Below are 122,674 nucleotides of genomic sequence, written 5' to 3' on the forward strand. Positions count from 1 at the left end.
GTAAAATGTCTTACATTAAGTTGCAGCGTTTAATTAAATATGGCAGGATAGAGGCAATGACCCATGGTGAACTGGGCTATGAACGAATTCAAAAAAACATTATATTTGTTAAAATTAGAACTATGTTGCTTCCACAGCAATGAGAGGAATGTTTGCTATTGTACAATCTATTGTCATATTGGCTGCATGCCCATTACATAAAAAGATGAGGATATAGCAACCTGTTTTTAAAAGTTATATTCTTTGTTTATAAATGCACCTCTGATTAATCACTAGATTCTGAACACAATGGATTTTCACCCATTGTGGTTTTTAAAAAATAAATTATGAAAATTTGAACATACTAGTTGACTCATAAATTAGCTGCAAAATTTCTAAGAAAAGCTTTTGTCTGACAGAGATTCCTCTTTTTTAAATACATATTATTTCCAAAACAGCTTTCACTAATACTAAGTAGTTGGTAAAGTCTGCTTTTCCTTCCCACTTTTATGTATTGATTCAATTATTATGGTTTATTTTAGAACTCTCTCAAGAAGATTTTAGGAAGTTCTCCAACTATGGTTTCTACATATAACTACAGAAACCTCTTGTTGACAATGAAGGCAGAGTGTGCAAAATTCAGACACATCCATCTATCCATCCATCCATCCATCCATCCATCTATCCATCCTGTTTTATTCAAAGATTATGTCAACAAACAAACCTGCATAATGTAAGTAGGCAGAGGATACTTGATATGGTAATGGACTTTGTCTTGCCCGATTCTAAATTTCAAAGTAATTGTGTAATCATGAAAAAAGGAAGTCTCTTATGTGGAAGAACTATTATTACAGATTTAAACACATTATTAAAAGTGGATATATTGCACTGAAATGCAAGGACAATACTGCAAGGGTATAGTTATTCCATTTGCAGCATATGGCTGTAAAAGTTGGAACATTGGACTAAATGAAGAAGAAAAATCATACTGTTGAATTGCAATTCCGGGAAAATTTATTGAGAATACATTTTTTCTTAGCCCCCACTAAGAATAAATGATTCTTTAGTAGATGAAGTACAACCAGATTACGATCATGACATTTGGAAAAATCAAAGGCAATTCAAAACAGAGCCAAAAAAAAATGTGATTTGATGAAATCACGACAAGAACCTAGTGAATTAATTATTGATCATCAGTGTGACTAAGTTATATCCATAAGGTCAAGAAAAATGAAAAATTAAGAAGTCCCTGTCTCCCCCCCCCCCAACCTTTTGGAACAGTGTTTCTGCAGAAGTTACATTGGTCCTGACCTTCAGAAATCCATGAAAACCCAACTTTTGCAGAGATCCTTGGAAATAGACTAGTAATAAGGAAGACCTTCTGTCATCATGTTGTATATTATATCTTTTTCTTGTGATGTTATTTGGTTTCTCTTATGTTTTCTGTTGGTCTTTTCTATGTTGTATTTTTTTCATTTGTAAACTGCAATGAGTTTCTTTTTTTAGATATTTTAAATCCTGCTTTTATTATTTTTATATATACCGTATATACTCGAGTATAGGCCGACCTGAATATAAGCCGAGGCACCCAATTTTACCACAAAAAAACTGGAAAAGTTATTGACTCGAGTATAAGCCTAGGGTGGGAAATGCAGCAGCTACTGGTAAATTTCAAAAATAAAATAAATAATGTTTTTGAATATTTATTTCAAAGAAAAACAGTAAACTAGCGGTGTATTCAATGAAATACTTCACTCACCTCATGATGCTGATGTCCCGCTGTGATGATGATGTCCCGTGCAGCCGCGGGAGCGATGTCCCGCCTCCTATGACACACGGCACAGTGATTCCTATCATTGGATCACTGTACCAGAGGAGGTGGGACATTGTTATGTGGCTGCTTGCCATAACAAGGAGGAGGTGGGACATCGTTGCAGAGCGGCAGGAGGGGGTGGAAGGGGAATCGTAAGACAGCCCTGCATTACATTAGAACGTGAGGAGGGGGGATGGTGTGGTGCGCGCTGCGCGGCAAACTGACACAGAGGGAGGGGAAACTCACAGGGGTGCCGGGCCATTCACGAGCGTCACCCAGCGGCATGGTCCCGCCCCTTTTTCTCCTCCATTTCGGGCAAATTTTTCACTGACTCGAGTATAAGCCGAGGCGGCTTTTTTCAGCCCAAAAAGTGGGCTGAAAAACTCGGCTTATACTTGAGTATATACGGTAAGTCTTCCTATTTTCTACATAGCAACAACCCTGTGAAATAAGTTGTACTGAGACAGAGTGACTGGCCAAAAGTCATCCAGCTTGCTTTCATATTTAAGGCAGGACTAGAACTCATCATCACCTACTTTCTAGCCTGCTGCTTTAATCACGAGGCCAAACAGGCTCTCTTTATTGGACTGAGTGATATATAAACTGCAGTGAATGAACAAATTACTTAATTATTGTATTTGTAAAGGGCATCTTCCATCTGTTACATGGGTGATCCTACCCAAATCAAACTAGAATAAAATTATGGGAGCCCCTTTCGACCACACGGCATACGCCAGCTTGCAGCTTTTGCGAGGGAAGGCTAGCCTCCTGCTGCCACACACCTCCTTTTGGCCACGCGGTATACGCTGCTGCGCCCCTTTCAGCCATGTGGCGTACACCAGCCTCCCACTGCCACCGCCACCCCCCTTGTGCTTAGTTGCTTATCTGAGGGAAGCAGCAAGGTGCTGGAAGGCGAAGCGAAACGAAGTGAGGACCCGATCAACAAGCGCGATGCGTTTGGTTACAAGTGTTTTAGCATTTATCATTCTTATACATTTATTATTTCATTTAATAATAGCATGCGACAGCTGCTCAGGAATGAGAAAGACTCTTTTCAAAAGAGGAATGTTGGCCGTTGGTGCCACACTTTTAAATGGGTGTTAGAGGTGGGCGGGTTGACTCCAGCCAATCAGTGAGCAGTGGGCTGGGCTAGTTTAGTGCGGATGGGCAGGGGAGCGAGCAAGCTGCGATGGAACGGGTGGGGCGAGTGAGCAACAGGGATGGGGCAGGCGTTCCGGAACTTACTTCCAGGTCCACCGGTGGAACCTCTTCTAACCAGTACGGTTTATTTGATGAACCTCTTCTACCGAACCAGTTAGAGCCAGCAGGAACCCACCCCTGATCTAGCCCCACTAGCCAACAGCAGAAAAATACAGCCCACTGATATGCCTTTCATGGAGAGAAATTTAGGACAGGTCATAAATTTTGGCCCTTTTCCCATACAGAACAAAATAATTGCCTTAAGGCTTGCAAATACAGGTAGTCCTCGACTTACAACAATTCATTTAGTGACTGTCCAAAATTACAACAGCACTGAAAAAAGTGACTTATGACCATTTTTCACATGCAGGATTCCCATGGTCACATGATTTACATTTGGATACTTGACAACTGATTCACATTTATGATGGCTGCAATGTCCCTGGGTCATGTGATCACCTTTTGTGACCTTCTGACAAGCAAGTCAAGGGGGAAAGCAGATTCACTTAACAACAGTGTTACTAATTTAACAACTGCAGCGATTCACTTAACAAATGTGGCAGGAAAAGTGGTAAAATGGGACAAGCTCATTTAACAAATGTTTCAGTTAGCAACATAAATTTTGGGCTCAATTGTGGTCGTAACTCGAGAACTATCTATATTTGAGATACAATTTCAGTTCTTTAAATATCCATCCTTTAAAAATTAACTCTTGAAGATCGCTCAGTTTTGAAATATGCTCCTTGACATACTATGCAAAGTCTGTTATGGCCTACAAGCTGACAAAGTCACATGCTCCTAGTCTATGGCTTTGTAGACCAAAACCAGCATATTTAATTATGTCTTAAAATTAATTGAAAATCAGTGAAGTAATATTTGTAATATTTGTTATGAAGGATTGTAGGAAGTTATCACCCAGCCCTCTCCCAGAAAAATGAAATATCCTAGGAAATATTGAAAAGGCAGAATATTTATCTGGATGTGAAAAGAAAGAAACATGTTTTAAAAGACATAATAGCTGCCTGTAGCTTCCTGCCCATCCCCACTTTGTCAATGGGCCATTAAGAAGGCCAAGCTAGTCCACTTTACATAATAAAGGCTTCTCTACTGCAGCTACAGGGGGATGGGGTTAAAGCATGATAATATTGGCCCCAACTCACCACATGGCATCTAAGAACTCAACCAAACCTGGATTCAAAACACAGCCTAGAGAGTTGCCCCTGCATGGCCCCATGGGAGTCTGACAACCAATCAGAATACATTTCTTACACAGGAACAGGAAACAGAGAGGTGGGACTGAACAGGTTATAAAAAGCCTAACAAGCCCCTCCCTCAGCCCTTCTCTTCTTCTGCACCAACATTGAAGCATGTGATCACCTTTTCTGTTCAGGACTCAAGCCATGTGGTCCTATCCACCAATAAACCATCTTTCCAAGCAGCCTCCATGTCTCCAGTGTTTTTTTCCCCACTTGGAGCCAAACCCAGAAGGACATTTCTTTCATCAATGAAGGGTATCCAAATCCCTACCCTCCCCCACACACAAATGGATGGAATATTTTCCTATAGTGGTGGCCTACAAATTGTTTTGAACATGTTACAGTGATCCAAATAAAATATAAAGAGGCCTTCAAACCAGGTCTTCTTTATCTGAAGTTGGCAATTCCTGGCCAAGCAATTTTGTTATAAGACTTACTGTATGTTTGAGTTGGGTGGCTATATAAATCTGTTTAATAAATAAATAAAAATAAATAAATAACCTGACTCCAAAGAAACAAAAAAATGATTGAAACTTCACGTTACATCTATAATCATCCAGAAAACATGTTGAACTAATCTATACTTGATTTTTTCCATCATCCCAATTTGAAAGCAACAGATAAATTTAGAAAACTGAATAATTTTGGGGTTCTGGCACCAGATGAGTTTTTGCCAACTCACTTTATTCAACCTAAGAATTAAATCTGACCTCCCAGGAACAGAACTGTGTTCTGTATATGTTCCAAGTAGGCAGAGCACAGAATAAATAAAATCTGCAGAATATTGCTGGCGAAATAGTTCTTTATTTCCTAGCTTTAGTTGCCTTTCTTGAACAGTGAAAGAGGAACAGGAAACAAGAAAGGAAATGCCATTCCTATTCATCCTTCGGGAAAGCTCAGATTTTAAATCTAAATTACTAGTAGAAGTGTTTCCTTTTTCCTGTACTTAGAAATAGATGGTATAATTATATTGCCTTTGACACTACTTCTTATTTACCAGCAATGAAAGATGGCATTTGGACTTTATTTCCTGCTGAATATTGTGGTTTAACAACTACTTTTTGTCCTTCTTTTTAAAGGTGGTTGTTAAGATTATTAATGTATTTTAATTACTGCGCTGTAAATTGGTCCAGAGGCATTAATTAAGGGTGGCATGCATATAAACACATTAAATTTTTTTTAAAAAACAGCGGTCACAGATTTCTACAAATAGAAAGAGTCACCCCTTAAGGCCTGTCCTCATTAGTAGTCCTTAGCAGGGTTCAATTTTTATGGTGGCAGTAGAAAATGTTGCTGGCATAATAATGCATTGTCTTGACCATCTCTATCCTCCTTTGTGTTTGTTGGCCTTGCTGGGGTTTTGTGATTTAGAAAACAGTGGGATAAAGCTGTGTAAATCATGGTCTGACAAAGGTCACCCTCGTAGGGATAGGGACAAAACTCTGGTTGCTAGGCTGTTCCACTGATGCTGTAAATAACTAATAAAGGAATTTTAATGTATGCATGTACGACTGGCAGTATCAATTTAAATACAGGACCTGTTTGCATTACATTTTGGCCTGAATAATTATTTTGGTTTGAAAATTTATGGATTGCATAATTGCTGTGTTGCCCTGATGAAAAAAAAAGACAGTGAAATTACAACTAAGTTCCTACTTTGCAGTAAGCCATAATTTGAAGATTTCTTACCAAAGCTTTATGGAACAATAAAAGATCCACACAATCTTTCAGTGCATTTTATAAATTACCAAAACTGATTGTTTAGTGATATGGTGTGATGTACTTACAGTGCTGTGTGTAAAGGCTCATACATGTTCTGGTAATCTATTATCTAGGAAATAGTAAACCTGTATGAAGTCACCTTAGTTTTCCTTGAGTGAGGGAAGCACTTTGCATTAAAAAAGAAGAAAAATGTGATTCGCATCTAGAAGTTTCATGTAATTCTGAATGCTTCCTCTAGTAGCTTGGAGAAATTTTTGCATATATATGTAACTGATGTATAGGAGTCATTGGCTGCTATTCATTGTGTCAGAAGATCTTATTTTACCGTAGGGGCTAAGTTAATTCAAGAAATTGGTTTGAAAAGTGTTTCTGTTAGAGAAGAGTTAATCCATACTTTTTCAGTTTTGCTAAGTCTTAAGAAATGTAGTACCTCTTTTTATATTTTATACTCATGGTTTTAATGTAGAGTTACTTTCTGGTTTGATCCCTGATCCTATCAAAAGTTTGATATAAGCATACAAAATTGTCAGCAGGGACATAAGAGAAAATCCTGTCAATTCAAACCACACAGTAGTTGAAAAGTTGTGATTTTTTAGATTTGTTTTGTTTTGTTTTGTCTTATTGTGTTTTTTTCTTTGCTGTGTCTTTCCTGTTGTTTTTAAGATCAAAACATTTAATAAAAATTATTTATAAAAAAAGAAAAGTTGCGATTTTTTAAAATCATGTAATTGCAATAATAAAGAAAACCTCACTTATTCGATTTCCAGCTTGCTTGATTTCTAGCTGACATGCAAATAGAGGTAGAAGGCTTCTCTGAAAAAGAAGTTGGCAAATCTACATATTTTAAAGTTGCCAAATTTGAAAAGGACTGGCCTACAGGAATTCTAATGAATACATACAGGAGCCTTTGAAATTCTTGAAGCTATCTAAAAACCTCTTGGCAAATTTGCATGATACAGAAGTGATGTTTACTACTTTAAATGTTTTTCTTCTGATCCTTAAAATTACAGCATGTGCCAAAGCTTTCAAAAAGTTGCAACATCTTTGAAGCTGCAGGCTTTGGTGCTTAGTAATTTACAAAGATGGCCAAGATTATTCTGCTTATTTACAATACAAAACCATGACTTTCTCTAGATGTCATTGTAAAACTTCATTTGGAATGCTGTGAAATGATAGCAGAAGGTAGATGTGACCGAAGAATAACAGACCAGAAAAATGACTGCAGCTGGGGATATAGAAGAAGTGGAAAATCTCCTTGTATTCATTGTACTTCATTATAATGTACATTTTTAATAATAATAAAAAGATAATGGGAATTCTGCAATTAATTGTATGGACACTTTCCTTTTCAACCCTTTAGGCTCACAACTCTTCCATAAGAAATATGGATTAAATATTGGGACATTTGCACATGAATAGAAAGGTTAGAGTAATAATGGACAATTGTTCGACAATTATTTGACTAACTTCACAACAAGCATGCAGAACCTTTTTAACATAGAAAGACGTATCTCATTTGACAAAGTACTTTTCTTCTTTCCTATTTGTCCAGTGAAATCATGGTCCAAAAATGACAATGCAGGAAGAACCTCACATTTCTCAGCTCCTAGGATTTTTTTTCTTTACTGTTTTAGTACTTTAGTCACTGAAAAGGTCAGATCTAATTTTTAATAGGCTCATTTTAGTACTTTACATCAGACTGGAAAATTTGGATAGATGCAAAAAGTTCCAAATTTATGCCTGCTCAAGATTATACTTTACTGAGGCTACAGAATGCAGCTCCATGTTTTGAGTGAGGTAGTGTAGCTCAAGTCCTGCTGAGTTGTAACAGCCAAAGCCTCCATTTAGGTTCCAATACCTTTAACTTGTCACCAGAACATAATTAAAAACCCTACAACATAATATGGCTTATTTGATTTAATGCTGTGAAAGCTTATTACATATTAGCATTATATGAATCAGTCCACTATGGTAGGGCTACAATATCCATGTGGTTTTACTCAATTTAATTGGTATCGTCATTTGACTAATCATTAACAAACTAACATATCCACGTGGCAAACATCCAAGTTTCAACCAGATAACAGCAAAAATGACCTAAGTTTTCCGTATTTTTTGCCATCTGGATATCTGCCATTTAGACCTGGCAGCCGAAATTATGGCAGGTTTAACGAAAACCCAGTTTAATTTGTTTAAAGAAAACCCAGTTTAACTTGTGCATGAACCAGGATAACGTGCAAGTCTTCATGTTCATTGGTATATACAGTAAGTTGATAAAGGAGGAAGCAAAGTTCTAGATTGCTTATCCCCGTCTAAATTTGTTCCTGGTGGCAAGCTTTATTTCATTTAATTATATGACCATCCCAACCACGTGATTTGGTTTTTATGCCTCATCCAGGTGATCCCTTTTTAAGGGTCTTGCAGGGTCCTCACATGTTTTGGTCTGATAATGTGTCATATATTTTGTCTATTGCGATCTTTGCACTTTTGTTAGTCCCACTGACTAAAATAGCTCAAAGGACTCCAGGCTCCCTTATTTCCTCCTCCGCCTCTTTTGGACACCATCCCCTACAGCCTTTAGGACCGGGGAGTCTCATTCCCAAACGCTGCGTGATTGATGGGACAATTTCCCCGCGCCCTTAAAAGCCCTTCCCGGCTCCGTCAATCGCGCAGCAGACGGGAGGGTTGTGTTTTTGCATGCAAATCAGACCAAGTTCTTTGGGGGCGGGTTGAGAAAACCTCGGGGGGACTCGCGGGTCTAAGCCGCCCGAGTCCCCGCGAGGCGGCGGCAGGAGTAGCTGGGTTAGGCTTAAACATTAACGCCCTCCTGTCGAATTGAGAAGGCGGGGCTCCGAAGAAGGCCGAACACGGTGCGGGGACTGGACAGGAGGGCAAAGGAGCAGGTCGAGTTTGGAGCGCGCGACCTGGAGCACGCCGGAGCAACCGGAGGGAAGTTTTTGGCTGCGCCGAAGCTCGGAAGCTTCGCAAGTGCTTTGTCCGCCGCCGCCTTTGGTGCGGTTCCGATGAGGTGAGTTGGCTGGGTTTAACTGGAGAAGGATTAGACTTGACCTGGGGGCTTTCTGTATGTTGATATTTTGGCGGGAAAGGCGCTTGGCGCTTCCTTAGTTGGGAGACAAGCTGGCAGGACCCCTCTCCTCTTCCCCGCAGAAAGTTTCCCTAGCAGACGCTGCCGTTAAAGGGATCTTGAAGGGAGGGCTGAGTTGGGGATTGTAAACACATTTTTATTGCTGAGCCGCAGGAGTTTCTCATGTTGGGGGTCTCTCTCTCTCACACACACACACAAACACACACAACACCCTCCAGAAGACTACTGTAGACAATAATGTCACTGCTAACGGGAACGGTAAACTGGTATGCACCCAGTTACAGAGGAATGCATAATATAGGAATTACTCTAGTGCTCATACCAGGAGTGCGTGTTCAGAATTTTCTTCTTAAAGGTGCAGTCTGCTTAATTCAAAGGCTTCAGAAGGATTACGCCGCCCGTCCTGGAAGGACAAAAGGAGGGCAAAAAATAATCTGGTTTCAGATACTGTTTATTTCGAGGGATCCTGCACAGAAGGTTTCTCACCCTCCTCTTCTTGTGCTTCATTATGTGTCATAAACTCCTCCAAACCCTATCAGAGTGCTGGAGTCCTGGAACGGTTGTATTATGGCCTACAGTTGGATTAATGGGGATGCTGGAATTCTTGTTTATTGACGTCCCTAGTACTAACTCTGTAATGTTGTACATGTTTTCCCACAAGTTCCATGGCGCTGAAGGGGTCTTATCCTCAAAACAGGCCTGGGTTTTCTCAGCCTTAGGCTAAGCAATTGAGTAAACAGGGCAGGCATACTTGAGCATGGAGTTGTTGGAGCAAATACAGTTCTAAAACCTTATTTTAAGTATTTTGGAGCAAATGTCCAAAAGCAAAATGTTAGTTTCTGCTATCTTTTGCTTTTAAAAGCTAAAGTTGTGTAATAAATATACAAGTTTGTAAAATATTCCTAGACTTTGTACAGTTCTGCTTATCAGATTGGGATTCTGCTGGCAGGAGGCACAAACTTTGCTGCTGAACTGCAATCTCATACATGTTAACTCAAAAGTGAATACCCTGGAGTTCATTGGTACTTTCTTCAATGTAAATTTAAGAAGGATTTATTTATCTGGGAAAGGAGGTGAAATTTGTGTAATGCCATTATTCTTCGTTGAAACAGCTTGGGAACAGGTTTGTCCTACAGTAGCTACTTTCTTAGGATTCCTTGTGTACATTTTGGGATATATTTGAAGGTATCTCCACCCGTTCTCAAAAGCACTGTTAACATTTGGACAAATTGTACCTATTTTCTTAATAACCCTGAAATATTTGCATATTAGTATTTGAAATATGGATTGGTGGTGCTATTGAGTGAAATTAGGTTTGATGGAGAAAAAAAATGTTCCAGTCTGCATAACTATTGCATACCCTACAAGGTTTCAAACTTAAAAGAAATATTTTTCTACAGAATTTATTTGTGATAGGAAATATAAAGAGTTCTTAATTTGCCTGTCTGCTGGAGGGCAGAATGTGACTTACTTGTAGATCAACAGAAGTTGATCCAATACAAATGATTACTTTTCCTTTGCTTTGCCTTCTGGAACCACGTGGCTTATGTTAAATTATTCTTGGCTAGTAATCTTGTGCTGTAATTAAGTAGACCCCTTTATTTAAAAACAGTCTTGCTGTTTAACTGCATGTAGAATAAGAAACTGCCTACTTTAAATGTCTCAGAAAAACCTCAATAGAATAGAAATTTCTATTTTTTTTCTATATAGTCAACCTTTTCATGTTATCATGCTGGGAATAACTGCAAAAATACATTTGAGACTGCCTACTTATTTAAATCTTAAATTCTGCTTCCATAGGTCTACTATTAGTATACTGTACTCACTAGCTGTAGGCCTAAAGTCTTAGAGTGTTCATCAAGCATTTATTTCATTTTATGGAACATAATTTTTCTTCTCTATTCTTTAACCACACTGATCGGAGTCTGTGGGAAGATGGAAAACACTGAAACAATTTTTTGATATTTCAATTTGAATGAGAAATATCAATACATCTGCTAATTATCCTGCATAAATGGGGCACGGGAAATTACTGTTTAAAAGAAGGATCTAGAACTTAATCCATTCCTCCCCTGTATTTTTGAGAAGCATTTGAATGGTATCCATTAGCTATGTTAGCTGCTACTGCTCAAATCCTCTTCCAACAGTACTAGGCATGCTTTGGAAATGATAAACAGTTCCTTTTTTATTAAAAAAAATAAAACTGAAATGATGGACACTTTCTCCTCTATCATTTCTTCCCATCAATGGAAGAATTTATTAGATTGTAGCTACTGAATGATTTTAAGTTTTTGTTTTTCCTTTTTTGTTGTGCAATAGGACATATTGCAGTCCTGTGTTGATGTTGAATTGACCTCAGTTCTGGGTAATGGATGGACAAAATGAAGTAGACTTTTCCAATAACAACATTACACCATTGTGGAAGAGAAGATCAGCGCATCGTGGGCATTTGTATACCAAGAACAAAACTAGACCACAGTCCTATCAGAGTTCCACTGGGGTCCTCTTCACAGATTTTCCTGTGGAAGACAAAGACACATTCACTTTAATGCAACCTGATGAAACAATTACTTCTCCAGACAGCAAATCTATTCAAAGACGTCCCTTGCTTTTGACCTGTAAAAGTATGCCAAACGGAAAGGTTCAGTTTCCAGAACATAGAATCTTATCTTCTACACTTTCTGATCAGACCCCACAAATCTTGAAAATGGTTTCAAATAACTCTATAAACTTTAAGTCTAGTGGTTCTATAGATTCAGCAAGCAGTAAATCAACTTACGCAAGGAAGGCCTCTAAGCAAGCATCACTTAGTCCTGAAAAGGAACATATTGTTTTCACATCAAGCCTTGGAGTGTCGCCACCAGAAATTGGGCATTTGCCAAACAATAACACAACCATTGCCTTAGCATTACAATCCAGTCAACCTCCTAAATATTTAGAAAATGAACCTGTTTGCCTGCATGCTCCCCCAGACATTCCACATTTGCCTCTGCAAAGAATACCATCAAATCGGAACGACCAATCTGATAGGCCATCTGTGACTCTGAGCACCAATAGTCTTGCTGCATTAAAAGTGGGGAAACAGCAGCTCATCCCTAAGAGCTTAGCTTCTGAAACGAGAGTGATTGGCAAAGCTAATGGTCAGAATTCAGAGCCAAACAGCAGGGTACTTAAGGTACGCAGCATGGTGGAGACACTTGATGTTCCTTTGGTAGCCAGTGAAGATGAAGCAGAAGGGGATGTGGAAAGCCCAGGGATGCTAAAACGTAGCTTGAGGTCTACTTCATACCGACGAGCTGTTGTGAGTGGTATTGACTTTGATGGTATTGCCAATATTAAAATGAAAAACAAACTCTGTCAGCCAGGGCTGAAGGCAGTCATAGAAGATAAAGAGAAATTCTCTAGTTTAGGAAGAATAAAGGTAAGTAAATAAGTGAAATTATTAATAGTTTACAGTCCTTGGTAGTACAGATTGGCTTATTCTGAACTTTTGCTATTTTAGTTTTTATGCTGCAAGATCAGGATAGTATTTTAACTGTAGATTAATAAGAAAAAACGTGAGAAATCTTACAGGTTTAAGGATGAGAAAGGAAATGCTCATCACAATTAAGTGATAACAGCCATATCACCAAATGAATCTTTGAAATCTTCCTGAACAGGCCCTTTGCGATTATATGTAATCTTACCCATTTAGGAAAAAAACTTAATAGTTTAGTATTTTTCTTAAAATGTACACATTTTAAGTTTTTATACAATTCATCACCCACTTTTCATTATCTGTGATAATCCTTTATTTACTCTGTTAAGTGGAAACTTAATTGAAACTCTATGGCTGGAACATTACAGTGACTTCTTTATTTCATTAAGTGCTCTTAGTAGCTATCCAAAAATTTATCCCTATGGCATATGGGATGAAGTCTTGTGTCTGAGATGTTTCTCAACTCTAGCACAAGCTCTGGATACAAACCCATTTTTTTCCTCTTTGTGTTCAAAACTTGGTTAGTGTGGAGCAGTGGTGGGATATAACCGGTACGCCCCTGTATGAGCGTACTGGTGCCTGCTGGGAGCACCAAGTACCTTCCGGTACGGTGTTCCAGAGGGCCCACTCACCCGCTGCCCTTACCTGTATTTGAGCTGATCGGAGCTTCCATGCATGAAGCGTACGTCGCCTGCACGATGCTCCGCTGAGCAGCTGGAGCATCACGGGTGGTAAGTATGCACACGTGCACTGTGCGCGTGCATGTGGTGGACACCTGGCCCCGTTGCACTGTACCAGTTGCAACAGGATCCGGAACCCACAACTGGTGTGGAGTATTGTTCAGTGCAGAAATAAACTGTTGAGAGCAGTGACTTTCTGTGACCCTTTTGGCACTCTAGCTCTTATTAGGATCAGAGGTAAGCCATGTGCCTCTTATCTCAGAAAAAAACAAACTCATGCATTAATTTGCTGCGGACTGGCAACCTAAAATGTTTATATGTATAAGAATGAGATTACTTTTGATACATTTCTATTCAGATTCTCAAGTTTATGACATTGAAATGGTAAACATGATTGTTCCAGAATATGTCAATATGACTTGATTGAAGATTTGGGATTATGAGCCATGGTCGCGCAGTGGTTAGCCTGCAGTACTGCAAGCTATTTCTGTTGACTGCTGGCTGCCTGCAATTTGGCAGTTCAAATCTCACCAGGCTCAACCTTCCATCCTTCCGAGATTGGTAAAATGAGGACCCAATATGCTGACTCTGTAAACCGCTTAGAGAGCACTGTAAAGAGCTCTCTACTGTAAAGCGGTATATGAGTCTAAGTGTTATTGCTATTATATATTTTTATTTATTATATTTATGGTGCTAATGATTTCCTGGTTGTAAATATGTGTATATAAAGTTTATATTAATTTTATTTAGGACAATCATGGAACTGACAAATGAGAGGAGCAGGATGCAAAGATGCAAGCTAATGAATTCAAATGTTTTGTGCATATTACATGTCCCATCTAAATTCCAGTGTGTGTATTTAGAATTATTTTGAGTTGGGGTTTCTTTTTAGATAATTGTATTAAGTGGCTGGATATTCTACAAATCAAATTTTTCTGGCATCTTAATTCATATTAGTCAAAAGAAACTGACAGGATTTCTTGCTATCTATTCATGTAGCACCTTTTTCATAAAGAAAAGTTAAATTTCCCAGAATTTCAAAGTCAAATAATTTGTGCAAAGGCAACATTTTATAACTAATTACAGAGTTCAACACATATACAGTGTATAAGGTTGACTCAGCCATCCATCCTTCTGAGATTGATAAAATGAGGACCCAGATTGGGTCAATATAGTGACTATAAACCACTTAGAGAAGGCTGTAAAGCACTGTAAAGCGGTATATAAGTTTAAGTCCTATTGCTATTTGATATGGTTTTTTTATTGGATATTTTTGTATATACGTTTGCCAAATCTTGACTTTACTAAAAGCAACATGTTTTTTTAATTAACAGTCCAGTCTTTTCTAGGCCCCAAGGAAAGCTGTCCACCCAATATTTCTTTTTAAAATATCATAATCAAACCCACCTGGGACTTCAGAGATTTTATGCAGGAATGTATGCATTAAACCAGAGGTGTGAAACTCAAAGCCCATGGGTGGTTAGATCTGGCCTGTGGGGCCACCATGGAAACAGCAAAGGACTAGCCCACGGTGCGTCTGCCAGCGAAAACGGAGCTCAGGAGGGCCGTGGGATGCCTTCCCAAGCTTTGTTTTTGCTGGCAGACGGCTGCCGGGGGCGATCACAGCCAAAAATGGAGCTTGAGAACCCATTTTCATTGGCAGAGCACTCAGGCCACCACAGGTACCTCCAACACAAATGATATCAAGCTGGCCATGCCCGCCATGGCCATGCCCCTTGCTCCCTCCTGAACTTAAACACAACCCTGATGCTGCTCTCAATAAAATCGAGTTTGACACCCCTGTATTAAACACTTAAAAAAAACAAAGAATTTGAAGATTTATTTTTTAAAATTCCATCTTGGAATGTAGAGATCATCTGAAGAATGTTAGGGTTTTCTTTTAGTATCCCTGATCCACTGTGTGGTTTGTTTAGTTTTAGCTTAATGTGTTGTGCGGCCCAGCCATTCTGTGTTTCAAGTTATGATTATCTCTTAGCAAGATGCGTAAACCTAGCTAGTCATTTAACACTCTGATCATGACTGTTATATCCTGTTCTTTTCATTTCAATTCTTCTGTTGAAACTGAATGAAGTAAATTGTGCAAGAGGTCTTTCTGTCAATCCAGCCTTCATCTGATCGCTAACCTGTTACTTTTGACCTTTTATGTAACTCTGGGAGCATGGAAAATCTGCTTGGTGGAGGTGGAATAGGAAAGTCTATTTAAGTCAATCCTGTTTCATGTGTCCAAATTTTTATCCAATTCCCTAGACTTATTATCAAATGTGAAGACATTATCTATGATGGAATATATATGAAGTCTAAAAGAAAATGCTTTAAAAATCTTGAAAAAATAGAAATATAGAGAAAATCTGGTGTGAAATTCTTAGTAATTTTCTATAGGACTAGAGGTTTTTTTTAGGATAATTAGGGGGAAAAATTGCCTTTTTAACCAAATGCTATTGACTTTAAAGACTTAATAAAATCATTTACTGTATACATTTTATTACGCTTAAACTGAACTTTACTTTAACATACTTTAACAAAGAATTTTTTAAAGAATTTCAGCAAAAACATTACTGATACATGTTAAAAGTCTGTTATTTTTAAACATTCCTCTAATTTCAGTAGACTGTGATTCTAAGAGTGGTTTTATTTTGTGAATGGGTTTGGAAAATTCTGGTTCAGAATCAGAACTCTACCGAAGTTTTAGATCTGGAAGATGGCTACTATCCTAACTTACTAATGATTAAATATGTTCTGAGAAACATTTGAACTTCATTTATTCTTATGCAATGCACTGAACATTTTCACCAGTTTCCCCTTCCCCTTCTCTATTTTCTTTTTGGAATATTATAGAAGAAAATGCTAAAAGGACAAGGAACATTTGATGGACAAGGTAAGAGCTGCTTGGGTATACTGTACTTATTTTTAATGATAAATTGCAATTAAGGCGAACCTTTTTGGCCCCGAGTGCCGAAAAGGTCACATGGAAACGTCGCATGTACGCACGCTTATCGGGGTTGTGCTCCGGAAAAGCCAAACTTCTGGGTCCTAGCATGCATGCACAACACTCAACTGGCTGGCACACATGCGCAGACTGGTTTTTGGCAATGCTGCACATGAGAAAGGATAGTGCTTCGGAAAGGCTGAACTTCCGGGTTCTGGCATTCAAGTGCTCCCGACAATTAGCTGGTTAGTTTTCTGTACTGCTGTGCGCACGAAGGACAGCTGATCATCACGCACATGCGCACTAGAAACCCAGAAGACCAACAGGCAAGGTCGCACATGCTGGTGACATGGCTTCGCGTGCCACTTTGGAAAGGCCTGCCATAGCTTCTCCATCACGGATATACTGTATAAAGAGGTGGAACCAGGTTAAGTTTTACACCGCAAAGCAAAGTTTGGATCAAAGGTGTAGATTTTTCTGTTTATATTAAGAGGGTGAGGGGAAACAACCAAAGTTATTGCAGCAAATATAAAGTAGCATTATTGTTGCAATATTTAGTAGGGTTCTTCCGTTGATATCATGGATGTCAGGACCAACTTCATAATGTATTTAAGGAGAGTAAAACGGGAGAAGGAAACTTCCTATTGCAAATAATAGTTGCAATTCTGTCATATTGTATAGTTAATGATAGGAAATGCAAGGTATTAATCTTGTTATAATGGTTACATAAGCATTGGTTATGTCTTATTTGCAGGGGTTTCCCATCTGTTCTCATGGATATTGTGATTTTTTTTGTTATCATTGTTATCATTCTTGGCTATAATGTACATATTTTTATCACTTGTAGGCAACACTATGTTTGTTGGTTATTTGCATTTCAAAAGTCTGTGAATTTTTGGGCTTCCGGGGCGGGACCTTGCTGATGGCGGTGGCTTAACGAGCTGCCCCCGGGTTCCTGGCTGCGTTATCTGCCTAAATACCTGGTAGATAAACTCATTCTTCAGGCAAAGAAGATGAGAGAGAGATCCAGCTGGCAAGAGCTTTTCTTTGAAGTTTGCAGCTTTTTTCTTTGCTGCGAACGAAAGGGGGGCCTACCGAAGGCTGAATCACACCTCCGAGCCAAGAACTTCTGCCGTAACCACTATGGCGCAAAGTAAGGAACCCCTGCTTAGGACAATTTTTGATATATCTATTTGAGATTAATACAAGCAGAGTCCGTACCTGAGAACTTTATCTGTCCCCCCTTTTTTTTCTTTAAAAAAGAAAGAGCTTTCTTTGTGCATCGGGTTTCTAAAAAAAAAAAAAAAAGCTCCTAAAATGGCGGATGCCACATTCTTAACTGTCCGACAGAAAGAAAGATCAAAGGAACAGCCAGATGGCATTCTCTGACTAATTAGTTTTGTTTCTCTGAAGACCTACCAAGAATTTTTTTCTTATCAACTTTTAAAAGCTGTAAAAGCCTCCTTGTTAATATAGAGACATTCTAAACAGAGATGAATATGAACTGTTTCATAACAATGCTAATCTTCTGAAACTTGCTTTGTTACAATGCTCTTTTCTGAAACCTTTTGGAAAACTTCTAAGAACAAATAAAGGGGGGACCTAATACTTTCTTCTCTCGCAAGCTACACAATGGGCTAGAAGAGTTTGAATAATTGTTGAATAATTGTTTGAAGAAAAGAAATAATGGCACCAAAATCAAAGTCGGGGAGACGTCCTTTTAGGAATACACCTCACGCACTTGGCACAAAGCTGCAGCTTTCACCCTCTACGCCCCCTACTGGAGATTTACTAACGAAAGAATTTTTTTTTGAGACTCTTAGAGAATTTAGAGAGGAGATAAAGAAACAATGCAGACTTATGTGATAAGCTTGATTCTAGGATTGCCAAAACAAAGGACGATATGGTGGGTCTTGTAACTGTATTGACAGAATATGTTGCTGGAATGGAAGATAAACTAGAGGTTCTTGAGGAAGCCAACACTAACTTGACATCCAAAATTGAAGTGATGCAACAAAAAGTCAAAAATGCAGAAAAACAAATTGTTATGATACACTACAAACAGATGGAGCTTGCATTAAGAGTCAGGGGGCTGCATGAAAACGAACAGGAGAACTTGAAGCAGATTTTCTCAGAGGCTTTTAATCGTCTGGTGGGAAGACCGGGGATCAACTTTGACTGGCAGAGTGAAAAAAATTATCGCATTAATTCTTGGGCGCCAAAACAGCGACAACTTCCTCGAGATGTAATTATATATTTTACTACAAGAGAGTCTAGAAACGTGATACTACAAGAGTCTTATAATACCAGGCTACAAATTGGCGGACAGGACTTGATTGTCTTGAAAGAAATACCACCCCAAATGCTAAGAGCCAGGAGAGATTATGCTTTTCTAGTGGAAGAACTCAGAAACCGTCAGATACAGTATAGATGGGATGTGCCATTTGGTATTATAATTACATTTGATAAGCAAATATATCGTATCAACTCTGTATGGGAAGCCCGAGATTTCTATCACAAGACCCTGAAGGTGGGACACCTTGAATCATCTGGATCTGGAGAAAGATTACGAGAAGGACAAGATAAACAGCAAATCACACAACTACCAGACAGAAAGCACCATTTCCTCCTTCCGGAAGGGCAAGGGACCAGAGAACAAGGACCTAGCCGTACGACTACCAGACGAATGGGAAAACAAGGCAGATTGCAACAACCTCAATAATCATCGGCCATTGATCAAGGAGTTATGTCTGAACTTTTTACAGAAGAGAAAGAAAATATTTTACTATTTCAAACAGTTCAAGAACGATATAACTTGTCTGCAAGAAATTCATATTAAATTAACTGATCCAAAATATCTGTTCAACTTCGAACTTGGTCAATATTTTGTGACCTCTGCTACGCAAAAGGAAAATGGTATAGTTGTATATTTAAGAAAAGACATTAAGGCTGAGTGAACTGAAGCAGATCCCTTTGGAAGATATATCACATTAGACCTAATTCTAGAAGGGAAAAAGACTTGATGGACAACTTTGAATTTTATACAAATCACTAATGATTTATCTTCTAGGGTGAAGAAGACAAAGATTGCGGCGAGGGTTCTCTTGGATCATAACCCAGTCTGGACGGAATTGGGAAGGGTAGTGCAGGCAAGAAGGTCTTGGAGGTCGAATGGGAGTTTATTTTGATATGAAAAGTATATTAATAATTGTTAAAAATTGCTATCTGATTACTTTGTTCTGAATATGAATAAGGGTATATTCAGGGAATTTGTAGGAGATGTAAGTAAAGCATATATGAGAGGAGTACTGATGAATACAAATATATATATATATATATATATAGACAGAAACAAGGGTAAAAAACATTTCAAAAAGAAAAATTTGAAATGTATTTAAATTGTGTTATAGAGGAAGGCGGCACAAAGGGGACAAAATTAAGGGTTTAGAAACAGACAGATACTTAGATAAAGAGATAAGGCCCCTAGCTAGAGAAGAGTACAGGCAAAAGCTGAATCAACAAATAACTTCTGGGGAAATCCTGCAGGTAATCAAACAATTAAGATTAGGAACAATGTAAACTGCTTAAAGTTTGTGTAATGGTAAGAAGCTGAGTAAGAAGTCGGGAGGGGGGAAGGGAGGTGGGCTCATAGGGGGGAGGGGGGAAATATAGTATGTGCCAGATTTTAACATGATTGCACTTGTATACTGTTGCTTTTTTTAATTTTAGTATAAAAATAAGAAGCTGAATATATCGATAGCTAGTAGAAATACACCGAAGCGAGGAGCAGAGGGAAAGAAGAGGGAGGGGTAGAGAGGGTGGGAGAGAGGATCGGAAGGAGGGTGAGATGGAAGGGAGGGGGAGAAAGGAGTGACAGAGGGGGAGGGGAAGTAGGAGAGGGGAATGTTGGAGGGGGGAGTAAGAAAGGGTGTATGGAGGGTTGAAGTGGTATATTGGTTTTGTATTTTGGGGAGTACAAGGATGGCTGTGTTTATTGCCTAATGTTATATGGCCCCAATCATGCACAGTATATATGTGACTGTAAGAAATGAAAATGAAAAAATGAAAATAAAACATTTGAATATAAAAGTCTGTGAATTTTTTAATTCATAATTTTCTTTTTTTTTACATTGTTTAAGTTATCTCATCAAGCATTTTTCTTTAACATCTTGTTCATTCAATGTCTCATATTTCTTGATTTGAGACTGTTTCATTTTTTAGCCTATCTATCTATCTATCTATCTATCTATCTATCTATCTATCTATCTATCTATCTATCTATCTATCTATCTTTATGCTGGTCTGTGACCATAATAAAAGCTTGATTTGGTCTACATATGCTGCTGGTTTAACATATTGCAATTTTTAATATTTTTTTCACACTTTCAGTGGCATCATCACACTTTGTTATTACCAGTGTAACTTATTTATATATCTTATATTTTAGAAATTTTAGGCTTTTAGTCCAAGTTGTAATTTGAACAGTTGAAAAGTAACTGTTAAATTGAAAGCAGGGGTGAAGTCCAGTTATTCTTCCCCTATTCCAAGAGTATTAATAACAGGAAAGCAGACTTGATAAGTTTGATCCTATGTATATATGCATAGAACTAACTTCTATAGAATTCAATAAGTAATCATAAGATTCACATCTAGAAAAAATTGAAACATAGTTCAGCCTACTTTCACTAAGTCATCTTATGGTTGACTTCTCAGGTTTCTTAACTGATTGTGTGTCTATTTTTAAACTGCATTAATTATTTGTCATTTATCTGGAATGTAAAGACTCAAATAGGGCTATCTGGGGTTTTTGATTGAAACTTCAGATACTTAGGTCAAGTTTATAATAACAGTATGGTACTGTGGATTTACAATATGTTGCTCACATCAATTTCTTGAATCTTAGGGTAATATATGTTCAGTATTTAAAAAGTAAAAGAAATCTAAATATCAGATTAGGTATAATTTATGCAACATGATAAAGTATGGAGTTATTTGATTGACATTTTAATAGACATGAGAAAAAAACCCAATATTTACCGTATTTATCGGCGTATAACACGCAGTTTTAAAACTAAAATTGCAAGATTAAACCCTGCCTGCGTGTTATACGCCGATACTGCGTGTTATACGCCGATAAATACGGGTCCAACGCCGGGTCCACTGTTCCCTCTAAGGTGGCAAGAAACCCCCGCGCAGAGGTTTCTAACTCCCGCGCAGAGGTTTCTTTCAAAGCAAACGTGGGGAAGTCCTTTGCAGGCAGCTAGAACTGGCTGCCTGCAAAGGACCTTCCCAAACTTGTTTCAGCGGCAGCTCTCAGCCTGGCGGCAGCGTCACACAGACTGTGGAAGGAGCGGGAGGAGGAGGGAACCAAAGAGAGCTTTTACCGGGTCTGCGCCCCACAGCCAGGACCGTCCTGGCGCCTCCAGCCGCGTTTCTTCCTGCAAAGCCCTTCGGGCAACCCGAGAGTTCCGCTTGACGGCCTCCCCCCAGCCGCCGGAGAAGTTCCCTGCGCGGGGAAGCCGGTGCGCGCCGCTGGCTGCCTGGCCGCGCTTGGCTGAGCTCGCCGCCTTCCTTCGGTTTTTAATTTGCGAGGCCGTTGCGGATTGGCGGAGGGCGCCGGCTAATGGGGAAAGTCGCTCCTTTTCCAGCTGGCTCCGGTGGCTTTTGAACTTTTCTCCCCCTCGGTTTCTGAACGGCGGGAGCGGCATTCCCGGGGACCGGGTTGTGTGGGTGGGGGTTAGGCGTCGTTCCCGTCCCCCTCTCCCCCCCACCCCGGCTTCTCAAAGGCGCAGCAGTCCTGCAAGGTGTAGAGGTTGGGGATGGCGGAGACAGACAGACAGACAGACAGACACACACACACACACACACACACAAGAAACGCGGCGTTTCTTCCTGCAAAGCCCTTCTGGCGCCAAAAGGAACTCTCGGGTTGCCCGAAGGGCTTTGCAGGAAGAAATGCGGCTTGAGGCGCCAGGACGGTCCTGGCTGTGGGGCGCAGACTCGGTAAAAGCCTCTCTTTGGTTCCCTCCTCCTCCTCCTCCTCCTTTTTTCTGGAGCCCCTTCCTCAAAGATTTGGTACCAAAGCAATGGGGGTGAGGAAGTTGTGTCTTTTGGATTTTGCACTGTTGTCTTTTCAATGGTTCTCAGACTGGTTGAACCTTTAGCAGCTGGGGTGATATTCTTTACTGTTAAGGTTACAATTGGATGTGTTGGACAAATCTTAAAAGATGAAACTTTTATTAAAACGTTTGACTTAACTAAAAACGTCTTCCTTTTTCTTCTTCTTCTTAAATATGATTTATTTATTTATTTTTACTTCAGAAGTTTGATGACCGTTGTACAAACTAATCCAACCTAAATGTAGAGGAGGAGAAGAAGGGGGGGGGATTTAAAAAGAGCAGAGGAAAAAGAAAAGAAAGCATGAAGAAAACATAAAGAAAGGGATGGGAGGGAGGGAAGGAAGGAAGGCACTTTATGTTGAAACAGAAAATATTATATAAGGAAGAAAATGGAAATAACTTAGGAAGGAAGGAAGGAAGGAATTGCACTTAATATTGAAGGAAAAGAGAATGAAGGAAAAAGTATTGGAAGGATTGAAAGAAGGAAGGAGGAACAAAGAATTACACTTAATATTGAAATGGAAAAGAAAATATAATGAATGAAAGAAGAAGTATAGGAAGGGAAGGAAGGAAGAAAGAAAGAAACAAAGACTGTTGAAACAGAAAAGATAATATAAGGAAGAAAATGGAAAGACGTATAGGAAGGAAGGAAGGAAAAAAGGAAGACAATGTTGAAATGGAAAAGAATATAAGGAAGAAAATGGAAAAAAGTATAGGAAGAAAGGAAGAAATGTACTTAATATTGAAACAGACAAGGGAATGAAGGAAAAAATATTGGAAGGATTGAAAGAAGGAAGAAAGAATGGAAGGAACAAAGACAATGTTGAAATGGAAAAGAATATAAGGGAAAAAATGGAAAAATGTTAGGAAGGAAGAATTACACTTAATATTGAAACAATTGAATATAATGAAGGAAAAGGAAACAGGAATAAGGGAGGGCTGAAGAATTCTGGGAACTGAAGTCCACCCCTCGTAAAGTGACCAAGGCTGGGAAAATAATCCGCACTAGGGACAATGCAAGCTATGCTTCACCCCGTCAGTCCATCTTAGCGTGCAAGAAAGACATCAGACAACGCCATAGTTGCTATGGTAGCATTTGGCTATGCGCAGCGATGCTCTCCTGGTCTTTATGGGTGGGAGGGGGGCAGTTGAGCTATGATGCTAATCCCCTCGTGGGAACACAGAGGGTGGGAGAAGAGAACCAAAGAACTTCAAACTCCAAGGTTCTGGAGTGGAGAATAAGGGGATCAACTTTGTCTAAATGATATTGACATATAAAGAACGGTTGTAGGAACTGGGTATGTCCAGTTTGATGAAAAGAAGGACTAGGGGAGACATGATAGCAGTCTTCCAATATCTCAGGGCCCAGGGTTGCTCCAAAGAAGAGGGAGTCAAACTATTCTCCAAGGCACCTGAAGGCTGGACAAGAAGCAATGGATGGAAACTAATCAAGGAGAGAAGCAACCTAGAACTAAGGATAAATTTCCTGACAGTGAGAACAATTAACCAATGGACCAACTTGCCTCCAGAAGTTGGGAATGCTCCAACACTGGAAGTTTTAAAGAAGATTTTGGATAACCGTTTGTCTTAAGTAGTGTAGGGTTTCCTGCCTAGGCAGGGGGTTGGACTAGAAGACCTCCAAGGTCCCTTCCAATTCTATTTCTATTGTATTCTCTATATTCTATTCTTTCTCTGTTCTATTCTAATCTCTTCTGAACTAAATGTTTATCTAGAACTCAAATAAATAGCTGCTTTTTGGTTTTATTTTTTTTAATATTTATCAGTCTCTCTTTTATTCCATACTTCTGGTTGAAAGACTATTCTATGTCATGCTAAACAAATGCATATTCTAGTGGCGGCGGGAGCTCGTTGGCATCTTCAGCAGCAGCCCTGCCTCCTGTGAAAAAACCGAAGATGGAGCAGATCCACGCAGATGACGTTGCTGCAACATGACTGGAGGAGGAATTCTGGGAGTTGAAGTCCACAAGGCTTAAAGCTGTCAGGTTTGAAGACCCCTGGGGTTTTTTTCCTAAAGGGTTAGGGGTGCGAGGGTCTTGTAACTTGACAGCTTTAAGACTTGCACGCTTCAATGCCAGAGTTTCTGAGCCAACATTTTGGTTGCTAAGCAGGACCGTTGTTAAGTGATACTGATATTATATAACACTTTTAATTAAGCGGGTACCTTGAATAAACATAACTTTGAGTTTCAAATAATACTGATTTCGTTGTTGTCTTAGGTGACATCTGTGAAAAAAATTCAGGTGCTCAGGCATGAAAATGTGCCGCTCAAACACTATACTTTTCCGCTCACACTGAAAAAAAATTAGAGGGAACATTGGTGGGGAAGTGAAGTGGCAGAGGGGGAAATGAACCGCATGTCTGACGGTAACTTTTATTGTTTAAACAGCCATAGGTAAAATACTGTATATCCCTGATGGAATCAAGACAGAAGCGTTCAGCATATACAGCTGCTTTCAAGTTAAAAGTTGTAGAATATGCCAAGCAACATGGGAATAGGGCTGCAGCAAGGCATTTTGGAGAGCCACCAACAGAATGCACAATACGAGAGTGGCGAAAAAATGTCGAAAAAATCAAGATGTTACCAAAATCAAAATGTGCTTCGCGCAGTGGCATAACGAAATGGCCACAACTAGAAAGTAAAGTGAAGGAATTCGTCCTGAACCAAAGAAAAGCAGGCATTGCTTTATCAACAAAAATGCTGACTTTTGAAGCTGTGAAAATCAGCAAAGAGCTGCAAATCCAGGATTTTAAAGGGACAACGTCATGGTGCCAAAGATTTATGAAGAGGCATGACCTTCGGATGCGAACAAGAACAAGGATTGCCCAGCGTATGCCAGATGATTATGAGGAAAAGATAATACATTTTCATAGATTTATTATCAATGCAAGAAAAAGACAAAATTTTGAAATGGGTCAAATCGGCAACATGGACGAAGTTCCCCTCACTTTCGATGTTCCTTCAAATAAAACTGTGGATTCAAAAGGTACTAAAACAGTAACAATTAAAACTTCAGGGCATGAAAAAAATCGTTACACTCTTGTTCTTGCCTGCACTGCAGATGGAAATAAGCTGCCTCCATTGGTAATTTTTAAAAGAAAAACGTTACCAAAGGAGAGAATTCCTAGTGGCGTACAAGTGCATGTTCATCCAAACGGATGGATAGATGAAGAAGGCATGAAGCTTTGGATTAAAAATGTGTGGGGGAAGCGCCCAGGTGCTTTGTTAAAGAAGCCATGCTTATTGGTATTGGACGCATTTAGATCTCATCTTACAGAAAGAACAAAGGCGGAGTTTCAAAAGTTCAAAACTGATATAGCAGTTATTCCAGGCGGACTGACCTCACAATTACAGCCATTAGATGTTTGCATTAACAAGCCCTTCAAAGCTTTTATGCGTGAAGAGTGGAATAAATACATGTGTGATGAAACTCAACATGAATTTACAAATTCTGGGCGAATGAAAAGACCTAGCATTTCAAAAGTGTGTCAGTGGGTGAAAACATCATGGGACGCAGTCAAAGAAGATATTGTTATCAACTCTTTTAAGAAATGTGGCATAAGCAATGCTTTGGATGGGGAAGAAGACGAACTGATCTATGAAGACAGTGAAAGCAGTGAAAGCAGTGCTCAGTTTGATTTTGAGGATACAAGTGAAGATGAGGAAGAGTTTTTTGGTTTTCCAAAAAGCAGTGATTCTGATTAAGTTTTTTTGCTCAAAGAGGTGTTTTTTCATTTCATATTTGCCTTTTAAGAGGAGTTAATGTTATAATTCATGTTCTAATGTTATAAATTTTAATCCAACATTAAGTTCCGAGCTTCCAAGTCATTTATTTTTAATGAAAAAAATTTTTACTCAAATTTTTGTGTTAAAATGGGGGATGCGTGTTATACGCCGGTGCGTGTTATACGCCGATAAATACGGTAGTACTCAACTCTAAGATGTTGCTTTATGCACTTTAGCTCTGCATTTGCAATTATAATTACAAGAAGCTAATTGATTCTGTTTAAAGTTTCAAATGATTTTATACCTTGTTTACATACCTTGCTAACAAGATAAATTGGTCAACTTTCATAAGAACCTTTTGTGTTCAATCATCCACAGAATGGGAGAAATAAAATAGGTTCTCTCTTGTTTTTCCTTCCTGAATTTGGCTGAACTGATGTTCCTGTAATTTATAATATGCTTTCCCAGTGTCTGTTCTGAACAAAACTAGCTGTCTAAGAGAAAATTATTATAATTATATAGTCTAGAAGTATCTCAAATCATTTTCCTTTCTTGTTATTGCAGAAAATGCAGTGTTGTATCAGAATTACAAAGAAAAAGCTTTGGATATAGATTCTGATGAAGATGTAGAATCAAAAGAACACAAGTCAGATGAAAAAATAGTTATTCAATACAAACCTCTAAGATCAACATGGAGTCAACTGTCTGCAGTAAGTGTTGTAATATTAGTAAGTACCTCAAAGTTCAAATTGGAAACTAGTGATGTTTATAAGCAAGTTTTTTTTTTACCAGCCAATGTGAATTTTTACAGCCTTACTTTACCCTCAATTACCTCCCAAAGCAAAATGTTTATCAACATGCAAATACTATTCAATAGTTGTAATTGGCAAAGAGAGGTGGCTGCTACATCTGCATTCCTCACTTTGATTCATGGTTTTTAAAGCAATCAAACTTAACTGGGTGAATATTTCAGGAAACAATTAGAGGTAAACTATTATTTTATGGAAATGAAAATCTTTGATTCATTCTTAATAAAATAAGCAAAGGGAGCATGGTCAGGGTGATCCGTTCCTTCTTAACAGTTAGGAAACCAGTAAAATCTGGGTCTTTCCACAGAGCTTTTGGAAGATCTTCACATGTGATTGATAGAACAATATGGGTTAGCTATTTAATTGTCCAATGATTAATTGCACAGATTTTATTTGTGTTGTCTAGAAGCTCCACATAATTCATGGAACAAACAATACACCAATACATAAAGAATAAAAATACAAAACATGAAGAAGGAGCAACTGAGCAACTTTCTTTTACTATAAACGTTTAGGCAAACAAGGTCTGGCTCCGTACAAAGCTTTGCTTGTAATATATCTTTAAAAAGTAGTCTCTTTTAAAGCTATCAGAAGACTGTCTCAGCCTCTTTCCCTGTCCCCTCAATTCCATGTCACTGTTGTATTATCAAGGAACCATTGGGACTTCTTTCAAACTGGTCAAACTAGAATCCTAACTTTTTGGGTAAAGATTTGGAGACTGCTTTGTCCGAGTACTCTTTCCTTATTGGGGTCCTTCATTCTACGGAGAGGTGGTTTCTGTTTAATGACTATTTGTTCAGCAATCATTTGAAATTTTAATGGCACTGGGCTTAATAACTCAAAGGTGCTTTTTTCAGGAGGCAACTGGATTATGTTCTTTTCTTTGAGGAAGAAGATGTTTCACTTTTGATCAGAGAAGCTTCATCAGTTCTGATTAGATAGTGGGGGTGGAAGTGGGAAATGGAAGGATTATATTTTCTCATAGTCATCTGGTTGTTAACTTAGCACTCTCAGTGAGCTGTTGAGGCTACATGGAGGTTCACCTGAATCATAGTGCAAATGGTTGTGGATCTTTCTTGGAACTGCTGAAAGGACTGCATTGTTTTAGACAAAGGTGATGTCATATTCCTCCCCTTCTAATGAAGAGGGCTGTTCAGTTCTAACATAGTTGGCCTTTTTAGCCCCTCTGTCAAACCAATGGTCCTCTCCATCCAGAATGTGGACTTAATAGCTGTTACCAGAATTTGCAACTATTGCAGCGCCCCTGTAACTATGTGATGAAAATTTGGACACTTGGCAGTCTGCGTGACCCGTCAAAACCGTGGTCCACTAAAGCGCGCCCGATTAAAGCGTGTACGTGACGTCAGCAGCGCGACAAATAAAATTAAAAATAAATTAAATTAAAATTAAAATTAAATTAAAGCAAGACGATTCACATAAAGGTAAGGGTTAGGGTTAGGTTAAGGGTTAGGGTTAGGTTTAGGGTTACGTTAAGAGTTAGGGTTAGGTTTAGGGTTAGGTTAAGGGTTAGCATTAGGTTTAGCGTTAGGTTAAGGGTTAGGTTAAGGGTTAGGCTTAGGGTTAGGTTTAGGGTTAGGTTTGGGGGGGTTAGGGTAAGGTTTTCGCTTTAATTTTAAATTTACTGCTCATAGCGTGCCGTTTTCGTCGCGCTGTGATGACATCACGTACGCGCTTTTGTCGAGCGCACTTTAGTCTACCGCGGATTTGTGGTGGAACCGCTTGTCTGTTTATCTTTATGACCACAGGTGTGCTGCAGCTTCTGCCACCTGCCAATCACCTTCTCACAAATAGTCATTCCAAAGCATTGTGAGAGCAGCCATTATTCTCATGATTGTTTGAATGGTGGTGGTGGTGGTGGTGAGCAGGCCTGGACTTCCAAGGAAGTGGCAACTTTGTGTTGCACTTCAGCACCCTGCCAACTCACACATAGCCTGTGCCAAGCTTCCTGTAGCTCCCACAGTGCCTTCTTACCTGGCACTCCTTCCACTTAATGACTTGCACAATTGCTTAGCAACCACAACTAACAGAGCCAGGATTGCAGTCATTGAGCAAAGAGGTCATGTGACATCTTTGCTTAGTGACTGAGTTTGGTCCCAATTGTGATTGTTAAATGAGAACTACATATACCGTATTTGTTTCATATCAAACCAATGTAAGTAACAGTTTTGTTTAAGATATATATAGAGCTGTACAAAGAGCAGGAAAAGCCCAAGGGCATATTTTTTCTGTGTATTTCTGTATGTCTAGCTTTCTATACATTCAGCTGCACCTGAACTGATGTTCCATTTCTCCAAATTCTAAACTACTAAAATTTTTAAGAGAATTCAAAAGATTCACTGTGAATGAATATTACTTAAATCTTTCTGAAACAGTGTGATTGAATTGGATTTCACAATCAGAACATAATTTAACAGCATAGTTTAAAATTAAGCACCCCCCCCTCAATCCTTTATTATTTTATCAACTGCTCTAAAAGGTTGTTTTCATTAACTACTCAAAGTTTGACCTATTGCAGTCAGAACAACCAACTGTGCTGTGCTGTTAATTTCCCACTGTGGTCTCTGCTGGATTAGAAGAGAAGATGGACTGAATCAGCTGAAATGGCTCATTGCAGGGAGCTTAAATTATAGTATGAACATCCAAATTTGGCCATTATCTTAGCAGTCTGATTATTGCTTCCATGGGGTTGCTTCCCCTAACCATTCCACAGGGGCTCCTGCAGAGCTGTTGCAAAAAAACAATCATGCCACTAGTGCCTTGCCCACTTGAGATCAGCAGCCTCAGCATTATCAGACCAATATGAATGGATAATGCATAATGAAAATCAGTTCTGTGATATAACTATCTTCCTGCAATTTCGCAGATAAGGAAAAAATTAAAAAAATATTAAATCTGTATTTGTGTGTGTGTGTATCTATATATCTATCTCTATATCTATCTCTAGCTCTATATCTCTATATCTATATATGCTGGTCTTGTTGTATTCAGGTCTTTTCCCATGTAAGATTGAGATTGTCTTGGCAACGTTTCAGTGAGGTCTCACACGCCACCTTCAGGCTGGGTTTTGGTCTTAAGGTGTGATTGGAGCATTTGTCTTTCTACAAATCTTGGTGGGGATGTGTGGAGTGCTGGTTTTGTTTCAGTAAGTGGAATGATTGGTTGTGTGGTTGTATCATGATTGGTAGATTGGTGCTGGCTGTGTTGTTTCGTGTTGTAACGGCCTGGGTGGTGAGTTGGGCTCTGTTGACTAGGGCTGGTTTTCAGATGTCTGGTAGGCAGGAGGTATCGTCACGTTTATTCATGTTGTGGGGGTGTTTATTACAATAGATTCCATAATTATTCTCTTGTTGAAGTGTTCTGCTTTGGAGATTAATCTGGATCCTTCAAAATTAATTTCATGTCCTGTAGCTTTAAGGTGCTGGAAAAGGAAGGAAGTTTTTTCTTTTTTTCTTACTGTGTTCTTGTGTTCTGCGATGCGTGCATTTATTCTCCTGTTCGTTTGTCCTATGTATGTTGCAGGGCAGATTTTGCATGGTATTTCGTAGACGCCTTGGTTTTCTAGCTGGATTTTGTCTTTGGAGTTTCTTAAGATGTTGGCTATTTTTTGGTCAGTGTTGAAGGCTGTCTTGATATTTTTTGCTGATTTTATCTGTGGTGCCATTGATGTAAGGGAGGAGGGTGATGCCGTTGTCCTATTCTGTGTCTTGATTTTTGGGAGAGTCTCCCTTTGGATTAGTTGGTAATTGTTTATCTTTGGAATCTGTTGGAGATTAATATGTTTGTGAGAGGATGTAATTCAGTTTTCAGATGGTCTTTGTCGGCTAGGTTCTGGAGATGAAGGTTTTGGCTACAGAATTAATCTGTGCAGAGTGGTGATAGGATTGTGCATTTAAGTAGCGGTTGGTGTGTGTTTTTTTCTGGTAGATGGTATGTCTTAGGGAACCACTGGGTTTTTTGTAGATTAGGATGTCCAGAAAGGGAAGTTGGTTGTTTGCTTCTATTTCCATAGTGAATTGTATTTTGGGGTGTAGGCTGTTGAGATGTGTGAGGAAGTTGTCCAGTTTTTTTTCCCGTTTGGCCAAATCACGAAAGTGACATCAACATATCTAAGCTAAAGTTTGGGTTTGTGTTCAGATTTATCTAAGGCATTCGTTTCAAAATTTTCCATGTATAAGTTTGCGATGACGGGTGAGGGGGGTGATCCCATGAGTGCTCTTCTATCTGTTTGTATCTTTGTCCATTATGGATGAAGTATGTGTTGGTTAGGCAGGGTTTGGTCAGGTCTAAGATGTGTTTAGTGGGGTTGTGTTTGTTCTGGATAGCTGTGAAGGCTTCTTTTATAGGCACTTGGGTGAAGAGGGATATGACACTGAAACTCACAAGTAGGTCCCTGGATTGTAGTTTTGTTTCTTTATTGTTTCTATGAAGTGGAGTGAGTTTTCTACGTGTGAAGTGATTGATTCTGTGTAGGGTTGGAGTTGTTTGGCGAGGAATTTGGCAAGATTCTGTAGAGGTGAGCCTATGGAGCTGACTATGGATCTGAGTGGTATTCCTTCTTTGTGTATCTTGGGGAGGCCATAGAGTTTGGGGCATCTCGAAGATTTATCTCATCCCCATGTGTGTGTGTGTGTGTGTGTATATATATATATATATATATATATATATATATATATATATATATATATATATATATATATATATATATATATATATATATATATATATATATATATATATATATATATATATATATATATACCATGTTTTTCCCCAAATAAGATAGAGACTTATTTTCTTTTTCAGCCGGGCAAAGCGCCATTCACTGACCTAGGGGGTATCCCTAAGACACCAAGCCACGTGGCACTCTGCCCGCTTCCGAGCTCCCACGGCTTGGCACATTAAGGATACCCCCTAGGTCAGTGCATGGAGCTCTGCCCGGATGGAAAAGGGGGTTGCGTGAGCACCTGTTCCGCCTCCAGCAAGCATGCCTCCCAGGCTCACCATGCCCTGGCCCAGCTCTTCACCAAGCCAAATATAGTTCAGTAATCACACTTTATAACTTCTTGATCTCACAAATATGAAACAAAATTGGCCCTGGCCCAGCTCTTCACCAAGCCAAATATAGTTCAGTAATCACACTTTATAACTTCTTGATCTCACAAATATGAAACAAAATTGGGTAATTGCTTGGTTGGGTTTATTGTTGACTGGATTTATGCAACCAAACAAGTTGCATTATGATTTAATGCAGTTGTGAACCCATGTGGTGGTTGTAAGCCAAGATTTATAAGTTAGCAGAATCTAATCTATTAACAAGCTAAAGGCCATGATTTTCAAATATGGTTTTAAAGTTGCTATGTGTATGAATTACAAATTGTGCTGATTCTGTAGTCAGGTGGATGTATCATTAAACAGTTATGTTGATAAACAGCTATGCTGATAAACAGCTAATATAAACAAGATAAATGCGTGTAACTATAAAGGATAGTTTTCTTTTTGACAGTGCCCTTTAAAAAAAATCTTCATGATAAAACTGTAAATTACAAGGAGGAACATAGTACTATTTGGACAAGTTGAACAATCACTTAGATCACTTGGATCTAAGTGATCAATTAGTCACAGTTTTCTGCACTAGGAAAATACTGTTAAATTTAGACAATTACTTTGATTAGCTGGTATCTTTTGAAGCAGAGTTATGTATATAACTTAGGACGGTGATGGCGAACCTTTTTCACCTCGGGTGCCAAAAGCACGCACGTGTGCGCTATCACACGATCTCAAGTGCCCACCCACATAACTTAATGCCCCCCCTCACCTGTGTGGACCGTGCATTTTTGTGCAAGGCTTCCTCGCCACTCCCTGCTCTGGCTGCTTCCCCTTGGCTAACACCCAGTGAGGGGAGAAGTTGCTCTGCCACAAACGGGCAGAGATTGGGGGTGGGGTGGGGAGATGCTCAAGTGTGCTCCTGTGTCAAAAAACCTTCCCTTATCATTGTCTTGTGTAAATATTGGGCCCTTTTTACTCCCCCCTCCCATCAAAGAGGATCCTGGGCACTACAATCAATAGACAAATGAGGAAGGGAGCTGCTGGCACAGAGGAAAGACAAGCAGTAAGGAAAGAAGAAAGAGCAGCTTTTTCCCTCTTGCTGGCTGCTCTGTTCCCCCCCCCCCCCGTGCTAACACAGAGGATCCTGCCTGGTTGCTGCAATCCAAAGGGAAATGAGGAAGAGAGCTATCTGCATGAGGGAAAGACAAGCAACAAGGAAAGAAGAAAAAACAGCTTTTTCCCCCTCAAGGTGGCTGCTCTGTTGCCTTTTTCTCCATTTCAGCACCACTCCATGGAGCCTGCCCCACCCACCATCACCCAGGTCCTCGCTTTCCCCAAGGATTTCTTTGCCTACCTAATTTCCCCTCTGTAGCATTTTTCCATCGTGTTTCTTGCCGTTTTGGACAGAAAAACAAAGTTTGTGGGACTAAAAAAACCCCTTCAATCAATCAATTCCAACTTCGCAAGATCTCCCCCCTCCCCAAGTTGTCATTGATTGATTGATTTTTTTTTAGTCCCACAAACTTTGTTTCTCTGCACACGATGGCAAGAAACGTGATGGGGCTGGAAATCAGGTAGGCAAAGAAATGCTTGGGAGGAGCTGGGCGATAGAGGGTGGGGCAACCTCGACGGCGTGGCACTGAAATGGAGAAAAGGGCAACAGAGCAGCCAACTTGAGTGAAAGAAGCCTCTTTTCTTCTTTCCTTGCCACTTGTCTTTCCCCCGTGCTGGCAACTCTCTCCTCATTTCTCTTTGGATTCCAGCGATCAGGCAGGATCCTTTTTAGTAGCACGGGGGAGAGGGGAACAGAGCAGCCAACCTGGCTATTCCGGCAGGCCTGCGGCTGTTGACCTCTTGACCGAGGTCCAGCCCCGATTAGACTGGGTACATGATGTGTTTCTTTTAATCTGCTTTCTTCTGTTTGTTTTTTAACCTTTCTCTTAAAATTTTATTTCTGTAAGCCGCCCGGAGTCCTTCGGGATTGGGCGGCCTATAAATTTAATAAATAGAAATAGAATAGAGTGAAAAAAGCCTCTTTCCTTGCCGCTTGTCTTCCCCCCCACCCCTTTGCTGGCAGCTCTCTCCTCATTTCTGGTTTGCGTTGGGCTGTTTTTCGCCCTTTGGAGGCTTTAGGGAATCCTCCAGAGATAAAAAAATTGCCGAAAATCAGCTGGCCAGTGGGCACATGCGCACTGGAGCTTACAGGGCAACACCTCGCATGCCTTCAGAAATGGCTCCGCGTGCCATAGGTTTGCCATCACGGACTTAGGATGTACCCATTTTCTGTAAACCTGTATCCTCTTGACTTCTGTATTTGATAATGCAAGGATCAGATGCAAGCTGTGTGGATTGTATGATCCAAAAATTAGCACAGTTCTCATTATGCTCTTGTTTTAAATAGTTATGATAAGCAAAATGTGTTTGTTGCTCATCGATTCTACTATATCATAAACATTTGATACCAGATACTCATATGACTTTATGAGTTAGATCCAAAGAACTGGAAATGGGATTCTTACTATGCATTGGAGCTTTAAAATCAATCAATCTTCCATAATTTGCTACATTTATCATGGAAACATTGTGTTGGTAAATGTAAAGGAAGTCCCTGCAGGTTTTACTCCACCCATAGCCGATAAGCATTGGTACACATATTGCAACTAGCATAGTGCAGTTTGCTTGGTTTTGGTTTAATGGCCATTGGAGGTTGTAAATCATGGTTTATGATTTGAAGTAATGTATAAATTTGACCATTATAACTGAGTTAAACAATATCTGATTAACTATTGAGAGATGAGGATTGAGATGTTGAATAGGAATTGCAGCTGAAAATCTCTTGTGGACCAGAAATGTCTTCTTTAAACAAGCAAGCAAGCATGTTACAACCCCACTTATATATATGTGTGTGTAATATGCATAGGAAATATATGGGTGATGTTGGACCTATGTGTGGGGGTTATTATCCTTTTTGTTCTTTCCAATGCTCTGGTTTTATGTAAGGTCTTTTTTTTTTAGTTTGCTTGTCTCTTCTTAATTGACTGCATAAAAAAGGAGCTGGACAGAACAGAAAGTCTTTTGAAAATAGTTCTAAGCTATTAGAAATAAGATATATTCAGCTGTTTTTAAAGGTGTCTTTGTTTAAAGAAGTAAAAGCTACGCTTTCTTTCACAATATGCAATAGCAGGGCAATAATATGCATGTGAAAGTAGCTTGAATTGTGAGCGTACCAGGAAGTAAAGTGAAAATGCATTTGGCAATAGTATATCTTCAGTTATATAAGTAAGTTTTTCAAGTTATCTGCAACTCAAGTTATCATAAAATAGCTGCATCTTTTGCCAGGTTACATAAAAACAGTAAAGTCATTATAAAAGCAGACTGCTAACAGGGAGTATCAAGTATACCCTGTGAAGCTACACAGAGACATGTGGTAGATTCAATGAATTCTTGCTTTTCAGGTAATTTTGATTCATTGAGATTTAGGCAACTGATGATAGAAGCATAGAGAGAGACCAAAAAAGGTATTTAAAGATACCATATCAATATTTCTTTCTTGGTGACAGCTCCTTGGCTTTCATGAACAGTGAGAATCATGGCTAAAGAAATGTTATAGGGAACAGTTAAACTTTTCTTTCATAAATCATTAGAAGAATGGCCTTTCTTATTACCTAAGTACCTATAAATGACCAATTTGCTGGATTAGTCCCAATTTTTGCTCTCTGGGAAAGAAAACAAAATAGTGGGGATAGAAACCTGAATTTCTTTTTTTTTACATGCAAGTTTGACATTCTTGGGCTATAGGAATGTGAGGAGCTTGATCAGCATGATTGAATCTGTCTAACAGGGACAAAATGATTAATTTTAATTCTAATCTTTTAATGAAGTAATAGTTTTGTTTTATTAACATAGTAAACTTAAAGCTTAGATATGTCCATTTCCTATTAACTTTATATCTTTATCACTGTTCTGAAATTATTTGGCCCGGTTGGTTCTATTGTTCTTTGCCATTTTGCTCAGGTGCTTAAAAAGAACACATTTACACTCTTAAGTATAGGGATGCCATGGCTCAGTGGCTAAGACGCTGAACTTCTTGATTAGAAAGGTCGGCAATTGAGCTCCCATTACTTGTCCCAGCTTCTGCCAGCCTAGCAGTTCAAAAGCATGTAAAAATGCAAGTAGAAAAAAAGGGGACCCCCTTTGGTGGGAAGGTAACAACATTCTGTCCTCATTCGGCATTTAGTCATGCCAGCCACATGACTACGGAGACATCTTTGGACAGTACTGGTTCTTTGGCTTTGAAATTGAGATGAGCACCGCCCCCTAGAGTCAGGAACGACTAGCACAGTGATGGTGAACCTTTTTTGGCTCCTGTGCCAAAAGTGGCGGTAGCGCAGGGTGGGTTGTGTGCAGGCATGCCATACCATAATGCTATGCATGTGTTCTCCCCCCGCGCGCATGTGTGAGCATGACCAGCACACACATCCCCCCCGCCACTTTTAGCGTGGTTTTTTTCACCCTCCCCAGGCTCCAGAGGCTTTCTAGGAGGCTGGGGAGGGCACCCCCCCCCAAAGGCCTCCGGAGGCCTCAGGAGCTTCCCTAAAGCCACCGAAGGCCTCAGGAGCTTCCCTGAAGCCTTCGGAAGGCAAAAAGCAGATCTATGGGGAACCCAGATGTTTGGGAATGGTGACTTCCGGTTTGTCCATAGGGCCGATTTTCAACCTCTGGAGCCTTCAGGAGACTTCCCTGAAGGCTCCGGAGGGCAAAAACTGGCCCTGTGAGCAAACTGGAAGTCAGTTTTTTGTGCTCCAGAGGGGGGGGGGGGCGAAAAAAATCTCAAAAGAAGGCTGAAGTCAGCTGGACAGTGAGCGCATGCGTGCTGGCCAGCTGACAGGACAACGCCTCATGTGTCCTAACAAATGGTTCCATGTGCCACCTGTGGCACACGTGCTATAGGTTCGCCATCACGGAACCAGCACATGTGCGAGGGGAACCTTTGCCTTTACCTTACACCATCAGTATATATGTCCCTGAGTCATATGCTACTTTTCTGGTCTCTCTCTGCTGAATTCCAGTTGACTTGTCTATCTCATTTCCTCAGCAAATTTATTGGTAGGGAGTGTGCAGCCAATATGTAAATATGTCCTTCCAGTGTATGTTGGCGCGTGTGCGTGCGTGCTACCTTTCCTTGCAATTTGAAACTATTTTCTTTTTAACTGTTTTATTTAAAGAGCTATAGATACACATATATAATACCCATATGTAAATTATATTTTATTTGAATTTGACCTCTGGCCTTATAAACAATTCAATCACTTTAAAAAATAAAAACTAATTAAATAAAATGCAAACACATGCTATACATTTTTAAATTTTTGAGTAAAAATAAGCACACATGGTTTTTTCATGTAACAAAAATCTAATGAAAATTATATAAAGTAACAGAGATAACATATGTTTGTCTTCTGTTCCTCCTCCTTACAGCCTGCCCAGGCTCTAATCTTACCACACATTTGTGAATATTTGCAAGGTTCTTGTCTTTCTTGCTATCACATGCCCACCACCGATCTGCCAATCTTCACACACTGATCCATAAGCCTACATACCTCCCCAGTAATCCAAAGCTTTTAGAATTTTAATATAAGAAATACCCATTTTAAGAATGGATTTTGCTCCACTCCTCAAATTTCATATTCTTGGTCCATCCTTGAAATTTCTGGGGTGTCATATAATTTGAGAACTCTTGCTCTAGTAGAATTAAATCAACACCTTAATGTATGGGGGAATCAAGAATAATACCCTTCCCAGGGCAATTTTATACCTATGGAAGCCATAATAAAATCTTTCCAGAATGAAAACCTTTGGTTGCCCAGAGCTCCAGTAGTCTCTAACACCTGTAAAGGGAACTGACAGCAGAGAAGTTACCTATGGTTGAGACATTGACAGATTATTTAGGTATCATCACTTGTCAGTTGCTGTTTATATAATGAAGTAGCTTTATGAGTTAGGTTAAGCAAATGATCTATATTTTTTTTTAAAGTATGAGTTATAAAAATATATTAATTAAGCATTTATTTCAGGTGAAGAGGAATGGCTTATCTCAGACCATCAGCCAAGAAGAAAGAAAAAGGCAAGAGGTAAGTGTTATAATAATTAATTCAATTATTAATATATGCCTTTCTAGTACTTTTGTTTTATAAAGACAGTAAGTTCTAGTTCTCTTTTTCTTCGAACTAAATTACAATAGCATTCTTTTTATCCAAGCTTTCTGAAATTGTATTGCCCCTTATAGAGTGGGTACATATTTACTGGTAGAAAATGATTATATAAAATATAAATTCATATATAGTATAAATAATATGTAGTTTTGGAGGTATGTTAATAATGGAAAGAAAATCCTTAGCCCATGTAAAGTAGGTAGAAATAACCAGTGTATATTAGTGACTTTTCTCATAACCAATTCTGTTTCTGCGAGTTTTGATGTATTTTTGATAATTTTGGAATTGCAAAGTTAAAAGGGGTTAATAGTAAAGTTTATTTACCTCATTGACTCAAACAACAACAGAAGTAGAAAAGCTAAAGATGGGAGCAAAATCAAAATGTAAAAAAATGCCAAATCATTAAAGGCGAGAAAAATTATTTTGCTAACATGGTGTCAAGAGATTAATTTAGGTTGTACAGTTTTTTGCCTTTCAGCTCTAGATGTCAAATCTAGTCAGTTATTACTAAGACCTCCAGGAGCAGTAGTGTTTAGTAACTTGGATAGCATTAAATTTTTGGTAAATATTCTGCTGGAATATTCTTGTGGCTGCAATGCAAAACTGTAACATAGGTCTGATAGGAGGAATAATCTTCTCTGGGAAATCTTTCAGGAGACACACAATCAGATACATCCATATAAAAATGACAGTATAGTTAGCTGTGATCCAAAGATGTGCTGAGATATCTCTTTATACCCCCTCTACCATATCTATGTATACTTATCTAATATTCAGTAAAATGTATTTAAAATGTGTTTTATCAGTAATAGCAGAAGGTTGTATGTCAAGAGAAAGAGCTCTGTGATGTTTGCCATTTGTTATATTTTGCCATTTGACTAGAGGTATGTGGAAATAATTTCTTCCCCGTTTTGTGACTTTGTTCATGAGCTTGCATTGGATCTCTAATCTTTCTATCGTATTAGTAGGAGGAGTGATCCTAAAATTTGTTGTTTTCTCCTCCTCAGCCCTCTAGAGGCTTCTGCTGCCTTCTGGATGAGTTTGGAAAACTCTCCTCCAGCTCCTTTTGGTCTTGACTGCACTCAAGAGAACTGTTCCTCAGAATAGTCCTGACAATTCAATGAGAGATCATAAGGAAGGACCTAAAGAGCATTCTGAGTGTAAGTGAAGTCAGATTTTTAAGCTGCATAAAGTCAGGGTAGGGAATGTCCAAAGAAAGAGGGAACATTAACCTTTTAAATTAAACTCTGCTGTGAATAAAGTGGGGAAGAAGCAACTTATTCTTAAAATGATAGGAACTTGCCAGCTGTCAGGGAAAAAGTTGTAGTTGGTGCAGTTCTCTTCAGCTGCAGTCCAAATCAAAGGAGCTCAAGGTTGGGTAATGATTCAAACTAAAGAGGGAAAAAGGGAAAAGTCTCTTGGATTGGCTTGAGTACAATTCTATAGATGGTAAAGTAGGAGGTGCAAAAGGTAAAGGTGATGGTGGTTACAAATATTTTGTGGTTTAAGATGGGTGTGAACCCCATGACAGTTTGTGAGGTCTGTGGCTTGGCTGTTAGATCACTTGGCTTTTTTAATAAGCTGATTAAAACAAATCTTAGGCTTAATATTACATGGTGAAGCCAATTTACATGTTGGTAAAAAGATTCCCCAAATGTACAATTGTTCCATTGGACAGGAATGTTGAGAAGTCTCTCACTCTAATATAAACTGTATGTAACCTAGACTGCTTTAATAAATAAAGTATACCCTGTTTCCCCGGAAATAAGACCTCTCTGGATGATAAGCCCAGTCGGGCTTTTGAGTGCATGTACTAAATAAGCCCTCCCCTAAAATATTTAAACTCATGTGCAGCTGGTCCCTTCCATTTCCTGTGGGGGAAAGGGGGGAACATGCCCCATGCACCCTGCATGCAGCTGCCATCCACGCGGAATGGCCTTGCGGAGGTCGTCCAGCAAACTCTAGCTACCACGCCCATTCTCTTAGTGGCATCCACAAAAAGAGCGGCAGGCCCAGTGATGCTAGGGCTGGCAAGAGTGTGCCAGAAACAGAAATTTTGGCCCTCTCTGGATCAGCTGATCCATGGACCATGGAGCCTCCTGCACCCCAAAAATAATAAGACCTCCCTGAAAATAAGGCCAAGCACTTATTTCAGGAGTAAAAAGAAAATAAGACCCTGTCTTATTTTTGGAGAAACACGGTAAAATGTATACATGTAAATACAGTTTACATTTTGATGCCGTTTCACTCATTTTACTGATTAGTTTAAGGTTCATACATTTTGTACATAATGATTTATCTTGGATGTTATTGTTGCAATTTATAAATTTAACCTGTGTGATAATGCAAGCCAAGGAGAAATAATCTGGCCTTAGATAGCTCTTAAAAATGTATCTGCTATATACAAGTCTTTCTAATCTTAAATGTAAATTACTACAGTGGACCTAAGCACTAGCTTTTAAAAATGTGCCTACTGTTTTAAAGCCCTTTTAATTATAAATGCAAGTACTTCTTCAGTGCCATATGCAAAGCTTCAGTGCACATTTTATCTCTAAATAGTTCTGACAACTGTTCATCAGCTATCAGGCTTTAAACATCTGTGTGCATTGCTGTTACGCAGATGAGCTGAAACTACATTTTGGAGTGTCACTCATGAAGATTGTCATTTGTCTTGAGTAAGAAATAAGAATTGGAAAATATGTTACCATTCTTCATCTCCAATTAGCATCACTAGGTTATATGCATGAGCTCAAACACTCCTTGTTCTGTTTTTTTTTTTAAACCTAATTGTTTGGAAGTTTTCTGAAATCCTTTGAAAAGCTGTTTTCATTATCTGCTTGGCTCACAAGCAGATATAACTATCTCATTTTCACTTTCAAAACTGGGATGCCTAGTCTTGAATTTCTCAGCTTTGAAGGAATCAATTAGGGCTGTCATCAGGAGGGAGAACAAAGAATCTTTAAATAGTCTTGAAGATGAGTTCTCTGATGTCCTTTCTTAAAAAAAAAATCAGATCAGAACAAATTAGTCATGGAACACTGCTGCTCTCTTTAGGCAAACCCTTTCTTTATAACTGCAGTTAAGGCAACAAGATCAACAGAAACATAGTTTTCAGAGCAAGATGATAGCAGGAATGTAAGTCATAGTGCGTCTGTTGCCTCTAGTCATATTATACAGATCTTCTTTATGTTCACTCGGTTGTTGATTAAGGACTTGAAAACAATTAACCAGCCTGCCCCAGAAGCCTGGACATTTTCCAGATATTTGGACTTTAATTCTCAGGGTTTCCAAGCCAGAATTTCACTGCGAGAACTTTGGGAGTCAAAGCCCACCCAGCTGAAGAATGCACAGATTGAGAAGAACGGAAATACATGCATGCATGCTTGAAATGCTTACGGACTTTATAGCTACAGAGCAGCTCACTGTGGACTTTCAACTCTCTGTTGAAGAACAGTGACAGTAGGGAACACCAGGATCTCAATCAGTATGCTAAATATTCATTGTAAAAACAACAATGAAAGAATGGGCTGCATAAAAACTACATTAAAAGATACATTTTGGGGGAAACCAGAGAATCATATTGAAAGTGGTACAGCCATCATGTAAAAGATAACTAATGCCCATTGAGGTAATACAAATGTCCTGTTAGATAAAAGAGTTGTTTTTTAACATTCGCATTCATTCATAAAAGGAAATTTTTAATTAAGTACCTTGTACTGGCATGTAGGTCTGGGTTTTTTTGTGTGTCTGTACGCTTTTAAGTCAGTGTTGATGTCTGGTGACTGCCTGGACTAGTCCATGCAGTTTCTTGGAAAGATTTTTGGAAATGGTTTACCATTTCAGCTTCATATGGCTGAAAGATAATATACCGTATTTTCACCCATATAACCCGCCTGTAAAATATTTTCCGTATACCCCGCCCACGCATATAACCCGCGACGAGTAAGGGAGAAGGGAAACTGCTGAGAACTGCAGAAGGTTGGGGGGGGAACGTGAGCCGAAAGCCTCTGCGGAAGGTTGGGGGAACGGGGGGGAACGTGAGCTGAAAGCCTCTGCGGAAGGTTGGGGGAATGGGAAGGAAAGTGAGTGGAAAGCCTCTGCGGAAGGTTGGGGGAACGGGGGGGGGAACGTGAGCCGAAAGCCTCTGCAGAAGGTTGGGGGAACGGGGGGGAATGTGAGCTGAAAGCCTCTGCGTAAGGTTGGGGGAATGGGAAGGAAAGTGAGTGGAAAGCCTCTGCGGAAGGTTGGGGGAATGGGAAGGAAAGTGAGTGGAAAGCCTCTGCGGAAGGTTGGGGGAACAGGGGGGAACGTGAGCCGAAAGCCTCTGCGGAAGGTTGGGGGAATGGGAAGGAAAGTGAGTGGAAAGCCTCTGCGGAAGGTTGGGGGAACGGGGGGGAACGTGAGCCGAAAGCCTCTGCAGAAGGTTGGGGGAACGGGAAGGAAAGTGAGCTGAAAGCCTCTGCGGAAGGTTGGGGGAACGGGGGGGGGGAACGTGAGCCGAAAGCCTCTGCGGAAGGTTGGGGGAACGGGGGGGAACGTGAGCCGAAAGCCTCTGCGGAAGGTTGGGGGAACGGGGGGGAACGTGAGCTGAAAGCCTCTGCAGAAGGTTGGGGGAATGGGAAGGAAAGTGAGTGGAAAGCCTCTGCGGAAGGTTGGGGGAACGGGGGGGAACGTGAGCTGAAAGCCTCTGCAGAAGGTTGGGGGAACGGGAAGGAAAGTGAGTGGAAAGCCTCTGCAGAAGGTTGGGGGAACGGGGGGGAACGTGAGCCGAAAGCCTCTGCGGAAGGTTGGGGGAACGGGAAGGAAAGTGAGTGGAAAGCCTCTGCGGAAGGTTGGGGGAACGGGGGGGAACGTGAGCTGAAAGCCTCTGCGGAAGGTTGGGGGAATGGGAAGGAAAGTGAGTGGAAAGCCTCTGCGGAAGGTTGGGGGAATGGGAAGGAAAGTGAGTGGAAAGCCTCTGCGGAAGGTTGGGGGAACGGGGGGGAACGTGAGCTGAAAGCCTCTGCAGAAGGTTGGGGGAACGGGAAGGAAAGTGAGTGGAAAGCCTCTGCGGAAGGTTGGGGGAACGGGGGGGAACGTGAGCCGAAAGCCTCTGCGGAAGGTTGGGGGAATGGGAAGGAAAGTGAGTGGAAAGCCTCTGCGGAAGGTTGGGGGAACGGGGGGGAACGTGAGCCGAAAGCCTCTGCGGAAGGTTGGGGGAACGGGGGGGAACGTGAGCTGAAAGCCTCTGCAGAAGGTTGGGGGAATGGGAAGGAAAGTGAGTGGAAAGCCTCTGCGGAATATTGGGGGAACGGCAAGGAACGTGAGCCGAGACACAGCTTTATTTATTTTTCAACCAGGTCATTTAAACCAAATAAATGTAAACTTTCTTTTATCCAACTTTGTCCCAGTGTGACTCTGGCAGCAGCCATATTTTTGGTTGCCAGGATTAGAAAGAAACTATTGGCTGAATGCCAAATTGCTCTGAAAAGACGACTGGACTCGAAGCGGTTTAAATGACTTTTCGAGGGAGATTTCCTTCCTGCGGGGCTCACTTGCTGCTCTTTGTATCTTTTGCTGCTATTTGGCACGAGGGAGCGGAGACGCGCCGGGCACAGCCTCCCCTGCGCCCCCTTCTTGCTCCTATCCAGTTGATTCGGTAGCGGCGAGTACTGGTATTTTTTCCGCCTACGTTTGCACGAGAGGCAACAGCTTGTGGAAGGAAGCCCGCAGTCCAACGCCATGACAGCTTGCTTTTTTTTTTAATCATTTTCTTTTTTTATTCTACATATGTACAAACAAGAAAAAAAAACTACCGGTAATCTGAATGGGAAAAACATAAATAGAAATGAGAGGTGCTTTCTTTTTTTCCCGTTCCCCCAACCTTCCGCAGCTCGCAGAGGCTTTCGGCTCACGTTCCCCCCCCCCCGTTCCCCCAACCTTCCGCAGAGGCTTTCCACTCACTTTCCTTCCCGTTCCCCCAACCTTCCGCAGAGGCTTTCGGCTCACGTTCCCCCCGTTCCCCCAACCTTCCGCAGAGGCTTTCCACTCACTTTCCTTCCCGTTCCCCCAACCTTCTGCAGAGGCTTTCGGCTCACGTTCCCCCCCGTTCCCCCAACCTTCCGCAGAGGCTTTCCACTCACTTTCCTTCCCATTCCCCCAACCTTCCGCAGAGGCTTTCCACTCACTTTCCTTCCCATTCCCCCAACCTTCCGCAGAGGCTTTCCACTCACTTTCCTTCCCGTTCCCCCAACCTTCTGCAGAGGCTTTCGGCTCACGTTCCCCCAACCTTCCGCAGAGGCTTTCCACTCACTTTCCTTCCCATTCCCCCAACCTTCCGCAGAGGCTTTCGGCTCACGTTCCCCCCGTTCCCCCAACCTTCTGCAGAGGCTTTCAGCTCACGTTCCCCCCCGTTCCCCCAACCTTCCGCAGAGGCTTTCCACTCACTTTCCTTCCCATTCCCCCAACCTTCTGCAGAGGCTTTCGGCTCACGTTCCCCCCCCCCGTTCCCCCAACCTTCCGCAGAGGCTTTCCACTCACTTTCCTTCCCATTCCCCCAACCTTCCGCAGAGGCTTTCGGCTCACGTTCCCCCCCGTTCCCCCAACCTTCCGCAGAGGCTTTCCGCTCACTTTCCTTCCCGTTCCCCCAACCTTCCGCAGAGGCTTTCCACTCACTTTCCTTCCCATTCCCCCAACCTTCCGCAGAGGCTTTCGGCTCACGTTCCCCCCGTTCCCCCAACCTTCCGCAGAGGCTTTCCACTCACTTTCCTTCCCATTCCCCCAACCTTCCGCAGAGGCTTTCGGCTCACGTTCCCCCCCGTTCCCCCAACCTTCCGCAGAGGCTTTCGGCTCACGTTCCCCCCCGTTCCCCCAACCTTCCGCAGAGGCTTTCGGCTCACATTCCCCCCCCCCCGTTCCCCCAACCTTCCGCAGAGGCTTTCGGCTCACGTTCCCCCCCCGTTCCCCCAACCTTCCGCATAGGCTTTCCACTCACTTTCCTTCCCATTCCCCCAACCTTCCGCAGAGGCTTTCCACTCACTTTCCTTCCCATTCCCCCAACCTTCCGCAGAGGCTTTCCACTCACTTTCCTTCCCGTTCCCCCAACCTTCCGCAGAGGCTTTCGGCTCACGTTCCTTGCCGTTCCCCCAACCTTCCGCAGTTCTCAGCAGTTTCCCTTCTCCCTTACTCGTCGCGGGTCTCCCTTTACCGTAGTCAATCTGTGTAAAATGTTTTCTGTATACCCCGCCCACTTTTACACCCCGCGGGGGCGTGCTGTGTTTGTAAAAACCGCGTATAACCCGCGGGTTATATGGGTGAAAATACGGTAAATCATCCAGTTGCTTCATGCCTAAGGTAGAATTAGAACTTGGAGTCTTCTATTTTTTAGCCTAGTACCTTAACCATTAAACCAAACCAATTCTTGTAAGTCCTTTGCACCCCTACCTTCACCCAAATATGGACACTGCTGTTGTAACCAAATTTAAGAATAATTACCGTATTTATCGGCGTATAACACGCAGTTTTAAAACTAAAATTGCAAGATTAAACCCTGCCTGCGTGTTATACGCCGATACTGCGTGTTATACGCCGATAAATACGGGTCCAACGCCGGGTCCACTGTTCCCTCTAAGGTGGCAAGAAACCCCCGCGCAGAGGTTTCTAACTCCCGCGCAGAGGTTTCTTTCAAAGCAAACGTGGGGAAGTCCTTTGCAGGCAGCTAGAACTGGCTGCCTGCAAAGGACCTTCCCAAACTTGTTTCAGCGGCAGCTCTCAGCCTGGCGGCAGCGTCACACAGACTGTGGAAGGAGCGGGAGGAGGAGGGAACCAAAGAGAGCTTTTACCGGGTCTGCGCCCCACAGCCAGGACCGTCCTGGCGCCTCCAGCCGCGTTTCTTCCTGCAAAGCCCTTCGGGCAACCCGAGAGTTCCGCTTGACGGCCTCCCCCCAGCCGCCGGAGAAGTTCCCTGCGCGGGGAAGCCGGTGCGCGCCGCTGGCTGCCTGGCCGCGCTTGGCTGAGCTCGCCGCCTTCCTTCGGTTTTTAATTTGCGAGGCCGTTGCGGATTGGCGGAGGGCGCCGGCTAATGGGGAAAGTCGCTCCTTTTCCAGCTGGCTCCGGTGGCTTTTGAACTTTTCTCCCCCTCGGTTTCTGAACGGCGGGAGCGGCATTCCCGGGGACCGGGTTGTGTGGGTGGGGGTTAGGCGTCGTTCCCGTCCCCCTCTCCCCCCCACCCCGGCTTCTCAAAGGCGCAGCAGTCCTGCAAGGTGTAGAGGTTGGGGATGGCGGAGACAGACAGACAGACAGACAGACACACACACACACACACACACACAAGAAACGCGGCGTTTCTTCCTGCAAAGCCCTTCTGGCGCCAAAAGGAACTCTCGGGTTGCCCGAAGGGCTTTGCAGGAAGAAATGCGGCTTGAGGCGCCAGGACGGTCCTGGCTGTGGGGCGCAGACTCGGTAAAAGCCTCTCTTTGGTTCCCTCCTCCTCCTCCTCCTCCTTTTTTCTGGAGCCCCTTCCTCAAAGATTTGGTACCAAAGCAATGGGGGTGAGGAAGTTGTGTCTTTTGGATTTTGCACTGTTGTCTTTTCAATGGTTCTCAGACTGGTTGAACCTTTAGCAGCTGGGGTGATATTCTTTACTGTTAAGGTTACAATTGGATGTGTTGGACAAATCTTAAAAGATGAAACTTTTATTAAAACGTTTGACTTAACTAAAAACGTCTTCCTTTTTCTTCTTCTTCTTAAATATGATTTATTTATTTATTTTTACTTCAGAAGTTTGATGACCGTTGTACAAACTAATCCAACCTAAATGTAGAGGAGGAGAAGAAGGGGGGGGGATTTAAAAAGAGCAGAGGAAAAAGAAAAGAAAGCATGAAGAAAACATAAAGAAAGGGATGGGAGGGAGGGAAGGAAGGAAGGCACTTTATGTTGAAACAGAAAATATTATATAAGGAAGAAAATGGAAATAACTTAGGAAGGAAGGAAGCAAGGAATTGCACTTAATATTGAAGGAAAAGAGAATGAAGGAAAAAGTATTGGAAGGATTGAAAGAAGGAAGGAGGAACAAAGAATTACACTTAATATTGAAATGGAAAAGAAAATATAATGAATGAAAGAAGAAGTATAGGAAGGGAAGGAAGGAAGAAAGAAAGAAACAAAGACTGTTGAAACAGAAAAGATAATATAAGGAAGAAAATGGAAAGACGTATAGGAAGGAAGGAAGGAAAAAAGGAAGACAATGTTGAAATGGAAAAGAATATAAGGAAGAAAATGGAAAAAAGTATAGGAAGAAAGGAAGAAATGTACTTAATATTGAAACAGACAAGGGAATGAAGGAAAAAATATTGGAAGGATTGAAAGAAGGAAGAAAGAATGGAAGGAACAAAGACAATGTTGAAATGGAAAAGAATATAAGGGAAAAAATGGAAAAATGTTAGGAAGGAAGAATTACACTTAATATTGAAACAATTGAATATAATGAAGGAAAAGGAAACAGGAATAAGGGAGGGCTGAAGAATTCTGGGAACTGAAGTCCACCCCTCGTAAAGTGACCAAGGCTGGGAAAATAATCCGCACTAGGGACAATGCAAGCTATGCTTCACCCCGTCAGTCCATCTTAGCGTGCAAGAAAGACATCAGACAACGCCATAGTTGCTATGGTAGCATTTGGCTATGCGCAGCGATGCTCTCCTGGTCTTTATGGGTGGGAGGGGGGCAGTTGAGCTATGATGCTAATCCCCTCGTGGGAACACAGAGGGTGGGAGAAGAGAACCAAAGAACTTCAAACTCCAAGGTTCTGGAGTGGAGAATAAGGGGATCAACTTTGTCTAAATGATATTGACATATAAAGAACGGTTGTAGGAACTGGGTATGTCCAGTTTGATGAAAAGAAGGACTAGGGGAGACATGATAGCAGTCTTCCAATATCTCAGGGCCCAGGGTTGCTCCAAAGAAGAGGGAGTCAAACTATTCTCCAAGGCACCTGAAGGCTGGACAAGAAGCAATGGATGGAAACTAATCAAGGAGAGAAGCAACCTAGAACTAAGGATAAATTTCCTGACAGTGAGAACAATTAACCAATGGACCAACTTGCCTCCAGAAGTTGGGAATGCTCCAACACTGGAAGTTTTAAAGAAGATTTTGGATAACCGTTTGTCTTAAGTAGTGTAGGGTTTCCTGCCTAGGCAGGGGGTTGGACTAGAAGACCTCCAAGGTCCCTTCCAATTCTATTTCTATTGTATTCTCTATATTCTATTCTTTCTCTGTTCTATTCTAATCTCTTCTGAACTAAATGTTTATCTAGAACTCAAATAAATAGCTGCTTTTTGGTTTTATTTTTTTTAATATTTATCAGTCTCTCTTTTATTCCATACTTCTGGTTGAAAGACTATTCTATGTCATGCTAAACAAATGCATATTCTAGTGGCGGCGGGAGCTCGTTGGCATCTTCAGCAGCAGCCCTGCCTCCTGTGAAAAAACCGAAGATGGAGCAGATCCACGCAGATGACGTTGCTGCAACATGACTGGAGGAGGAATTCTGGGAGTTGAAGTCCACAAGGCTTAAAGCTGTCAGGTTTGAAGACCCCTGGGGTTTTTTTCCTAAAGGGTTAGGGGTGTGAGGGTCTTGTAACTTGACAGCTTTAAGACTTGCACGCTTCAATGCCAGAGTTTCTGAGCCAACATTTTGGTTGCTAAGCAGGACCGTTGTTAAGTGATACTGATATTATATAACACTTTTAATTAAGCGGGTACCTTGAATAAACATAACTTTGAGTTTCAAATAATACTGATTTCGTTGTTGTCTTAGGTGACATCTGTGAAAAAAATTCAGGTGCTCAGGCATGAAAATGTGCCGCTCAAACACTATACTTTTCCGCTCACACTGAAAAAAAATTAGAGGGAACATTGGTGGGGAAGTGAAGTGGCAGAGGGGGAAATGAACCGCATGTCTGACGGTAACTTTTATTGTTTAAACAGCCATAGGTAAAATACTGTATATCCCTGATGGAATCAAGACAGAAGCGTTCAGCATATACAGCTGCTTTCAAGTTAAAAGTTGTAGAATATGCCAAGCAACATGGGAATAGGGCTGCAGCAAGGCATTTTGGAGAGCCACCAACAGAATGCACAATACGAGAGTGGCGAAAAAATGTCGAAAAAATCAAGATGTTACCAAAATCAAAATGTGCTTCGCGCAGTGGCATAACGAAATGGCCACAACTAGAAAGTAAAGTGAAGGAATTCGTCCTGAACCAAAGAAAAGCAGGCATTGCTTTATCAACAAAAATGCTGACTTTTGAAGCTGTGAAAATCAGCAAAGAGCTGCAAATCCAGGATTTTAAAGGGACAACGTCATGGTGCCAAAGATTTATGAAGAGGCATGACCTTCGGATGCGAACAAGAACAAGGATTGCCCAGCGTATGCCAGATGATTATGAGGAAAAGATAATACATTTTCATAGATTTATTATCAATGCAAGAAAAAGACAAAATTTTGAAATGGGTCAAATCGGCAACATGGACGAAGTTCCCCTCACTTTCGATGTTCCTTCAAATAAAACTGTGGATTCAAAAGGTACTAAAACAGTAACAATTAAAACTTCAGGGCATGAAAAAAATCGTTACACTCTTGTTCTTGCCTGCACTGCAGATGGAAATAAGCTGCCTCCATTGGTAATTTTTAAAAGAAAAACGTTACCAAAGGAGAGAATTCCTAGTGGCGTACAAGTGCATGTTCATCCAAACGGATGGATAGATGAAGAAGGCATGAAGCTTTGGATTAAAAATGTGTGGGGGAAGCGCCCAGGTGCTTTGTTAAAGAAGCCATGCTTATTGGTATTGGACGCATTTAGATCTCATCTTACAGAAAGAACAAAGGCGGAGTTTCAAAAGTTCAAAACTGATATAGCAGTTATTCCAGGCGGACTGACCTCACAATTACAGCCATTAGATGTTTGCATTAACAAGCCCTTCAAAGCTTTTATGCGTGAAGAGTGGAATAAATACATGTGTGATGAAACTCAACATGAATTTACAAATTCTGGGCGAATGAAAAGACCTAGCATTTCAAAAGTGTGTCAGTGGGTGAAACATCATGGGACGCAGTCAAAGAAGATATTGTTATCAACTCTTTTAAGAAATGTGGCATAAGCAATGCTTTGGATGGGGAAGAAGACGAACTGATCTATGAAGACAGTGAAAGCAGTGAAAGCAGTGCTCAGTTTGATTTTGAGGATACAAGTGAAGATGAGGAAGAGTTTTTTGGTTTTCCAAAAAGCAGTGATTCTGATTAAGTTTTTTTGCTCAAAGAGGTGTTTTTTCATTTCATATTTGCCTTTTAAGAGGAGTTAATGTTATAATTCATGTTCTAATGTTATAAATTTTAATCCAACATTAAGTTCCGAGCTTCCAAGTCATTTATTTTTAATGAAAAAAATTTTTACTCAAATTTTTGTGTTAAAATGGGGGATGCGTGTTATACGCCGGTGCGTGTTATACGCCGATAAATACGGTAAGTCAGTCTCATATTCTTCTGTCTCTGCTGTTTTCTTCTTTATCACTTTCCTTGTGTCAAACTGGATGTACATTGACCTGAATCATGAATAATAAGTTGCAAAAATAATTGAGAGACGATATATATTATCTGGATCCCCATCCTTTTCATATTCAGCCAACCTTCAATAAAAAAATGACAGCAGATGATTCTGTGCAATTTTGCTGTTGATTTTACTGTGAACTATTTTAATTTTGTATTAAATTAATAAAGTTTATTTTTGTTTTAAGTATATTGGATAATTCAATATTCAATAACGAACACATCTTATAAGGTCTGGGTTTGTCTTATTTTTGTTATTTTTGAGCTGAATTAAAAGGGTTTTTTAACTCTGTTACAATAATATAGATTTATTAAATTGTATCCTGGATTATTAGAATATATTATAGTATCAAGAATGTAAGATGTTGGTAAATAGAAAATATAGCCAGTAGTGGATTGCTGATATTTGTGATTTCTTAATGCTTGATTTTTTTTTTTATCTCTTAGGATTTTTCAAGTAATTTGACATTTTAATTTTTTTTAATGAAGTTTGTGTGTGTGTGTGTGTGTGTGTGTGGAACTGGTCTGAAAATGTGATATAATTCATATATTTATATGAAGCAGGGGTTGGAAGTAATATTTTAAGATCTGAAAGCAATAGTGCAGCCATCCAGTCTTCTCTTATTAGGAATGCTATCGTGTTGCCACTAGAATGGTGTAGATAGATTGATTGATTGATTTTGCTTTTGAATTTTCCTTCTTTTAAAGCAGTGGTTCCCAACCTTTCTTGGTCATACCCCACCTAAGCATCTCTAAAATTCTGAGTCCCCCTCCCCTGGCGACATATAATTCTTACTTTATCCAAAAAGTGAACTCTACTCACGTGGAGGAAACCTAAAAGGCCCTTAACTTGGTTTAAACAAGGTTCAAATTGCCCCCATTAAAAACCAAATTGCCCCTCTGTGGGGTGTGGGCCCCACATTGGGAACCATTGTAATTTAAAGGATGAGATTGTGATCCAGACCACAGAGTCAAATTTCTGACACTTGCTCTTTAAAATACCCCCATTTTAAAAAAATCTTAAAAATGGTTGAAATGTGCCACATTTTGATACCCAGTCTACTTTAACTAACTTTTTTACATACTTTGTTCTTTCTATGTTTAATATATGTATTTATTGTCTTGATTTAGCCAAGCAGGGGAAAATATTTTTATTCACCTCTTTTCATTTAATTTTGCAGGTTTAATTTACAGGGTTTTTTGTTTTAAACAAAGTACATGCTAAGACAGTCCTAAAAATCATATTTGTATTTTTGCTTACTGTTGAAACGTACTCAAGTGTTATGTTTTAATTTAAAATTCAGAATAATTCTTTCAAGATAATTGTCCTGGATATTCAAAAATACTCTTGTGAAAATGTATTACTAGGAAATGATTTGTTGTATAAAATCTAAAGAAATAATTTTAGTTTTCTCTTTTACTCTTCCCATTCCCCGATCATGCAGGCTATATTTGAAGTCATCTCTTCGGAACATTCATATCTTCTCAGTCTAGAAATTCTGATTCGGATGTTTAAAAATTCCAAAGAACTGAGTTCCACAATGACAAAGACAGAAAGCCATCATCTTTTCTCCAATATTGCGGATGTGTGTGAAGCTAGCAAGAAGTAAGTATTAAGCAGTCTTTATTAACCAGAGTTAGTGGTATGCATCTGTTTGTTGCTTGCTTCCAGGAATTTTTAAATTTTTTCATGTTTATATTGTTGGCAAGTACATTGTTGCTGTATTTCTTTAGACCAGGGGTTGGCTACCAGCGGCTCTGGAGCCGCATGTGGCTCTTTTATCCGTCTGCTGCAGCTCCCTATCACCGGTCGGCTCCACCTTTGAGAAGGCTTTCAGTTAGGACAGATAGAGAAAAAAGGATGCCACGCTAGGAGGAGACTCAATGACGGGGGAACTGGACTTCCGGTTGGAGAGGAAAAAGGATGCCCCGCTATGAGAAGACTATAGTGGGGGAACTGGATTTCCAGTCAGCAGAGGAAAAAGGATACTGCACTAGGAGGAGATTCTATGGTGGGGGACTTTTGTGGCTCTTTGAGTGTTTAAGGTTGCTGATCCTGCTTTAGACAATGTAGTCAAAGGACAAATTTATGAGAGTGTGATTAAGTGGGTCAAATTTTGCAGTGTGAGCTCGTAAAGAAGTCAAGAATTGAATCAAAGGAGCTTTTAGCTATTTTCCATCTGTTATTAAGACGTATCAAAATCAATGGAGCTTAACCAAGCATGCCTGCTAGATAAAAGAATGTTCATGGGAATGATTTTCTTTAAAAAAAATTCTTAACATTTTTTACTGCTTGAAATCATATTATGCTGCCTATCTTTGCTATAAGATATACAATGACATTCATGAAGCATGCTGAATATTTGTTACACAGCTCCATTATAACAGATTTATATATGTGCTGTGTTAATCTTTTGGCAGACAGTGTAGTGCATAGTACAAATACTGTTGAAAGCTTTGACAGATTTCTTCAATTAAGCCATTTCTGGTTGAGAATCGTATCTTTTCTGGTCTTAAACCAAACAGCTTTTGCCAAACCCTTAAGAGATATGTGGGAATCATATGCGTAAAAGATTAACTCGTTAGCAGATACTATTGTAAGGTTGTGAATTTTATAAAAAACTATTGATTTCAATTGTGCCGGATATTTCGATGATTCTTTAATTTGTGGTCTAAATTATGTTTGTAAATTCTACAGATTTCTAATCATGTTTAGATTATTTTGTACTAGATCTTCTGAAATAGAATCAAAGTTACTATTTATCTGTTACTTATACATGGCTGTACTATGCCAGATCAAGGTAAGGAAACCAGAAGTTAAGAAAGAAATACTCTTACGTAAGAAAATATCATAGAGTAAACAGTATCACCTTGGGCATTGCCTAATATAAGAGTTACTTATACTATTGTTTGCTTTCTCTTGGCTGAAAATTCATACATTTGATGTCTTTGTCACCTAGAACAGTTGCATCATTGTGATTTATTAACCTGTTGTTTTACATTAAGCTAGTATATATAAATACAGATGTTTCTTTTATGCTGTAACAGGGATATGTTCAGGTCTTTGATATCCATAAAACTTTTATAAGTAGCTGATTTGTTAATAACAGATCAATAGATATTGATTTGATATTGAGCACATATAATCTTTTTCATATATCTGGTGAGGATATGGCAGTATTGTGGGATGTCCCAGGAATGCAATCATAAAACTTTTAGGCCACTGAATAGGGATATACAGTGCTGTTTACATGGATATCTTTTCCAACACACAAAAAGACCATTCATGTATTTATAGCTATTTAGTACTTTAATGATGTATTCTTTCTGTGAATACATTTTCAATAATACGGGCTTCACAATTTTGTGTTTCTGGTGGTCTATTTCTGCAATGGGTTCAGTTTCTTGTCATTCATAACTTGTTTCCCAATTCCAAATAAGCACTATGAGAAACCAAAGCCAGATTGTCTCCAGCGGAGAACTGTACCGATCTGCTTACTATGGTATGCATAGGTCTTCAGGTTAACAATAAGTGTAAATTTACAAAAGTTATTATATGTATAGAACTTCCTTGTTTACATGAAGCAACCCTTAACTAGAACTAAATTTATTAATGTAGTTGTGTCGTCGAGGTATCATTTCAGAGATACAGTAGTTCCTTACCAGTTTCCATAATGCCTTTAACAATGACAGAGTTTCTAGTATACTGCCTTCACTGGAAAAAATCTTAATTTTTTTAAAAATATAAATTTAAAAATTTAAATAAATATTTACATAAAAATATAACCCCTGTAGATCGATAGCAGTCATATTTCTAAAACCTGGCATGTAGGATGTGTAGACTTTTTATATCCACTATATGTATGTACAAAGAAAAGGCGAAAGTAATCACCATCCATCTGGCATTATTGGAAATGAAACATTCAGGAGCTACTACATTATGTAACATTTCTGGTCATTAGAAGTAAGTAAAGTCCCATTTCAGCCTCATATGTTTTAAATGAGGAATAAAAGAACCTAATTTAATTCAAACATTCTTTTTTCTGAAACAAATGTATTTCCATTCAGTTTCTTCCAGTTGTTTGTTGAGTAACTTATAAAATATGTTCGTTCATTCTTTTTGAATGCGGTCTCAGCTGTAGTCAATTTACTGTTCACCTTCCATCCAGAGAGACTAATCTCAGAATAAGGAAAAAAAGGTGTTAATGGTTTTCAGACAATTAGGTCAAGGTTCTACATAGAGTATGTAAGGCTGTCTAGCAACCAGTTGTTTGGATGGAAATACAATTAAGGATCTCTTTGCTTTTAGTTAACAAATTGTGATTAAATTTGTGATTAAATCTTCAAAAATGTTCTGTTCGTTTCAGGTTCTTCACAGAGCTTGAGGAAAGGCATCGAAGTAACATCTTCATAGATGATATCAGTGATATTGTAGAAAAGCATACTACATCAACTTTTGATCCTTATATAAAATATTGCACAAATGAAGTCTATCAACAGCGGACGCTTCAAAAACTGTTGTAAGTAGTGGAAACTACTATCACTGGAATTGCTTGGGAAAAATGATGTTATGAATCATGTATAAATTTGGTTTTTGAAAAAAAAATATTTCAGGCATACTAATTGAAGGAGACAATAAACTTGAGATTTTAATTTTGCTCAAGTGATTCCCCACAGGGTTAATGTATTTCAATATATTTATAAATTGTCCTTTAACTATAGGCATCCCGCCACCTGTCAGAAATGGTGTAGGGTCTCCTCCTTGAGCAGGGGATTGGACTGGATGACCTACAAGGTCCCTTCCAACTCTGTTAATCTGTTAATCATGGGTAAACTATTAATATAATTGTAGATAAAACTAAACAAAAAAGTTTCAGTCACAATTGTTATTAAAATGTTTTGGTTAATTTTCTATTTAAAAATCTTACTGAAAAGTTTGCCATATTAGTACTAGATCTGTTCTAGGAAAAAAATAGATTTAGAATCAATAACTTATAGCTGTAGCTTCACAATAATTGTGTTTTTGCAATGTCGCTTGACTTAAAGACATGTGAAAGAGCTTCTGTGGTAACTAATCATTTTCTTTGAGTTGAAAAACCATAAGCAACAGTTTTATGGATATTACTGCATCTTAATAGAAGATTTGTAGAACAGTCTTATAAATTTTGGGCAAAACCCTAATCTATGAGTGATTATTGGTATTAGTTTTTATGTTTTCAAGAAAGCTATTGGCAAACTTTTTTTTCCAGACAAAGGCTTTTAAATGCATTACCTTTATATTTAATGTTGTTTATAAAATTGTTGCTCTTTTGGACAGAGCTACCAATCCATCCTTCAAGGAAGTATTATCGCGGATTGAAACTCAAGAAGAGTGTAGGAATTTACCAATGATCTCCTTCCTCATTCTCCCAATGCAAAGGGTTACTCGGCTTCCACTGCTGATGGATGTAAGAGCAGCTTATTTTTAATTGTCTGTTCTGTTTATGATTGCGTTTATATATGTAATTCTGATGTGATAATTTATAATTATGTAATCACTTATTTGCTTATCCATCATATAAACTGCTGAATTGTCATAATTTCAGTAATTTAGAATTGGCCCAGAGAAACCTGGGAAATACTTTTGCTGGGGCAAGTAAACATTCTGCCTAGGGTATTTAATTTTCTATGGCTTCTGTTGGATTATAAATTTCTATATAAAGTATAGAGCCTTATAATCCATTTTTTGTCCTTTCCTGCTGGTTGACTTTAATAGGACTATTTAGTGCTATTTTATTTTCAGATTATTTTTTGCACAACAAGTGCTGCAACAACTCTTATAAAACCTTTAGAACAATTTTAGGCTTAAGAATGTGGAAAATCATTTCTTAAAAGTGTTATGGGCTAAAACACAATTTAGTCATGCTTAAACCTATTGTCACAATGCCATACTACCTTATAATATTTATTTAGTTTATATGCTTGACCTTCTCACTTGAAATATGATTCAGTGCGGCATGCACAATTAAAGCACAAAATCCAATCATTAAAACCAATTGAAACAGTTACAAACTACGATAACAAAAAGACAAGAGGAAGTGTTGTCTAAACCAGCCAGTTTAGTGTAGAGGTTAAGGTTAAGGTACCAGACTACAAACCAGGAGACCATGAGTTCTAATTCAGCCTTAGCTGTGAAAGCTAGCTGGGCTTTTCCCTTTCAGCCCAGCCAGTTATGGGGAAAATAGGAAGAAGGTATGGTATGTTGGATATGTTTGCCATCTTGAGTTACTTGTAAAAACAAAGGTGGGATATAAATTAAATAAATGAAAGTTATGTTTGGATCTTGTGCTGTACAAATAAATCTTATAGTTTCACTTAATTAAAAAGCTATTAATAAAAAGCTGTATTCATAAATAAAACGCAAGACAGAATTTCAGGGGTGAGAATGAGTGGTCTGGACCACTCAATGAATTTTGTCAGCAAGAGTTTTGAATCTTCTGCCAACATAACTAGGTATGCTAAATTATGTATTAATACATAATTGCTATCATTTGGCCTGGAAAACCAACAGTAATGGTTCTTTTTATTCCATTAAGCCTCTAAAAACAACATATTACCAGGAACCGTTTTATAGCATTTTGGCTTCTCGCAAAAAAAAAAACCCTCTTAACTCCCTTGTCATTAAAAATATATCAATGTTTGCTTTGGTGCGCGTTTGTTTTCATAGCTTGCTTATAAAAGCAAGTTAATAAAATGTTGATTTAATGGTCAGACTGTTTTTATTATGTTCCTTTAAAAGAGAAAATGTTAATTTGCATCTTGTTCTAAATCTAACTATCTACATGTTATCAAAGACTTCAGTATGCAGGTCTTTAATACCTTGTTAAAACTGAACTGAAGAAGTAGGCAGATAAAGACATTTGTACTTGAAACTAAAAAAGAAAGAAAGATGGTGTTACCAATTCATTACATTAAATATTAAAAGTGAAATTTAAGTATTTCCTGGGAGAAAAAAACATTTCAGAGTAAGATGTCTAGAATATAGTATATTTTGATTCAGCAGAAGGTAAACATTTGCATAAAATTCATAATACAGATTTGCATATACAAGTATCATACACATTTCCCTCTCACTAATTAAAAAAAAACACCACATCTCTAAATTGGTGAATTTTTTTATTTCAGACAATTTGCCAGAAAACACAGAAAGATTTGCCAAAACACGAAGTTTGCAAAAGGGCTTTAAAAGCAGTAAGCAAGGTATGTTTAGATTATCTTTAAAGAATACAACGTGTTTATTGCTGAAATTCTTTTGTGCATGTTTAGAAGTCAGAATTCCGTATATAATCTTCTAAGGGCAAAATCTTCTAAGTAGTCTTACAACCACAGTTGAGCCCAAAATTTCCATTGTTGAGCAAGACAGTTGCTAAGTAAGTTTTGCCCCAATTTACGACCTTTCTTTCCACAGTTGTTAAGTGAATTACTGCAGTTGTCAAGTTAGTAATATGGTTGTTAATAAGTGAATCTTGGCTTCCCCATTGAGTTCACTTGTCAAAAGGTCACAAAAGGTGATCAGGTGACTGGGACACTGCAACCCTCCAAAATATATCCCAGTTGCCAAGCGGCCAAATTTTGATGACGTGACTGTGGGGATGCTGCAATCCTTGTAAGTGTTATAACCAGTCATAAGTCCTTTTTTTTTTTAGTACCTCAGTAATTTCAAACAGTATCTAAATGAAAGGTTGTAAGTTGAGGACTACCTATATCAGAATTTCACTCGGCAAATCTACCTTTTGGGGGGTAAAATTTGATTCAGAAAGATTATTCATTGTCTCTAGGAAAATGATAATAGCAAGAAGAATGAAGAGCTTCCTAGGCAGTTAAGTGACCTACTGGCTTAGCAAAATGAATTACATTGTTCAGTTATAGTACAGTCAGATTTATTTCCATAAATTATAAGTGGTATAGGTGGTCCCCATCCTAGTGTTCTATTATCTTATGACCTTCTATGTTAAATTGGGTTGAGACATAGAGACCAAAAGAGGTTATCATGGGACCTTCATTACTGAGTATCATCCTTGTCCTTATTCGACATGCTCCTATTGTAACTACATTGATTCTCATTATCAGAGATACGGATTCTACTTAATGCAATGGCATAGTATCTTCTGCACACTTATACTAGCGACAAATATGTTGTCTCTTTTGCTGTTATAGTAGCTTTAAACATTTTTAAAAATTTTACTGCACCTTGAATTTAATTTTCTCTTTGGGATGAGCTAAAATATATGCAGCTGCTTGATGTCTGAATTTGGCTCAATAGCCCATGAGTCGTCCAAGATTGGTCAGCTGCAAACTGAATATAGTATACCATTTTCTATCATTTATTTACCACTCAGTTTTATGTTTGTCAAATCTTTATACATATATGTTGGTTGATGCATATCATCACAGTAATCTGATGGAGATATAGTAGTGTCAAAATGTGTTGTTTACTACACTAAGTTCGCATTTAGAACACATTGAATCATTAATTTCACATACATATTGATTCTCAATTCATTTACTTTAAGATACATCCTACAATTATGTACTGATCATTTGACCTAGAATTTAGGATGAACTATCTGTTATCTACCACATTAACGTTTGCAGCAGAATTTCATTGCAAGCTAAATTCTTCATTTAGCTTAGCAGTCTCTGAGCCTTCTGTATTTCTAGAGGTGCACAGAATATTGAAAGAAGGAAGGGAAAAATGGCAGTGTTGATAGGTTCATTTCTGTTGTCGGATGGTGGCTTTATATTTTCAGCTGCTAATTTTTGCAGCCTAATATGAGCCTCAGTAGCACAGTGGTTAGAGTGAAGTACTGGAGGCTACTTCTGCTGACTGCTGGCTCCCTGCAATTTGGCAGTTCAAATCTCACCAGGCTCAAGATTGACTCAGTCTTCCATCCTTCTGAGGTGGTAAAATGAGGATCGAGATTGTTGGAGGCAATATGCTGACTCTGTAAACTGCTTAGAGAGGTCTGTAGAGTACTGTGAAGTGGTACATAAGTCTAAGTGCTAGTGCTATTGCTATTGCTAATATGGAAAAGAAAGAACCACCCTTCTTTTGTCAAAGGACAATTGAAATGTCATAGCTTGGACTTCTGTGAGAAGCACAATTAATTTGTCTATATTGCAATCAGCGATCATTGAGAATCTAAAAAAAAAAAAGGAAAAAATGTTTTCTGGCTAAAAATTGAAAATTAATTTGGTTGCCTCCCCCAAATCTTCAAGACAGATGTGCACTTTTCTTCCCCAGCCAGGGACATGTTTATCACTAGCAAGAAAATTAATTAAAATTTAGTGATACTGATCTTTCAATGAAAACTTGTAAAATACTATACCTTATCAGTGGTATGAAATTATATAGGAATGTAGTGCTAACTTTCTCCCATGCTGGATAGAGAGAATAATATTCATATTATTATACAGGACCCTAGTTGTATTAAGAACTCTTGATAAAACACTATTTATTGGAAGTCTCCTTAATACCCAGTAATTTTTGTTGCAAATTATTAATGGTGTTAACATTTTTCATAAAATATATAAAAATGGAAAGGGGAACAATATAAAAACTGCTTCATTCAAGAATGATTATTGATTATTTATCTGTCCATGCTGATACTGCATGTTATATAATGTGGTTCCACCACAAAACCGCGGTAGACTAAAGCGCGCTCGACGAAAGTACGTACCTGACGTCATCACAGCGCAACGAAAACATCACGCTGTGAGCGGTAAAGTTAAAATTAACGCGAAAACCTTACCCTAACCCCCCCAAACCTAACCCTAAACCTAACCCTTAACCTAACCCTAAATCTAACCCTTAACCTAACGCTAAACCTAACGCTAACCCTTAACCTAACCCTAAACCTAACCCTAACGCTTAACGTAACCCTAAACCTAAACCTAACCCTTACCTTTACGTGAATCGGCTTGCTTTAAAAGCGCTTTTTAAAGCGCCCTTTTTTCTCCGCGGTCGTATTTGTCGCGCTGCTGATGATGTCAGGTACGCGCTTTAATCGGGCGCGCTTTAGTGGACCGCGGCTTTGTCGTGCCACGATATAATGTAATCAATATTGTAAGAGGTTTTTAAAAAGTGGTGCATTTTTCATACTGTTCAGATCAGAAAAGAAGACTAGCATTCCCGTGACATATACTGTTACTCTATATGGAAGTCGCTAAATTATCAATTAATAAATCTGATTTTATCTTTGGCTCATAAAAATGGCTTCTAATGGCTTGCTAACAAATACTTTCCAGAAAAAGTATGCCTCATGGGTCTTTTAAAAATGCCTTTATCTTCATTTTTCCAAATTATTCATTATTTGCACTGAAATTCATTGCTATTGAAGAAAGAAAATACTTTAATATGCCTCCTACACAGAAACTAGCTATAAATAGAAATGTAACTGCTTTGTATCTAAGTAACTCCAGATGATTTTTTTAAGGGTATAGATTCCCCCTCCCCCTTTTTTTCTTTTTTTTTGGGGGGGGGAGAGTCCAAAGTTTTTGGGAAAGAGAATAGACTTTCCCAAAGGTATCTTCCAGAAAGTTGGGTAAGGTTGCTACTGGGTATACTAGTTTTATCTTATTGGCAATTAGAAAAAGCAATATCTCATGTTCCTTTTCTCTAATGATATAGTTGGGAAATGGATTTAATGATATAAATTGGAAATAAATAAAATCAACATTTTGCGTTATTACAATTCTTGAAGTTGCCCCTTGCAATAGAAATCAAAAAGGACAAAGGGAAAGATTTAAAAACTTCCTTTTGGTTTCTCTGGCACTGAAATCCTGCATTTCCTTGGTAGTAAGGAAAATAAAGTCTTACATTAATTTTATTTATTTATTTATTTATTTATTTATTTATTTATTTATTTATTTATTTATTTATACATACATTAATATTAATCCATAGTAATATAAAAATGCCATTAGAATTTTACAGTCGAGAGTCTATAGACTAGAGCCATGATGGCAAACCTATGCAGAGCCACCTCTCCAGGATGGCTCTCCAGGATGGCTCTCCAGCCATCGCCCAATGCTCTTCCGGGTTCTGACCAGCAGCTCTTTGTGCTCACAGGAATGCCAGAAGCTGGCAGAGTAGCTCCCCGGCATCCATGCACATGCTAGGAAGCTGAACTTCTGGTTTCCGGCATGCACATACATGCTGGCCAGCTAGTCTTCATGCACACATGCACGCCAGAAATTGGAAGACCAAGTGACCAGTGCGGAAAACGGAAGATCAGCTTCCCGGCGCATGCATGCATGCCGTTGAATTGCTCTTCTGTTTTCTTCTGTCAATCTGGTACATCAGATACATCCATAACTGCCTGGGCAATAGCAATTGCACCAGCTGTAGTTTCTGGGTGTGTAAGTGCATCACAGTTGTTCAAAGGGGAAAATAAGATATGAGTGGCCTAAAAAGAAGGTATAGATAGCCAGTGTCCTTGGATATGTGCCTATATGTCAGAAGGGGCCTGTCAAGAAAAACCAAGGCAAAACCCAAGAATCCTGTTGTTATGAGTTAGAATATTAAGGAAATTGTAGCAGTGCCATTTTAAAAAAGTAGAAGTAGCATTCTTAAATTGTTTGTAGAAAAGGCTAGTTCATTCAAAAATAGCTGCACATTACAAATATTTTTTTCTGATTCCCTTATTGTTACATATCTATAAAAGATGTAAAGAAAAAAAACTACATTTTTAATACCAAATGCAAACCTGCTGGGTGACATAGATGTCTCTTTTTCCAGTTGGTTCGTCTGTGCAATGAAGGTGCTCGAAAAATGGAAAGGACAGAAATGATGTATACCATCAACTCCCAGTTGGAATTTAAAATCAAGGTAGGAGACTTCCTTCCATGCATTTTATACAGACTTTTAGCTTCTGGTTTGTTTTAGTGCTGAGTTTTGTGAGTGAGAATAAGCTGTGTTTATTTTTTTTTATGATGAAATAGGTATTATTCAGTTGTTTTGGAAAATAACAAAAGTGCTTCCTGAAAGCAATAAAGATTAAAGCACAGTTCATATTTTTGGCTAGCAAATGCCAATTCTTTTTCTTTCTTTCTTTTTCTCTTTGCATTCAGAACTGTAGAAGGAACACATTTTATTGTAAAAATGTCTGCTTAGAAAACCAGGAGAAAAGATTAAATTGCAGATTTCTTACTTTGTAGCCCTTTCCACTGGTTTCTTCTTCACGATGGTTAGTGAAACGGGGTGAATTGGCAGCATTTGTTGAAGACACTGGACTTTTTTCGAAAAGGACTTCTAAGCAACATGTATACTTCTTCCTCTTTAATGATGTCCTCATTATCACAAAAAAGAAAAGGTAGGAGCTATGCTGAATACATTTTTTACAGTGAAATGGTAGAATTTTGCATGTATTTCTTTTATTATGCCTAAAAAAGAAACAAATTATTACTTTTTAGTTCTCTTATTTAAACCTTTGACAGCTCTGTTGATTTATAATCCACTGCCTTTTTCTGTGGGTATAATGAACAAATCTTTGTCATGTTAACAGGGTTTTTTTCTTTAAAGAAATCTGCTCAGAGTACTAATTCACACTTTAAGAAAACTAATAGTGGGAGAAGAATTTTCATCTGAGTATAGTATGCACTGATATTCATGTTTATTAGGCTGATCTTTTTCTCACAGTTTTTGCTCTTCATTAAGAGATTCTACTAAGGAGTGATATGAGATACTGAACCTGGAATCTTAAAGATTGGTGATGACATTCAGAACTGAGAAAAAGAAAAATATGTTGCAAAATGATCTTGTATTAAGGATGATGATGTACATTGTTTTAAAATTGCTTGCATATTAGAAGAAGACTTTGCAAATGCTTTACATACCAGCTAGGTCATGAAATGAATTACCTGGATCTTTTCTAATGATCAAGCATGCTGAAAGGCATCTAAGTAATGACACTTTTTCAAGTCCAAGTAGCTTATAAGTAGCTAATTTTATATACTTAAATGTTCTTCATATTGAGACAAAATCTGATGGGTTGTTATGCTTTAGTTGAGTGCTTCCTAAGAATAAGTTGTGACCCAAAAGTGATTCCTGTTGGGTTGAGAAGTAGAGTTGTAAAATAGTTCCCAGAAGATTGATTAGTTTGTAATTTTATAAATATTTGAAAATCAGCTCACATTGCAGAATTTATCCAGCATATTGTGCAAGTTGTTCAGCCTGGGAAAGCCCTTGACCAGCAGTGAATGAGATGTCTTTCTAATTTTATACATTTGTCTCTTTGTGTTCCTTCTAGGATAGTCTAAAATTCATAATTTCTGGAATAGTCTGTCCCGTTTGATGCATGTCATTCCAGAGACAGTTTTGACAGATTTCAGGTTTAAATTCTCTGAGCTGCAATTGGTTTGAATTATTCCATCATGATCCAGCTCTGAAACAAGTATATATTGTCCAAAACTCCGTATCTTGGGTACCTTAACTTGTTTTCAGTTCTGAAAAAATATCTTCCCGAAACCATGCTGGAATAGCATGATCCAAAGAGGTTAGGCATGATCTGGGATTTTCCAAAATGTTCTTTGGCCAGGTCACCATGCTTTGTACATCTCTACCAGTTTTGAAGCACATGGAGGCCAAGTGGTCCCTGTCTCTTTCTAAAACTAGATGGAATATGTTGCTTTTTTTTCCTGCTTCTGTATTAAGACCTTCAGTGCTTTACAAAATAGCTTTGAAGTGGTATTTCTTCTTGTTCTTCAGTGAATGCCGCACTGTTGTTAGTCTGTACTGCCTTAAAATATAGCATATGTGATTTGATTAATTGAGATGTATTTTCCTCTCTTATCCACAGTTAAATGTTTCTCTTTTTGAACTGTTGAATTAATTATTTTTACAACAATTCATATTACTGTGAAACTTCATTAACAGAAACATGGATAACTGTCAAGTATGCTCACATTTTTAGAAGGCCTACCCCCACCCTTTGTTTAACTGTCTGGTTATTAGATATTCTTACATGGTATACAGTTCCCTTAGGAGATCACTGAAATTCTTTCTCCATCTAATGGTTTGTCAGCTCTTGAGATAATCCTGGTAGTGGAATGCAGCTTGACTTCTTCAATATGAAGCCAGCCAAAGGTCACAAAACTCTTTGGAATGTTACCTGTGCACACTTTGTGGATACAATGGAACTTGGGCTATATATATCAAAAAAATATTCAAAACGATAACACCCATTTGTAATTAAACTATTGTTTGAGTTTCTTCAAAGTTGCAAAGTTTTACAGAAGATTAAAAGCAACAAAAACTAAAGCTAAAACTAAAGCTTAGATGTATTGAAATCTTTGCAATTATTTGCAATTTAATTGAGAAAAAAACTCAGAAAAGGAAAGATTTTTTTATTTTTATTTTTGTATATATGTGATGTAACATTGGCTGCATTTCTTGGCATGCAGGCAAATTTTTACGTGGAAACTACAGAAATAGTTTACTAGTAACCAGATCCCTAATTTTTGTACTTTTACACTTTTGGTATAAAGCCAGCCTTATTGCATATCCATTTTCATACATCTGCTAACCATCTTCTCTAGCAATACGTTGTTTATTGAGATGGGGAGGATTTGGCATTACTCATAAGGACTTATTATGCACTGTAAACAAATTAAGCTCTTTTATTCTAGTGGAATTGAAAAATAATTGCTTTACAAACTTCAAAATATCAATTGTTTATATATTAAAAAATTATCTGTATAAATTTTCAGTTGGATCCCATAGACGGTGATGTAACTAATGCAATATATTTACTAAAGTTGAAGGTTGGGGAGAATTATATGTTTAATGATTCAAAATCAGCTAAACATTACACACAAATGTTTCTTTTCTTTTTGGATCCAAATTGAGTGACTTGATTTTAAATCAGTTTATTTAGTGCAGTCACTCAGTCAGGAACAAGCATTGTGGAAGTTATGCATATTCATCAAATTTGTATTCTCATTAATAATGTTTTCTGTAGTAAAAAGCCGATTGATTGATTGATTGATTGATTGAATAGAAACAGGTTCTCTTTCTGGGTTCCTTCAAACAAAGATGGCTTCTTGGAGCAGACCAATACCAGAGGTGGAGGAACAAACTCTCAAGGATGAGTGTTTCACCACTACCAGAATTCATTCACATCACCCCAAGATGGCTTGGCCAGACAAGAAGGGGATGGATCTAAAGGGCAGAATGGGAATATTACAGTCATAATGACCCCATCACTTCCTTGGGTCCATCAGGTTTAAACAATTCTAATACAACTGTGCAAGGCTGCACCCCAGGGCCTGTATAAATGTCATTATCCAACTAAGAATAAATCCAAGTCATTTTATCCAGCGTAAATGTCCATTTTCAAAGAAACAAGAAATGTGATTTTGACTGATCTGTTTTTTAATGAATTTAGTATAAGCAAATGCATTTAAACTATACTTATTATATGATTAAAGGACAGTTGTTAAACACACAAATTTCACTTGGCACAGACAATTCTAGAAGAAGCACAGATAAAATGCAGCCAGCAGAAATATTTGTTTGTATTAATTATGTGCCCCATAATCTGTCTCAAAGTTTTAAAGACTGGTAGTAAGTGATGGGAAGTTCTATATAAATCCGACCTAAGAAGAGAGATGAGTCTCAACTATCTGGTTAAAATGTATAACTTCTATATCATGAGTTTCCATAGTTGTATTCACATTGCACATCCTAATACTGAATGTACTAATGTTGAGTAACTCTGGTTTGGGTGCAAAACCTATGTAACCAATCAGAAGGCTTGATAATTCCCTAGCTAAGCTGCTGAAAACGCTTAACCTTTAGAAACGAACTCCATTGAAGCATTTGTATGGATGACTTTTCTCTGAGATTCTGGAATCAGATAATCATTTGTTGCAAAATGAATTATGTGCATATAGTCTATGTCTTGAAGAGGTCCATTTCAGCTGGAACAATTGGGTTGATGGGACTTGCAGCATGCTCCCTCTGCTAGCACGAGTGGCATAGGCCAATCCCAGTGAGGAGAGAGAGTCCTTCAAGTAACCTGGACCCATGCCTTGAAGGGCTTTAATGATCACCCACACCTTGAATTGCACCTGGAAACAGACTGGGAACCATGCAGCTCGCACAGCAGTAGTATTACAGGAGCCATTCTGCATCAGTTATAGCTTCCCAATGCGCTTCAAGGGTAGCCCCATGTAAAGCACATTACAGTAGTCCAGCCATAAGATGACTATTGACTGAATGATTGAGCACAGGGAATCCTGGTCCAGGAAGGCTGCAACTGGCACACAACACAAAATTAGGAGTGTTTAAATTAAATATAAGAATGCATACGTTTAAATATGGAATAGACCCAATATTGCTGTAGCAATAGGACTTAGACTTATATATCACTTCACATTGCTTTTCAGCCCTCTCTAAGCAGTTTACAGATTCAGCCTATTGCCCCCAACAATCTGGGTCTCATTTTACCAACCTCGGAAGGATGGAAGGCAATGTTCCCTCTAATTTTTTTTCAGTGTGAGCGGAAAAGTACAGTGTTTGAGCTGCACAGTTTCATGCCTGAGCACCTAAGAGAGCAACAGTTTGAACTGCTGTCACGTCTGCTGGACATTTGCGCAACATTCCAAGCGTCAAGCGCCGATTGCTAGCAAGATTTCAGCCTGATGAATGCCAGGCATGAAAAGTGCCACTCAAACACTATACTTTTCCACTCACCCTGAAAAAAAAAGGCTCTCTGCTCAGCTTTTACATTGTTAGACTGGCTAGAGAGAGACATGGCACCAACAGCCGGGGTCCTGGCATTTTGCAGGAAACCTGTCCTCTCACATTCCTTTGGAATGCAACCCATCACATTTGAATTAGATCTTGCCAATTATCCTATTAAAATATAATCCTATTATTCTAAAATATGACTAACTCAATATTAAAAACTGTAAATATTTAATGCTGATAAATAATAGCAGTAATTGTTATTTAGTATGACTAAAATCAGTATTGATATATCAATATAATATCTATCAAAATTGACAATAAACACTAAAATAACAATACAAATATATAATGTGGAATATAAATGTAATAAATATAATATATAAATGCAACATAAATTAATAAAATAATTTATCATGAAACTCTCCCCCTTTAAAGTAGTAAGATCAATTAAATAGTCTAGCAAGTTTGGACTATGTGCTATATGTTATGTTACTTAAGAATATATATACCTCAGAATCAGATACAACAACCACATCATTTCCAACTGAGTCAATAAAATCATATGCCATGCCAAAACTATTTTAAATAAAGATATGAAATTAATCAAGTATTGCATTTATTTTTCAAAATGAATGTACATTTTTTTTAATTTAAGTTTTGTACCCTATCTTTTCTAACTAACGTTAACTTTAAAAAGATGTTAAAGACTACAATACAAGTAATTAAATGAAGACTAAAATAAGTGTTTTGGCACATTGAGCTTTTTATATTCCTTTCTTATATTGCTTCCTTAGTTGAGAACTTGCTCCTCAGCTTACTTATGCATTAACTATTTGTTGCTTTTATGGTTTATTCATTCACTGCTCCATCTTCAGTTTTTTTCACAGGGGGCAGGGCTGCTGTTGAAGACGTCGACGAGCCCCTGCCTCCACTAGAATAACTGCTGCCGCCGCCTCCTCCTCCAACAGCACCAACACATTTGCTGCCCAGAGCTGCGACTGAGGTGAAGCCGGCAAAGCTCCTGCTGGCATCCCCGCCAATGGCAGCGGCGGTGGTGCCTCCCCCTCCCCTCGGAGCACCTCAGCTGGGCTCTGGGTTACCCCTGACGCCGCCTCCACCTCCGCCACTTTCCTACTAGCTCCCGCAGCCTCATGGCTCCTCAAAAGCACGGCAGAGGAGGAAGGGAGAGGGATAACGCGGGGGCCAGCTCAGGTGCTCCGCGTGGAGGGAGAGGCACCACTGCCACGGGAGGCTCATCAAAACAAGTCTGGGGAGGTCATTTGCGGGCGGCCAGTTCTAGCCGCCTGCAAAGGACTACCCCCGTTTGCTTTGATAGAAATCTCTGCGCGGCGGTTAGAAACTGCTGCACGGGGATTTCTTGCCACGTGCGCGGCCGCGCACCTTAGAGGGAACAGTGATGGAAGGCTGAGTCACCCTTCAGCCTGGTGAATGCTGGCAGCCAGCAGTTAGCAGAAGTAGCTTGCAGTACTGCATTCTGACCACTGTGCCACCACTGCTTTATCTTGATAATTGGATCCTTTATGTCCTTTTTTCTCCTTTGCTGAACAGCTAAAAATTTCTGAAAATCAGGCATTGTGGACTGTTCTCTAGATGTTCGTTACACACCTGACATGTTTAGCATTGATTTGAATCTAAGCTCCCTTTGACTCTTGTCTCTTTTGGTTCCTTTTATTGACAGTGACGAGAGCTACAATGTTACAGATTACTCCTTAAGGGATCAGTTACTAGTTGAGCAGTGTGACAATGAAGAACAGAATTCCTCTCCAGTAAAAAGTAGCACACCAATGCTTTACTCTCGGCAGAGTTCTGCCAATCACCTCTTCAAATTAACTGTCCTGAGTAACCATGCAGGAGAGAAGATTGAACTGCTTTTGGGAATCGAAACTCAGTAAGTAAATGTCATATAGTAAATTTCTTCAATTTGTTTTTTTTTTTAAATCTGGGATTCTCGAAAAGATTTTTCCATCCATTGTATTGAAATATATTTTTCTGTTTACCTTTGTTCTGCAAATACATAATAATAACATAGTCTTAGATTATCAATTTGCTTATTTTCTTGTTAGTAACTATCGTAGGATTACAGATTTTTGAGACAACACATAATATCAAGTTAATTAAATTAACAGAATTGGAAGGAGCATGGAGGTATTCTAATCTTAACCTTCTGCTCCGGCAGGAAACCCTATAACATATCAGACAAATGGCTGTCAAATCTCTTCTTAAAAACTACCAATGTTGGAGCATCCCACAACTTCTGGAGGCAAGTTGTTCCACTGATTAATTGTTCTAACTGTCTGGAAATTTCTCCTTAGTTCTAGGTTGCTTCTCTCCTTGATTAGTTTCCATCCATGGAAACAAGGCTTCGCCAGTTCCGTAGATGTTGGAACTCTTCTATCATGTCACGCCAAGTCCTTTTCATTAAACTAGACATTCCCAATTCCTGCAACCGTTCTTCATATGCTTTATCCACCAGCCCTCTGATCATCTTTGTTCCTTTTCTCTGCATTTTCTAGAATCTCCACATCTTTTTTATATCGTGGTGATTAAAACATATTTTGTTTGAATAGCAGCTTCATACACCTTTGATTTGAGCCAAGAGAGTCTGCTAATTTTGCCTAAGGGAAGAGTATATATTATGTGTGTGTGTGTGTGTGTGTATGTGTCTGTATATCTATCTATCTATCTATCTATCTATCTATCTATCTATCTATCTATCTATCTATCTATCTCTATCATAAAGACATAATTATTTGTTCCTTTACTATATTTATTACAATCATTTGTTTAAGAAAAGTCATGTAAAATCTCTACATTTTAAAATTTTGTCGTGTCTCTAAAAGGTTCAGCTTAAACATTGCATTCATTTCATGCACATTCATTTTCTAAGAAATAAATATTATAATTCAGATGTTAACTCCAGACTGCAGCGAAGCCATGGAAACTATCTTGCTGAATTCTATGTAGCCTGGAAAAAGGAGATGATAAAAGAATCTGCCCTGCCTTGTTTGGCTAGACTACATTGAAAGACTATTCATCCTAAGACAGCAACAACAAGAAGCATCTTGTTTTCAATGATTCAGATTCCATTAAAAAAATAACCCTTCCATTTTGTGGAATGGCCTTGGCATCTGAGTATCTTGCTGAAAAGTAAAAGTCTAAATCTGTTTCTGGAATCTGAAAAGCAAATCAAGTGTGTATGTGCATAAAAGTCTGTACATTTTTGCCCAATAGCGTTAGGACATTTGTTCCATCTCAAAAATTAAAATGAACCATGAAGCATCGCATTGTGAGATACACAGACAGATGGACATTCCTATAGGATGGCTAGAGAGCTAGCTGATTAAATATTGCAATATTATTAGATTAAAATGCCAGAATGTCCCTAGTGAATTCAGCCAATTTGAAAATTGGCATAACTAAACCTTCTCTACCACAGATCAGTCTTTTAAAATCTAATTATCATAATTTCTTCATTGGAAGAAATGAAGTTTCTTCTAATATCGCTTAGCTGTCTGTGCTGTATTTCAAATGACAAGAATCATTAGCATAAGTGTACTTACCTATCTTCTTATGTCTTAAAACTTAATAAGTAGTGATGCATACATATATTTTAATGCATTTTTTCAAACAATTTCCTTCATTAAAATTACTGTTTAATATATCATAGCTTTTTATTCAGGTACTGAAACTCAAGTGATTTTAGTTTTTGAGCTGATCCACCAAGACCCTTATGTTTCAGAAAATGTCCTACATGCATTACAAACTAACCACCTTCAAGACATAATTACCTTTTTTTTGTTAGCAAGCTTCTATAACTCCCTGGGATATATTTTCTTACTGCATTAGCAGTCTTCTGAATAAATAACACAATGTCTTTTATATAGAATTTTTTGCTTTGTTTTAATACCAAAGCATAATTTAAAAAATGTTATACTGAGATATTTGTGCGAGATTACCTTGGTCAATTTATTCCATCCCAGAGCCAAGAAGAACAACTTAGGTGTTCAATAGCTCCGAGAACCATGATGGTGAACCTATGATACGCATCCCGGAAGTGGCATGCAGAGCCATCTCTCTGGGCATACCAGCTGGCACCCGTTGCTCTTCCGGGTTCCGGTGTGCACTGGCCAGCTGCTCTTCACACATGCATGTGCGCCAGAAACTGGAAGACCAGGTGACAGGCATGCATGCACATGCCAGAAACCAGAAGCTCAGTTTTCCGGCGCGCACATGCACACTGGGGAACTGCTTTTCCGGTTCTGGCACACGTGCTCCGGGGAACTGCTTTTCCGGTGCTCCCCCATGCACACGCTCCCATTTCAGCACCCATTGCCAAAAATGTTCAACACTGTCCTAGAACATAATCAGGACATGAATTATCCGTGTCTCTGAAGAGATGTTATTCCAGAGATCAGACATTGCAACAGAGAAGACATGGTTCCTGAAGCATCATCAGAACACCTTCATTTTGCCACACTATTTATTGTCTTTGTTCCAGGTGGGACACAAGATTGTTAACCTGCAGGTTACTTAACGAACCACCTATCTACCACAACATCTGCCTGCCTAATTTGATCCTGCAGGTGAGGTGTGCTCAGGTTCCTTCAATTAAAACCAAGTCACGTATTGGGGCTCTGGAAAGGCACCTTCTCTGTAGCAGCACCAATCTTCTAGATAGAAGGAGATCCTCCCATCCCAGAGATATGGGTGGCCCCCAATGTGCTGTTATTTAGATGAGTACTTAGCCCCTATTCAGCCTTTGGTGAGGAAAAGTGAAACTCCCACTTCATTGTCTTTGACATCTTTTATTTATTCCACTGGAATGTCTTTGTTGATTGTTGTGTGCTGTCTAGTCATCAAGAGTCATGTGGCATAAGAATAGAATAGAATTGCATTGAATTGAACTGGATTGAATTGAATTCTTTATTGGCCAAGTGTGAATTTGTCTTTGGTGCATATGCTCTCAATTTATATTAAAAAAAATCATCAAGAATCATAAGATACAACACTTAGCGATAGTCATAGGTTACTAATAATCAATCAAATCATACTAGGAAACAAACAGGACAATATAAATTATAAAAATACAAGCAATAGGGTTATAGTCATAAGTGGGAGGAGATAGGTAATAAGGATGAGAAGAATAATAGTAATGCAGTCTTAGTAAATACTTTGACAGTGTTGTGGGAATTAGTTGTTTAGCAGAGTGATGGCATTGGGGGGAAGGGGGGTGTTAATAATTAAATTAACAATCAAATTTAGTTAATCATTCTCTCTAGATTTAAAAGGCTTTCACATCTGCAGCCATTCTGTCTTGCTAGTGAGCAGCCTACACCTTTGTCCCAATGCAGATCTTAATCACCTCCATTTAGTCACTTCTTTGGCCTGGGGCAGAGTTGAATGCGGGTAACATAAGCATAGAGATAGTAATTTTTTACTCCATGCTAATGAATTGCCTTCCAGACCATCTGCGAGTTTAACCTCCCCCCTCCGCAGCTGACGACTAATATTGGCCACTTAAGGAACAGAAGAAATAGCACAATGTGGTGCTGCTTACTCCAAAGTCTCCTGTACAGTTCATAAAGATATTTATGATATCGAAAGTCAAAAGACTTTCCATAAAGATTTAGGATGATCATTCTCTTCTGTCCTAGTCTTATCTGTGCAACCTTTTTAAATTCCAATTAATACAGGTCTTAATGATCTGTTTTCTCCAGGAGTTTCTAAATACTGCTTTCTCCCCTGTCATTTTAAAAGGGCAAGCTTGGACCCTAGACACATATTTAAAATAAGTGTAATATAAATGCATATGCATGCCATGAAAAAGAGGGAGATACTTAAACATTTATAATTTTCCCCCCTTTAGGAATGAGAGGGCTCGCTGGATTACTGCACTTGGACAAAGCAATGATAGAAGAAGCAAGGACAGGACAAGTAAGGAAGGAATGAGAAAATGATGAACTTATTTGGGATTGTAAAGTGAGCTTCAGTAACCATTGATAAAAAATTAAGCTTAACTGATGTTTTCCCCCGGGCCCATATTTATCTTTCTACTTTGAATAATAAGTAGACAGTACAGACTTTTTTATGTATCTAAATTTCCTTTTATTTTTATTTTTATTTAGTTCTCATGAGAGATTGAATAAGATTTAACATTTCTAGGATGCCCCCTACTGGTCTATAGCTTTGGATGTAATTGATAGTTAAAAATGATTTACCTGAAAGTTTTTGATCTTGTTTCTTTCTGTATGCTGTCTTGAGTCTCCTTTGCAGGGGGGGGAAAAAAATCAGGAATTTTCCATTTGAAGAGAGTTTGGAAACTGCATGCCGAGAAACTTAAGTCATACTGAATATGCTTATAATTGCTTCACCTTTAAAGTGAATTCTTGAGCTTTTGAAATTCACCATTTGAATCAATAAATACTATTTTTCCCCTCAGCATTGACTCAGGTAGAAGTTATCAGGTCATACACTGCCAAGCAACCTGATGAATTATCCCTCCAGGCTGCTGATGTAGTTCTTGTTGATCAAAAAGTCCAAGATGGTAAGTAAAGGGCTTTTCCAGTTTTTTTAGTGGCTGTAAAACCCTTTTAAATGCAAAACTCTTTAGCATCTGTGCTATACTTTACTCTCTACAATTACTCTTTATAGAGTTGGGATATCTTCTTTGAGATTTAATATGTAAGAACCAGTTTTACCTGTTTAAAATATTACGCTATGATGATTGAGGTTCATGTTTCATTCTGGTTTTGTCTCCAGTACAAGTAAAATGTGGATTATCTCAACATAAGTACCTTCTTTGGGCATTTTTTCCAAGTGTGCGGGAAAACCATAGATGGAATATATGAATTTAAATTTGATCATATAAATTTGATCAAATAGAAATATTTAATTTGAAAACATCTTTCTGAAGAGCTTCCTGAAAGTCATTTTTGTAAGCAAAATGAGTATTAACAAAATACCACACTTTATATTTTATTTATGCTTTTAGTAAAATCTGCAGTACTTTCTATAAAAATGTCACGAAAGTATCTGACCCTGTATTTTTACCTAACCAGGCTTGGTGGGATGTTCAGAAAAGTCACTTGACCAAAAGCGGCAGAAATATATTGGATGTTTCTAAGTAACCATAAAAAAAGGAATGCAAAGTATACTAAAAGTTTAATGATTAATCTTAACAAACGTTAAGCTTTGCAAATTTAAATTAATGCTTACTTTAATTGATGATACATGAAAGAAAATAAATGTTCTTTCCATCCAATCCGTTTGGGACCCAGAGTATTTGGAATGTGTGCTTTTTGTAACATTATAGGTATTCATATTTAGAAATATGAATAGCACTTTTCTGTGATTCACAACTGTTAGTTAATGGTTATCCCTTAGAAATCAGTCAAAATAATACAGATAGTACTTGCTTAATGTCTGTTTGTTCAGTGAGCATTTCAAGTTATGATAGAGCTGAGCAAAGGGATTTACAATTAGTCCTCAAAGTTCTGGCCATTGCAATATTTCTGTGCTCACATGATCAAAATGAGTGCTCCTGAGGTTCACCCACATTTATTTTTTTATTAAATTTATATGCAGTCCATGTCACTGTTAAGTAATTCTAGGTGGCTCACAATAGCATAAAACAACCATATTAAATAATTAAAATGTTAAAAACATTGAACATGTTTACAACTACTTTTGGGGCATCCATCTGCCCCACGACTGCCAGCTGCCCCCAACACCCTGCTCTGCCCATCACTGCTGCCCTTATCACTATTTTTTTGCTTAGCACTGCCTTTTATGCCACACTCTTTTGTACTTGTTCAAGAATTGTCTTAAACATAATTGTCCTATTTAAAAAACACTGGTAGGGCATTTATCAATGCCCTACCAGGCATTGTGTACAAGCTGATGGTTCCTAACCAGTTTGATGTGAGTGGCTAGACTCCTCAAGAACATGCAGCAAACTCCTTGTCCCCCATTTTATTAATTTACTGTGAATTCTGTTGATTCACATCCAAAAAAGTCTTTGGAGGGAGGATTTATAGTCACAGACCTTATCTGGCTTGGAGAGCTGACAGGTCAATATCTGCAAAACTTGTGAAGGAGTCTCTGAAAGTCATGAATCAATTAAATGAACTAATTGTCTCCTGAAAACTCCAGTCCCCTTTCACTCCTTCACTCTGGGAGGGGCCATTTGTTGTCCATCTATGTCCTTACTCCCAAGTTGACCCCTATTCTTTAGTTGTTCCCTTCATCTGGCAACTCTGCACATGCACACACTGGGAACAGGCTCCAGCTGTTCATCTTCCATCACTGATGAGAACCCTCATTAGAGCCTTCCCCAGACTCCAGGACTGGCCCATGTTCCTTCCCAACCTCCTCACTGTCCGAATCTGCTGCCAGCTCTGCTGGTGGGCCATAACAATGAGGCAAAATGTAGTCTTTGGAACTTTAACTTCATTAAATTATGTCCAGAGGCCAAAGAAGTTTCCCTCCTACTAATAGGCCAAGTGTTCCATCTCTCAGGCTGGGGGGTCAAACAGTATGCCCCTCAGACAGGGTTCGCAATTTGGGAGTCCTCCTGGACCCACAGCTGACTTTTGAACACCACTTGTCGGCTGTGACCAGGGGGGCATTTGCCCAGGTTCGCCTGGTGCACCAGTTGCGTCCCTACCTGAACCGTGAGGCCCTCACAACTGTCACTCGCGCCGTTGTGACCTCTAGACTGGACTACATGGGGCAGCCCTTGAAGAGCATTCGGAGACTTCAGCTTGTCCAGAATGCAGCCACGCGAGCGATCGTGGGTGCACCTCGGTTCACACACGTAACACCTATCCTCCGCGAGCTGCACTGGCTGCCTATTGGTCTCCGGATACGCTTCAAGGCGCTAGTCGTCACTTATAAAGCCCTTCATGGTATTGGACCTGGGTACTTGAGAGACCGCCTGCTGCCAATCACCTCTACTAGACCGATTAGATCCCACAGATTAGGCCTCCTCCGAATTCCATCCACCGGCCAGTGTCGACTGGTGACTAGCCGGAGGAGAGCCTTCTCTGTGGCTGCTCCGACGCTCTGGAACGAACTCCCCGTGGAGATTCGAACCCTCACCACCCTCCAGGCCTTCCGCAAAGCCCTTAAAACCTGGCTGTTCCGACAGGCCTGGGGATAAAGAGCTGTTGCCCCCGTCTTGAATGGTATGACTGTTGTGTGTTTTTAAATTATGCATTGTTATGTTTCGTTTTTATTTTTTGTCTGTACCCCCCTTCCCTGATTTGAATTGTGAGCCGCCCTGAGTCCCCTTCGGGGGAAAAGGGCAGCATATAAATATAGTCAAATCAAATCAAATCAAATCAAAATCAATCAAATCTTTGATATAGGAGTCCAAGGGGAATCAGGGTTTAACATAATTATATCAGCATGTCCATTAAACTTTACCCTTTGAAATTATTCATTTCTTTCTGTTTGGAAATGCAAGGCCACTGCTTCCCTTATCCACTGATAGAAAAAAAGAGAGAGTTCTATCTTTTCTCTCCAAAGGAAGATATTAACCAGATAAATAGTGAGAGGTAAAGACATCATTTTAGCTCCTGGTGATTATGCTATATTTACTTTTCTATTGTCCTTTCCTTGAAAGAAAAAAAATGGTGCAGGTAAAGTAGAGCTGATGCAGTCCTGGATGTACTTGTGCAGCAGAGCTTGGAAATTCATAGTGGCTAGTTTTGGGCATCAAAGGGTGCAAGCTCCCTATCCATTTTTAGTAAATCATTGACTATCACTAATTACCCTGAGGGTGTAGTAATACACAAAAGTTTTATTAAATTAATGGTCTTTGAGAACCCAGCTGCATATATTAAATGCAATATTAAACTCAGTAGAGTTCTATTGGATCTGGCAGGTTTCTTTATCCTTATGGTAGCTTGTAATGTGTTTAATCCTTTTGCACTTCATTGCAGGTTGGTATGAAGGAGAGCGATTGCGTGATGGAGAAAGAGGCTGGTTTCCAATGGAATGTGCCAAGGAGATCACATGTCAAGCCACAATTGACAAAAACATGGAAAGAATGGGACGTTTGCTAGGCCTAGAAACTAACGTATAAAGTTGTCTCTAATATACGTACTCTAGAATTTGCACTAAAGTCAATGGCATTTTGGTTCCTTCCCCCTCGCCCCATTTTATCTTGGTAGCAGATCAGATCTATGAAGATGGATTTTTAAGAATGGAAGAAATTAACCCAATTCAAGGCAGATAAGGGTTCTTCTGAATCAATTTCTACACAATAAACTTCGTTTTTAAAATTTTTCTAAAATAAATGTTGATTTATTGATAGCATGTTGATAAGCATTCCTATTTACAGTATTTACAAAATATTCCTGTATCTTATATCTAATATATCTTTGTTCTAAAAACTAGTTCTGTAGTCCATTCATTTCACCTATTTTAATTTAATAAATAGTTTTCATTGTTTCACTCCCAACAATCAACATTTTGAATTGGATCAAGCTTCTGTTATGTGTGCAGTTGCTGTGGTACACATGATTGAGCTACCTGTTTGTATATTTTGAGGTAGAGAAAGGCTGTTGAGACCCATGAACATTGATTACTACTCTTCCAACTGATTTCAGTTGAACTGAAACACAATTGATTTCATAGCACACACTGTGACACATGGACTAATTGGAAACAAATGATGGATAAAGACACAGAAACTACAACCATGGAAAAGACCAAGGAACAGTGCGTAGACTGGTTCCACTTATGCAGACTTCAGATAAAGATGAGAAATTGCCACAATCACAAAACAACATTGCAATTAACATTTGAAGGTGGGGGAGAAGAAGAACGGATGGGAGTAGGTTGAAACATTTAATACCATATTTTCAAGCATTTATCATTGGTTTGTAAATATGACATGGTAAGTTTATTGACAAGGGGTTTTCCATCTCATCCCTAAATCACATTTTTTCCCAAAATACAGGAGTAATTAATTTTAAAAATCATTAACTATTCAAAAATATCCATGTAGTGGAAATTTTCCAATTAAAGGGGAAATAATCCCATACATTATTTTAAATGGGATAAGAATTGTAGCAGTGCTTGAGAGGAACTATAATGTACTCTAAACTTCCTTTTTCTACTTTTAAAGCACTAAAAACATGACTTGACTTCCTATATGCTGTGTTAATTTTACCTCGTTGATTTCAAGTTGTTTTTAGCAACTAGCTTTTTATCAAAGCAGCCTATTGGATTGTGAAAGCTATATCGGTCTTCCTTTCCCTTCTAAAATGACTCCTGTATTTCTGTTAAGACTTTATCACATGATGTACAGAGGAATTAATTTGCATTTATAGTCATAATTTATCAATTTAAATTTGTAATGCATTTGCTTATGTAAATAGGCATGGCATTTTACTGACATATTTTAGCAATTCTGAACTTTTTTTTAATAACAAACAGCTAAAAAATTCTATGAAGTTAATACATGGTCCAGAATAAAGCATTATAGGAGAGAATCAGACAATAACCATTATTCTAGTATTGTTTCTGAACTCTTAATAAAACTTTTTTTTTTTAGTCTCTCCCGTCATTATTTCTAATCTCATGTACTTATCCCTGTACTTTGACTTGCATAAGAAGGTTGTATCATGGACTCTGTCTAGGTTTGCTATTGCCGTTTATTTTGGTTTGCTAGCACCAAAATAAATATAACCTGCACTATTGGAAAGTTCCATCTGTTATTAAATGAAATTTATTCTCTGAGCTGGAGTTAAAAGTGGGATTAACAAAATAAAGGAGTGGTAGTAGCAGTTCTTCAATAAATACCATACTCTGCTAAGGTAAAAATTGCTCAGGATTGTTACCTCTGTATAGTAAAGCAGCAGTAGCTGTTCAGTTTTTAGTGGTGACCCTTTATCAATGTAAATCTGCATCTGATCTGTGTAGAATGGAAAGTCTTGTTTGCATTACTACCATCATATTGCATGGTCCAGTTTTGCATTTCACCAATTATCCAGTCTGCATCAATGGAGCATAAATTTACAGCTCGCATATCTTCATGCAGGCAGTCCATTTGTTCATCAGCTGGTTTTGAGGGTGCTGGCAATCTGGACAGAGGGCAAGGGTCCACCTCACAATGGATTCCACATCACTCTGACCACATATCTATACTACCAGTCTTGCTTCTCTCATTTTGTCTTGAAGGCCTTCCAGATGTTTTTGTTTGCAATGATCCATCCAGGTGACCCTTCCCCCGTGACCATCTGATCATTTGTATTTTCATTGTGTGTGGTCCCTGTTTGTCTCTCTGTTGGCCAGCATTCTGCCCCATAGAGTGCCACTGGATGGGCAACCATGTGGTAGATCTTCGATTTAAGGCACAGCAGGATCTTCCAGATGTAGAGGATGCCAGTGACATCCCACCACTTCAACCAGGATCAATCACTTGTGTCCAGGCATCCAGAAGTATGTCATCATCAGTTATGCAGGATACAAGGTAATGAAAATCAGAGGCCTTTACAAGCAGGGTACTATCAACTGATTTTACCATCTGTCTGGATGCTGCATTCCAGGTATTTAATTCTTGCCAAATAAAGTTGCAGTCCAAATTCATTGAGCCATATCTTCCATTGGTTAATCAGTCACTCGATTGCATCTTGAGTTCTATTCTGTATAGAATAGAATAGATTGAAATGTCTGACTAACATATTCATTCAGTCTGAAAAGGAATGCTTGCTGCTTCCCAGTATTGCTGAAGTGGCTGGATTATCAAAGGTTGAACCAATGGACATTGTCTTTAGGATGATGTAGAACATCTATGGCTCCCAAGCCAATAACTATATCTGGAAATAGCATATCTGTACAACACTGAATGAAGAATTCCAGTTCTTGGTTCAGAAAGCATCTGATCATAAGATCTTGCACTTTTTTGCATGCTGCTGGGAAATTTTTGGACTTGACGTCCACACATCTTAGAGTTGCTAAGTTTGAAAAATACACACTTGTACAACTAAAAGTTTGAGAGGCAGAGAGGAAAGATAGATGTTGAACCAATGACAGTCATAGCCCTGATTTCTTTCAGCAAAAGATCAAGCTCCAACTCCCTACATGTTTTTGGCTTCAGTTTTGATAGGATGGCAAAGTTTAGTCAACTACAACTGATGATTAAGTACACCACTCAGCCTTCAGGGAGTCTCAAGAAGTGAACCCATCAACTTTGGCCCTAGCAATAGAAGCCCTTGCCTCCATATATGCTAACAATCCTGGTGAAAAAAAATCAAAAGCAGTTGAAAGAAGAGGATGACAGAACATCTACATGGCCAGATACAACTTCTATAAAATTACAATTAATATTTTAAAACAATTGGAGTTGCATGTCAGATGACAGACACGTGAGCTTGGAAGAAATGTTTGATGACAGTCTTGATAAAATGCTATTAAGTCACAATGAGTCAGAAATTGAAAAAATTTAAAATCATTTTTCAAGATCCTGAAGTTCATATGGTTGAAAAACAAACGTAGTAATATTTATATTAATAAAAAAAAATTCAGATCTTAAAATGTATTATGTATTGGTAGGATACATCTCTGTTTTGGTTACTTGCAATCTAAAATAAACATTGCAATCTACAAACAGAAAATATCAAGTATTTTTTTAAAGGAACAAGTTATAAGTAGAAAGATTTGTATTTGATCATACTTCATATTAAGTAATATAACTGTACCATGATAAATAAATAAGCTATGGAACGAAATGTGAACTGTTGAATCAAATTAGCCAATGAACTCAGTTAATATATTGTCACTTGGGGAATTGCTAATATTCAGTTTTATATTTTACATTATATAGCTATGTATGTAACATAATTCATTGCTTGGTTACACAAAGTTTTAAATTTAACCCATTAGGCACGTTTATACAACATGTGTTTGATGCTCAAGTGTGCAACCAAAAAATTCCATTACAGTAACAGTTTGTTTCCCAACAGATTCATATCTACATCAGAAAATTATAAGATAACATGCTAAAATAATTTCTATTCCTTAAGGACAAGTGTTTGCGAATGAGTTCAAGTAATTTATCCTACATTAATTTAAAAAATGCCCAGCTAGCAATAGCAAATAAGGCTTATATACCATTTTACAGCCTTCTTTAAGCAGTTTAGAGTCAGCATATTTCCCCTAACAATCTGGGTCCTCATTTTACCCACCTTGGAAGGACAGAAGGCGGAGTCAACCTTGACCCTGGTGAGATTAAAACTGCCAAACTGCAGTCAGTCAGCAGAAGTAGCCTGCAACACTGCACTCGAACCACTGTGCCCCCCTGCTCAATTTGGAAGCATGCATAGGAGTAGATAAATAGGTACCACTTTGTTGGAAAGGTAACAGTATTCTGTTCACCTTGGTGTATCATGCTGTTCATATGACCAGAGATGTCTTTGGACAACGATGACTTGGCTAAGAAACACAGATGACCACCACCCCATATAGTTGGACACAACTGGACAGGGGAACCTTAACCTTTACTTAAAAAAATAACAGCTACAGCAAGGAACCTCTAGACAACCTAATGTATTGAAGGGCATGTTTCCCACACAATACACAATACTTCCCAGATGAATTCACTGAGAAGATAAGATCAGAAAAAAAAATCTACATAATTGTTTATAGGAATCTATGCAGCTACTTTCATTAGCAAGCACTTAGCAGGAGTACTAAATTTTATGTGGCCTTCTGTGCCTAATAATGTCTGTTTTGTTTTACAGGATGGAGAGAGAAATAATGTTCCACTTGAATATTAATACAATCTTTCCTAGCAAATCTTCTAAATTTTACAAGTGAACTGGAACATTTTTTCAGAACTGCCTATTAAACAATATGTGCATATACAGTAAAAGTATATTGGAATAAACTGCAATAATATATTAGGAAACCAACTAGAGAACCAAACATGTGAATTTTGGACATAATTTATGGAAAATTTAGGGAGTTCATCAGGTTACAAGAAATCAAACATATTCAGCAAACAACCTTGAGTCATACAAGCAACGTCTATAAAATTGCAATTAATCTCTTTAAAAAGTTTTTTAAGATTCAGAGTTGCATGCACCAGGAAGAGGAAGGACTTGTACCATGGTTTAAAAGTATATTAGCTGGACGTGAATTGATACATCAGTTTCAAGATATCTATATGTCTTTAAAATTAATTGTTTAATAAGTAGATACTGCTTAAATCCAGATTCTGCAAGAAATATTTGTGTAGTCCTGAAGAGTTCAAAAATGACATTCAGACACGGCCAAAACAACCATGTATTTCTCCCATTCTTGAAATAAGTTCATGAATATTCTAAAATCCTATAATTATGCTAGAATTTTCTGCATTATGAACACTAGGACAAATACATTTCCAAGCTTTCACGGTCTCCAAATGTGTCAACTTCAACTCTCACAAATCTCAGCTGGGAAAACTGGGAATTCAGGGAGTTGCATACATTAAGAGGCTGGCTAACTTGGACAGATTGATTTTTTAAAAAGGGCTCAACTATAATTGCAGGAACAATTAAAAATACACTATTGAAATAGAGGTTGTTCTTTAGTGTACAGTTAATGCATATTTGATTCCATTAGAAGGTCCTTACTTCTATTCCACAGCTCCATATTCAAATTCCCTTTGCAAAGAGAAAACATGAAACCCTGTTCTCATCCAAACAGCTGGCAGTTTTTTGCAAGCTATCAGACAAAGCTTGGTTGGTGAAAGTCAACATATTATTTCTTACATTGTATGCAAAACAGCTGGAATGAAGCTCACATTCCTAAAGTGATTCCATTTCATGAATGCCTTTCCCATCATACTCTTCATCTAGTGACTTCATTCAATTCTACAGCTCCCAGCAGGATATAAATTGGTTCTAACTGAATTCCTTACTAATTCTAAACAGACAATAAATATAAGACTAATATTCAAAAAGTGAAATTTTAGTTAATCTGATCACTTTTCAAACCAACAATTTCACAGAATTGTGTAAGCCAAAAAATGTAAAAATCGGTTCATTTTATTTTATCCAACTTTTGCCAGAGGGAAATCAGTTATACAAGAAGCGGAAAATAACTTGACGCACATATACAATATTACAGATGATAATGCACTTAACAAGTACTTTATACACGCCATGCCATTTACACAAAGCCATTATGAAATACTAACGCTAAAGATGAAATAACAAGATGTCCAGATGTAAAAAAATTAAAAGAGATGGGGAAAAAATTGGTAGCGTTACCATGTTTTCAACAAGGAAACACTATTAATTGTATTGTTCATTTTGGAAATGAGGCGCAAAGTTTCTGGCAGTTTCATTCTCTTGTGTAGTGATTAAATCTATAATAGCTGTCAACACTGCAGTGTCCCTTGATTTAGTATTGTTCCAGTCCACAGGTTGTGGATTTTCTATTTTCTCTTGCAGAAGGTCATCCAATTCTTTTTTCAAATCCTAAGGATAAAAAAGAATTGTTGGTGAAAGTTTATAGGTCATTCTCAGCTTATAACCACAATAAGGACAGGAATTTCAGTCACTAAGTGATATGGTCATTAAGTGAGTCCTCCCTGGACCTGATTTAAAGCCCATTTTTATCATGGTGATTAAGCAAATCATGGAGTCATTTAGTAAATTACACTATCATTAAAGCAATTCCCCAATTGACTTTGCTTGTCAGAAGCTGATATATTTTCCGTTGTATACAGGGAAAAATAACAGCATTCTTTCAATCTTCAGGCATAGAAGCAACCTTCAAAGATGTGTTAAACAAGTTGCACAGCCAACAAGCCATACTCATGTTTTTCCAGTTATACTGTGCATACCTGTATATTTAAGATTTTCACAGAATTTATGACCTTTTTTATTTTTCTCTTGACAGTAATGTTTAAAGTATTTGCTTCAATTTTTCTCTTTGATATATCACTACCGTGTTTCCCTGAAAATATGACCTGTCCTGAAACTAAAGCCTTGCCACATTTTTCACGTGTGCAAAAATATAAGCCCACCCCTGAAAATAAGCCCCCTGGACAATCCCCCCCCCTCCGGCCAGGTAGAGCACTGCTCGCTGACATAGCAGTATCCCGAAGGCACCAAACAAGGTGGGGGGCAAAGGAAATAATCTATATGACACATGTTTTTAAAAGTCTTTATAATATAATTATTAAATTGTGTAAACTATTTTAAGTGGCCAATTCCACGAGGGTAGCGGAAACTCACCTTTACTAACTGTGCTGTTCTTGCTGGAGACTGAAAAACAATCCATTCATCTACAGCTATTGTATCCTGATCTTTGTCCTTTTGAATTGAAATATCTCCTCCAAAAAACAAAAGACAATATGGCGAAACTTCCGTACAATCATACAGGTATATCTACAGTAACAAAAACATTTCACACACAATAAATATAGAAATGTAATCAACATAGGGCTTTGGAACATTATTTGATTTTAAATGCCTTTACGATGTCCAAATAGCACAGTAAATCATGATTTACAATAAAATAAATAAACCCCATTCTTGCAGCTTTGGAAGTTATATTTGTTTTCTACTGTAACCACAAAGAAAAAATGAGGAGTTTTTGTTTTTATTTCTAACCCATCAGGCATTTCATATTATCTATTTCACTAAGTTTAATTAAATTAATTAATTTAAAGGCTTGTTTTATTATTCAGACTAAAAGCAGCTCTTAATTGCGCTTGACTGAATGCAAATCAACTCAGATATTTTTGTAATAATTACATAAAAGTTTTCTCTTTCGTACTGATAGTATTGCATAGGACCAAATGCTAAGCAAAGGCGATAATACCTTTGTACCTTTTTGCTTTGTATTAAGCAAAAAGCATGATACAAAAGTGAATATACAATAGGATTTATTCGTATAGATTTATTCATACTGGCTACATCATCTTAATACTTAAGTATTAAGTACTTAATACTACTTAATACTTAATACTAAGTATTTAATACTTAATGTTCATGTTAATGCTGACATCTTCCAGTCTCAGCTTATCTACCTATTGCTATTACTTTCTTGAGGAAAGCTTAATTATATCTACTTGATGTCTGTAGCTAATAAGGGTTATTTGGGATGAAACAAGCATAGAAAGATCACAATTGTTTCAGCCAACATCCATCTATATGCACACATATTTAAAATTAGTAAAAAAATGTTCAACTTACACTACTTGTCCTCATTTTCAAGTGATAAACTAGCCAGTTGTAATGGAATTCTGTTTCTTCAACATTCACAGATTTGGGATGAATATTCACTGTTCCATCTGTTTTGGTGGAAACTTTAACCCTCAAAGACACAAAGCAGTTACAACTTACATGACAGAGATGTACAGGAATAAAAAAAATTATTTTTTTTAAAGGCCTGAAATGACAATTTGCTGATTTACTCTCCATTCTACAGTGAGACACTGACTTCTGACTGGTCCTAAGAGTTGAGGGAGCCTCTGAAAAAAGTAGCATGGAGGGAGGTAACTAGGAATGGGGAAAATTGAAGAAAACCTGGAATGCAATTCCCTCAATGAAATAAAACTATTGTTTTGTGTAAGGATCAGCAAGTGTAGATGGGGAACATTATATATGTCTTATCTCAAAAAAATAAGTTAGAAAGTAGCTTATATACTGAACCAATGTTTCTCAACCTTAGCAACTTTAAGATGTATCCACTACAACTCCATGGCTGGCTGGAGAATTTTGGAAATTGATGTCTGCCATGGTTAAGAAACATTACATTAAAACTTTGACAAGAACCAAAAAGTACACGTAAAGGAGATTAATAATAATCTTTTAAAATTCCTCATTAAAAGAATCCAGTTATTTTCCTATATTTAGTACTCTTGTATGCATAAATTCTTTTATTTTTATTTTCCATGTATAAAAGATTGCTTTTTCAAAGATAGTTCCAAATCGATGACCCACTGCTACCTTTTTATTTACTTTTTACATAGTAGATGTTCTGTTATTAATAAAAAGCCATTTTCTACCATTTCCTAATTCAGGATATCCCAAAAATAATTAACATATTTTTGCTGAACAAACATACTTTTAGAATATGTAAATGAGAGCAATTAAGAGTAAAGATGTTAAAATGTTCATTAGCAACACCATCTAGTGACAAAACAATATTATTGCAACTTGTTTCAGCTTTCAGATGTTAATACAATCAACATGATACCCTTCAATAATATCTGATTAGTTGACTTCTTAAAGATTTTTTTTAAATAAGACTTTAGAGAGCTTAAAATAACCAAAATAAACATGAAATCTATATAATCCTCAAATTCAGTTTCTGGGATTTTTCTTATATTATGGTGATTAGGATGTTTAAGATATAGCTAGGAGCCATGGGAATAATGCAACAGCTTACTCTCTTGAAATATCTTCCTCTCCAAACTCTCTACTGTGAAAGGTAGGAGGATAAGGCAAAAGGATTGCCTACAGGAATAGCTTGGGTTGTTTTTCCTCCCCCCCCCCTCCTTAGATTATGGAGATATTATAGAGACAAAGGGATTTCAAGAGAGTAAGTCTGCATAGGGCCCCATGGCTCCCAGCCCGGGGTTGCAGTCTGTTCACATTGATTTATACAACAAGACATTAAGCAGGCACTCAAACATTCCAAAGTGGAGGGGAATTATTAGGAGGCAAGCAATAGTCAATGGTGTAAAACTGAATTATTTTATCTTTTCAGCCAGACAGTACAGTCATGCCATTTCTCAGTGACAGCTTTGCTTAGCAGCAGAGTTTCTGAACCCAATTAAGGTCATTAAGCAAGAATTACCGGTAGCTGTATGACAGTTTTTGTTTTTTGTTTGGAACACTTTTAAGCAATTTGTCTTAAACATAGATAAAGTAACAAAAAGCATGGATAAATGTAGTCTTCCAATTCTCACTCTTCCTTCCTTGCATATACTGTAAGAAAATCTTGGGGCAGACCCAAAAAGTTTGTACTGTACAGAGACCTTAGAAAAGATCCTAGATCATGTTGGCTACATTGTTAGAAGCTAGGATTGAAGGACTATTGAAAAGTCATATCCTGCTGCTTAAAAGAGGTAAGATGCCTAATAGTGCTCATTGAAAAGTATTCTCAATGATTACACACCAAATCTCAGCAGGCAGAAGTGCTAAAAAGACAATATACCAAGTAAATTTGCTGCAATATTATTGAGCTCTGCTTAATAAATTGATTTATATGCATTCCTCATAAATAGTCTCAGAGTAAATTTTCAGAAGCCTTACATTTTTCTCTTTTTGCTGAAGTTTGCTCGTATTTTGGCCACCTTTGGATATAATCCAGCACAGATAACAGCTTTGAGTAACTTCTCATTTTCTGGAAGACAAGATAGTCAGGGGAAGTGAAACTCTCAATGGAAGAACCGAAAACCTCTCTGTTATTTTGTTTCTCCCTCAACATTTACCTGAGTTAATGTTGGATTTGGGATCCCAAGGGTTCCTACTATTCACAAACCCAGCTGCAAGGAGATGTTCTGCAAATTGCCCTTTCATGTTTCGCAGCATCTAGAGAGTAACATATACGCACCAATTAATCTTTTGCGGATTTGTAAAATGCAGTTTCCTGCCAGAAACAATGTGGTAAAATGTAGTCTGGATTTCCTATATTCCAAGAGGAAAACAGTTATTACCTTCAGGGTATTGGAAGAAAGAAAGTATTCCCAGCAATAATCCTTCTCATACCTGAAGCCACGCCGCTGAGCTTCTTCCCAACCCTGAAAACAAGATGCATGTGTTAATACAGGTCCTACTAGAATAACTCAAAAAAAACCCTGAATAAATGTGATTGTTAAAATAAAGTGAGATGCCAGATACCAAGTAGATTTAGGAATTGTCATAGGAAATAGGAAATTTTATAATTAAAATACATTATTTTTGAAGCAGTACATATACTGATAATCTCTGTCATACAAGCTATGCATTTTTGCAAAACAAGAAATAGCCTCGAACAAAATTAATAGTGTTACCTTACAGCATTCTCAGATATAATAAGAATAGGGAAGGAATAATCCCGTCGCCCATAGTTTCCTTGTAGGGGAGATTACATTACATAAAATGTAATGAATAAAAGATAAATAAAATTAATTCCAAAGCACTATTTTTAATAAAATGGCAACTAATGGACTATGATCCAAAAGCTTACCTTTACCTAAACTATCACAAGATTTTTTTTTTCACAAACACATTTGAAGTAATTAATCTTAGGCTTTAAAACAAAGATAAAGGGACTTCGTCATATACAAACCGGATGAAACATTGAAGTGAAATTAAACTGAAATTTTAAGATTATTTAGAATGAATCACAACAGGTACTGATGTAAGAATTTGGTGTTCAAATTAAAAGTATTTGTAACAGATTATGCTTCACTTTGCCAGTAAATTAAATATACACCGCAGTAAGAAAACTCCTCTGGCTTTCATTCATTGCCCAGCAACAAAGGTTTCTTATATTTATGAATTCTGCAAGCTTTTCTTTCAAAGAGGCAGCTATCCTCTGAAATTACTACAGATTGCCAATTGTAACAGAATTACCTTGAAAGCATTCACAACAGTCAGGTGATCACTTTTAGAATTTCTTGAGAGTTCCTTTCTTCTTGCATCTGCTAATTTTTCTTTACCCTTTAGAGGAGGAAAATACTTATTGAGATAAACAAAGAACCCTTTTTCATCCGTTTAGTTTTTAAAAATAAATCATTCTGAGCATGCAATAAACTGTGGTTGAATTTGCTACAATTAGAATAGAATCAAGCAAAACATTGGATTTCTGCCAGCTATTTCCTACTAACATTTTTAAAAAAGGCATTTTACATGTTTTCTATTTTATTTTTAGATACGTTACCAAGGGAATGACAAAGGGGTCCTTGAAGCTGAGGCCAGCTGCAATAGTGAGAACAGGATCTAAGCAACAGAATAAGGCTCCAAACAGAATCATTTTTCCAATGTGTGGCTCCACAGGTAATCGTGCCAAGTGGACACCAAGGGGAGTCAACTGTTCTTGTCTGTCCAATGCATTCTATCAGTGGGAAGAGGAAAGAGACAGAACCAATGAAAAAAAACATACAACATGAGAGAGGAGAGCATGGATAATGGCTTTAATAAAGAAGAATGAACTACTAAATTAGGTTTATTAGGACAATTAACAGGTTTCTTGCAGCCACATTGCTGTTTTAATATCTAGCATGACATATTTACTGTAAGAATATTTGTGTTTATTCCAAATATCTTTTCATCACATGAAAATTGAAATTGAGGGCCAAATTTAGTCACAATGCTGACATATCAGTCATTCCTTCCATTTTTCATCCATTGGCAAAAATAAAGGAAGAAAATTCAAAAACTGATTCAAACTACAGATTAACTAATGCCTAAGAACAACAGAACATAAACAATATACATACAATTCTAAGCATGAATTTTTTTAAAAAAGTTGAACAATGTTTGTAAGCAAAACAAAGCTTTCATTTTAAACATTTTCTAAAATGTGCAACTGAAATTATTAAAATAAATATCCAATTGCTTATGTTAGTTTACTTATTCACATTTTATTTTATTTATAAACACAATATTTATAACATTTTATTTTATTTATTTTATGAAAAATACTTTTTTTGCAATTCAAAGAAAGAAAGATTTATAATTTCAAAAAGGAACATATTTTGAATCTGGAAAGTTGCAATGCTAAATTGGTATTTGTAGATATATCAATATTTTTTTTATTATAAAAAAGATCATACTTGTTGCAGTAAATGATGCATTATTTTATGCTAAATATGGCAATTCTTTAACTTTTCAATGATCACTCTAAAATTAATAATGAATAAATTTGTTAGTACAGGTGGTCCTCGATTTACAACCATAATTGAGCCCAACATTTCTGTTGTTAAGTGAGACATTTGTTAAGTGAGTTTTGCCCATTTTACGACCTTTCTTGCCACAGTTGTTAGGTGAATTGCTGCACTTAATAAATTAGTAACCTGTTAAATGAATTTGGTTTTCCCATTGAATTTGCTTATCAGAAGGTTGCAAAAGGTGATTGCATGACCTTGGGACATAGCAATGGTCATAAATATGAGCCAGTTGCCAAGTATCTGAATTTTGATCACATAACCATAGAAATGCTGCAAAGGTTATAACTGTGAAAAAACAACCATAAATCATATTTTTTAGCATCGTTATAACTTTGAATGGACATTAAACTGTTGTAAGTCAAGGACTATCTGTATACAAGCTAGAGAAAAAGAAACTCACCAACTCCTTTAGATGCTTTATGGAGAGCACTACAGCATCATGTGATGGTGGATCCATGAGCTTCATCAAAAAATTTGCAATACCTCCAAGTTTCAAAATCTGAAAGAAAACCATGATTCTGCATGATTATATCTGATATAATCATATAATATATGATAAAGTAAAACAATTAAAATAAAACATCACCTGTAAGAAAACTAAACAAACATAGCTAATTTACAACCCTAATGATTCCAAAACCACAAATAAGCTCATGGAACTCAAAACCAACAATACCACATAGAGCATGAAAAGATGATGCGGGAAAAATCACATTCCTGAAATTTTCAAGAATTCATCCATTGTTAGTCTACCAAAAAGTATTACCAGGGAGGCCAATCTGACTTCTGGAGGTAAGTTAGAAGTCAGGAAATTGACTTTTGTAATTGTCTCTTAGGCATGGAAGCCAGTTGTATAACTAAATATTCTCTTTCAGACCCACCCACCTCACAAGGAGGTTGTTGTAAGAAAAATAGACAGGAGGAACATTAGGTATACAGGTAGTCCTTGACTTGGTAGACCATTTGTTTAGTGTTCAAAGTTACAATGGCATTGAAAAAAGTGAGTTATGACAGTTTTTCACACTTATGACTGCTGCAACATTCCCATGATCACACGATCAAAATTTGGTATTTATGACAGTCTCACTGTCCCGGGGTTATATGATCACCATTGTAACCTTCCCAGGCAGATTCCAACAAGCAAGGTCAATAGGGGAAGCCAGATTCATTTAACAGCTGCATAATTCAACTGCAAAGTTGTTCACTTAACAACCGTTGCAAAAAAGGTCATAAAATGGGGCAAAACTCACTTAGCAATTGTCTTGATAAGCAACATAAATTTTGGGTTCAATTGTGGTCATAAGTCAAGGACTACTTGTATTTGCCACCTTAGACTAAATAAAATTTTAAAAATGAGATAAAAATATAACAAATAAATATGTTTTATGAAATGAACTAGAAATCATGCTAACAACAAACTGTACATACTTATACTTACTACTCAAGATTTATTTTAAAAACTTTTGACAGCCAATATGCATATAAATCAATAGTCTGAATACCAACACAATTATATTAACAGTTAAAATTAATATTAAATAAAAGGCCAAAATTAACCAATGTACAATCATTTTATTCTACATTATCCTCACAAGATTTAATCTTTTTACCTCAAAGCAAAAAAATAAGTCCATTTAAACTTTTCCGCTAATCTAGTCATTAATGATTATTTTTAAAATGTACTGTCAATTTGCTATTTTTTATTCCTTATTTTTGTTTCTGATTTCTCTACTCCAAAATCTTTTAGGATCCTAGCTTTGAATTAGGTTACCCAGAGATTCAGAATTATTGTAAATTATAGTAAAAGTTACTGAATGACCAATTCAACATTTTTATCAAAATCGGTTTCCTAAAAAGCAAGACCAAGCCTTCACCAGAATACATTATCACTGTCCCAATTGTGTAAATTACCTTGATTTGCAAACACAGTTCCTCCAAAGGTGTCCTCAGGATTTCAGGCAACTGATAATCATCTAGCAGACTGGCGCGAAGACCATTATATAAGTGGTAGCAGTGCCCAGGTTGAACTCTAAAAGTATAAATATATTCTATTAAGTACTTTTTCCAAAGCAGTAGTAATAATGCTTTGTACAGCACTTTTTTACAGAATGGTGTTACATTCAAATTCAACCTGAATAATCTACACTAATTGCAACAAGAAAACATCAAACTTAATATCCATGCCTATCTAATATATCATTCAGAAGCAGTTATAAAGATGGTCAGTGGCCTATACTTTATCATTTTTATTTTATTTATAAAATTTCTTTGCAGACTATCTCTCTTATAGGTGCTGAGCAAACATCCTGTGGCCAAATACCACTCTTTTCCAGTTTTAGGAACACTGATAATACATAGTGTGGGATAAAATCTTGTCACCAATGTAAGTGGAGCTTAGTTATTCTCTTTGGAGAATATGGAGGGTTGATTTGTTTTTAAAACCCAAGAACTTCTCCTATACTTTATATCAGGGGTGTCAAACTAATGGCCTACAGGCCAGATATGTCACATGCTGGCCACGCCCATCTCCGGTTTAGCAAAGGGGGAAAAAAGTAATGATATGTCATGTGACAACTTGAGTCTGACACCACTGCCTTATAGAAACAGCCATTTTGATATAATGGTTAAGCACTAGCCTAGAAACTGGACATTCCAATCCTGCCTTAGTCCCAAAGGCATCTGGCTGACTTAGGGCCAATCACTTTCTCTCAGCCCTAAGGAAGCAATGACAAACCACTTCTGAAAATCTTGCCAGGAAACTACGGGGACAATTGTAAATATGGGTACACATAGAAACACACAGAAAAACCCTTCATAGAGAGTATTAATAGATTTTGTTCAGATGCTTGGAATTTGGGATTTACAAATATTTATATGCAACTGATGATGAACTGTACATTTTAAAAGAACATTAGTAAATTGATAAACAAAAAATACTACTGATAAATCCACACTAAGTGATTAGTTTACAAACACATGCAACATCTAGTCAAGAAGAAAGAATCAGGCCCTCTGAATTCAACCTCTCATATTATCTGTACACATTTGTAGGGAAAAGAAGAATTATTTTGAAGCTTCCAACAACTTTTGATAGACAATGGTTAAAATACATTCAGATTTAGAATTTGTATTTTTTATTGTAACTCATATTACATACTACATTTTTTAATACCAGTATCAAGAGATCACAGAAGTAGTAAAATAAAAAAAACTGAATTTACACAATATTTAAACTAAGTTTAAATACCAGAGAAAATAATCATGTTAATAATTGGTAAAGCATTTTTTAAAAACCACTAACACATACAATTCAGGTATCAATTTCCATAGTTTAAGCACCTGACTAAGTGAACTATGAAGATAGTAGGGGTTGCATTTGATAAAGCAACTTCTATCCAATGCCCTGATATATTTACCATAAAATATAGTGGGGCTCAGCTATACTACCTTGATTTTTCTATTCATTAAAAAGTATTAAATTAGAAGAGCCAGTCAGCAGATAAAATTTCAGTAGGGAAGCAATAAGGCTTCAACATTAAGAAAGCATCTGCAATGAAGGGAAAAATGAAATGTCTTTAAAGTTAATTAGAAAATGTTCCAAATGAGCCAACATTTTGCTACTGAACAAATTTTATAACAATGGGTATTACACTTACCTGCCTGCTCTCCCTTTTCTTTGCTTGGCATTTGCTTTGCTAACCCATTCTGCAGCCATGGTGCTGATATTATTCTGTGTGTCAAAATGAGTTTCTTTTATCTTCCCTCCATCTATAACATAAACTACATCATCTATGGTGATACTGCAGAAATGAGAAACAGAGAAATGAGAAGCAATTTGCTTATCTACAATGCCTTGTTTTCTCCTTTGCCAAAAAGTCATATAAAAAAAGCAATCCTGGTAATACTATAGTGTGAAATGATGAAATTTACACTGCAATATTAGAATTAAACCACATTGCCAGATATAACTGGGAGAAACTTAATGGAATTGCTTAATGTATAATACTTAACTCTGACATAGTGTTAATTCTACATATAATTAGCTACATTTCATCAATAAGAATTGCCAGTCTGAGCATCAAATAATTGTAGGACAGGTACCTTAAGCCAAATAAATCTGCCTTAACTAAGACTGGCAGTGGAAATTTAGCAGTGTAAGTAAAATAGCAATGTACTATTCATTTAATTTCAGATGTGCCTTCTGAGGCATAACCAAAAAAATAAAAAGAAATAAAGCATCTTTGCATTTATTCTGTTAGCCTGCCTTACTCAATTTGATGCCTTCCACAATTTCGCAGCACAGACAGTCCGTATTTCGTTGTATTTAAATACAATGACAATAAAGATTATACTTACTTATACTTATATCCTGGTTTAGAATTCTGCAATTCTTGACTCAATAAAATTAGAATAGTATAGAATAACAGAGTTGGAAGGAACCTTGGAGGTCTTCTAGTCCAACCCTCTGCTTAGACAAGAAACCCTATACAATTTCAGACAAATGGATATCCAATATTTTCTTAAAAACATCCAGTGTTGGGGCATTCACAACTTCTGGAGGCAAGTTGTTCCAATGATTAATTAACTGTCAGGAAATTTCTCCTTAGTTCTGGGTTGTTTCTCTCATTAGATTATGGTAGGTACTGTCCCTAACTCCAAACTCAGGAATACAATTCAATTTATAAACGCTGAATATGCCTAGATCCTCTTGTATATCCTTTAAATTATCTAAACAAAATAGTCTAATGATGAAAAAAACAGAGAAAATGTTTAGAAATATTTCCCTCCATTTTATTCCTACTGTGATACAAAGAAATAACTTCAATTTTTATTAAGCTACTCAATTTTTTGCTAATAAATTAATTTCATATATTTCTAGAAGCATAAACTGTTTACCTAGTCTCAGCAATGTTTGTAGCAATTACAATTTTACGAACACCAGGAGGGGTCTTTTTGAATACCTAAAGAAAAGCATGGAAAAGACACAAGGATAATAAATTATCAAATCTATTTTTATTATAAGGGTTTTTAATGTATTATTTATTAAATTTATTAAACATTAAATCACTTTAGTTAAAAAAATGAATATATCACTTGATATACATCATTTAAATACCAAGTACTAGCAATCAAAAAGAAAAAAATGCAACATGGAAGCTGAAGATAAACTTCTTATATATAGAATATATTTGCTCAAATCAGTGTGATTTGAACTACTTCTAAGATACTCAAGTGCCACAGACAAATGGATCTATTCTTGCTATGTTAAAACCTGATTATAACCAATAATTTTTAATCTCTTGAAAAACAAGTGTTTGAAAGTAGAAAATCTTCCCCTAATTAAAGCATTATGTTCTTTATCGTAAGAGATATATTACTTATTTTTCACTATTTATAATCCACCCCAATCCCACAAGACTTTGTGTAGTATATGTAACACTGCTAAAGTTGGGTAGTATAAGATCATTCTATAATATGTGAGATTTATGATGGCTACATTTTGAGTTATGTCCTTAATCTTTTCAGAATAGGAGAAATGCTGATTTTTTTCACATTACTTAAAATGCTCAAGAAAATGTAAATATTGTATTCAAATTTAAGATATTTTTAAGAGATGCATACATTTTCTACTTAGTGACCAAAATTAGAACCAGCAACTTCATCGCTTAGCACCATGGTCGCTAAACAAAACATCACACAACCAACCATGACTTATGATTCTACTTCCGTCTTCCCTATTAACTCTGTTTGTTTCAAGCCAATTGCAAAGCACACAAATGGGGACTGACACAAAGTCAGAACTGACTTTGCCAGTTGGCAGGGAAGTATAAAAGGGATATGCAATCTTGCGGGTGGTTGGTGATGTGAAGTTGCTCCTTAACTTTAATAGCTCAATTTTTAAGGGTGTTTTTGCATTAGTTTTAACTCTGCTTTTATTTCTCCTTTTATACTATGGTATGTTTCTTACTACAAATCATCCAGAGTTACTTAAAGAGTAGTGTAGAAATGAGATAAATAAATAAATGCCAGGTTGCAAAGCACCCTAATGGTGATTACATGACTGTTAGATGCTGCAACAATCATAAATGCAAGGTCTCGTTGTAAAGCTATTATTTTTTACATTGTTGTAACTTAAAAGAGTTGCCAGATGATACAGTCAATGTGGGAAGACTACTACTACACATAAAGTTAATAAAATTATGGTTAGCACCAGTTATACATACCTGAGTCTGGTTAACAGTAGGCATTAATGAATGCAAAGGTATGATGACAAACCTATCTGAAAATTAAAATACACAAGATGTTGTATGTGAAATTCAGTTAGGAAACAGAAAAAGTAGAGGTCTTAAATATAAAAAGACAATGAAGCTGTACAAACAGTTCTCAAAGGTACTTTCCAATTAATTAAAAACTTAAGTTTTACTAAATATGATTTTTAATACAGCCACATTTGTTGTTACTAAGATAAAGATACTATACATTTTCAATATTAGGATAGGTATTAAATAAATTGGAATGGATGGATTTGACAGAAAGAATAATAATAAATATTTAATCAATATTTCCCAATAGTCAGCAGTGTGTAAAACATTGGAAGGGATGGATCTATGGCAATAGTGGGTTGCAAATCCCGTTTCAACCAGTACGGTTGGAACAGGGCCGGCGGCGTCCTCATGGACGCACGCAACACGCACATGCATCTTAGCGCTTCTATGACCCTCCAGCTGCTCCGCAGAAGCCTTTAAACACCAGTAAGGAGCTCGGGCGGGTGGGTGGGTCCTCCGGAGCACCATACCGGAACCTTATCCGGTGCTCCGGGCTGGCTCCGATACGCCCATATCGGGGCGTACCGCCTGCAACCCACCACTGATCTATGGAGACTGGAGTATTCCATCTCTGCTAATTTTTAAGGAAAAACTGAAGAGTCACTTCTCAAGGATGATTTAGTTTTGCTGTGTTACAAAGGGCTTCCTGGTTTATATTTGTTCTCTATTCCAAATGTACAATTTTAACAGATAGGGGTATGATCGGGGGAACAGTTTCTCCAAAGATTTTCTCAAAGTGCATGTTCGTGTGGGCATGAAAATCTCTTGAAGTTCCTATTTAAAATAGTTCACACTGCACCAGTAAACACTGTATGTATGAACTTAATACATACAACTATGATAAAATCGGATAATCGTTAAGATGACCTTTTTCAACTTATTTTGCAATTATACTGTGCTTAGCCATTCAGGCGCTAGTCTCTTAGCTGGACTATTGTAGTGAACTCTACATGGGGCTACCTTTGAAGAGCATTCAGAAGCTGCAGCTGGTGCAAATTGTGGTGGCGGGGGAAGTTCTTGGAATCCGAAGAACAGCCCATACAACATCACTGCTCCGTGAGCTGCACTGGCTGCCAATCTGCTTCCAGGTGCAATTCAAGGTGTTTACATCTTGTTAAATAGATGTTTATGAAATAAATGAAAAAAGCACTAAATATTAATGTTATCTGTTTAGTTAGATTTCTTTAATACATTAGCAAAACCTACCTATATCAAGTTCAATGGCAAAGGCACACAAACATTCAGAAATGAAAATATGAAAGGGGTAAATATTTTTTTTCACAGAACTGTGTAGACATAGGATTGTAGTTTAAATCTATTCCACTAGCATTGACCAGTCAAAGCCCCAAAGTCATTATACTGGGGTAGCATATATATATTTAATATGTTTCTGTTATTGTTGCTGCTATTATTAGTATTATCATCATCTCCTTGACCTATCCCTTAAATTCTATTATCACTTACTGTGCTGCCTTTCCAACAACAAGCAGTTCAATAATCCCACTTTAGCTATTATGTAAGATGAAAATCAGGACTTGGATATTCACTAGCATGCAAAGCAATTTTAAACAGAATAGAAGGAGAGGTTCAGAGTACCATTATTATATTATTCAACATAATGTAGATATACATAGCTTTATGAATTAGAGTAGTTGTTCAACAATTTAGTTCTTCATTCCAGTTCTAAATTGTAAGGAAATGTAAGCCAATATACTGTATGTCTGAAAATGATTTACTGAATTATTCTACAAAAGATCTAGCCTACCATATGGTATTAAAGAAACTATTTCAGTTTTAAAATTTTACCTGATTTAAACATAACTTGAGAAACCAGAAGATCATGCAGTGTGCTAATGTTATCCCATCCAGGAAGAAATACTAGAATTGCGCCTTCCTGGATATAAAACAGGCATATTAAACAACACATCTGCATTTTAAAATGTATAAATATAGCATACAATATGTTCACACACATAATTCTAGGGCGATATTTTTAAATAGAGCTTGTTTAAAAAGAGGTAGGCCAACCCTCATCTGAAGCCAAGACTTAGATTTTTTCTCCTTTTTTTCCCACCCTCCAACAACCAAAGGATATACTATGCCAATGAAACTGAAAGAGGACAACATGGAATTTTTCATCACCAAGATCTCTCCTTTCATGCTTGTGGAGTTTCTGTAGGAAATTTTCTACAACAGGAGTGTAGATTGCCTACCAGAAATATTTAAATCTATTTTGCTGGTTAGTACCATTTGCTTTTGTAAATAAAATTGTAAATTCCCTCTGGCTAGCTGCTGGATTTTAAGTGGAGATGACAATTTCTAGGTTTACCTATTCTTTTTTTATATAAAGCAGACAAAATTCTATTCACACAACATACATTAAAAACTGTCTCCACATTCTCATTTTCATCCCATTTCTGCTAGACCAGTTCAGAAATGCAAGTTATATTAACCTCTTCTTAACAAAGAAATCAAAGTAATCAAAACATTACATATGTTTTTCTCCTAAGCTATGTAACAAAATATAAGAACATGTATTTTCTGTTTATAAACATGAACTATTTCTTAAAATAATCCATTCAAGCAATACATTTTCTTTGCAGGCATATATCTGAGAGAATATTTGGAATGGCAGTGAAGTGATCTTGTATCATGCTCATCATTTATTGAGAAAAGGTTAAAGTCATCAGATAGTGGTCAAAATCTTGATAGCCTATTATTTACCTAGTATTATTCAATACTAGATAAATTAACACTTGTATAGGCAATGTATAACGCTAAGAAATATTTTATTATTTATTTTATTTTGATGTTTTGTTGCACCTTTATTGTTTTTAAAGGTGTGATGAAGATACTTCGTACTTGTTCGTCTTCCTATTTTCCCCACAAGTCTATGAGATGGGCTGGGTTGAGAGGGAGTGAATGATCCAAAGTTTCCCAGTTGGCTTTCATGCCTAAGGCAGGACTAGAACTTAGTCTCCTCATTTCTAGGCCAGCATCTTAACCACTACACCAATATGGCTCTTTTCACTGTTTCTCAATATATATTAGCACGTCTCTGCACAAACAAGTAAATAAAACAAGCAAACCAATCTACTAGCCAATAAGAAACTCACCTCTTCTTCAAGAGCAATATATCTTATTAATGCTGCTATCAAATCAAGATCAATTTTATCATCATCTATCATTCCCAGTGCATCAATTGTAGTTTCTGAGTATCTAGAAATCATGCAAAGAATAAAGAATCAATATAGCTAATACAAAATTGCTATGCTTAAGGTTATGCTGCTTCTCACTGTATGAAAAAAAAAACAGAACTAGTTATAATGGGTCTTAAGGCCAGGATAACAGTTCTAAAAAGGAATTACATTAAATAAACTATTTGTTTTCAAGCAATGAAAACTTTTTTTGCTTTTCCCTACACAGCTACTTACATCTTCTGTAAATTAATCAGTAAATTAATTTGTAAATAAATAAATACTGCTTCAATACATTTAGCAAAAATTCAAAAAATACTGCTACTTGTATATAGGTGAAACTCGAAAAATTAGAATATTGTGCAAAAGTTCATTTCAGTAATGCAACTTAAAAGGTGAAACTAATACATGAGATAAGACTCATTATATGCAAAGCAAGATAGTTCAAGTGGTGATTTGTCATAATTGTGATGATTATGGTGTACAGGTCATGAAAACCCCAAATCCATCATCCTCTTTTCTGATAAGAGCAACTTTTGCCAAAAGCACCAAAAATTGGTTCAATGACCGTAGGATTACTGTGCTTGCTTGGCCTCTCCATTCTTCCTCCATATTCTGGGTCCTTGGTTTCCAAATGAGATGTAAAATTTGCTCTCATCAGAAAAGAGGACTTTGGACCACTGAGCAACAGGACTTTGGACTACTGTCCTTCATTAAAACCAGGGTCAACGCAGCCGTTTACCAGGAGATTTTGAAGCACTTCATGCTTCCTTCTGCAGACGCTATTTATGGGGATGCTGAGTTCATTTTCCAGCTGCCCACCCTGCCAAAAGCACCAAAACCTGGTTCAATGACTGTTGGTGCTTGATTGGCCAGCAAACTCGCCTGACCTGAACCCCATAGAGAATCTATGGGGCATTGCCAAGAGAAAGATGAGAGATATGAGACCGAACAATGCAGAAGAGCTGAAAGCCGCTAGTGAAGCATCCTGGTTTTCCATAACACCTCAGCAGTGCCACAGGCTGATAGCTTCAATGCCACACCGCATTGAGGCAGTAATTGCTGCAAAAGGGGCCCAAACCAAGTACTGAGTACATATGCATGCTTATACTTTTCAGAGGTCCAATATTGTTCTATATACAATCCTTGTTTTATTGATTGCATGTAATATTCTAATTTTCTGAGATGGTGGATATGGGGTTTTCATGAGCTGTACGCCATAATCATCACAATTATGACAAATCACCGCTTGAACTATCTTGCTTTGCATGTAATGAGTCTTATCTCATATATTAGTTTCACCTTTTAAGTTGCATTACTGAAATAAATGAACTTTTGCACAATATTCTAATTTTTCGAGGTTCACCTGTACTTCTGTTTCACAATCTCACTTATTTACCATGAAGTCAACTAACAGTTAATCAATAGCTTGCTTCCTTATAAAAAGTTAAAAGAGTTATTAGATAAAAGAAATTTGAAAGTCGCTTTAAAAATGGAGAAGAAATATACATACCGTGTTTTTAATTGCTTTACATAATCTGGCCATTGTTCATGATAAATTTCTTCTTTTTCTTCCTTTTCTGGTCTGCTTATATGTCCCTGCATAAATCTCTTTTTCCAATGTGGCCTGCGATCTGTATTTTCTGGCATGTACCTTCAAACAGCACAATGTTAGGATTACAAACTTGTAGCAAGATTATATTTGCTTGCAAAATGAATTTTCTTTTTTTTTACTACACAAGTAATCCACGCTTAATGTAATTGGGAATGGAATTTCCATCGGTAAGCAATGTGGTTGTAAAGCACTATATCATGTGACCATATCACTTAGCGATTGACCGTATCACTCAACAGCAATCCCAACAATCACTGTTGCCATAGTTATGTAAAAATTATGGGTTCTTGGGCAAGGGCCTCACGTGACTGTGACTTGCAACTTCCTGCCAGCTTCCCACAAGCAAAGGCAATGCAGAAGCTGGCTAGAAGGTGAAAATCCTGGGCAGGTGAATACTAGAAGGTGAGGTAGGGGAGTGCTGGGGCACCATGCAATTGTATCCAGATTGGGGATGCTATCGGGTATTGCAAGTATGAGAGCCCTGGAATTTTCTCTCTGTAAGAGAAAAAAGTGGGAGCAACTTGCAACCTTCCATGCCCAATTCCCCTTGATCTCGCTTATAGGAAGCTGGCAAAAAGGATACAAACTGCAATTGTGTGCTCATGGGATGCTGCAAACTTTCCATGACTCAGTTGCTGAGCACCCAGATTGTGATCACATGATTGTGAGGGCGATGCAATGGCTGGAACTTCAAGGTCAGTCATTCAGCATTATCACAACTTTGAACGTTTGTTGAACTAGTGAAGATTAACCACTAAACTTCAAATTTATTCTGAAAGGTTTCAGTACAGGATCAAGTGTGGCAATATGAAGAAGAGATTAGAGGGAAACCTTATCTATAAATTGAAATCTATTCGCTGCTCAATTTAGATTAAAATTAATTCTGAAAAGGGGAAAAAAGGAGTTTTTGACGAACCGTAATTTCTCAATTACATCTTCCAAAAGGTATTCCTTGACAGGATAAGCCAAGCCAGGAATATGGATCATAGGACAACCGTCTTACGAAAAGAAGAGAAAAAATATTACAACAGTAGCATTTTTAACAAGGCTGCTATGTGAATGAAACAGAGGCATAAAATACTGTTCAAAAGAACATGAAGCATATAAAAAATAAAAGAACCTCTCAAAAAAACTTTGCACTGATCTAGTTTCTTAAAAGAAAGTAAGCATTCTTTTACATATGCATAAGAGTACTATAAGGGACATAAAACTATACAAACAAAAAAAACCAACTGCAAACCTATCTATGCATTAGAAGGTAAAAGAGTAAGCCTGTAACATCTTGGGAATGTGCAGAATGTCAGTATTCATACAAAGATGCTGTTTGGATGAGTTAGCAGCCCATCTATGGGATATACTTGCATACGTTCAAGAAAGGTTGCTACAACAAGCAGCAAACCTTGGCAGAAACCCAGCAAAAACTTCAGCATGTTTCTAAATTATCTACACATGAAATACCGGAAATAGATATTGTGCTGTGGTCTTCAAAGTGTCAAAGAAATGGATTAAAAAGGGAACCTGCACATCCCAAATCCCACTTTCTAAGAAATTCATTTAATTTCATTTAAATTAAATTCATTTAATTTAAAATATGTAAACATACATGTAAATATGATGTTACGCTTGGAACACCTATTTTGCACTTTGAAACTATGAAATCACCCCAAGCTAGAAGAACTCCCTTTTTTACCCAAAGAAAAAATGCTATAAAATATTAAAATTAAATTCAAATATGTCTAATTTTTGTCCTGACCTCAGTTTAGATTTTGCAATATTTGACAAATTTATATGCACCTTGGTTTGATTAAAAACGTGTGCCATGCCACACAACATTTATTACCTATTTTGATTTAGCTATTCTGATTCAGAAGTATTCAATGCTAGTTTCATGCTAGTGTAGGCTTGTTTTATTTTTAGATATTAACTAGCAAGTTAAAACTAATTACATTTTACATATTAAAATGTTGAGTATGCCGTATACCAAAATAATCTGAAAACTTCTCAGCATTCAGTGTAGCACTCATCAGAATTATTTTCAAATCTAGTCGTACATTCAGGAGGTCTTTAATTATTGCCATTAAAACATCTGATTGAAGATTTCTCTCATGGACTTCATCAAGGATTACATGACTTACACTGGACAATTGTCTGCAACAAAAAATACAATGGAAATAGACAGAGAGATTTTCAAAACCAGGAAAAGCAATTAAAAAGTAAGTAAATGGAAATGACTAGCCATGGCAAGTACAATAGTTATCAGCAACAAACGTGCCATTAAATAAAATCCTTGAAAAGTTCATTTACTGGTTCTTTTGATTAAAAAAATACATACTTGTCTGACTGGAGCCATTGCAGGACAATTCCTGTTGTGCAGTATAAAATTGAACCTTGTCTCCTTGGCAACCGGCTGAAAGAAATCCATTAAGAATACTTCAGTTTCCCTTTTTGCATTTGAAAAAAAAAATAGAGGAATAGGACACACAGAGTTTTAAAAGCAATAATGAATCAATATGACTTTAGCAACAGCTCTATACACTTATTAAGATTCAAATGGAGTGGCTGTGTAAAATAAAGATGAAAACTATAATTCTATCAACACATTTCCTCAGACAAAATCTCAATTGAAATCAATAGAGTGGATCAAAACTTGCATTCAATCATATTCCACTGCCATTAGAAACAATCTATAAGCTGCTTGAATAGCATACAAAAAGATTTTAGTGGTGCTGAAAAAATGTCAGAAAAATGCATCCGTTGGAGTCTAGTTCTACTAAAGAATGGAAGGAACTCTTCACAGAAATGAATATCTGGAATCAGTTCTGCACACATTGTATTACATTAACTATACTAAAAATCCCTTTGGGTGATTTGCAAAGCACCGGTGGTGGACAAGAGAACTGCCATAATATGGAGGCAAAATACAAATAGTTTTAACTCTCATAAAATCATAAGAACATGATATGGTGGTGCAAACTTTCAAAAGATTTTTGAGATAGATATCCAAAATATATGGAGATTTTAAAACAAAATACACTATATTGCCAAAGGTATTCGCTCAACCATCCAAATAATCAGAATCAGGTGTGCCAATCACTTCCCTGGCCACAGGTGTATAAAATCAAGTACCTAGGCATGCAGACTGTTTTTATAAACATTTGTGAAAGAATGGGTCGCTCTCAGGAGCTCAGTGAATTCCAGCATGGAACTGTGATAGGATGCTACCTGTGCAACAAATCTGGTCGTGAAATTTCCTCGCTCCTAAATATTCCACAGTCAACTGTCAGCTGTATTATAAGAACGTGGAAGTGTTTGGGAACGACAGCAATTCAGCCACAAAGTGGTTGGCGACATAAACTCGTCCAACATCAGTGTGTGACCTCACAAATGCGCTTCTGGAAGAATGGTCAAAAATTCGCATGAACACACTCCTAAACCTTGTGGACAGCCTTCCCAGAAGAGTTGAAGCTGTTATAGCTGCAAAGGGTGGACTGACGTCATATTGAACCCTATGGATTAGGAATGGGAAGTCACTTACAGTAAGTTCATATGCGAGTAAAGGCAGGTGAGCAAATACTTTTGGCAATGTAGTGTATCAAAATCTTATAAAATTTGGTCATTTTATTAAATGTTATCCGTTTTTAAACATTACTATTATTCTTTAATTTGGGGGTTCTTCCCTGACTCATCTTTAGTCATGAGCATCATGAGCAGGGAGGGTGGACTAGAAGACCTCTAAGGTCCCTTCCAACTGTGTTATTCTGTTAGTTTGTTATTTGGAACAAAACAATACCCTAAGTCCTACTGTTTAAATAGTAGTTGTTCAGCTTTTTAAAAAATTTCATTGGAACTGAAGCATGACTTTGGTAAATTATAGCTTATTAAAATAACTGAATAATATAGTGGCGGGATGGCGAACCTATGGCTGGAAGACGAAAAACAACCCTACGAGCAAACTGGAAGTTACTTGCGGTTTGCTCGTAGGACTGTTTTTAGTCCTCCGGAGCCTTCAGAGAAGCCTCCTGAAGGACCCTGAGGGTCCAGAGGAGTAAAAACAGCCCTACAGACAAACCAGAAGTGATTTCCGGTTTGCCATAGGGCCTTTTTTTTTGCACTCTGAAGGCTTCAGAGAAGCTCCTGAAGCATCCAGAGGGCCTGGGGGGGCGGGAGAGACTGTTTTTGCCCTCCCCAGGCTCCTATAAAGCCTCTGGAGCCTGGGGAGGGCGAAAAAGGCATTCAAAAAATGGGGGAATCGCTGGTCCTGCGCGCTGGGGGTCACGCATTGTATTATGGGTGTGGCTCATCCGTGTGCGACCCCCCTGCACCCCCCCTTTTGGCACGCGAGGCAAAAAAAAGTTTGCCATCACTGATATAGTGTAAGAATAAAAGATAAAGAGAAGCCACTTCCAATGTAATCACATAAACACTGTACTGAGTACTATAATACAGATAAGTCTCATTTAGCAACTGCAGTTACAACGCTGATGAAAAAGTAACTTTATGTCTAATCATTGCAAATAACTTCTCAAGTCTGTAAAAGAAACAAAAGCTGAACTAAGATCATAAGCAGTTTTAGTTTCACTTAAGAACCGATTTACTAAACAATTGAGTTTTTAGTCCAAACTGTGGTTGCTAAACAAAGACCACCTGCATTGTGTTTTTGCTATGAAGTACTTTAATTTCAACACACAAAGAAAGCACAGTACAAATGAAGCAACATTCAAGGGAACAGCAACAAACACACATTTTGATCAGAGTAGCACAAGTCATTCAATTAATGTTCGATCCAGAAGTCATCATTTGTTTAATTTACTCTAATTTATGTTGTGTTTTACTTAGTTAGCGGTATCAAAAGTCAGTCTTATGATGGTCCTGAAGACCAGGCATTGTATAATCGTGCTGGCAATCCTCCAAATTCTTTTAAACACTGGTAAATATAGCATCCCAACATCTTACCCACTTCAACATGGCAGATAATAATTAGATAACAGCAATTAATTGGTAGATAATCCACTTTATCTTCATTCCCAATGCTTTCCTGTTTTACCCTCACTAAGCAAAATTAAGAGTTTTGCCATCAGTTTGCTTCAGAAGCCAATAATAACTAAATCATCCCCTTTGTTCTTTCCTTGAACTTTTTTGGGTGTTTCTAGAACAAACATATATTTAAAGCATTTGTAAAGGCAGCACATTAAAGCCTAACTTAGACCTCAGTATGTGTGTCAGTATTCATAAGCCACCAGAAAGTGAGGTCCTATGCATTTCCTTCATTCTGAAATAAGATCATCTTACTTCCCCTTCTTCATAAATCCATTATGATTTCTCCATTACTATTTTCTGAACTGTTATCTTTCTTTATGTCAATGAGTCTATGTGATATCTCTTTTCAGTGCTTAGAATAACAGTGTAATTATAAAGGTGTCTCTACATATATGCAAAAATGTGACTAACCAATTATTTATTTTTCTATCAATATCTGTCACAGTAAAAATACTGCTTGGCTATAAAACAATTATTGTTAAGCTGCAACTCCAACACATCAGTGGAGTCTTCAAAAGTTGTGCAATCATGTACCCAATTTTAAAGGCCAGTCAAGCTATAGAGCTTCATTTTTGTTCAAGTTAACAACTGAAATGCATAAGCCATTCTTGGCTATAAAATCAAACAAAATTTGATCTGGCCACTCAAATGTTAAGTATACTTCCAAACTGACTGGAAAATGTTCAAGAGAATCTGCATTCTGTGAAATGTCAGGCTGTAAACAGAAATCACGTACCTTTCAAGGCGAATTTGATAGCCAGTGCTTTTTCCATTACCACAGCTTTCGGCCCTTTCTGCTGCAACTCTTTCTGCTACCTTAATTTTTTAAAAAGAAATACTTATTAAAATATATGTTTTCTTAAAACATAGCTACTACTTTTAATTACAGAATGGAGTTAAATATCACTTACAGAAATAGCACTGATTCTCCTAGGCTGAGTGCACACAATCCTGCAAGAAGATCCTTTTCCTCTTTCAATATAATCATCCAAAATGAACTGGGTTACCTGTGTTGTCTTTCCACAACCAGTCTCACCACTTATTACAGTTACCCGACTATTATTTATAAGGTTGACGAGCTCCTGTTTTGAAAAGAATAAAAGTGGTTGCTTTGTGTGTGTAAATGCACCACTTGCATATCCATGCACCAATTCATCGATGAAGCAAATAAAATTCACACTACACACGATCTAGTTAGTGTTTGGTTTCAATTTTGTCTAAACTGCTCTTCTAAATAAAAGATAAGATATAAATTAAATTAATTAACAAAGAAACATTATTCATTTAAAAATATATGCAACATAGCCAGAAACAATTATACCAGCTGCAGCCCCTTTGGGAAAAGAAAAAAACAGACACGTTGGCAATTCATTAAAAAGCAGTCTGGATTTGCAGAAACCAAATGCTTATCGTTTGGTGCATTTCCAGCAAAGAAAACAACTGCACTAGATCTGAAATGTCTGCATTTATTCTTAAGTCTTTGATCAGAAAAATGGATTAATACATGGAACTAAATAGAAACAAAAACAGCTTCCTTGTACTATGGCTCGCACAAGTCTTACATGTTAAAAGGGGTCATTTTTTTGCTAAAAAAGTTCTCTCTTTTAAGATTGTTAAAATAGATTTGCAATAAATAAATGTTAGCATTAACACAACAATGGTTTTTAAGTACTTTATAATCAGCAATTTAATTTCTTGAGTTTTTAGCCAACTGCATTAACTAAAAGTAGTGTTTTAATATTAGGTTCATAACCATTTCAGCAGGAAGACTAGATGACAATTTTTTAAAAATGGTAATTAAATTTGATGTTATAGTGCAGGGGTGTCAAACTCAAGGCTCTTGGGCTGCATCCGGCCCACAGGATGCTTTGATCTGGCTTGCAGGGCTGACTTGGAAATAGCAAAGGACCAGCAGCAGATGGCCCTCCCAAGCTCTGTTTTTGCTGGCAGAGGGCTTCAGGAGGCCATCACAGCTGAAAATGGAGCTCGGAACTCCGTTTTCGCTGGCAGAACCCTCGGCCAGCACAACATGAGTGACGTTGAACTGGCTACGCCCAACCCAGTGCTCCCCGGTCAACTACCCCCTGATGCGAGCCGCAATGAAATTGATAATACACCCATTATATTATCAAGCTTCAACTCCTTCAGAGAAATGACCCTTTGCACTACTTTTTAATATGTTGATATTTCTCTCATGCTAATTAGCATTCCTTTTGTTCATATTAGACCTCTTTATCCAAACCCTGTTAAAGATGCAACAAAATTATTTCAATAAACATTCCATACCTTCCTCATACTGTGGGAAGGCAATTTCTCACGAAATCTCTGCAAATTAAACATGAAACTTGGTTACTTCATAATAATTCATTTTTCTTAAAAGTTCAATAGTAAGACATACACTATATTGCCAAAAGTATTCGCTCACCCATTCAAATAATCAGAATCAGGTGTTCCAATCACTTCCATGGCCACAGGTGTATAAAATCAAGTACCTAGGCATGCAGACTGTTTTTACAAACATTTGTGAAAGAATGGGTCGCTCTCAGGAGCTCAGTGAATTCCAGCATGGAACTGTGATAGGATGCTACCTGTGCAACAAATCTGGTCGTGAAATTTCCTCGCTCCTAAATATTCCACAGTCAACTGTCAGCTGTATTATAAGAACGTGGAAGTGTTTGGGAACGACAGCAATTCAGCCACAAAGTGGTAGGCGACATAAACTCGTCCAACATCAGTGTGTGACCTCACAAATGCACTTCTGGAAAACTGGTCAAAAATTCGCATGAACACACTCCTAAACCTTGTGGACAGCCTTCCCAGAAGAGTTGAAGTTGTTATAGCTGCAAAGGGTGGACTGACGTCATATTGAACCCTATGGATTAGGAATGGGATGTCACTTACAGTAAGTTCATATGCGAGTAAAGACAGGTGAGTGAATACTTTTGGCAATATAGTGTAAATTCCCTGATATTCCATATTCAATAGATTTCAGTTTTATCTTTACATTTAATATTTTTTATTATACATAAATTGAGAAAATTATTGAAACAAGACAAAGTATACCAAATATTTAGGAGACAGCATCTTTACTAAAAAGATATCTTAGTATACCTTTCTCTAAGTCATGTTGGTGACATCACTGGAGTGCTAGCCTCAGTGAAAATACCATGGACTGCAACAAGATCCTTCAAAGTAAGCTAAAGCTCTGAAAACTGCCTATTGCATATCAGCTACTCACTATCTAATTTAAGGAGAAAACGAATGCTTACCCTACTTAGTAGCAAGTTGAGATCCACATACTTTTACACATGAAGTTGTTAACTGAACAACACTGGTTTGAAACAAAAATGATACCCCCAAAGGTATGCAGAGGAGACATAATTGAACTTACATATCTCCTCTAATTAGTCTAATTAGGCATAATTCATAATCCTATAGATTTATCTCACTTGTTAGCCAAATACATGAGTTCCTTGAGCCTAGTAAGTTTTGTTCTTTTATTTTACAAAGACACCAAGAACATTTCCAGATACATTACAACTCTAACACTTATTGGATTCTATATTATTATGAAAATTATTAACTCCAAGTAGAGATTAATATATAAACTACTTTTTTCTCTCACTTCCATATCATCATTCCATTGCCAACAGGATTTCAGAAGTATGAAACTTCAATAGTTGAACATTCTTGACTGAAAGCAAAAATGCTATAATTTTATACATATCAAGTCATACATTAAGTGATTCTAGATTTTTGAGATTGATACCTCATGCTCTATTGAATTACAGCATCCTACCATTCAGAAAACCTCAGTACCTGCATCTCAATATATCTTGAATCAGACTTTTTCTTTCTCAATTCTTCTTTAAATTGTTCATCTAAGTCACTATCAGGCATATTTTCTTGTAAGAGATAATCTGAATCTTGAACCAGAAATGATTTTTGCACTGCTGGCCTTCTCTTTTCAGGAGCCTTCTCCACAACAGGATTTTCCACCACAGGCTTTGTTTTAGTAGGAATCTCCTTTGCACAGCTGGAAAAGAATAATTGTAAGTATTCTTACTGTAAAAAAGTGCATGTTATTGAAATGTACATTTAAACATAAAAGTCTGATCTATAACTATTTGCTTATCTACAATTAAGTAGATGCTATTAATTTCAATTAATCTTGCAGAATCAAATTTTATCTGTACTTTGTTTTCACCTGTATTAATCTGCATTCTCCCTCTGCCTACATCACTATCTCAAATAAGCTGCAGTCTAAAACTTTAATTATATGTGTAAGGTATAACATAATGTGCTTATCTCTCTGATCTCAGTGGGCTGTTGACTAGTTAATTCAGATACAAAAAAAATCTATTGTCAATGGATACAACATTCAGAGAAACTGTTGGGAATAGTATTTAGAATAAGACAGTAAAGGACATTATCATCATAGGCAATCAAACTTCAGCATGTTAGTTATACACAGGTCTAAAGTTATCACATAATTTAAAGTAATTCATTTTGAATTTAATATGTTCATTAATAAATACCAAAAGTTCACTTAATTTGTCTGTCTGATATTGCCAATACCAATGGACAATGACTCAAACCAAAAGGCTCTATTATATACTTCACAACAGCAAATAAACAAATGATTGTATATGTGCAGTCTTCGTTTAGTGACTGTCTTGCTTATCGATCATTTGCAATTATGACAGCAATGAAAAAGTAACTTTATAACCAATCGTCATTTACAACCTTCACAGGTCTGAAGAGCAAAGAAATGTTGAAGTTCATAAGCAGTTAGTTTTATTTAGCATTCGCTTTGCTTCAAAAACAGACTTCCCAGTATCAGTTGTGGTTGTTAAACAAGGACTACCTATATGTATACTACACTACATACACTTCATTCCACTCCATTTAGATTTAATGCAGAAGACAGGTAAGAAACAAAGGGTATAAATGACAAGATAGGAGGTTTGATCATACATCAGAGGGGGAAAACTCTAAAAGTGAGAACTATTGAATACTAGAACAGACTGTCTTAGGTGATGGTTCACTCTCCTTTCACTGGAGTTAATTAACTGGACCTAGATGGCCACAAGTTGGGGATAGTAGTAAATTGATACACGGAGAAGGGGATTGAATCAGATGATCTCAAAACTTACATTTTTTTTAATCTGCAGTCAGGACATGAAATCAGATCAAACTGTACTATTTGTTTTATCATTCTTAAGCTGTCCTTGCTTAGCTTCTAATTCCTACTGAAAAATAAAGTAATTTTGTCTAAAACAAAAAAGATTATTATTACCCTTCTTCATCAGACCACCAAGACATAGCTTCCTGCTCTTTTTCATTTTTGTTCTGGACAGTATTCAGCAGTTGTACAATCTGTTCTTCTCTGCGCTCATCCATATGCACAACAGCTCTCTATGTAAATAAAATGTATCTTATTAAACATTCAACATGCAGTATTTAATATTATTTTGGATTTAACTGTCTCACTGACCAATGTTATCCAAAGTGTCAATAGGTAGTGGTTAGAGGATGTCAGAGTTTGTGGCATAGGTAGTGAAAAGAAACAGAGCCATTCTTAGAAGTATCTTTGTTCCTCTATAAATCATTACATTATGTGCCCCCAAATTCAGATGGGCAATGACAATGCCAGGAAAAAAACCACAAGCTAAAATTGCATGATAATATCATTACATAACCACATCTGTTTTACAATGTTCAACTTGATACCCTGTACACAGAAGGACCTACTAAAATCAGAAAAGAATAAGAGTTGGAAAGGACCTTGGAGGTCTTCTAGTCCAACCCCTTGCTTAGGCAGGAAACCCTATAACACTTCAGACAAGTGTTGGAGCATTTACAACTTCCGGAGGCAAGTTGTTCCCCTGATTAATTGTCCTAACTGTTCTAAATTTCTCCTTAGTTCTAAGTTGCTTCTTTCATTGATTAGTTTCCACCCATTGCTTCTTGTCCTCTGCCCTCAGGTGCTTTGGAGAATAGTTTGGCTCCCTCTTCTTTCTGGAAGCCCCTGAGATATCGGAACACTGCTATTATGTCAGGAAATTTCTCCTTAGTTCAGCAGAGAATAATCCAGGAGAGAATTATCCAAATTATCAAAAGACCTTGGACAGGTTCAAAGGTAACAATAATTGAAGTTTGTTTTGCTTAGGAAAAATGACAAATAATGAATCAATCTCTCTCTCTCTCTCTCTCTGTGTGTGTGTGTGTGTGTGTGTGTACTATGTTAGTCTATGATTCTAATAACCTGATTTGAAGATGGAAAACAGGTAAGAGCTTTTTCTCTCTTACCTTTTCATAGAATACCTGAACCTCAAAGGCCAGAGATAAATTGAAGAGTCTCCCACGTTCAACACATACTTCACCGTCATTTCTATAGCAGCAACTCCCTAGCCCCCTCAGTCGAACTCATGGCCGTACTTTCAAGGCCCCGCAGTCTATCAAGGAAAACGGCCTTAATTGAGGCGAAGGGATACCCCGCATCGCCAACTGAGGGAGAACCGAGCTCTCCTTCTCTTCTTTTCCCATCACCCACCTGCTGTCTCTCGGCTTCTTTGCTTCTCTCGCCTTGTCTCCGTGCGTACCACAGGCCAATCTCGCGGCCCTTCAGGTGAGGAGGAGGTCGGCCCCGGCCGCCGCCGCCCCCTCCACCCCCGCTGGAAGAAGAAGAAGAGGACGACGGCTGTGAAGCGCGGGGCCCGCCCCTGCGGCCCCAAGCCCGGCGGTTCTCATAGCTCATTGTAAACCCGTCACCGAGGCGCAGTTCGTTAAGACTCTCTTGTCAGTCGGCGGACGCAATGACCTCCGGAAGCAAAACCGGTCACCGACTCAAGCCGGTCTGACACAAGATTATTAACTTCCGTTCGGAAAGCAAAGGCTGGCGCGCAGGCGCAAACGCCGCTCAATGGGCATTATAAAAGAACAGCGTTTCTGAATCTCCGGAACTTTAAGGATGTGTGGACTTCAGTTCCCAGAATTCCCTGGCCAGCGCGTCTTTAGTATTTAGAACGCGGCTGAATGATCCGCGATGTAGAGGCGTTGCTGCCCTCTAGCGGCGGTCGGGATTTGCTCGGCAAGGAGATGGGGGGGGAGTTGTTCACCAAATCGTACTTTTTATGCGCTTGAATCTTATTTATTTTTATTTATTTAGCTTGCCACTCATGTATAAGATAATAGGGATAAGAATAAACGTGAATAAGAACACGGGAAATGGGTACAAATAAATGGGGACAGTAGGACAAGGACGTTAGACATTTTCAACTTTCAATGCTTCAACTTATTTTCAGCTTATTTTCAACTTTCAGCGAAAGGTGTTATTGGTCCAGCCTCACCCAGAGTGGTATATTGTAGTTGCAATCGCAGCCTTTTTATTAAGTGGTAATATTCACCGGTTTAACAAGCGGCAGCATTTTGCCAACTTATTCGGGGCTGTGGGGTCGATGTGAGACTACCAGGAAATCGCAGCGAAATCGCAGCCTAGACGCGAATCGGAGAAGGGGAAAGCTTTGGTATGGCACCTCCACAGGGAAAGGGATGAAGGTTTATAGATATCATTTTGGGTCACCGGCTTTTTTTTTTTTTTTGAAAATGATTATAATGAGCATTTTGCCAATTGGGAAGCCTAACAGTCGAATTGCAACAGTCCGCAATATATTTTCAACATGCAGTAAGGATGTGCAGTCTTTCAGGTCCGCTTTTAAATTATACTTCATTTATACCTCGTAGTTCTATACGTCTTAATTTATAAAATCCTGGTCTGCAACTTTTCAAAATAGACAATCTTACCCCATGATTATGTGACAATTACAATTATGTGACAATGACATTACAGAAGTGCTCCTAGTAGACAGCAGTCTCAAATGGCAAGCCGTGATGTAATAGCTGCAATTTAATAGGTGTAGTTCATGCTAAGCCTATCATTCTAGTCAGTGGATAAAGAAGGTTCAGTGAAAGTAGGTATAAATCAAGGCAAACTCTTATTTATGAAAATTACATTGTAATGCCTTTGCTAATACAATTAGACTCTTATTTCCATTTCATGTACTGTGTAGTGATTTTGAATTTTGATTAGCAGAACCAAGAAAAATATGTCTAATGATTACAGTCAAGGATATGTTCAGAATCTTAACCATTTTACATTTTTCAATAGCTGATGTAAACATGTTCACTCAGATATTGATTTTCTGACAGAAGGATAGGAAAGGTATGAATAAAGCTGTCAGGTTTGTATGTGCAAATGCATGTGGATGACACTTTGAAGCAGCTGTCGTAGCCTATTTCTTATAGGAAAAAGGCAAGAATTCTCTTCACCCTTCTTCAATAAGAATTTTCTAAAGTTCTCAAATATTAAACCAGTTGTCCCAAAGGAACTTTTTCAAGAGGCAACTGGATTTTCTGTTTTTTTTTCCTTTGAACACACATAGCTTCTTGGATGGAAGTGAAACATCTTCAAAGAAAAACCAGAAAGTCCAGTTGCTTCTTGAAAAAGTTCCTTTGAGACAACCATGATCTGAATGACTGACAATCTCCATAGACATTTAGCTATGCACTTTATTAAACCAGTTGTTATAAAACTGAAATAAGATAAAAATAATGTGAGGGAATGCGAAAGTGGCATTCATCCCTTCAGGCACAGAGCTTAGGATGCTTTGCTATTAGAAATGTGGCTTTGTATATAGTGCTGATTTTTGTTTGTTTGCTTGTCCTTTCGAGTTGATTCCTGGTACTGTTCCTGTAGTTTTCTTGGCAAGTGGTTTTCTGTTGCTTCCTCCTGAGGGCTGAGAGAGAATGACTGATCCAAAGACAACCAGATACTTTGTGCTAAAGTGGGACTAGAACTCACAATTTCTCTGTTTCTAGCTTGGTATCTTAACCATTACACCAAAATAGGGAACCATAGTGAGAAAAACAGTAGATTCTAAGTTCATTTTCAATTATACCGAATAAGAATAAATCAACATAATAATTGGTTAAGATAATTTATTTCCATATAATACATTTCATTTTGAGTCTGCAGCTATAATAAAGTTCACTTTGAGTCTTCATCTGTAATTACTAATTTATTATTAAATGTCAAACATTCTGAAACTAACTTATGATGTACAAGATGTTTGGAAAGGATGAGTATTCAAGTAGATATTTTCATTACAGTTCTGTATAATGCTAAAATCAGAACCCTGAGCATTTTCTGAAATAATTACTGAATATTTTCAGCTTTAATGGCAATTAATGTACCTTTTGCTATGGACATGATGAGCACCATTAATTCTACTTGTGTTAAGTGCTGTTTCTTGTCATCTTCTAGCTCATATTTCAAAGAATTTATTTTCCTACCATTTCATGTAGCTACTTCCCTGTTGCTGACTGATGTAGTAGAGCCCCCAATTCCCCAAAGGAAATTAAGGATGCGGAATAATAACAGGTATCAGAAAAAGTCAAAGGTCCCTGCAGTACCATTCAGCTGTCTAGAATATGTTACCCTTAAATTATTTATTTATTCATTCAATTTCTATAGCTGCCTAATTCAGCCAAGTGATTCTGGGCAGCTAATGTTTATTATGTATATGCCTGCTACTAAAACAGCAGTAACAATAAAGATTTTTAGGAACTACATCTAGAACAAATTTTTGAAGGATCTTTGCAGATCTAATCTTCACACAATATAAACATATTTAAAAGAAGTATAATAATTTAGAAATAATTTAGAATTGAGGACTTAAAATATTTTATACACTTGCTATTAATTCTTACCCAAAGAATTTTAGAGAAATCCAGACATTTCTGTCTTCTATTTCTAATCTTGTTTGTTTGTTTTTCTGCTGCTGCTTCCTATTAACTTCCCACCAAAATCTATGTGAAATAGAGAAAGTTGGAAGAACTTAAAATTCTGACTTATCCAGATTAAAGTCATATTTTGCTTCTTGCAGCTTCTCATCATGCTGTTTACCAGTTTTTCTTTTCACAGCACCCATCAGCCTCATTTAGGAACGGGAAATTACAGTTTTGCAAATAATAACCATGAATAGGAATAGTCTAGTTTTTGCTCTGCTGTTTGCTATGACTGTATTAAATTATTTCAGTGATCTAAGCTTTTTTCATGAGGGGAACAATGTAGGAACAACTAAAAAAAAAAATTCTTGCCACCTGAACTCATTCATTTCCTATAGGATTTGGGGATTCATCTCCACATTCTGATTTTCCAGCATAAAATGAAAGCCATTATGGGTGCATAAAATAAAAGAAGTCTTTTCTATATATAAGATACGCAAATTTATATATGTTCTCATAAAAGGTTCTTGCCAGACTTACACAAACCATTAGAGGGATGTTTCATTATACTTCAAACTAAGCACCCCTTGAAGTTGTTTTGAGATGTAATATGGTTCCCGCAGCAGAATTCACTTAGAAGTAAGATTGGAAACTTTTAGGTTTTGCCCAGTGAATAATAACTTCACGTGAGGTTCTCAGATTGATGCTGAGTCTTGGGGAACATTTGGGATTGTTCAGTGGTGGGATCTGACCGGTTTAACAACCGGTTTGGCGATTGCGCATGCACGCTGTTTTAAGAAAAAGTACCTTCTGCATTACTGCTGGTGAGGAAAACAGCTGAAGTGCAGCCATCTGCTTTGCCACATGACAAGATATAGGTGAGTTAAGCGCAAAGGCGGGATCCCACTTCATCATCAGAGCAAACCGGTTCGTTCCCAGTTGATGGTCGAAGCTACCGGTTCGCCCAAACCGGTAGAATCTCACCCATGGGATTGTTGCTAATGTTTCACCCTTGCTGCTGTACATTAAGAGCACTGTCTGACCTGCTGAATTCTATTGCTGGGGTGGTTTTGAAAAGCCTGCCCTTGGGGCTTCCATTTATTTCCAGCTGATCAGATAGTCTCAGCAGTTTATGGCCTTCAGGTCAGCCATAGACATATCCAAGGTTACTGAAGGTCAACAAGTACCAGAGGGCCACACTTCAGATCTGGATTTTGTCTCAGGACATTTGCAAGTCAGGACATTTTTTTTAGAAGGGACGTACATTATCATTTTACATGAGAGAGATTTGGAAGTATTCATATCACCAGTAGATGGGGCATTCTACAAGAAGATCAATGTAGGCCTCTGGAAAAATTTAGAGGGTACTTCCACACCACCACCATTTCCATCCCAGTCATTGAATGAAATGGCTTGACACTGATCTGTGATTATTTGATTATTTATTAAATTAACGTACTGCTAAATTTTATGTCTCATAGTGATTTACAGAGATAAAACACAACAGAGCTATAAAACAACATATATTAAAATCAGAATAAATAACAGAATAACAATTAAAACAATATCCATTGCAAATCTCATAATTAAAGGCACCCACATTTATCAAATGACACTACCTCTCAAAGATCATGCAGACTAGCTCAGTTTTAACTACTGAAAAATTTCAAGTTGGTGCCACTCTACACTCCATTGTTAAGGGTAGTCCATAGGTTGGGTGCCTTCACAGAAAATTGTATCTTTGGTGTCCTCCTCATCTGACCCCTAATATAGTAATTGCAAACAAATCCAGCTAAGTGTAATGGATGGATTCTGTGTCGAGAACATGATCCTTCAAATACCTAGGTGCAAAGCTGTGTTGCAGCCTATTGGAAGCCAGCATAATGGCTGCAATACATGTGTCACATGGCTGAAGTGGCTTTTATTCATCAGCATATGAGTAACTGCATTCTGCATCAATTACAGTATTAATACAGTAAGCTAGTATTCAAGGATTGCCCCACATGGAGCACAGCTCATTAATTATTCCTAGTGGTAACAAGGGAATGAGCTACTAGATCATTCCACGTAGGTCAACTTTGCCTATTCTTGCAAGAGCCACTTCTTAGACACCTTATTGTAGACCAATGGCTCCCAGTGTTTTGAGCACTAGGGACCAGTTCTGTGGACAGAAGTTTTTCCACAGACCAGAGAGGGTGCGGTTTCATGTTCTGCCTGTATCCCGCGGATGGAGCTTTGCTAGTTTGTGAAGCCCAGTTGCTGGCAGTCTGTGGACCAATAACGGTCCACGGACTGGAGATTGGGGATCCCTCAAGGATAGTGCCACCCTCTGATTTATATTGAACAAAGAATCAGATAATGTTTGGAAAATGGCAACTGCTTATTTTTAGGGTAAAAGCTTTGCCTCGTTCAGGTCATAACCACCACAATAGGTTCAGGAATTCTGTGGCATCTCTGGCCTACAAGGGGCGGTGATGTGTGGCTGAGTATTCATCAACACCCTGATAATAACCCACCCTAAACTGAATATTTCACAGCAGGGCCATGTATATATTAAATGTAACAAGAAAAATACCTCACATGAATCTACAAAAGGAACCTTTATCAAACTGGACTTGTCTTCCCTCCCCCTCTCCGCAATTCCACCTATTGGATTCATCCTCTGAGAAAGTAGCACTAGCAATAGAACCTAGACATATACCGCTTCACAGAGTTTACAGAATCATCCTATTGCCTCCAACAATCTGGGTCCTCATTTTACCACCTTGGAAGGATGAAAGGCTGAGTCAGTCTTGAGCTTGGTGAGATTCGCACTGCCAAATTGCAGGCAGTCACCAGAAATAGCAGTACTGCATTCTAACTCTATGCCACTACAGCTCTTGTATCGAATATTCACCCCTTACAGGTGATCCAAGTATTAGTTTCAGATAATCCTCTCAACACTCTTCCCGTAAAACAGAATGTGGGAAAGAAAGCAGAAATTCTAAAAACATGGATCCAGAGAAATCTTTACAGAAAGAGACAGACCAATGATTCCTTAAAGGCACCTGGCACAATTTTCCCCCTAAAGAGACGTTGGAAATTGAAATATAAGTATTCAGAAATTTCCCAGCCACCCATATGAGCTGAGAACTATAGAGAACAGAGTACATGCCAAAGAGCATATACACAAGCTGAAATGAATCCTAGATAACTGCAAGTCACTATCCTATTACCATTTCATCCTGCCCATGAGGAGTCAAGATTCTGGTGAATTTGAGTGACTAAGATCACAAAAAAAGTGTAAATGTATCACAGTGGCCACGAAATGGCTTGTCTATTTTTCCTTAATATGATTCAAGTGACTGTAAGAGGCCCACCAGATAGCACTAGATAATAATGTCAGAGTGACATTAATAATGTCAATAATGACATTACAATAATGTCATTTCGCTGTCTTTGCCCAATAGGGTAGGCTCAAACATGACTTTTCTTTACATTTTGTCACATTTACAGTTAGTCAACTTCCTCGGATGTTCCCAGCATTGTTTCTGCCACTATATCTCCTAGAGCTCCCCAGTAAACCAAGAAATACATCAGAATCCAATAGTAAAAAGGAACCAAATCAAGCATCTGATCAGAACTACTTGCTAGGATATTGGAAAATCCATAAAATTTCCATGGATTCCTCAATTGTGTAGGGTGGGCCATGCTAATCAATCCTTCCACCTTCCTGAGGTCCATGATAGTAAATGTTATCCAAGCTAGGGAATGATTTCACCATGGTCAAAGCCTCAGATTTGAATTATATTTTGGTCTTTATCAAAATAATTACCACAAAGACATGTGGGGATTTTTATTAAAAGCTGCTTTAACCTCAAATGTTGGATTGCATTCATATCACAAAGTAGCTACAGGAATGAAATTAAATTTCAATATCAATGTTCATTTTCTTAATCCCTTTTAATTGATTAGGGACACTGCGGGTGCTGATTATTCAGAAAAGGCCGTTAGTAATAATATGAGACCTCATTTTGAAAGTACAATGACCCATTGGTTTTGCAGTCAAGTATCTAAGGCAGCAAACCATGAAATGTAGTGCCTGAATTTGAAATGCAATTGAATTTTAGGCATGTTATGGTTATGTGGTTGTTAGTTTGCATTCAATGCTTTTTGCAAAAGTTAATTATGTATTTGAAGGTAACACAGTATTGTCATTATTAGTAACGTTAATATCTAACATTTGCATTTCTCCATTAGTTTAGGATTATCAACTGGCTTGAAAAATGAATCCACCTCTGGTTTAACTACATATGTATATTATGTAGAAATAGAAGGAGGAACAGGATGATATGATGATAATTATGATGATCTAACCGCAAATGTTGGCATACACAGATACAGGTAAAGATCATCTCTCTTCTGGTGCTGCATCTGTGAGCAATTCCATTAAAAAGTGTTGTATCTTAGGTTATGTCAAGTGTGAAGAAAATTCTTTTTTAATGGTTTATTCACACTTACTAACAGGAGTTTTGTTACACACAGTTTCTTGTTATGCTCTTCCAAAGTAGACAGGATTCACATAAGTACTAAGACGAGTGTGTTAAGAACGGATGGATAAGGCATTGCTAAATGGGGTTGAAAATGAAAATTGAAAAATGTGACTTACTCATTTACTCTTTGCCCTCAGAGCATTGTCAAACATAAGAAATGGTATGGCAAGGAAACAAAAAGCTTACAGCCACTTATCACTCTGCAGTAATATTATGTTCACTATATTCATTAGTCTACTAAATGCTATGAATCCTTGGAAACAATCCATTAGCACAACAACACAAGCTATTAGAGACATTGGAGTAATTTACACTTAGGGATTAATTACTGATTTAGAAGACTAATAGACATATTCTTGAAATATTCTTCAAAGCACGAAACAAACAATAACAGATACTGTGAATATTTTTTAACTGGTGCTAGTTTTATGTTTTAATTATAATGTTCCTGTTATATATGTATTTTGTTGTCAACTGCCTTGAAGGCCTACTTAATGTTTTTAAACTAATACTCCATATTATACTAGGTGAAAGCTACACACAATTCTCAGTTAATGTATTTGTGGTCTAATCCTCAACATGTGTTTATGTGGAAGAAAACCCCATTAAATTAGATTGAATACACTATCATTCACACTGTTTTGGTTTGACATACACGTTTTCCTCCCCACCAAAAAAAGCTGATCATTTCAGCACACTTTATTTGTTAAAATATTTGTGAGAATGCTGCATCTAGTACTTAATCATTAAATACAATAGGCTATCATTTCAAACAACATATGCAGGAGTGACAGAGTTGTGTGTGCTGTCAAGCATACCCTAAATTCCCTAAAATAAATTAATGGCCATAGTTGAGCCAGACCTCACGTCCTATTGCCAACATTGAAGTCAGTCCAATTATCTTCTACACATGGAAATAATAAAAGCAAAGAAATCGTTGTAATAGAAAAGAGAGAAGAATCATGTTGCTCAGTGCCTCAGGCAACATTTTTTTAAATCAAGCTTTGTTAGATAGTTTCACAAGTAAACATATGGAGTAATAGATTTGCTGCCCCTTGCTGACAATGAAGATGGATTTAAGAACAGTCCAGGCCTATTATTATTATTATTATTGTTGTTGTTGTACAATTGTATCACAGCGGCCAGTTGTTTCGCCGGATTTGGCATTGGTTACTAGTCGGGCCCCACCCAGGGGCCTAGGACGTCGTAACGTATTTTCGTAATATGCGTGCAGATCCAAGCAGTGCGGCTTTTTGCTTTTGACTGATGGTGATTTTGTCAATTTTTAACTGTTTTAAATGTAATTCCAGTGCTTTTGGAATAGCACCCAGTGTGCCAATTACCATTGGAATTACCACTGCTGGTTTGTGCCATAGTCGTTGAATTTCAATTTTTAAGTCCTGGTATTTTGCTATTTTTTCATGTTCCTTCTCAGCGACCCTGCTATCACCTGGTATTGCGATGTCTATGATTGTGACCTTATTTTTCTCAACCAGTGTGATGTCTGGTGTATTATGCGCCAGTATTTTGTCTGTTTGTATGCGAAAATCCCACAAGATCTTGACCATCTGATTTTTGGTGACTTTTTCAGGCTGATGTTCCCACCAGTTTGTTGCTGTTTTAATATTATAATTTTTGCACAAATTCCAATGGATCATTTATGCTACTGAATTGTGCCGCAATTTATAATCAGTCTGCGTGATTTTTTTACAGCAGCTGAGTATGTGATCAACAATTTCATCAGCTTCTTTGCAAAGTCTGCATTTGGCATCATCAGAGGATTTTTCAATTTTGGCCTTAATGGCATTTGTGCGGATAGCTTGTTCT

General features: G+C 37.8%; 2 protein-coding genes across 4 annotated transcripts; one reads left to right on the forward strand and one right to left on the reverse strand.

Annotated features, from left to right (window-relative positions):
• The first annotated feature begins 8,708 nt into the window (after positions 1-8,708).
• ARHGEF26 (Rho guanine nucleotide exchange factor 26) lies at positions 8,709-79,031 on the forward strand. Of its 2 annotated transcripts, none has more exons than XM_032224770.1 (15): positions 8,709-8,998; positions 11,396-12,497; positions 16,091-16,130; positions 26,610-26,755; positions 37,996-38,052; positions 52,159-52,319; positions 55,081-55,233; positions 56,031-56,160; positions 57,878-57,952; positions 62,493-62,582; positions 62,912-63,066; positions 69,145-69,354; positions 73,333-73,400; positions 73,906-74,010; positions 77,411-79,031. In XM_032224770.1, exons 2-15 carry the CDS (start codon positions 11,445-11,447, stop codon positions 77,551-77,553), a joined length of 2,586 nt encoding a protein of 861 aa, XP_032080661.1. In that variant the 5' UTR covers positions 8,709-8,998; positions 11,396-11,444; the 3' UTR covers positions 77,554-79,031. The 2 variants fall into 2 exon arrangements, with proteins under 2 accessions (XP_032080661.1, XP_032080662.1); XM_032224771.1 differs by having other exon boundaries at positions 8,710-8,998; positions 11,396-12,251.
• Positions 79,032-83,052: 4,021 nt separating this feature from the next.
• On the reverse strand, positions 83,053-113,385 carry DHX36 (DEAH-box helicase 36). Of its 2 annotated transcripts, XM_032225305.1 has the most exons (25): positions 113,083-113,385; positions 111,826-111,944; positions 110,346-110,562; positions 108,813-108,851; positions 107,438-107,608; positions 107,263-107,342; positions 103,822-103,896; positions 103,471-103,637; positions 102,406-102,487; positions 101,388-101,528; positions 99,794-99,896; positions 98,484-98,571; positions 96,576-96,631; positions 95,248-95,312; positions 94,008-94,151; positions 92,263-92,380; positions 90,752-90,850; positions 89,343-89,516; positions 89,036-89,122; positions 88,135-88,218; positions 87,910-88,009; positions 87,731-87,821; positions 85,664-85,784; positions 84,701-84,853; positions 83,053-83,938 (listed from the first exon to the last, which is right to left on the reverse strand). In XM_032225305.1, exons 1-25 carry the CDS (start codon positions 113,284-113,286, stop codon positions 83,753-83,755), a joined length of 2,964 nt encoding a protein of 987 aa, XP_032081196.1. In that variant the 5' UTR covers positions 113,287-113,385; the 3' UTR covers positions 83,053-83,752. The 2 variants fall into 2 exon arrangements, with proteins under 2 accessions (XP_032081196.1, XP_032081197.1); XM_032225306.1 differs by lacking the exons at positions 110,346-110,562; positions 111,826-111,944; positions 113,083-113,385 and adding an exon at positions 108,952-108,989.
• Between the last annotated feature and the right edge of the window lie 9,289 nt (positions 113,386-122,674).

This window comes from Thamnophis elegans, chromosome 10 (assembly GCF_009769535.1).
Source record: "Thamnophis elegans isolate rThaEle1 chromosome 10, rThaEle1.pri, whole genome shotgun sequence".
NCBI lineage: Eukaryota > Metazoa > Chordata > Lepidosauria > Squamata > Colubridae > Thamnophis > Thamnophis elegans.

Coding starts and splice junctions, on each gene's coding strand:
- ARHGEF26 (XM_032224770.1), top strand. CDS start 11,445: ATGGATGGACAAAATGAAGTAGACTTTTCCAATAACAACATTACACCA. Junction 26,756..37,995: donor CATGGAGTCAACTGTCTGCA/GTAAGTGTTGTA, acceptor CATTTATTTCAG/GTGAAGAGGAATGGCTTATC. Junction 69,355..73,332: donor CTTTTGGGAATCGAAACTCA/GTAAGTAAATGT, acceptor TCCCCCCTTTAG/GAATGAGAGGGCTCGCTGGA.
- DHX36 (XM_032225305.1), bottom strand. CDS start 113,286: ATGAGCTATGAGAACCGCCGGGCTTGGGGCCGCAGGGGCGGGCCCCGC. Junction 85,785..87,730: donor TTCAGCAAAAAGAGAAAAAT/GTAAGGCTTCTG, acceptor TGTGTCTTTGAG/GGTTAAAGTTTCCACCAAAA. Junction 84,854..85,663: donor TGAAAATGAGGACAAGTAGT/GTAAGTTGAACA, acceptor TTGTTACTGTAG/ATATACCTGTATGATTGTAC.